General features: G+C 42.0%; 1 protein-coding gene across 1 annotated transcript; it reads right to left on the bottom strand.

Annotated features, from left to right (window-relative positions):
* Nucleotides 1-4,360: 4,360 nt before the first annotated feature.
* On the bottom strand, nt 4,361-116,244 carry TRPM1 (transient receptor potential cation channel subfamily M member 1). Its single transcript, XM_027570304.2, has 30 exons — nt 116,072-116,244; nt 109,932-110,004; nt 92,424-92,543; nt 91,040-91,261; nt 84,758-84,837; nt 80,562-80,757; nt 79,028-79,241; nt 78,266-78,390; nt 77,229-77,400; nt 75,215-75,389; nt 74,658-74,781; nt 73,493-73,565; nt 72,470-72,570; nt 64,000-64,173; nt 62,694-62,828; nt 61,869-61,919; nt 59,366-59,506; nt 58,453-58,482; nt 53,532-53,821; nt 51,195-51,423; nt 36,226-36,348; nt 35,896-36,027; nt 33,715-33,843; nt 31,471-31,722; nt 30,174-30,348; nt 28,562-28,582; nt 27,682-27,826; nt 26,142-26,344; nt 25,373-25,505; nt 4,361-5,633 (listed from the first exon to the last, which is right to left on the bottom strand). The coding sequence occupies exons 1-30, from the start codon at nt 116,242-116,244 to the stop codon at nt 4,361-4,363; spliced, it is 5,484 nt and encodes a 1,827-aa protein (XP_027426105.1).
* Between the last annotated feature and the right edge of the window lie 9,032 nt (nt 116,245-125,276).

The following is a 125,276-nucleotide window of genomic DNA, read 5'->3' as shown; positions in this document are numbered from 1 at the left end:
CATTTTATTTTATTTTAAAGATTTATTTATTTGTGAGAGAAAGTGTGGTGGGAGGGGGAGAGGCAGAGAGAATCTCAAGCAGACTTCGCGTTGAGCACAGAGCCAGACATAGGGCTCAATCCTGTGACCCTGAGATCATGACCTGAACCGAAACCAAGAGATGCTTAACTGACTACACCACGCAGACGCTCCATGTCTGCAAAATTCTAAACACTCCTCCCTCTCCTTGAATCTGGACTAGCCTTAGTGACTCACCTGTAACCAAGAGAATGCAATGGAAGTGACTCTGCATGACTTCTGAGACTAAGTTATAAAAAGCAATGACATTTCCTCCTTGCTCACTGGGACACTCACTTTTGGAGCCCTGAACTACTTACTGTGTAAGAAATCTGATTTCTAGGAGGCTGCCGTGCTGGGAGAAAGCGCAGGCCACATGCAGAGACCATGCCTGGGTCCTCTGGTGGATAGTCCTAGCTGAGGACTATCTGAGCTGTGATCTGAGGTTCAGATCACAGCTGACAGACAGGATCCACTCCCAGACATGTGAGGGAAGATGCTTCTAGATGACGTCAGCCTCCAGCTGTTGAATCACCTCCAGACACTGAGTCTTCTCAGCTCAAACACCATGAAATAAAGACAGTGGTGTGCTGTAGCCCATTTGTACTGGCTTGCAGGAGCCAGTTGTCAACATCTTCTCCCAACTCCGCATTCAGTGATGTCACGTGTACTTTGCAGTTGGTCTTGGGAGGAGTATTTACCCCATGGAAATCAGCAAATACTACAAATCAGGGGCATTCCTCTGTGCCTTGTCTGAATTCCTGACCCACAACATCCATGAGCATAATAACATAAGTGTTTCAAACCATCTAGGTTCAGAGTCATTTTTTTTACAACAAGGAGATGACTACTGTAAATAGATAGTGGTCACTTTTGTGGGGAGGAAGGTGATTGAGATTGGAACTTCTAAAACTTCTGGGGTAGCTGGAAATTCTATTAATATGGGTGGTGGCTATAAAGATGTTCATCTTAAAATAATTAAGTCATATATTTGTTTTGTGTGATTTTCTCTGTCCTTTATAATAAAAACTTCTCTAAAATAGTCTTTTTTATGTTGGAGATAGGGTGATCACTTCATTTGTCTTTATTTCCAATATATATCCAGCAAAATGCATTTTTTAAAAGATTTTATTTTTTAAAAATTTATTTGAGAGAGAGAGAAAAAGTGAGAGAGTATAGAGAGTATAAAGAGAGTATATATAGAGAGTATAGAGAGAGAGAGGGAGGGGGGCAGAGGGAGAAACAGACTCCCCACTGAGCAGGGAGCCTAATGCGAAGCTCGATCCCAGGACCCTGGAATCATGACCTGAGCCAAAGGCAGACGCTTAACTGACTGAGCCACTCCAGTGTCCCTAAAATACATTTTTTAAACTTTTTTTTTAATGTAAACTACGCCCAATGTGGGGCTTGAACTCATGAACTTGTGATCAAGAGTTTCATGCTTTATCGACTGAGCCAGCCAGGTGCCCCCAAAACGCATTTTTTTGATATGAAATAACTCTAGGACAATGCTAAGAGTTAAATTTTAAAATTTTGAAACCTAAATTGTGTAAGCCTATAGGAACCTCAAGGTGATGCAATATATATTCAGAAAATAAACAATCGTATAGTTTCAAAGGAGAAAGCCACTTTAATAATGAGTTCAGTTCTTAATTCCTCTTGATCAAAGTGAAAAAATGAGCTTACTTTCAGCTTATACAACTATCATAACATTTATGTGTGCCAGAATTTGCTGGATATAAGAATAAAGCCTTCTTAGTATGTTTCTTACTGTGTTTTACATAGAACAGGAAATATGCTTATAATTTATTTACTAAGACAATTTATTAAAATTTTATTTATTTGAGAGAGAGAGAGAACAAGAGAGAAAGCATGAGCAGGGAGAGGGAGGGAAAGAAGCAGACTACCTGTTGAACAAGGTGCCCAATGCAGGGCTCAAACCCAGGACCCGGGATCATGACCTGAGCTGAAGGCAGGTGCTTAACCGACTGAGTTATCCCAGGCGCCCCTACTAAGACGACTTTGTATTAAATGCTTTGAACATACACAGTGTTCCTGTTTTAATTGTGTTAGATATCACTAGATTTGATCAGATTGGATATTTGTTCCTAACACGTAGGGCCCCATATTTAGCAAACTTAGAATGACAGTGATAATAATATCACAAGTCCTACATAATAGGCCCTCAATATTTGAGCTGTATTGAGATGGTAGAGTGCATAGTCATATAGTATGATTTCAGGTGTGCAGGAAAGGTCCCTGCCACAGGTTCTGAAATTCCACCATTAGAATGTATTTCCTTGGGTCTGAATATCACATCCCTTTCAGCCAACACCTCTACAGGAGGCAGATGTCACAAATCTCATGAGACTTACGGAAATGGACTTGGCCCCATGGCAGGGTGGGAGAGACCTCAGAAAGGGAGTGGGGAAGCTGTGGAATGCCGAGGTGGGAGTTCCAAAGATAAGCTTTGCCTCCTTCACACCCACTCTGTTGAGCAGTCATAGGTTCGCCAGCTTATTCTGAGAAAACTTTTTTCCTAGAATGTGGCAAAGTGCTGAAAGGTTTCTTGGCACCAAAAGGAAAGATTTAGCAATGAGGTAAAATGTAATGGGTTAAGCATTGGGTAAAATAACACACATAGCGGGATTGAGTAAACAGTCTCAATGTAGTAGTAGCTTTATTTATTAAATAAATATTATCATTTCTTATATTTCAAAGCCCCATCATCCACGCAAAGTTATTCAGCGCTCTTTGATAAATTCAACCCAGTTCAGGGATTCGGACCTGATTATTAAAAACTTCAGTCTGGGGTGCCTGGGTGGCTCAGATGGTTGAGCATCTGCCTTCGGCTCGGGCCCCGGGGTCCTGGGATTGAGCCCCTTGTAGGGCTCCCTGCTCAGCGGGAAGTCTGCTTCTCCCTCACCTTCTGCCTCTCCCCCTGCTCGTGCTCTCTCTCTCTCTCTGTATCTCTGTGTCTCAAATGAATAAATAAAATCTTAAAAAAAACCAAAACTTTAGTCTCATTTAGTTGTTAACTATCTCTGATCACTATCTTTATAACATAACTACAGTGAATCTCTCTCTCTCTCTCTTCCCTTGCCAGTTTATGACGATGTGACAGTCTGGGTCTCACATTAGAGTGGGTGTAGTGGTTATTTTGTGATTATTCCCATTTCTGTCTGACCCGCGTCCCCCCATGAGGCACTTCAGTAGAGTAGCAGTCGGCATGTAACTCCAGGCATGAGGCTGGCCTTCTCTATGTGCTCCAGAGACCCTTGTGTCCTCCCAAGAGATGTTGTTGAGAGATGGTTAAGGGCCCAGGATCCAACTCTTAACCTCTATGAGAGTTGGTGGCCTCTGCACTAGCCAGAGAAGGTCCCTTTCTGCCCCTCTCTGCCCCTGTTTGTATAGTCAAGAGTAGTGATGGTAGGGTGACATTAGGGGGTCTAGAGAGTGGCCCCTGACCTGAGCATGGGGGGCTCAGCCATCTGATGGGTTTTTGAACTTACAAGTTGAAGCATAACACCTTGTATTCTCAGCCATGAATGATCTCCTCTATTCTCAACAATTCCACCTTGATGATGTATCTTTCAGGCTTAGGCACAGCTTTGCACAAACCATTGAATAGGCAGAGGGACAATTTATTTGTGTTTGCAGTCAAGGACTCAATGACAACAGGAAAATGCACATTGGATACATTATTTTTACACATTAACAAAACTCCTGGTCCCCCTAAACTATTACAGGGTTATCTTTGATATAATCATGTATTTTTGTTTCCTCTGTGTAATTATAAAACAAAAAACACTGAAACAGAAAACAAAAACCCATAAAAAATATGATGCTGATGGTTCCTTTCCACTCCTTACTTCTTGCACCTCACAATTTTGTTTTTCTTCTCCCCCTTCTTTTTTTCATGTTTGCTTTCTCTTTAATTTCTCTTTTTACATAGCTGTTTACTCCTTTAGTAACCTATTGGTGGCACCCAAAGGCATTTCTTAGACTACCTGGCGGAAATAAAGAGAAATAAAGAGATTGTAGAATCATTTACTGATTAAGCGATTTATTTCAACTGGAGTACTGTCACTTTCATCTGATCCTACTCCAACTAAACAAAACCTAAGTTTCCTAACATGTGCTAGCAAAATATTACTTTACATTTAATGCATTCAATTTTAAATCTTAAGTCCAAATTGCCAAACATTTTTCATGGAAATGTTTTCAGAAATTGATGATATTTAGATGACCAAGATGGAATTCATCAATGGTTTTGATTTAAAAGTCAAAGAAACAGAACATGTCAACTTGGAGTTTCTGTGGAAGTTTTCTCTTGCCTGGCCTTCTGTTCTTCTGTTGTAATCCCAGACACAACTGCTAAGTTACTTATGCTGCCGGCATGTCCAGGTCTGTCTAGTTTGTCCTGACTGGCTTTAGCTTTCCTAGGATGGCCGTGTAAACTTTTTGACCTTAAAGATGGGAATCCCAGAGTTTGGTCTGGTTTCACAGACAGTAAATTTTCCTTTTCAGTTCTGTCAGTGACAGCTAGAGATAAACGAGAGATCTGAGGGACTCTTTCAGACACACAGTTTTCATCTTCAGTGTCTGCGAATTGCTCTTTATGCTCGGCTTGCATTGCAGCTTCTGACACAATGTAAGGAATGTCGGTACTGCGAGAACGTGTGATCTTTTGAACTTGATATTTCCATTCTGTCGTCCACTGTTGAACTGTAGAGGGGCGTGCTGGGTCCATGATTGAACTGTACTCTGTGCTCCAATTGTTAACCCCACTGACCAGCTTTCGTCCCCGGGAATATACAAAACTTCTGGACTTCATTGTTTTAAAAGCACTGAACGTTTCATCAGGATGATAGCGTGTCAACTTTGCTTCTTCCAGGGGATAGGAAATTGTGCCTTCTATCTGTGTTGTTTCCACTGTGAGCTGCGGGCTTTGAAAATCTGATTTGTTCTGTCCATGCATGGTATCTGTTTGATTTACACTTGGGGGAACAGATTCTTCCCGTTTAGAGTCGGCCTGCCTTCCATCATCTTCGGCGGAAATCCCAATATCTGGACCTAATGTTAGCTCTGAAGAGTTCTTGACACTGTGTAATGCAAGTTCACTGCAGTCTGGTGTTGCTGGTGGGCTAGTGCTGGATAAAAGGTGAAGACTGCCCTGACGCTCTGGTACCAGATGCATTTTTGACTCCTTCTCTTCCTTCATTCGGAAGGAACAGGCTTTTTTCCTGAATCCTGTCCCTGGTGGCATGGAGAGAGAAGCATCCTCATAGAGCAACTCCTCTCCGTTAAAATGGTATCTATACATGCTGTAACCATCGGCACTATTGATACTGCTTTGTCTTAGAAGATAAGTTGCATCACATTCAGAAGAAGCTCGGGACCGTGTCTGTATCAGGTCAGATTTGTCAATTCCTGCGAGATTTTCAAGAGCATTCACCATTCTGTTAGACAATTCCTCCAGCTGGGAAAGTCGAAGGTCAACCGTCTGCAGGGAAGTTTTCATAAAATTTTCTCTTTCGTTGATTTCTTCCAATCTCATTGACATGTTTTCAACTCTGGTGAACACAGAGGGATAGATTTATTAAGCTGAGATTAACTAAATATTAAAAACAAAAGTATAATGTTATTGTTATGTGATTTTCGGGTCTTTTGAGAATCATGGAGCTCATTGGGCATGTTTTCAAACTTTGTACTACTTCATACTTCAAACTACTAAAAATGACTGTGAGGAGTATTAGAAAGTAATAGAATTACAGTTAACTAATGCATACAGTGCGTACTATTTACCATTCATGGCTCCAAGTGTCTTATGTATTCATTAATAAGTACTTACTGAGGTACTATTCTAGGCTGATTTAATCCTCACAACAGCCTTATGAGATAAGCACTATTATCATCATCCCCATTTTAATGAGGAAATCAAGTCATCGTGTAAATAATTTGCCCAAAGTCACATGACTGGTAAGCAGTGGGGCTGTACAATTTGAATGCACACAATCTATTCTAGCATTTGCTCCAGCTTTTTCTCTTAGCTGGTACATCTCATTGCCTCTGAGAATAAAGGAAGATACTAGCACTTAGGTTTTTGAGGTTTGATTATCGCTGTCAGCAATTAATTGTTATGATGATAAAATTAATTAAAATCCTTATTTGAAGTTCAGGGGATTCAAATGACGAATTGTTAGTAATTAAGTACAGATTATCAGACGGTTTACTTAAGGGACAAAAGGTCATTTAATTATCTGAAGAATACCACTAACTTTAAATTGCTCATTATGCTTAATAATTAATATTCCCTTAATGGGTGTTTAAAAAAAGACCATGGTAGATTATAAATATCTGCTGTTAGATTTTTAACTCCTAGAAGATCAGGCAACAACTTATGAAACCATAATGTCTGAACTAAAACCTGCTGGTATAGACTATGTTTTATATTTCAAGAATATGTACAATATGAATTTTTTCAGCTGGTTTGTGAAATGTAACTCTAAGAGGCAGTGAGGTATGCCCAGGACCTAGCACTGCCTTCTAAAAGTTGAATTTAGGGCACCCGGTGTGGCTCAGTTGGTTGAGGGTCTGACTCTTGATTCTGGCTCAGGTCATGATCTCAGGGTCATGAGATCGAGCCCCTCCTCAGGCTCACAGTCAGCAGGGAGTCTGCTTGGGATTCTCTCTCTCCCTCATTCTGCACTCACGTGTGCGTGTGCTCTCTCTCTCTCAAAAACAACAACAACAACAAAAAAAAACCTTAAAAAAAATAAATAAAAGTTGAATTTGCCCCCCAGGACGTGGTGGGGTTGGGCAATGGGGATCACGGCTCCCAGTTGGAAGCTTCTGGGCCCGCTGAACCAGTGGTATGGTGGGCCATTCCAGCAAGTTCATCGCTGGGTGAAGACCAATACTTGGGTCTGATTCTGTCATGCTTTGGTTTTCTCCCACCTTCCAATCTTTTCTTAGAAACATACCGGCAGTCTCCAGGGTCACCCAGTTTGCACTGAGTCTGTTTCTAGCAGGTCTTTGCTACCTTCTTACATATCCTTATAAATCCTTTCACCTGTTCTCCCGGATTTCCTCTTACCTACTTCCTGAGCACCCGCTGCTCTTTTCTACACTAAGTTTCTGCTCTCCGACCCCGTCTCCCGAGCTTTTCTCACCCCCTGCTACCTCTGTGCTTACCCTTCCCTGCTTTTGCCAAGCTGCGCTTCTGTTGGCCACATTGACAGCCACGCTCTGATGAGTGGGAGGGTCCTTGGCTTCTATTCTTAACTTTTTTTGTGGGGAAAAGACTATTTATATGTCCCCTAGGAAACCACATCATTTTAGCAGGAAGGGTCTGGCTTCCTGGAAATTTGCCACCGGGAGGACCAAGTTCACTGTGTATGAGAAGTCCTGACTTCCGTACCACAGATACTACATGTTCTAAGGGTTCTTTCTCCTCTTGCATTTTGGGGACCAACAGAACTTTCGCTATTAATTTACATTACTTCAAGTAAGACTTGATTTTCTCTGTTAAATGTCATGCCTCCTTGCTTACTTCAAATCTGTTACCCTCAATGATTCCTTGTGTTAAAATCCACACTATCCTCTGTCACGTCAGACTTGAGAGCCTTTAATAAATACTACATTAAGAGATAATGCAAACTCTGAAAATTAAATACACTCTTAAAATATAGATAAATATCTCTCCTCTCAAATCTTTTATAATTCTCTGCCTATGTTTTTCCTGTATTACCTTATTCAGATAACAGCATGGCCAGCCACTCATACATAAAAAGGAAATTTGCTATTTGTGACAACATGGATGGACCTAGAGGGTGTTATGCTCAATGAAATAAGCCAGACAGAGAAAAACAAATACCCTATGATTTCACTCATATGTGGAATCTAAAAAACAAAACATGTGAACGAACAAACAGTAAAACAGAAACAGACCCCTAAATACAGACAACAAACTGGTGTTACCAGAGGGGACAGGGAGGGAGGATGGGCAAAATGGGTGAAGGGGAGGGAATGGGAGGTGCAGGCCTCTGGTTATAGAATAGGTTATAAGATGAAAGGTACAGCATTGGGAATATAGTCAGTAGTATTATACTAGTGTTGTGAAATGACAGATGGTAGCTACATTAGTAATGAGCATAGCATAAGGTACGGAGTTGTCAAAACACCATTCTACACCTGACACTAATGTAACACTCTGTGTCAAACACACTTCAATAAAAAATAAAATAAAAAGGAAATCGCAAAGTCATCTGATCCTTAAGTCTCCCTTACTGCACTCTGCCTCCCTACTTCTCTAACCCCCCACCCCCTGCATTGAATAAACTACCAAGCCCCGTGGTAGGACTCCTCTGTGGGTGTCTCTAAATCTCCTCCCATTCCTACTGCCACTCCCTTAATTGAAACTATGGAAGAGATGATGTTTCACAATGTGGCTTAGATTAAGAAAAATGATCAGATGCTTATTTCAAGCCCGTAAGCAGCTGCAGCGTTGGAGACAACCAAGTTTAAATGTTATACCAAATCAAGGGACACTGTACTGAGTTTTTATAGTATGTGTGAAAGAAGAAAGAAATACATGAGTTTAAGTTCACTTATATCTGAAATGATGAACAAAAAGGATGGATAAGAAACCATCTCCTATGCTAGCCATATTTTGTGACTTCCCTCAATTACTTAAGACATTTCACAAATCTTGACATCCCTACAAGGAGTGATTTCAGATGCAGAAGGACAGGCTAGCTAGGAAACACTTTGACAAGAGTCCCAGATCTGTTGACATACTGAGTGGCAGGAAAACACACAAGAGAAGTCTGTCATTTCTGATAGAGCTCATAGCAAAATATGAACTTTCTTACTTTATAAGTCTTAATTCTGCTTTCCTTTCAGCATGGAGTGAAATATTTTTCAGCATACCACAGAATACAAAGGTATTCTAAGGCTAAGTGATTTGCTCTTAAAGACATATTTCTCACATGTCATATTTCTAATTTCATATTTTCCTTTTTTAATTTTTCTTTTAGAAATTTTCATACGGTAAATTGACTGTTTTTTTTTCTTTCGGTTTTCAGTTATATGAATCACCCATTGTGTAACTTTAAGATGTCAAATGTGTTGATACATTTATATATGGGTAACATGATTACCACTGTAGTGTCAGCTTACACCTTTATAATGTCACATAATTATCCTTTATTTTTTGTGGTGGGAATAATTAAGATCTAGTCTTTTTTTTTTTTAAAGATTTTATTTATTTATTTGACAGAGAGAGAGATAGTGAGAGCAGGAACACAAGCAGGGGGAGTGGGAGAGGGAGAAGCAGGCTTCCCACTGAGCAGGGAGCCCGATGTGGGGCTCAATCCCAGGACCCCGGGACCATGACCTGAGCTGAAGGCAGACACCCAACAGCTGAGCCACCCAGGTGCCCCAAGATCTAGTCTTTCAGCAATGCTTAAGTTAATAATACAGTATTTTTTACTATAACCACTATGAGGTACATTAGATCTCCAGGACTTATTTATCTACTGGTTGCAAGTTTGTACCCTTAAACAACATATCCTCAATTCCCATGGTAGCCCCTGGGTAGCTACCATTCTACTCTCTGTTTTTATGAACTTTAGCTTTTTCTGATCCCACATAGACATGAGATCATACAGCATTTCTCTTTCTCTGTATGACTTATTTCACATAAGCATAACGTCCTCAAGATCCATCCATGTTGTCACAAATGGCGGGGTTTCCTTCTTTCTCGTGGCTAAATAATATTCCATTGTATATGTAAACCATGTCTTCTTTATCCATTCATCTGTTGTGGACACTTGGGTTGTTTCCATATCTTGGCTATTCCAAATAATGCTGCAATAAACATAGGAGTACATATATCTCTTGGATGTCCTGTTTTCATTTCCTTTGGATATGTACCCAGGAGTAGAATTACTGGATCATCTGGTAGTTCTATTTTTAAATTTTTGAGGAAACTCCATATTGTTTTTCATAGTGGCTGAACCAGTAAGTTTTCATTTCATACCTAGAGAATACAGTAAGTGTATGTTTAACTTTATGAGAAACTGCCAAACCATTTTTCAGAGTGGCTGCACCATTTTATAGTCCCACCAGCGGTGTAGGAGAGTTCCACAAGCTCAGTGTCTTTGTTGGCACTTGGTATTATCAGTATGTTTTTATTTTAACTATTGTAATATGTGTGTAGAGTTATCTCATCATGATTTTAATTTGCATTTCACTAATAGGTAATAATGTTGAGCATCTTTTTATGCGCTTATTTGCCAAATTTAAGTCTTCTCTGGTGTGTCTATTTTCATCTTTTGCCCATTTTTAAAATTGGGTCATTTTCTCCCATATTATTGAGTTTTGAATTTTAGAAGAGTTATAGAAGTTTAAGTTCCAGAAGTTTAAGACTTGTAGTATGTTGTTCAATAGCAGTGGTAGAGTGGATATCCTTGCCTTGCTCTCAATTTTAGGGGAGAAATCATTCAGTCTTTTACCATGTTAGCTGTGGCTTTTTTATAAATGCCATTTATCAGATTGAGGAAGTTCCTCTCTGTTCCTGCTGAGAATTTTGCTGTTTTTTTGGTTTTTAATTTAATTTTATTCTTTCTTTTTTAAAAAAATCAGGAATGGATGTTGAATTTTGTGGAAATATTTTTTTTCTTCACCAGTTGATATTATCATATGTTTTCTTTAAACTGTTAATGTAGTGGATTACATGGAGTTTCAAATGTTGAACATCCTTTCATTTCTAAGACAAACTCTACCTGGTTGTGGCTAGACTCAACTTGGTAATATTTGTTGTGAAGTTTTATATCTATGATCATAAGATCTATAGTTTTCTTTTCTAGTTCTGTCTTTGGTTTTTGTGTCAGTGTCATGCTGGTCTCAGAAATAATTTGGACAATGACAATATCATCTACTATATAGATCTTATAGTGGTTGTTCTAGGGACTACCAGGTGGATAGTAACATTTCACAGTCTACTTAGCATCAATATTTTACCACCTCAATTGGATGTAAAAACATTACCACCGTACAGGTCCATTTTCTGTCCACCCCTTTATGCTTTGGTTGTCTTAGATATTACATAGACACGTATTGAAAACCCCAACATTCCTTCATTCCTGATGTTCCAAGTTTACTTCTGGTATAGGTTCTTCTGTCTGAAGAATCTCCTGTGGTAATCTTTTAGAGCCTAACTGCTAACAATGAATTCTCTAAGAAGGTCTTTATTTCATATTCATTCCTGAAGAATTTTTGTTGGATATAGAATTTTGGGGTTGACAGTTCTTTTTTCAGCCTTAAAACCATGATGCTGCTTTTTCCTGGCCTTCTTGGTTCCTCATGAGAAATCTGCCCTTATTTCAATAGCTGTTCCCCTATAAATAATGTGTCATTTTTCTCCGGCTGCTGTAATTTTTTTTTTTGTCTTTTGTTTTCAGAAGATTCTAACATGTACCTGGGTGTGGATTTCTTTGAGTTATTCCTGTTTGCTGTTTGCTAAATTTCTTTAATGTGTAGGTTTATGTTTTTCACCCAATTTGGGAATTTTTCAGTTATTATTTCTTAAAATATTATTTTCTGCATCACATTTTTTCTCTTCTCCTACTGAGACTCTGATGGCACAGTGTTACACCTTTTGTTATTGTCCCATAATTCCATGAGGTTCCTTTTTTCCCCCAGTTTACTTACTCTCTTTTGCTCAAATTAGGTAATTTCTACATATATATATCTATATGGATATATATATATCCATATAGATACATAGATAAATCTCTCTCTCTCTCTCTCTTTATATATATATATATATATATATATCTTCAAATTTACAGATTCTTTCCTCTGTCATCTCTATTATGCTATTGAAACTAGCCAGTGAAATTTTAATTTCATTTATTGTATTTTTCAGTTCTAAACTTTTCATTGATTCTTCTTTATATCTTCTATTTTTTCTAAGACTTTCTATTTTTCCATTAGTTTCAACATTCTTTGCAATTTTGTTCAAGCAATTTTATAACAGTTGCTTTAAAGTCTGTCAAATAGGGATACCTGAGTAGCTCAGTTGTTAAGCGTCTGCCTTCAGGCTCAGGTCATGATCCTAGTGTCCTGGGATCGAGCCCCACATGGGGCTCCCTGCTCAGTGGGAAGTCTGCTTCTCCCTCTCCCACTCCCCCTGCTTTGTTCCCTCTCTTGCTGTGTCTCTCTCTGTCAAATAAATAAATAAAATCTTAAAAAAAATAAAGTCTGTCAAATAATTCAAACATCTTCACTATCTTGGTCTGACATTTATTGATTTTTTTTCACCAGGTAAACTGGGATTTTTCTGAATTCTTCATATTCTAAATTATTTTACATTATATCATGGACATTTTGAATATTATGTCATGTGACAGAGTCTTGTATAAATCCCATGAAAAATGTTGATATTTTTCTTTTAGCAATTGACTGACCTAGTTAGGTTCAAGCTGCAAGTTCCACCATGATTTTTGTGGGTTGTGATCCAATTTCAGTTCAATTTTCAAAGACTTGGCAGTGCTTTTGGAATCTGTCCTGTGTATGTACAGCCCAGTGATTTGTAATGTATTTTTGTTATAACTTCTTTATAACAAGTTTGGGACCTTGGAAGTGGTCTATTCATTAGTTCAGTACTCAATGCCTTTGATATCTTTCTTCTTTTTTTAATACAGGCGTTTACTGTTATAATTATTTTGAGTATCGCTTTTGCTGCATCGTATAAGTTTTGGTTATGTTGTGTTTTCATTTTTATTCATGAAGTATTTTCTTTCTGTCTCTTTAAAAAATGTTAAATTGTGGTAAAATACATATAATATAAAATTTACCATCCCAACTATTTTTAAATGTACATTTCAGTGGCATTTAGTACATTCACACTGTTGTGAAACCTCAAAGTACTTTCTAATTTCACTTGTGATTTCTTCTTTGACTCATTGGTTATTTAAGACTGTGTAGTTTAATTTTCATATATTCATGAATTTTCCAAATTTCCTTTTGTTATTAATTTATCATCTTATTTCAGTGTGGTCAGAGAACACACTTTGATTAATTTCAATCTTTTAAAGATTTGTTTAGATTTGTTATATGGTCTAACATATGGTCTATCCTGGATAATGTTCCATATGCTCTTGAGAAGAATGTATATTCTGCTGTTGTTGAGTAGTGTTCTGTTAGGTTGAGTTGGCATATAGTATTATTCAAGTCTTTTATGTTTTTATTACCTTCTTTCTAGTTGTCCTATTATTAATGCAAGTGAGATATTAGAGTCTCCAACTATTATTGTAGAACTGTCTGTTTCTCCCTTTAATTCTGTCAGTTTCCGCTTCATATATTATGAGGCTCTGCTATTAGGTGCATATGTGTTTATAATTATTCTATCTCCTTGATAGATTGACCATTTTATCATAATTTAATGTCCTTTTTTTGTCTCTAATAACAATTTTTGTCTTAAAATCTATTTTTTCTGATATTAGTATACCCACCACAGCTATACTAATATTTTTAAAGACTTATTTATTTTAGAGAGAGAGAGAGACAGAGACAGAGAGAGTGAGAGGGAGGAGGGGCAAAGGGACAGGGAGAAGGGATCTCAAACAGACTCCCCACTAAGAGTGGAGCCTGATGTGGAAGAATTTACACCTATCATTTTACTATTTGTTTTCCACATGTCTTATGTCTTTTTTTGCTCAATTCCTCCATTACTACCTCCTTCTGTGTTAAATGGACATTTTCTAGTGTACCTTTTTAATTCCCTTTCCGTTTCTTTTATTATATATTTTTGAGTTATTTTCTTGGTGGTTGCCCTAGAGACTACAATGAACATCTTAATTTATGACAGTGTAATTCAGATTAATATCAATTTAATTTCAATAGTGTACAAAAATTTGCTTTTTTAAAGTTTATTCCTTCTTCCTCTACTTTACGCTGTTGTCACAGATTACATCTTTATATGTTTTGTGCCCATCAATATAGACTTGTAATTATTGCTTTCTGTGGTTATCTTTTAAATTATATACAGAATAAAAAGAAGTTATAAACAAAAAATACATTTATAATGTCTTTTATACTTATGTATGTATTTACCTTTACTAGTGCTCTTTACTTTTTCATGTAGATTTTACTTACTGTCTGGTGACCTTTCATTTCTGCCCAAAGGACTTCTTAATATCTCTCCTAGGGCAGGTCTAGTAGCAACAAATTCTTTCAGTTTTTGCTATCTGGGAAAATCTTAATTTCTCCCCTCATTTTCTGAAACAGTGTTTTGCTAGAATAGTATTCTTGGTTGATAGTATTTTTCTCTTGGCACTTTAAATATTTCATCTTACTGCCTACTGACTCCCTGATTTCCATTGAGAGGTCAGCCTTTTATTTTATTGAGGATGTTTTGTATGTGATGAGTTCCTTCCTTCTTGCTGCTTTCAAGATTTTTTTTCCTTTGGCTTATGACAGTTTGAATATGATTTGAATAAGTGTGGATGTCTTTGAGTTTATTTTACTTGGAGTTCATTAAATTTCTTGTATGTGTAGATTCATATTTTTCATCAAATTTGGGAAAATTTTGGCCTTTATTTCTTCAGATATTTTCTGTCACTTTCTCTTTTGTCTCCTTCTGGCACTCCCATTATGTGTATGCTGTTATGCTTATGGTGTTCCATAGATCTCTGAGACTCCATTCATTCTTTTGTATTTCTCTTCCTTAGACTGGATAATCTCAATTTATCTTCAAGTACACTGATTCTTTCTTCCACCTGCTCAAATCTGATTTTGAGACTCTATAGTAAAATTTTCATCTCAGTTCTTGTACTTTACCAATTCCAGAATTCCTGTATGCTTCTCCCTCTCCTCCCCCTCCTCCTTCTTCTACTTCTTCCTCTTTTTAAACATAATTTCTATCTCTTTATTCATATTCTCTATATGGTAAGACATCATTCTCATGCCTCCCTGTAGATCTTTACAGATGGTTTTCTTTAGCTCTTTGAATGTGTTTAAAATAACTGATTTAAACTTTCTGACTTTGTCAGGAAGTCCAATATCTGGGATTTATTAGGGCCAGTTTTTTTTTTGATTGCCTTTTCCCTAGGTATGGACCTTACTGTCTTGTTTCTTTGCATGTCTTTTTATTTAAAACTGGGCATTTTGAGTAATATAGCATGGCAACTCTGGAAGTCAGATTCTCTCTCCTCCCCAGGGTTTGTTGTTATTGCTTCATACTGTAGTAGTTTTTGCTTATTTAGTAATTTTTCTGAAATGATTCTATACAGCCTGTATTCTTTGTTGTGTGTGGTCACTGAAATCCTGTTCTTTTAGCTCAGTGGTCAGCTGATGATTGAACAGAGATTTCCTTAAATCTCTGGAATAAAAAAATTTCCCAGTCTTTGCTGAAGAGCTCTGTGCAAGCACATCTTCAACACTCAGCTAGAGTTTGTATCTTTGTCTTAGCCTTCACTTCCTGTTTGCACAGAGCCTTTAGGTCAGCTAGAATTGGACGCTTTCTGCCTTCTCAGGTATTTTATGAGCATGTGCACAGCCCTATGCATGCACATGGCCTTCTAGATTCCCAGGAGTATGTCAGAGCTTTTCAAAGTCCTATGGATATCTCATTTCCCGACCTTTTCTCTGAAGCTTTTTGGTTAGTCTCGTTTGCCGCAATTCTGTTATTTATCACCTGGGGAGTAGGAACTAAAATATTTGCCTGTAAATGTTTTTGACAAATCCCCTCTCCCCATCCCCACCTCTAGCTAGCAGATTTAGCACTGGGCCAGTTCCAAGTCAGGGGAAATTAAGACAAGTCTTATGAGCCAATCTTTCGGGGAGTCACCAGATGGGTCAAGACAGAGAATTACAGTTCTTGTGGATGAGGTCCTTTCTGCTTCCACTGGTACCAGGAATTCAGAATGTTATTTTCATGGATGCCACTGAACTGAGGAGTGGGGGATGGGACTAGGTAAATTGAAACACCACAAAGCTCACTTAAGAAAAAAAAAGATTCAGGGGTGCCTGGGTCGGTTAAGCACCTGCCTTCAGCTCAGGTCATGATCCCAAGTTCCTGGGATTGAGCCCCACATCAGGCTCCCTGGTCAGCAGGGAGTCTGCTTCTCCCTCTCCCTCTGCCTGTCACTCCCCCTGCATGTGCTCTCTCTCTCTCTCTCTCAAATAAATAAATAAAACCTTAAAAAAAAAAAAGAAAAAAGATTCAGCTGTGTTTCTTGAATAAGCACTCCACAAATTGTTGCAAGCCGTTGGTTCATTTCCATCTTTATAAAAAGGTTGATTCTGAAAGTTTTGCCAGTTTTATGGAGGGATGGGATCCAAGAGTTCCTTACTCTGTCATTTTTTTGTTCACTTTGTTGCTCTCAATGCTTTAGGTACACTAATCAGGAGCAGAACCCCCCCACACACACGTGTGCACACACACACGCGTGCACACACACACGCGCGCACACACGCACAGACATACACATACAGATACAGTTTGGGGGTGAGCTCTAAAGTTCATAAGCAACTTTATAGGGTTACTTTCCCCAGCTCATCCCTCTCTATAATCTGCTTTGTGTTTCCAGTACCCTGGAGCTCCTTCTTTCCAACCTCCAATCAGAAATCTGGGGCTTTAATTAATCCACTCTGCCCTGCACTTCCACATCTTCCAGGGCCAAGTGGCAGGAGGACAGAGAGAGAGCAAAAAGCAATAATTGGTCCCACCCTCTTGATTCTTGATGCAATAGGTAGGGACTTCAATAGACCCCTGGATCTCCTACAATTGACTCAGTTAGGGGAACAGTAGGAAGGGAAAGAGGACACTTCTGGAATAAGGAGGATGAGGTCTCAGCATAATTTTCTTTAATATTAAAAGAGATATGACCTCATATTTTACCCCAGGGTGATAAAGCAAAAAGTATTACTTGTTAGGAATAACCTCTTTGCCTCCAATGGCTTCTTGTTCCAATCCAAAACAATAACACAGGTACCCAATCACATCATTCTTTGCTTAACAACAGCAGCAGCTTCTCATAACACTTAAGATTAAAAGCCAAATTTATTGCAATGTTAGGTACCAAGGAGTGTGTTAAAAGGAAAACTTAGGGGCGCCTGGGTGGTTCAGTCAGTGAAGTGTCTGCCTTCGGCTCGGGTCATGATCTCAGGGTCCTGGGATCGAGTCCCGCACCGGGCTCCCTGCTCCGCGGGGAGCCTGCTTCTCCCTCTCCCTCTGCCCCTCCCCACCCCCGCATGCTTGTGAGCATTCTCTCTCTCTCTGTCTCAAATAAATAAATAAAGTCTTATAAAAAAGATTTCTGTTTCTTATATACATTCAAGACTTTTCAGAATCTGGCCCCCATCCTCCCTTTCTGTCTCATCTTCTTCTTCATCCTCAAATTTGCTTCACAAACATTCCATCATCACCAAAATGGAAAAATAAAATTCTCCTAGAACTTGAGAACCCCAAATGCCAGGGCATTTGATGACCTCAGTTTGAGAAAATTTGTTCTAGAACTTCCTACCTCTGATGTTTGTAGAACCAGAGGAATGAAAACTGCCTTGGTGATGCCAGGGATCCCAGCCATTGTATATAAAATTATGCTGTTATCCTGGCTTCTAGTATTACTTAATTAGATTACCATGACTGCATTGTTCATTATTTTTCAAAATAATATTCATTTTATAAAAGAGGTCAATATTTGCTTTTGACTATTTCAAATCATTTGGTCAAATCACTTATAACTATTATTGTAGTATGACTGGTATTTGACTTAAAGGGACTATTCCTCTGGATGGTAAGTATTTTTGTTATACAAATGAACTTTCTTAGACTGAAATACTGATTTCTTACCAGATCTACTGCTATCTATTTTTGCCAATTTGAATTCATGGCTTCTCGTAATTATTTCTGTGTTTGGATTTACATATAGATCACATAAGTAGCTTCACTAGTTTTAATTTTTTTAATTTAAATTCAATTAGCCAATGTATAGTACATCATTAGTTTTTTATATGATGTTCAATGATTCATTAGTTGTGTATAACACCCAGTGCTCATCACATCATGTGTGCTTCCCTAGGTTTTCATCTCATGCACTGTGGTAGCATTTACTTCACAGCAAAAATTCTTCCATTTAGAATACTTTGGAAAGGGCATGAAGGCCATTTTTCTGACTATCAAACACCTGAGTTTCAACTGGCAGGCCAGAAGAACAATTTGTGAGGGCTAGACTTTTATGTCAGAGGAAACTAGAACCAAGTGAAATCTATAAACTGGCCGGGCCTAAAGTAATCATTCTCCTGTTTTTGAATAGAATTTAAGGTGCACTTGATTTGTGACAATATTTCCACTGCCTTTTACTACTTAATGTGTGCCTCCTACTAAAACCACTGGCAACCCAGAACCTAACCTGCTTTATCAGTTCTAGTTAATAATAGTTGTATTTGTCCCCCTCACATGTCTCTCTGTTTGATTCAGAGATTAGTAAAAGGCAAAAGATTTATGCGATCTGAAGATGATTCAGAGATTAGTACAGATTGGTCTACAGTGTCTTCTATTAAAAGGCCACATCCCAATGCCCTAATCAGTCTCAAAATCTGGCACATATATAATTCTACTTGTTTTGTAAGTTAAAAGAGTTACAGACAATGGTATCAGATTAACAACTGACATTGCATATCAGGACTCGTTTTGTTTTAGCTTGTTTTCAAGAAAAAAGAAAGGCTGTTTAGCATCAACATTTTGTCAACTTCAGGATTCTGTTTGAGATGTGCCCATATTCATGTTAGGGATGAAGTGCTCCACCAGCTCCTTCTTTATTATGTATCTGTCACCAGTGACAATAAACAACATCAGCAAGAACAGCAATAACAACAGAAGTAGCATGATAGTGTTGTGAGAATTAAGTGAAATCGTGTAAATGAAAGCACTCTGTGAGCTGTAAATGCTATGCAAGTGTAAAATAACATGACCATGTGAAGTAGGTGTGATTGCAAATCTCCAGATGTTTTCACCTGTATCTTCATATATTTATTATTTAGGATATTTGGTTTTGGACATCATACTACTAAACCTGAAAGTAGCTTAATTAAAACACATTTTTTGGTTAAAGCATTATAAATAAAGTTTTGCACTTCATTCAACTAATAGATACAACAATATATAATTTGTGGCACTTTTGTAGTAACTTTTAAGAGAATACCTATATACGGCATAACTTTATTGAGTTTCATAGGCTCTTATCTATTAAATATAAGGTCCAGATTCATGATCTCATGGTAAGAGTCCCTGTGTGTGTTTTCTAAGGACAGAACTTAGATGTTTGGAGTTGTGTAGTATGGTAGTTACCAAAACCTGTTTTAGGTGCAGTTATCTTTTCATGTGCAGTCATTACCCTTCACCTGCAAGGCATCTTATAAATTATATGGGAACATTTTTCCTTAATGATAGAGCTCAATGTTAACCTAAAAACATAATGTTAGTGGAACAACTAGATCCAATTTATACTTGAAGAAACCCATGTTTCAAGGTTCCGTGGTGTTCCATATTGAGTTCTAAGACTCTTCTTACCCTGTAATTTTATTCCAGGTCTACAGATCATAAACTTGTCTAATCCAGCCCAAATTTTATATCCAGCTATTTTAATTTCCATCTACTTCTTCATATGAGGCTGCCTTTTAAGTTTAGTAATTACAGTGAGAACACTCAGGATGGAACCTGGTTGTGCTTACTTACAGAGTTTTTATATGTGAAAGACTAAACACAGAACAAGACTTAAGCCTTCAATCTTCTGGCTTTCTCATTGTTTTTAATAAGCAAAATACTGAAGACTTACCAAAAGAATATTAAGCTTTCTAGGATTTTAGCTCTAGGCCACATCATTTATATATACCAACATGGCCATATTTCAGACCTCCTTGGTTTCTAGAATTCAAGTCATCTAAATCATTAGACTTTTCTGGCTGTATTCCACTTTCTGTTCAGGCAAGACTCTGGTCAGCCACTCACTGAAGCTCTTAGTAATATCCTAGGTTCTCTCTCCCTTACTTTCAACATAATAGTGTCAACTCTACTCCTTCCTCTATTGCCACTAGGACTCCACAGCTGGGCAGGGAAAAATGGTGGCTTGAGGCAGTTTAATATGTTTATGCTACCATTTACAAACACTAACATTGTTGTGGTATCCCCACTGATTGGTTCTTGGGATCATAGGTCCCTTTCAGCCTCCCTTTTGCTATGCCCCATGCTTCATTCACTAACTGCATCATTGCCCTTGGGCTGTAGAGAGTCACTGATGAAGGTCATCAGAGTCACCTTGAATTGGCTCAATACAAAGTCATGTTAGCTAATTTCATATATGTCCTCCATGTTCCTGCTGAGCAATCTCTTGGCTAGCTCCTTTCCTATCATATTTCCCCTAAAGGTGAACTCAAATCCTCCTCAGTGGCTTCAAGTCTGTAATATTGCTGGGGGTACTCTTTCCCCATTCTTATCATTTCTTCCTATGTGTCTGGACTTTCTTTTAGTGTAAAATTCTTGGCCTCTCTCCAGTCCTTTGTTTATTCCTGAGTAGGACTGATTTTCTGGTTGGAATTTGGGGACCAGGACACCAGTTTGCTTTTCTCTCTCTCTCTCTCTTTGGGAGCTAGCTGCCTGCAGAGAGCATGGGTTCTCACTTTGTTTTGTTCATATGGTAAGCTTAGTGGGGAAAGCTGATTCTGCCTGTGAGAACAGAGGCCTGCAGGTGCCTGTGACTGAGTAGCTATGGCTAATTCTGTGAATTTGGCAACAACTGAACCACATCCTCTAGCACAACATTTATTACTAATAAAGCCAATACTATTTTTATCTCTATGTGCCTGGTATCTCCATCTGTCCTTGAATTGGCTCTCAAAGTTAGGTAAGGAACAAGATTGTCATTTACTAGAAAGATTGAAACTCCCACATTTAATCCCACCCCTTCCCCATAATCCAAGCAACTTTGACTCCTATTCATTTCTAAGATTAAGGCATTCAGATGGAATCTTCACCAAACGTCTCTCCCATCACTGTGTGTTTGTCTTTCTTTTTTTTTTTTTAAGATTTTATTTATTTATTTGAGAAAGAGAGAATGAGAGACAGAGAGCACAAGAGGGAAGAGGGTCAGAGGGAGAAGCAGACTCCCTGCTGAGCAGGGAGCCTGATGCGGGACTCGATTCTGGGACTCCAGGATCATGACCTGAGCCGAAGGCAGTCGCTTAACCAACTGAGCCACCCAGGTGCCCTGTGTGTTTGTCTATGACTTTGTCTACACCAGAGGAATTACCCACCTCCTTTCTGAGACCCATCTCTCTTTCAAGTCTCCTTCTACTGACTATCTCATTTCTCTCCTTCTCGTCTTTCTTGTTATGGTCTCTGTTACCAGCATCTCTACTTGATTACTCAGGGAAAGGATACCAAATAAGATCTCAGGACCACAAACTGCTGTTTTTCTAATCAAGCCTAGAGGAAACTTAACACCTTAACCCAGATCCACAAATATGGCAAGAAACCACTTGACCCAGAGTTTCTGGGGGAATCCAGACCTTCTATTATAGGTTTGGCTAGTCTAAGACCCATAGATGCTTAAGTACAAGACCAAGAGCATTTAAAATATATGGTTTATGAATTATAGCCTGCATACTTGAAAATATCATATATGCAAAATAAAAATTTATGTAAATGGAAGATACGAATGAAGAAGAGATAATAAGGAGGAAATGTATACCATGTATTCCAAAAACCTCTAATAATGTACCTGTATTAATTAAATATTAAGTTTCGTGTGAAGCTTCCTTGATGCCATGGAAAAAAGGAAAACACACTGGATTACATAATTCTCATTGTTCAAGAAAAAGAACTTGAATCTCTGGCAAAGTTTTTTTAGAAAAGATTCTTTCCAACTCACTTGCTCTTGAACCTGTGAACAGAGGGATGCCAAACCACAAAAGGAGTGATGTACGCAACAGTGAATTTTCAAGAGACACAGAGATGGCCTTCAAGTTCTGATTGATGAAGATACATGTTACTAGGGATTAGCCTGGTATGATGAATATCTAGGTTGATGAATTCTACCTTGGTTGTGCTGGCAGAAGTTATTCATAAAATGTTCTTCCACAAGCCCTCTTGGTTATCTGATATTAACCTTTCAAGCAAAGAAACAACATCTGTCAACACCTTTCAACACCACCAGTTGTTTTGGTGTTGCTGATATTAAAGATTCTTCCTGACAGTTATGGGTAGCAGAATCATTTGTATATGGAGACTGTTCCTAGTTGCCAGTAGCAAAATCAAAGTTGCAAACTCAGAGGGAACATAGTTGATATTCTATTTGATATTCATTAAGGATAGGATGGAAATTTGCATTCAAGTCAGGACATGAACTTTTTAATCATCCATTCATTCAAAAACTCAAGCTCCTGCTACGTGGAGATGTGCAGGCTTCTCGACCTAGTCTAAGGTGTGAGGTGGTCAGGGAAGTTTTCCATAAGGAATTGACATTCGAGCAGAGATCCAAAGGATGAGTAGACAGAGGTTACAACATGTGCAAAAACCCCTATGGCAGGAAGGGAGTGGTGGCTTTGAGGAGATGAGAGGAGGCCAACAAGACTGGAGTACCAAGCATGAAGGGAGGACAGTCCAGGGTGAGGCTGGACCTGGGAGCAATGGGAGCCACTGGAAGACTTTTAAAGAGAGCTAGCCGGGAGCGATGCAACCAGATTAGAGTCTAGTAAGTGCAAAATGAATTGGAAGAGCAGAAATGATTATGGAGTGCTCAGATGCTCTCAGAGCTCAGAGCACGGAAGAGGATGTCCAAATTTGGGAGGAAAATCATAAGTGTAGTGCCCTAAATTAGCTAAATGGGCATGCTGGGTGGGGCTTTGGGTTAAATACCCTGCTGCAGGGTTGTGCTGACTAAAAACTGAATCATATTGTAAATCTCTGATCGAGGGATTAAATGTTGGATCTCACAAAATGGTGAAGTTGGGTGAAATTGTTAGAATTTCATATATTACTTTCCAAATGTTAAGGGAAAAGCATGAATTTGGTTCCTGCACGTAAGCCCTCAAAACACCCTGCATGGAGGAGCACAAGTATGTAAACTTCCTGTGTGAACACGTTTGTGAGACTGAGTCATGCAAATTGCTGGCCCAGGTTTTGAAAAGTACCAGACAACAGGGAGGCCAGGCAGGGACTAATGCCAAGCGCACCTTTCATGGATGCTCACTCCTACCCAGATCCTGCAGATCGAATGGTGCTGAGGATGACAGGAGAATCATCAAATGGCAAATGGTGACGTGGAAAATAAAAACAATCCAATATACCAAGAAGATTTTTTAAAAATGGCAGAAATATCTGAGTACTCAAAAATTTGATTTTAAAAGTAATCACTGGTGTCAAATTTAGGTAAGAATAACTAATTTTATTTCTATTCTTCCACCCTCTTTCCTGCTCCTCAGCTGTCCTGGTTAAGGGAGAAGGAAAAGTACCTTCTCCTCAAAACTTCTCCTCCATTTGTCTCCAATATTCACCTGTGATTCAGCCTAGAAAGGGTCAACAAGGGAACCGGAGAGGCAGGAATGTACTGCCATCACTCCTGGAGATCTCAGCCAAGGGAAACGGGAAGTAGATGTTTTTACTGCCCAGCACACTTTCATTCCTATTATGTGTGCACAGAGCCCCAAGAGGAAAATGCAGTTTGGTAGTGACCTGATAACCACATTCTTGGAGGCTTGCTCCAAGAATGGTAAAAATCCAAACAATGCTGGGGGAAGGGCAAAAGGGAAGAGGCAGAGTGAAACAAAACACAATTTCCATTGTAAATTACTGGCTGTGATTAAATCCAAGTTAATGTCTAACTAAAAAGTTGAGATTTTAGATTATAAGATGGGAGTAGCTTATCTTTCTCAGGAAGAAATAATTTTTTAAATCTTGAAAGCTTAGCAATTACTATTAAAACAGCAAAGATGTATTTAAAAGTTGTTGTGGGTTTTTTTTGAAAATGCGCCTTATTAAGGCCAAAAGTTGGTGCAGATAACCCTTGAATTTGGTAGGCTGGATTACAAGGTGACTAGGGCTAGGAGGGGAGAGGGACAAGAGACCTGGAGCTGCCAGGGGCATTGTCTCTCCTGTGCGCTGTGGCAGAGTCACTGGCCTGAATGTGCACAGCAGGGAGACTTCAAGGTGTATTATGAATTCTGTTGTAGTTGCTGTGTTCTTGTGAATGTCTTTATGTTTATCAATATATACATGCAGCTGTACCAGGAAACTTTAATTCTGAGTACTGAAGGACAGAATGATAAGCTAGAATCCCCATAGGCATCATCCTTCTACCTGCAGTGTTGGTTAAACTGTTTGGAATGATGTTTTATCGATTATGACAATCTTTAAATAATAATAATAATAAAAGCTTACATTGCTTTTATTAAGTGATAAATGTTCTTAAAAATTATATGATTAGAAAAATATAGATAGTGTAGTTTTATTGTTCTTGTCTACCCTTTGCTGGTTACTCGTTCCCAGCTGCAGGAAGAGCAATACTGAAAAGTTTGGAAAATGTCACCCTTTAATGGCTCTCCCTCACCTGCCTTCATTTGCTCATTCACAGATTCGTGCACACATGTATTCATTCATTCTGCATTTATTAAGCACTACCATATGGATGATGCTGATTTTATTGGGACCGGGGATGCAAAGGTGTGAAAAACACACCCTGCCCCAGTTTAGAAGTTTCCACCCTCATGGGGGACAGACACTTCTGCCTCTCCCGTAGTTCCTGGTCTCATAGAAGCAAAGAGGAGGGAGCCTTTACCTCTGCTCTGCCAAGTTGGGAACGGAGCAACAAGAACATTAAGGTAGGATGAACAGGTCAGTCCCTAGGGGAATACCATCCTTGACAAAGTCAACTACAAGTCAAAAGACCGCTTCCCTAGTGTTTACACAGCCCTGCAGCTGATTTTTCTCTTCACTGATGCAGGGTATTGCAGTAAAATCTCCCATTCTGGGGGTGGGCAAGAACTGTCAGGGGTTTTGGTTTGGTTTGGTTTAGTTTGGGTCTAGAATATTTGCAATACATGTCATCATTCCCTTCTATATACAATTTACAATCACCATTTCATGCTAGATATTTCCACAGTATTTCGGGGGGAAAACATGTAAAGAACTCAAAGTTTGAACAAACAAGAGAACTTGGAGTGAACATTTATACGAACGTTGGCATCCGCCTTAGAATGGGGCGGAGGAGCCCGCACACCCTTGGCACTGGCCCCGCCCTGGGCACACCTCTCACAAGTGACACGGATGCGCTCATCGCTGGACGACTGCTGCTCATCCTCCTTCCCCTGGAAGTACTCCTGAACACACTGTTCCTCGAACTCGTGCAGTCTCTTCAGCTCCTCGTCGCTGAGAAACAGCTCTGCGTGAAGGGAGAACGGTTTGCCAAGTGAGAAGTGAGCCCTGTCCATGAAGAATCAATTTAGTTGCGCCATTGCGAATTTCACACCCCAACCGGAATTACGCTCCCTTGCCCGTCACTTGTGGGCAATTCTCTGACTATTCCAATTGTTTACTACTCAAACAGGTTGCAATATGCAGCAATCATCTTTCCGTTAGAGCAAAATGGCTTACTTTTTAACACAAAATACCACTATTATAGCTTTTGCAAAGTGAAACCAAGTACTATTTTCTGGAGAACATTTTGCATGTATTTTATGGAGTCGGGTGGACAGAATTATTTTCCTATCCTCTTGAGATGCAACAAGTGGAAACATTCTTAAAGGAACATTGAATTTATATAGAAGAGTCATTTTCAAGAACTCTCTCAATTTCTGATCTCTTCATGAGCAGGCTTTTCATAACATAATTACTCATAAACTAACAGAACTGGAATAAAATCGACATAAAATGAGAAGCATTTGCGAAGAACAACAGTTGGACTAGAGTGTTATGTTTTCACACAATTTAAGTAGTTTAGTGAGATTTCCATGAGGGTGTCCAGTTGGAACACTCTTGAAATTCGCCCAAGATAGAAATGAAAGAGTCCTGCACATACTCAGTCCACGATCCTGTTCATCTTGGTCCCCTTCTCTTTTCTTCCTACAGCGGCCACTGAGACGCATAATGATTACATAGATGTGGCTTAAAATGATCATTGGTGGAGGTAGGACTGGCCGGTCATGAAATGTCATTATCAGCTGATATCGCTGGAATTTCCACACCTGGTTGGATATTGACTTTACTTCAAAGAAAGTATTGCTTTAAAAAGAATAAAGGTTTAGTTATTTTACTTTTCATTTTGATTACCCAGGGCAATCGGTCAGTCACATTGAAATGAAAATAAACAGTGAAATGGCCTTTTAGTGCCCCTTAGTACTGACTCCTAGATTACCCTTTCGGTTTATCTATCAATGTGGATTATCTACACCCAAGGACATTTTACGCATACAAATAATTAAGAATTAAGTATATTGAAACTGCTGCCTACTGCTCTCTTGAAACACCATACTACAGCCTACTGATTCATATGCTCAGGAAAATTTTATTCCGTATTTTTAAAGGTAGGAGCTATTCAGCTAAGCATTTTGAAGTATTTAAACCTGAAATATACTTGAACAAGGGTTTGAACCAGATTCTTTCCAAAGCCCTGGTCAACTCTAAGATTCTATATTTCTGTGAAGGATTTTTCCCTCATATTTTTCATCTTAGAAGCTAGAATTTTTTTGAACATTTATTAAGCACAGTCACATGCTCAACACATCATGCCAAAATGGGCAAGTTTTACCAGAAACTTGATTTTATAATTTAAGCCATGTCTTTCCTAGACCATTTTATCTTCTATTCTGTAAATAATTAGGAAAATATTTTATGTAACATTACAGTAATTGTCACAGCTTATGGAATTAACATTGCTTTCTGTGCCTCTGATAATTAATTGAAGGCATGTCTTAATCAAATCTTCCTTACCCCAGGAGACTTTCATCTAAGGAAATATTTTCATTAGATTAAAATATATGTTAAACTGTTAAAATACTAACCAAAATTAAGTTTAAATGTATTTAAGACAAAGACAAATACCATATGATTTCATTCATATGTGGAATATAAGAAACAAAACAAACAAAGAAAAAACAGAGGAAAGAAAAAAAAAACCCAAAATAACAAACCAGACTCTTAAACACAGAGAACAAACTGGTGGTTGTCAGAGGGGAGGTGGGTGGGGGGATGGGTGAAATAGATAAAGGGGATCCAGAGTACACTAATGCACCCTGCTGAGCCCTGAATAATGTATAGAATTATTGAATCATTGTACTCTATACCCGAAACTGATACAACACTGTATGTTAATTATACTTCAATAAAAAAATAAAGTATTGAACCATCAAAAAAATTTTTAAATGTATTTAAGTGTCAACTTTTGATTCATGAATACGTGAAGGCTGATTAAGTTTGAAAGAGAATGCAAAAATTCTACACATTTAAAAGCCCTACTGAAATTCTGTGTAAATCCATGGCCGCATGAGTGTTCCAAGATTAAACTGGAAATGTGTAATGTAATAAATAATAGGCACCCGGTCATCAGCCTTGATACATACTTGAAAACTGCAATAAGCAAGTTCACCAGCAGGATGTTGGCCACCAGTAGGTAGCATGCCATGATGGCGGGTGTGAGCCAGGCACCCGGGATACATGGAGGGAGCCGCTTGCCTTCCTCATCATACTGGTTGTCGCCACAAGGAGCTGAAACAAAAGTTTTTCTTTTTGTATTTTTACATAAAATGAATAGAATAAATAACTTACATATGCCATTACATGATCTATTTCTTTTTTAAGATGATTTTTTTCCTGATTTCATAAGCAATAATTTTCCATATGAAAAATATCAACTCATACAACGAAAATAAGAAACTTGACCTGTCATATTTATAAACATTTTCCCATCTCTGTATTTGTGTTTTTCATGTACAGAAGTCCTTAATTTCTAAGCAGCTAAATCTAACTTTATATTTTTTTTGTGTACTGTTATCCATTAGAAAGCTATTGTGTCTTCTAATAATTTAACATCACCTTATGTTGTCTCCTTGGTTTTACTTGTACATGAACTTTGGAAATAATTTTGTTATGAGGAAGGAGGTAAGGGTGCCCTCTACCCTCAAATCCATTAATCACTGGTTCTGGTGTCATGTTTGGAAAATCATCTTTTCTTTCTCTGCTCATTCAAAATGCCACTCTGATCCTTTGGGACCTATGTCCTGAACTGAAAAATAGAATGATCCCAACAGTGATCAGTGAAGTAACTTCCATGAATTTATAGTCTACTTACTTTTTACTTACTTACAGTTTAGAAAAGTATTGACACCAGAAAACAAAAGAAGTACTTAAAACAAGTGTAAGGCTGTTAGTAATTAGCTAAGGGAGAGACTGATTAGTACACACATTTCATGGAGTAGAGTCATCAATTCTGTGTAAACTTACGATTAATTTCCATGGCGTAGACTATATAGCAGTTGGAAAGCAGGATTTTATTTTTTTTAGTTGTGACAGAAAGGGAGGAAAGAAAATAAAATGACAGTTGAGAAAAAAGTAAAACAAATGATTAGCAACACAAGAACAGTTTTGGGTGTCAAGAAATGCAAAGTATTCAAGTTTGGGAATTATAGATTCATGCTTAGAAACAGTGGTCTATTTAGAAGAAACTGTATACATTATTAATTCTAAGAAGTACATATATATTTCATGAATATTGGTTTTACCATGTCATAAGCAATAAAAAGCTCACTAGTTAAAAATACTGTGAAAAAGATATGAGGCTACTGGCAGATCATTTTAACCAATTGGTTAGCCAATCAGGCGTTCTCTATATCCCAATTCAAATATCTCATAGGCACAAATAAATGAAAAATTATTATGCAATAGTCAGACCAAGAGTCAAAAACCAACATTTAATGGTGTTACTGAAAATAGCCTCAAGGTTGCCTCTTTATCTTCTCATTACCCAATTTAATAATAAAAAAATTAAAAATATTACAATTTATGTCTGGATCATATGTTTACCAAAGCAAATATTCTTTTGAAAGCAAGTTAGATTTTTATGTTCCAGTTTACCAAGCTACAAACACATTCAACAATTGACTTTAAGGTACCGGTGATAATGACATGTTTGGAATCATATTATAAAAGCTAGATAGAAGGCATTGTGTGAACTAGTTATCAGTCTAACCCAGTAGCAGAAGATGTACTGAGAACCCTGCATTTCATACAAGAGGAGGATGTTCAAGACCATCTATCCCCAAGAAGCAGAATACTGGAAAGAGCAGATATGCTGTTGCATCTGTATCTTTGTGACAGAGCACAACATGCAAATGAAGGTATGGGTATGGACATAAAAATGGATCTGAAGAGCCTCATTCATTGGTGGGACATTAACTGGCCAGGTGAAATAGGTATAAGAACATTTGAGCTTCACTTCCTACGACACAAAAGACAGCATGACCTGCCAGCTTAGCCTGGAGAGCAGCTGGGTCCTACACCCCTCAGAAATCCACACAGGATTATGGCTCATTTCCTCTGCTACAACCAGATTATTGTTTATAATAATAATTTTAAAAAGTTGAACTCCATAAATGAAGAGGAAATTGATAGCCATGTGGGTAATGGGCTTTGGAGAAGAGACTTGAAGATGAGGATGACACAGGGCACCAGTCACCCTGTCATGCTTACTATCTCATTCTATTGGAATAACACTACCCGCTCTGTCTTGGGGTAGAAGGAATTTTAGGTTGAAGAAATATTGGGATATTGACACTGGGACTACATTCATGTGATCAGATGTTCACCAGGTCCAGCTAAAGGAATGGGAGACTCTTTCAAAATTCTGATTAATGGTTTTTAGAATAGAAGAAATGACTGATGTTTCAAAAATCTACATTTCCTATTCTGCACTTATTCCTTCATAAAATAATTTGATGCTCATGGCAGAATAAAAAATAATTTATTTCCAAATTAACACATGCTCTTCCATTCATTTGGAACTGATCATCCGCCTCAGAAGCAGGGAAGAGTATCTTACTATCAATTCTATTCTTACGGTCTATCTGGTCTGCAAACACCTCTCCATAGATCATCCAGTAGGGCATGTAGAAGATGTTTCGGGCCAGTTTCCAAGAAGGCTCCTCATCTGGGTGCAAAATGGCTTGACGGGCTACTCCAAAACTCATCAGCACAACCAGCATGATGACCACAAAATACAGCATGTCAATCATCTGAGTAGAGAGAAAATGTGTCTCTTATTGTCTTGACTCATGGGCCAGGTTCTCTTGCTATTGCTCTCCCTGATAACTTCATGAGTGTTTAATTAGGACGAAGAGAGCCTCTTTCCCTTCTCTCTATCCCATCCATGGGCTCTTTGTTTTTATATGCCATGCAATGCATACATCTTATTCTAGAACATTGACTCCCTCATTTGCTCTTACTCTTTCTTCTCCTCTATTGTTGCCCATAAACAAATATTCCTCTCATAACTACAACAACAAATGGAGAAAGGGAAGATTTATGGGGTAAACATGGGAATCTGTAAGGGAAACAGAGGAGGAGATATCTAAGAAAGGAACAAGATAATGAATTGAGAGTACAGAGTATTTATTCATTCATTACACAAATGCTGAGTGGTTACAGTGAGCAAATGCTCTGGTTACTGTGGATACTGAACTGGTATAATTCCTAATTTTGGATATCCCTGAAGATGAGAGCCCTTGCCAGGATAAGCTAAACCATATATCCCTTCACTCAAAGCGGCTTGCTCTATAAAGAGTTATTCCTAAACTTAAGAGACTTCCTTTCTTCCGGATGAGTCTTAACACTGAAACTATTTTAAGTGATGTAAGGATGATCTGCTTACTCATTTTTTTTTGTTTCATATTGTATGATTTATTCTGAAAGAAATGTTGCCATGGATTTGTTTTGGCCTTAATAACATGAATTGCCTGTGTCCACTCCAGGCCAGAGTACATGGGCTGAAGACTGTTTGGAATACGGGTGGGGGAGTGACCCTGGGCCCTATTTGTTTCTGGCTTTCATCCCATGTTATGAACCAGGTTATTATATATATATATATACACACACACATACACACACAGTATTAGTATTGTACATATATACAGTATATATATTTCCCTATATAAAGTAGTATATACTGTGTATATACATATACACACAGTATTAACATGTAAGAGAACTATGTATCTTAAAGCAAAAATGTTTCCTGCAAGAAACCAACTGCAAAGGAAAGACCAAATGAAGTCTAACAAAGCCATACCCAAGGCCTGGTCTCAGGTCTTAACCACAGCCTCAGCATCTCTAGGTCCTAATAGGGTGTCGGTACTAACCATCTTTCCAATCATCATGACATAGGGCCCCAGATACTTGTTGACACCAAAGATGTCCAGGACACGGATGTACCAGAAGATGATATCCACACAGTAGATCACTCGGCCATAGCCCATGTATGGCTGCTTCTGTAGGCGAAGGATTGCTCCAATCATGAACATGGAAATGGCCACAAGATCCGTGATGTTCCAGTACTCCTGAAGCCAAACTTTTATTTTCTGGCTGAGTTTGCCTGGTTCTGACATGAGGATCTGAAAACAAATGCCAAAGAACAATAAACAGGGTGTGCTGTGTTGGAAGCCTCTTAGAATCTTGGAAAGATAGGACTGGTGGAACATTCCAGGGCATCTGGTCCCATTTCCTGTCTAAGACCTTTAAACACTAATCTTCTCAGACAGAGAAAGATATCTCGAAAGGGAAATTCCATGGAATCCTCTATATTCCTAGATGCAGTGTTTCACAAATTCTCAGGAAATGCCTTCTAAATTATGTCCTTCTGGGTGAAATTAAAGCAGTTGCCTCTTGATTTCTTTTTTAATTCTCTGGATATGTGCCCATCAGCCCACATTCCAGAGTTAATTCAGGAGGAAAAGTCTAGAGCGGAGATACACCCATGTGGTCCCACAAAAGGGTAATCCACCTGTTGGAGATGGCAGAATTGGGCTAGGAGATGTTTGTTCACCACAATTCCTTTGCAACTTAGATATGAGAAGTCAGGGGAAACTTAAATGGTTTTTCTCCTACTTGAGATATTACCCTTTAAAAATGACCATTGATTTGGGGTGCCTGGGTGGCTCATTCAGTTAAGCATCTGACTCTGGATTTTGGCTCAGGTCATGATCTCAGGGTCATGAGATCTAGCCCCACATCAGGCTCTGTGCTCTGCGGGAAGTCTGCTTGAGACTCTCTCTCCCTCTCCCTCTGCCTCTCCTCCAATGCACACTCTTTCTCAAATAAAAAATCTTTAAAAAAAACCCCACTGATTAAAAATCACTACTTCCTCAGGGTAAAATTAAAAAATTTTAACAAACAGCATGCACAGGTACACAGAGAGTGAACCCCATGGATGCAGCTATGGTGTGCAGTAAGGTGGGGGTTTGCTGTGGTACCCCTTTAGTTATGGAGACTGGGTGGGTCCTGGAGACCCCACAAGTGGGATGGGGTGGTGTCTATTTTTTGGCCAACATGACGGGATTCACTAGTTTAACCACCTATGTACACTGTGTCTATTTTTTGGCCAGCACAGAAGGGATTCACTAGTTAACCACCTATGTACACTGGAGGGTGAGCTGTAACTAGAGGCTGAGCTCCTAGAATAAAGAACAGTATCTTAGCACATGGCTGATGTTCAGTGGGATCATGGTGGCATAGGGATGGCATGGCAGGCCACTTGGGGAATCCCAGTTGTAACATTTGCAGAGTCTGATAAGCCCAACTAGAAAAGAAAGACTAGTAGCAAAGGAGATGGGTTGTAAAATGTTGGATTTGGCACTTTTTTGGTTCCTCAGGCTCTCATTAGACTGCCAGCATCAAACTCACTCTATTGGGAAGAAATTGCCAGTAATATTTTTTTTTTCAGTTCAGTGAAAGGGTTAATAACAATTGCAAAATAATAGTACTGGGTCTACATCAGTTGGAAGAAGCACGTGAAATCCTTCTGTGTGCTTTTTCAGTTCAGATTCATTTTTTCCTGGATATAAGCTTTCCCTCTACAAGCTAATATAGTGAATTAAAACTTGTAGAAAAGTACCTTGCCCTATTTCCTCAGCCACTTTCAGAGTCTCCTGAGACTCCTTCCTTAATAAGAAGGAAGAATCCCCATTGCAGGTGGTAGGGAGCCATGATTCTGAGTCCTAAATTGTAGGTAAAACATCATCTTGTGTCTCTCTCTGTTTTTAGTTTCAGTTCCCAGTAAACAGAGCCAAAATTTGTACCCAGTTGTAGTAATTGGTTTATCTCCTGGCAGCATTTACTATTGCTTTTACAGGTACTGAGACTGTTTTTATTACTAAACATCATTTATTTTGCTTTGTGTTTTGATTTGCAAATTCAAATTTCAGTTGGAAGCAGAAGACATAGAAACCTTAAGCAAGGGAATGGAATAAACTTGGGATTGTGATAGCCCAAAAGAGAAAAAAGTACTATGGCACTCATGATTTGCATGAAGTGTTTTTGCAATAAGAAGCTATATCTGATTAAAGTCAGTGTTCAGTGGGGCTGGGACAGGCCTTTGGAGTAATCACCTCTCGTATTTTCTCTAAGGCCAGGCTCACGATGTAGGAGATGACAATCCACTCCTGTAGACAAGGCCAGCGCTCCATCCGCACCAGGATGACATAGTTGAATAGCAGTAGGTAGCCCAAGTATGATATCTGAAGGGCAGAACAACTATTAGCAGTGTTTGGGGAGATAACACACACTGGAAAAAAAAAAAAAAACTTTTGAAAATCCTATTTTCAGGTTGACAGGTCTTCTAAAACAAATTTGCATTTCCAACTGGACTGACTCATCTAGAGGAAACCTGTTCATATAACCAGTGCAGATAAACTTTGGGGCAGGTTTGGAGGCATTTTATACTTTAGGATGATGTGGACACTGGCATTTCATTTTATAAATGAAGATGTATTTGTGGCTACTGTCACCCTCATGGGGGAATTATGGAGCTGCATAAAATTATGATAAATAATAGGGAAAATTTTAATATTTCACTAACGTGTCCTCTACATTCCTGGAAGCTGGAAAATGATACTTACTCTCCCTGCATTGCAAGTTTTCCTCTTGAATCTTTTCACTCCTGATGGATGTGGGAGGTTAGAAGGCGGGGGTGGGGGGCGGGGGTGAGAGCTGTCTGCCCAGGTGCACAGAGCTGTCCTGAGTCCCCACAATTAGGATCGACATATCTATGGTTTGCTGTGGGCATAGCATGCCTCTTATCTTTGTGGCAAGAAAAGATGCAAAGTTTGGAGATATATGGAAGTGAGGTATGGGGTGGAGGGAGGTGGTCTGAAGTTGATTGTCTAAGGTTGATTCACTGTGGAGCTGATGAATCATCTTCATCTCCAGAACCTCTTGCTGGTCCAGGCCTCTTCAGGAGTTATGGGGGTGGGGTTGAGGAGTGGGGATGGGGTGTTCTAGCAGTTGTGTATTTGTGATTCAGCAGGTTCTTTTTTTAAGATTCACCTTCCACCCCCTCCCAGTTGTATAATCTTTACCAGTAACATAGGTAAAATCCCTTGCATCCATGATTTGTTCCTTGCAGAAGGATTAGAACCAGAGTTCTCAAAATTAGGTTGCATCAGAATCCCCTGGGAAGCTGTAAAACATGCGATGTCCTCCCACAGGCCAGAGGTAGTATTCAGAGGTGTGGGGTGACACTGGGGCTCCTCTGCCTCCTGGCTCGGCCCTGTGCTGAGCTCTCCTGCAGGCCCGAGGCATCAGCGGTGCTCAGCTCGTTCTGACCAGAGCAGGTGGGTAGCAGTGGCTTCTCCATATTACCAATCATGGCCACCAAAAGGTTGGGTGTCCAGGCCCATGGTTGATCTAGGTCCCCATGAAGCCTTCTTCTGCCTACCGCCTACCCCATTGCCTAATGCCCCATTCACAGCCTTGGACCCGTCTCCTCATCTCCCATCTCCTGCTCCTGCCTAGTTACAAATGGAACCCCATGCCAGGACCTGCTTGGTGTAGGCTGTAGCTTGGTGCTTGGACTTCATGAGTAGTCTGGTCCCACCTTTCCCAGACTGCAATGGTTGTGGGAGCCTCTGCATGCTTGCTGGGACCTCCTGCAGCCAGAGCCTATCTGCAGAAGTCATAGCATGCATGTGTAAGGTCAAGGCCACTCTTGTTACAGATGGTGCCTCTCTCTTGGGGATGTGGAGACAGTGGCCACCAAAGGCATCTGGAGGAGAGTGTGCAGCCAAGCAGTGGTCAGTTTGGTGTGCATTTCAGAGTAGAGAGGCCTTGATTTGCTCCCCTGTTCTAGGAGTTTATGATCTGGGTTCAACCACACTCCTTTTGTAAGCCCACTGGTTTTATGGAAAAAAAAAAATGGCATCTGTGAGCTTGCTCTTTAAATCACAAGACATCTTTGTTCACTTAAAAATAAAACTGTATTTCTCTAAGTTTGTATTACTGAAGGCATTTAAAAAAATCCTTCATCTTAAGCAAACAGGACTGTTTTGCTTTATGAAGGGGTGTATTTGGGGCTAGGATGGCCACATTCCTACATGCATGTAAATATAGGACAAGATACCCAGATACAATTTTAGCTGAAGATCTGAATTAGTCCTGGTTTTGTTTTCACAATTCATGTTAATTCTGTGAATTTTAAAACATTTTTAAAAGCCTTTGACATGTTTCTTGGGTCTCACAATTCTGTGTGTTCAAAACATGCTATGTGGCAAATGCTAAGGAGGAAGCCTTACCGTGTAAAACCAGAACTTGACAATGGGAGCGTTATAGAATTCACAGATCTTCATTCCAATGGGGATGCTTCTTTGCTTTTTGTGCTCATTCTCCTCATCATCCTTTTTTGAACCAGCGTCTGCGTTCGCGTCCTGGAAAACAGAATGGCACACGGCAAGCAGGCTGCCAAATGGGAAATGCACAGCATTTAACAGATAGGTGTCTTCAGAAATAAAGAATTAGACAGAGTTCCCCAATTATTGTGGTTTCTAAACTCATGGTAGGAGAAATCTCAACAATTTTGAGAATGAGAGTGAACTGATACTGTTATGATCAAGGGTAGCACTGACCATGTTCTCCTCTTCTTTCTCTTTGCCATCTTCATTCTCCTTGGATGTCTGATATGAGAAGTCGTCATATGTACGAAACTCCAAAAACAAAATGGTAGGGGGAAGAAGAATCCCCATTATAACCTACATAGAATGAGAAAAAAAAATTTTTAAGATTTTTAGATTTTTAAGCTATGGCAATTCTAGAAAAATTTCCTAGTATATGTAAAATTTTAAAATTATGACCTTTGGTGTTACTCAATACATTGAGCAGTCCTAGAACAAGTTTATCACTGCTCTGATGTTCTGTAGCTTATTTGGTTTGATACATTGGTAGAGTCGCAACTGTGAAAAATTTAAGAACTTGCACCAAATTATTTCAGATAGACAGCAAGCAGTATTGTGTGGAATCCGGATCTCAGGAAACAAAGTGAGGGTTGGTGGAGTGGGGGTGGGGTGGGAGGGATGGGTGGCTGGGTGATAGACATTGGGGAGGGTATGTGCTATGGTGAGCGCTGCGAATGTTGTAAGACTGATGAATCACAGACCTGTGCCTCTGAAACAAATAATGCAACATATGTTAAGAAAAAAGAAAAAGAACAAGATAGCAGGAGGGGAAGAACGAAGGGGAGTAAGTCGGAGGGGGAGACGAACCATGAGAGACGATGGACTCTGAAAAACAAACTGAGGGTTCTAGAGGGAAGGGGGTGGGGGGATGGGTTAGCCTGGTGATGGGTATTAAAGAGGGCACGTTCTGCGTGGAGCACTGGGTGTTATACACAAACAATGAATCATGGAACACTACATCAAAAACTAATGATGTAATGTATGGTGATTAACATAACAATTAAAAATTTAAAAAAAGAAAATCAGAGAGCTTCCATTGAGTTTCAGAGCAGGTAAATCTTTAAATTAAAATATAACAATATGAGTGAGAATAAATACATAAAATATAATAATGCCTTTAGTGAAGTAGATAGAAAGTGTTTTATATAAAAATAACTTAGATGTAAATGCGAATGTATGGATCAAGAATTAAAAGACAAATGTAATTTGGGCTGGATCTAGACAAAAGGATGGCCTGGCTCTTGGATGGAAAACTTTGTTGTCATTTTTATCCGTGTCTCCAACATGGATATCTGTTCCCAATGTTCAGTGCTGAATTTCAAAAATTTCCCTCAGTGATCCATTATTAAGAACACCACAAAGGGGTTATTTCTACCATATATTAAAAATTGTATCATACAATAAAAAATCCATAGTTAAGACAGTATGGTATAGGTGCATGAATAGACCAAAAAAAGAAATAGAATAGAAAGTCCAGAAATAGATTCAAATACACATTGAAAATTAGTATGAGGTAAAAGTATCACCTCATATTGGAAAAATAAAGATGGACTATTTAATGAGTGGTATTGAGAAACTGGGTGATCATCCAGAACACAATTAAGTTGGATTCTACCTCTCACCAGCATAAATTAAAGATTAAAAATTCATGAAAGGAAAAAAAGGGTGGTATGGGAAGAACATAAAACAACTAAAATGAATCACGTGAGAATTTTTTAGAAGAGGATGGTTTGTGGAAGGCCTTTCTAATTATGCCCCCAAATCAAGAAGCAATTATACCTTAATTAAAAAAATTAGTAAAATAAAAGAAGCAATCAAAGAAAACCTCAGGTTTTTTTTAAAGCATAAAGTTCTGTACAGCAAAACAAAACAAAACAAAACAAAACAAAAAAACCAACAAAAAAACCCCGCCTTAACCAAAGTAAAAAACAACTCATGGGAAAACATATTTGCAGCTCATGTGACAGGCAAAGGGCTAATCTTTCTAATTAGAAAGGAGTTCCTAGAAATTGAGAAAAAAATTCCAACAATCCAACAGAAAAATAAGCAAAAGCTGTGAGCTGAGACATTGGTACTGAGAGGAAAGTGTTCTCACCCTCACTCATAATGAGGTAAATACACATTAACTACACAAAGATGTTGTTGTTTATCATCAGATTGGGAAAATTCAAAAGTTTCCTCCTCCCCCCTGTTGGGGAGACTGTGGGAAAACAGACAATCTCCTACATTGTTGTGAAAGTGTAAATTGGAATAATCCCCACACAGGGAGGCTGGTCGAACCTATCAAAATTGCAAGCACACATCCCCACGGGGCCACCAATTCCACTTCTGGACGTTTATCTAACAGATATGTGAAACATCATTTGTGTCCAAGAGGATTCGCTGTGGCAGTGGGTGTAATACCACAAGATGGGAGTGACCTCCATGGCCTCAGTGGGGACTGGCTAAATATTGATCTGAAATAATGGAATAGGACCCAGCTGGGAAAGAATGAGAGCTTCCTACATAATGATATGGAAAGGGCTCCCAGATTAGGTGAAAAAGCAAGGTACTAAATAGTGAGTATGCCAGCTCACATGAAAAAGAAGATGCAAAGAGAATGATCACTCCTAGTAGCTTTATATATGGAAGGACACCCAAGGAACATATCAGTGGTTGCTGCTGGCTGGGAACAGGGCAGATGGGGGACAGGTGTGGGAGGGAGACTTGTCATTTACCCTTTTAAATAGTTTTATGTTAATTTTTATGCATATCATATTACCTACTTTAAAAAGTTAGGCTAAAAAGAACAAAGACAAAAAAGAACGATCCAGACAATTATTGCTTTAAAATAAGTATATTTTCATGCTGCAAATGTAGAAATGCTTTGAAGGAAATTGGGTGCTTAAAGATATGTATACCTCTTGGCATACATAATATTTAAGAGAAGCATTAGTTGAAAAAAAGGAAGGTATTGCAACTTAATCAACTTTCTTGGGTCTCTTCTGAATTTTATTTATTCGTATTTTAAAAATCAAAGTAACATGGGCACGTGGTTGAACATCTGAATGGCCTGGATGGACTCAGAGTGAAAAGAGAAGGTCCCCACATCTCTCTGCTTCTCAAATCCTGTTCCCCAGAGGCAAACTCTTGTAAATATTTTTTTTAATCATAAAACACAGGTACAAACACACACACACAAAGGCAGAGATTAATGAATCATCATAAGGTGAGCGTCCTTGCAATCCATGCAAGGTATAAAATTGGCTGGTGTCAGCCATTGCAGAAGCCCCTTCATGTACCCCATCTCCATCATGAGCCCATCTCCAAAAGGGACCTCCATCCTGACTCTAACGGAATAATTTCCTTCCATTCTTTTATAGCTTTGTCTCCTGAGCGTGCATCCCTAGACCTGGGTTGTCCAGTTTTGGGTCTACGAGTCACATGTTGCTATGGAGCATTTGAAATGTGGCTGGTCTAAATTGGAAGTACAAAGTACCCATAAGATTTCAAAGACTTAGTACAGAAACAGAATATTAACTATCTCATTAATGATTTTTTTCCTATTGATATGTTGAAAGGATAAAATTTTGTATATACTGGTTCAAATAAATACTAAAATTAATTTCAACTGTTTCTTTTTTACTTTTTACAATATACTTTTATTTTTTAATTTATTATATTTTTAATTTTAATTCTGGTATGGCTAACATACACTGCTATATTAGTTTCAGGTGTACAATATAGTGATTTAACACTTCTATACATTACTCAGTGCTCATCATGGTAAGTGTACTCTTTAATTACAATGCATTTTTAAAAAGCTTTTTATAACTATTAAAAGTTTTACTTTTTGTAACGAGAAAATTTTAGATGACATATGTGGCTTGCATGTTATTTCTATTGGACAGTGCTGTGGTAGACAGTAGTTTAATCTTGCCCTTTTAAAATTCTGGTATGGGGGGGCAGAGCAAGATGGCGGAGGAGTAGGAGACCTGGATTTCGTCTGGTCTCAGGAATTCAACTGAATAGGGATCAAACTATTCTGAACACCTATGAACTCAGCAGGAGATCGAAGAGGAGAGTAGCAACAACTCTGAACAGAGAAACGACCACTTACTGGAAGGTAAGACGTGCGGAGAAGTGAATCCGAGGCGATATTTGGGAGGATAGATGGTGGGGGAGGGGGCCTCCGTCGGCCACTTCTGGCAAGTGACAGCAGCGGAGCACAAAATCGGACCTTTTAGAAGTCGGCTCCGCTGAGGGACGTCGCTCCAGTGGCTAAGCAGGGGGTGGAACCCTCGCGGCACAGTGTGGTCTCAGGACCCTCGGGGTCACAGAAAGACCTGAGGCGCCTGAGTGCGGCAGAGCTCCCAGGTATCGGAGCGGGGAAGCCGGCTGCAGAGACGGAGCAGAGTCGCGGGCTCTCAGCTCGGGGTTGCCATAAACTGTGATCTGCGGCCCAGTCGGGCCACGGCTCCCCCAGCAGGGACCCAACAAGCAGCAGATCCGGGGAGACTCCCCTTCCTTCCCGGGGAGGAGCGGTGCGGGAACGCACTGCAGGGATCTGCTGGGTTTGGAGACTCCGTGCAGGGTCGGGTGCCAGAGATAGCAACGCTCGGTCACAGGCCAGGTGAGCACGGAGTGCGGCCGGAGACCGGGGACACGGAAGTGACTGCTTTTCTCTGGGGGCGCACTGAGGAGTGGGGCCCCGAGTTCTCAGCTCCTCCGGGTGGAGATTGGGAGGCCACCATTACTGCCCTGGTCCTCCAAAGCTGTACCGAGAGCTTGCAGGGAACAAAAGCTCCTGAGAGCAAACCGGAGGAGCTTCCTTAGCCCAGACTGACAAGGGCGGGGCAATTCTGCCTCCGGCAAAGACATTTGGAAACCACAGCAACAGGCCCCTCCCCCAGAAGATCAGCACAAACAGCCAGCAAGCCAACACCAAGTTGATTGATCAAGGAGAATAGGAGAACTCCAGCGCTAGGGGAATACTGCACATAGATTCATGGCTTTTTTTTTTTTTTTTTTTACCATGATTCATTATTTCATCAAAGTTAATTTTTGTTGACTTTTTTTTTATTTTTATTTTTCCCTTTTTCAACCAACATCTTATAAATCCCTTTTTTTAAAAAAAAAAACATTTTTTATTTTTCATTTTTAGAGTCATATTTTATCCCTTCATAGTAGTTACCCTTATTTTTGGAATATATATATAAGTTGTTCTCTCTTGAAAATTTTGAGGTACAGTTTCTTCTAACAGATCAAAATATACCCTAAATCACTAGTGTATGGCTTTGTTCTAGTCTCCAGCCTGATCACATTCTCTCCCTTTTCCCTTTTTTTTTTTCTTAAATCTTCTTTCTTTTTTCAAACAACTTATCTTACCAAGTCCTTTTATAAGATCTTTTATAATTTTCATCTTTACAGTCATCTTCCATCCCTTCATTGTATCAACCCTTATTTTGTACATATATGTCTTTCTTCCTTTAAAATTTTAGGAGGCACTTTTTTCTAACAGACCAAAATACGCCCAAAATCTAGTGTGTGGCACTGATCTATGCACTAGCCTGATCATATTTGATCATATTCTGTCTTTTTTGTATTGTTTTGTTTTTGTTTTTATCTTTTTTTTTTTCTTTTTCTCTTTCTTTTTTCTTTCTTTCCCTTTCTTTTCCCCTGGTTTCAGGTCTTTTCTGATTTGTATACAGTATATTTGCTGGGGACGTTGTAAACCTGTTAGCATTTTGTTCTCTCATTCATCTATTCTCCTCTGGACAAAATGACAAGACAAAAGAAATCACCTCAGCAAAAAGAACAAGAGGTAGTACCGTCAGCCAGGGACCTACTCAATACCGACATTAGTACGATGTCGGACCTAGAGTTCAGAATCATGACTTTAAAGATACTAGCTGGGCTTGAAAAAAGTGTGGAAGTTATTAGAGAAACCCTTTCTGGAGAAATAAAAGAACTAAAATCTAACCAAATCGAAATCAAAAAGGCTATTGATGAGGTGCAATCAAAAATGGGGGCACTAACTGCTAGGATAAATGAGGCAGAAGAGAGAATCAGCGATATAGAAGACCAAATGATGGAAAATAAAGAGGCTGAGAAAAAGAGAGAGAAACAACTACAGGATCACGAGGGCAGAATTCGAGAGATAAGTGATATGATAAGACGAAACAACATTAGAATAATTGGGATCCCAGAAGAAGAAGAGAGAGAGAGAGGGGCAGAAGGTATATTGGAGCAAATTATAGCAGAGAACTTCCCTAATGTGAGGAAGGAAACAGGCATTAAAATCCAGGAGGCACAGAGAACCCCTCTCAAAATCAATAATAATAGGTCAACACCCCGACATCTAATAGTAAAACTTACAAGTCTCAGAGACAAAGAGAAAATCCTGAAAGCAGCTCGGGAGAAGAGATATGTAACCTACAAAGGTAGAAACATTAGATTGGCAACAGATCTATCCACAGAGACCTGGCAGGCCAGAAAGGACTGGCAAGATATCTTCAGAGCACTAAACGAGAAAAATATGCAGCCAAGAATACTATATCCAGCTAGGCTATCATTGAAAATAGAAGGAGAGATAAAAAGCTTCCAGAACAAACAAAAACTAAAGGAATTTGCAAACACAAAACCAGCCCTCCAAGAAATATTGAGAGGGGTCCTCTAAGCAAAGAGAGAACCTAAAAGCAGCAAAGAGCAGAAACGAATACAGACAACAGACAGTTAACAGTCACCTTACAGGTAATACAATGGCACTAAATTCATACCTTTCAATAGTTACCCTGAATGTAAATGGGCTAAATGCCCCAATCAAAAGACGCAGGCTATCAGATTGGATTAAAAAACAAGACCCATCAATATGCTGTCTGCAAGAGACTCATTTTAGACCCAAAGACACCCCCACATTGAAAGTGAGGGGGTGGAAAACCATTTACCATGCTAATGGACACCAAAAGAAAGCTGGGGTGGCAATCCTTATATCAGACAAACTAGATTTTAAAACAAAGACTGTAATAAGAGATGAGGAAGGACACTATATCCTACTTAAAGGGTCTATCCAACAAGAAGATCTAACAATTGTAAATATCTATGCCCCGAACATGGGAGCAGCCAATTATATAAGGCAATTAATAACAAAAGCAAAGAAACACATTGACAACAATACAATAATAGTGGGGGACTTTAACACCCCCCTGACTGAAATGGACAGATCATCTAAGCAAAAGATCAACAAGGAAATAAAGACTTTAAATGACACACTGGACCAAATGGACTTCACAGACATATTCAGAACATTCCATCCCAAAGCAAAGGAATACACATTCTTCTCTAGTGCCCATGGAACATTCTCCAGAATTGATCACATCCTAGGTCACAAATCAGGTCTCAATCGGTACCAAAAGATTGGGATCATTCCCTGCATATTTTCAGACCACAATGCTTTGAAACTAGAACTCAACCACAAGAGGAAAGTCGGAAAGAACTCAAATACATGGAGGCTAAAGAGCATCCTACTAAAGAATGAATGGGTCAACCAAGAAATTAAAGAAGAATTAAAAAAATTCATGGAAACCAATGAAAATGAAAACACAACTGTTCAAAATCTTTGGGATACAGCAAAGGCAGTCCTGAGAGGAAAGTATATAGCAATACAAGCCTTTCTCAAGAAACTAGAAAGGTCTCAAATACACAACCTAACCCTACACCTAAAGGAGCTGGAGAAAGAACAGCAAATAGCGCCTAAACCCAGCAGGAGAAGAGAAATCATAAAGATCAGAGCAGAAATCAATGAACTAGAAACCAAAAGAACAGTAGAACAGATCAACGAAACTAGGAGCTGGTTCTTTGAAAGAATTAACAAGATTGATAAACCCCTGGCCAGACTTATCAAAAAGAAAAGAGAAATGACCCAAATCAACAAAATCATGAATGAAAGAGGAGAGATCACAACCAACACCAAAGAAATACAAACAATTATAAGAACATATTATGAGCAACTCTATGCCAGCAAATTAGATAACCTGGAAGAAATGGGTGCATTCCTAGAGATGTATCAACTACCAAAATTGAACCAGGAAGAAATAGAAAACCTGAACAGACCTATAACCACTAAAGAAATTGAAACAGTCATCAAAAATCTCCCAACAAACAAAAGCCCAGGGCCAGATGGCTTCCCAGGGGAATTCTATCAGACATTTCAAGAAGAATTAATACCTATTCTCCTGAAACTGTTCCAAAAAATAGAAATGGAAGGGTAACTTCCAAACTCATTTTATGAGGCCAGCATTACCTTGATCCCAAAACCAGACAAAGACCCCATCAAAAAGGAGAACTACAGACCAAGACCCTTGATGAACATGGATGCAAAAATTCTCACCAAAATACTAGCCAATAGGATCCAACAGTACATTAAAAGGATTATTCACCATGACCAAGTGGGATTTATTCCTGGGCTGCAAGGCTGGTTCAACATCCGCAAATCAATCAACGTGATACAATACATTAACAAAAGAAAGAGCAAGAATCATATGATCCTCTCAATAGATGCAGAAAAAGCATTTGACAAAGTACAACATCCTTTCTTGATCAAAACTCTTCAGAGTATAGGTATAGAGGGTACATACCTCAATATCATAAAAGCCATCTATGAAAAACCTACAGCGAATATCATTCTCAATGGGGAAAGGCTGAGAGCTTTTCCCCTAAGGTCAGGAACGCGGCAGGGATGTCCACTCTCACCACTGCTATTCAACATAGTATTAGAAGTCCTAGCCACAGCAATCAGACAACAAAAAGAAATCAAAGGCATCCAAATCGGCAAAGAGGAAGTCAAACTCTCACTCTTTGCAGATGATATGATACTGTATGTGGAAAACCCAAAAGACTCCACCCCAAAACTGCTAGAAGTCATACAGGAATTCAGTAAAGTAGCAGGATATAAAATCAATGCACAGAAATCAGTGGCATTCCTATACACCAACAACAAGACAGAAGAGAGACAAATCAAGGAGTCGATCCCATTTACAATTGCACCCAAAACCATTAGATACCTAGGAATAAATCTAACCAAAGAGGCAAAGGATCTGTACTCAGAAAACTATAAAATACTCATGAAAGAAATTGAAGAAGACACAAAGAAATGGAAAAACGTTCCATGCTCATGGATTGGGAGAATCAACATTGTGAAGATGTCAATGCTACCTAGAGCAATCTACACATTCAATGCAATCCCCATCAAAATACCATCCACTTTTTTCAAAGAAATGGAACAAATAATCCTAAAATTTGTATGGAACCAGAAGAGACCCCGAATAGCCAGAGGAATACTGAAAAAGAAAAGCAAAGCTGGCGGCATCACAATTCCGGACTTTCAGCTCTATTACAAAGCTGTCATCATCAAGACAGTATGGTACTGGCACAAAAACAGACCCATAGATCAATGGAACAGAATCGAGAGCCCAGAAATGGACCCTCAACTCTATGGTCAACTTATCTTTGACAAAGCAGGAAAGAATGTCCAATGGCAAAAAGACAGTCTCTTCAACAAATGGTGTTGGGAAAATTGGACAGCCACATGCAGAAGAATGAAACTGGACCATTTCCTTACACCACACACAAAAATAGACTCCAAATGGTTGAAAGACCTAAACGTGAGACAGGAGTCCATCCAAATCCTAAAGGAGAACACAGGTAGCAACCTCTTCGACCTCAGCCACAGCAACTTCTTCCTAGAAACATCGCCAAAGGCAAGGGAAGCAAGGGCAAAAATGAACTATTGGGATTTCATCAAGATAAAAAGCTTTTGCACAGCAAAAGAAACAGTCCACAAAACCAAAAGACAACCCACAGAATGGGAGAAGATATTTGCAAATGACATATCAGATAAAGGGCTCGTATCCAAAATCTATAAAGAACTTATCAAACTCAACACCCAAAGAACAAGTAATCCAATCAAGAAATGGGCAGAAGACATGAATAGACATTTTTCCAAAGAAGACATCCAAATGGCCAACAAACACATGAAAAAGTGCTCAACATCGCTCAGCATCAGGGAAATCCAAATCAAAACCTCAATGAGATACCACCTCACACCCGTGAGAATGGCTAAAATTAACAAATCAGGAAACGACAGATGTGGCGGGGATGTGGAGAAAGGGGAACCCTCCTACACTGTTGGTGGGAATGCAAGCTGGTGCAGCCACTCTGGAAAACAGTATGGATGTTCCTCAAACAGTTGAAAATAGAGCTACTGTACGATCCAGCAACTGCACTACTGGGTATTTACCCCAAAGATACAAATGTAGGGATCTGAAGGGGTACGTGCACCCCAATGTTTATAGCAGCAATGTCCACAATAGCCAAACTGTGGAACGAGCCAAGATGTCCACTGACAGATGAATGGATAAAGAAGAAGTGGTATATATACACAATGGAATATCATGCAGCCATCAAAAGGAATGAGATCTTGCCATTTGCAACGACGTGGATGGAACTGGAGGGTGTTATGCTGAGTGAAATAAGTCAATCAGAGAAAGACATGTATCATATGACCTCACTGATATGAGGAATTCTTAATCTCAGGAAACAAAGTGAGGGTTGCTGGAGTGGTGGGGGGTGGGAGGGATGGGGTGGCTGGGTGATAGACATTGGGGAGGGTATGTGCTATGGTGAGCGCTGTGAATTGTGCAAGACTTGAATCACAGATCTGTACTTCTGAAACAAATAATGCAACATATGTTAAGAAAAAGGAAAAGAAGAAGATAGCAGGAGAGGAAGAACGAAGGGGAGTAAGTCGGAGGGGGAGACGAACCATGAGAGACGATGGACTCTGAAAAACAAACTGAGGGTTCTAGAGGGGAGGAGGGTAGGGGGATGGGTTAGCCTGGTTGTGGGTATTAAAGAGGGCACATTCTGCATGGAGCACTGGGTGTTACGCACAAACAATGAATCATGGAACACTATATCAAAAGTAATGATGTAATATATAGTGATTAACATAACAATAAAATTTAAAAAAATAAAATTCTGGTGTGTTTTTAAATTTTTTTTTAAGATTTTATTTATTTATTTGACAGAGAGAGACACAGCGCAAGAGGGAGCACAAGCAGAGGTAGTGGGAGAGGGAGAAGCAGACTTCCTGCTGAGCAGGGAGCCCGATGCGGGGCTCGATCCCAGGACCCTGGGATCATGACCTAAACTGAAGGCAGACGCTTAATGACTGAGCCACCCAGGCGCTGCTTAAATTGTTTTTTTTTTTAATATGCATGTCTTCTGGCTGTTTATCTGTTGAAGAGCTAGAGGATTTGGACGTGTAGAGTGATCACAGAGTGGATTTAGGGGATTACATGACTCCTGTGCTATTCGAGGTGTTCCTTTGTCCACTTGGCAGCTGGATCCAGAGGCCTGACCACACCCAGGTTCAAGACCGTTGCTGAGAATGTAGATAGTGTGTTCTTTCATCAGGAAGCTCTTGGTGATGTTAGCAGCAGTTAGATTCATTAACTTGCTTGGTGTTGAGAATTGGTGATATTCTAACTCTATCTAATTTATTTTTTTTAAAGATTTTATTCATTTATTTGAAAGAGAGAGTGTGAGCGCAATGGAGGGGGAGGGGCAGAGGGAGAGGGAGAAGCAGACTCCCCACTGAGCAGGGAGCCTGAGGCGGAGCTCCATCTAGGACCCAAGATCATGACCTGAACCAACTGAGAAACCCAGGCACCCCTTACTTTTCATTTCTTAGTTGGAATAAATTTATGAAGACGTTCACATTTCCCTTCATCTACTCAGTGGTTACCCATGGTTGAGTTCATGTAGGAAATGCATGTTAAATGCTTCATTCTTATTTAACTATCTTCCAGATAGTGAATTGGTTTCTTATCATCCACTGAAGGAATTAAAATATCGTTATAAACTCATGGATTTAAACATGTATGATATGTTTCCACCTATTGCTATTAGTAATATTATTGAAAGTCAAATTGTCCCATCTTTGGCCAGTGGAAATCTCTTCAAGCGGGCTCCTGGGTCTCCCTGTTCTTACCCTATTGGTCTTTGATAGCTTCTTTGCCATCTGATGTGTGAAGATGTTCCAGGCTTATCTTGTACATTTCTTGCTCCAGATCTGGAATGAACCATTTCTCTAAGAAATTCTGGCTCCAGTTAGTGGGAAATGGTGAGGGCATTGGAGATGTTTGTGGCTTTTGGGTAGGTCATTGTTTCTAGACTTTTCGTTGGTCAGAAATAGAGTTGAGTTCATATTGATGCTTCCAGTTAAGTGCTATAGGCCTTCTGCTTACTCCTTTCTAGATTCTAGCTGTGTTTCCTTTTGTTCCACACTAAGTCCTATTTCTCAAGGACTGACATTATGTTAGAATTAAAATGTCCCTTGTTACGCAGTTGCTTTTACTTTATAGTTTCAGAATAACAATGTTAATACTACTATAATCAATCATGATTACTGAAAAGTTACTTTTTTTTCTTTTGCATAGGTGCTCTGATTATCTCTCCCTTTGAAAATGGTTATATTATATCTACATTATCAGAACACATAGCCATTACTACATACATCTCTCCCTCTTAGCCTTCCCCTAGTCTCAGCACTGTAAATAAATACCTATTTGAGGCTTACCATTAGTCCTTATACTGATGTCTCTCTGGGTATTTTGGCTCTTGAAAGCTCATTCTCTAATAGAATCTTCAGAAAGGGCTCCTAGACACAATATTTCCTGGAGTTCTTGCCTGTTGGTAAAAGTTTGTGTGTACTCTTTATATATAATAGTCACTTTTTTGGATATAAAATCCTGGCCTGTCATTTTTCTTCTGGGAGTATCTTTATATAATACACTCCATTTTTTTCTCCCTGACACAAGTGGTTGCTGTTGAAAGTCTGACAATAATCTAATTTTCTTTTCCTTGTAAGTCACTTTTGTTGTTGTTGTGTTTTGCCTGGATACCCAGAGAGTTTTTTCTTTTTCATTAAAATCCAGTAATTTAATTTTTTTATTAACATATAATGTACTATTTGTTTCAGGGGTACAGGTCTGTGATTCATCAGTCTTACACAATTCACAGCCCTCACCATAGCACATACCCAGTAATCGCTCACAGTAATTTTAAATTACTGTGAGCCCATACCCAGTAATTTTAAAATGTGTGTTGATGTTGGTTGTTCTGGGTTGATATACTCAGGTTTGGAATGTGTTTTTTCAATATATAATTTCAAATCATTTGTCTTCAAGAGAAATCTTTGAATTATATTTTGAGATAATCACTTTGAACTATTTCTGGTTTTAGTCCTTACCGATAATTTCACATTTTGAGCAACCCGGGTGATATTTTATACTGCTGTTTCTTTGTTAATGGATTACCTACTTTGTTAATGGATTACCTCTGCTCCATTTTTTTTAAAGATTTATTTATTTATTTGAGAGAGTGAGAATGAGAGAGAGCATGCATGAGAGGGGGGAGGGGCAGAGGGAGAAGCAGACTCCCCGCCGAGCAGGGAGCCCGATGCTGGACTCGATCCCGGGACTCCAGGACCATGACCTGAGCCGAAGGCAGTCGCTCAACCAACCGAGCCACCCAGGCACCCTCCTCTGCTCCATTTTTAATAGGCACAAGAATATTTTCAGTTCCTACAAAGTTGCCTTTGTAACTTTACATCATAAACTGAAATCTTTATCTCTGGTCTCAACAACTTTTGAGAGTCTCAATTGCCCTCTTTATAATATGGGACATTATCCTTCTTACTACCCTTCCTTCTGCCTTCTACCACCCAGTTTTCCCCAGCTGTGCCTTTGCTTTTGTCTTTTCATACTTGGTGGCATTTGTATCCTGTTAAGGAATCATATTTGAGTCTTCAGGGCTTTGCCTATGGGACTATTCTAAAAGCTGAAAACCAAGAGAAAGCATTTCCATTTTTATTACTATATAAATATTGTTTATTGCACAGCCATATGGCAATTTTAATGTAGAAATCTGGCTCCACTAAAAGATCATGTTCTTGGCATCAGAGGTCAAATGGTCTTTTTTACATTCTACCAGCTGCTTGGAATCATTCTGAATTTTAATTTGTATCATAACCGAACCTTAACTTTTGTGTGTATTTTTTTTCTTCCTGAAATTTGATTCCCCTTCTATGTTTTCATGAAGGATTTTCTTGTTAAGAAACTGTTCTTGTTTCCTTAACCTATATCTCTGATACTCATAGTTCCTCAGTAACTCCATCTATTTATTGGACTCATTTCTGTTCTTCAGCACTTTCTTCTTGGATCTCACTGACTCCTTAAACTCATTTAATCTGACTGACTTTTAATCCTGCTGCTCAGTTTTCGTACAGGGATAAAAAATCACCTTCATATTTTCAAGACATGGAGTGCCTTCTATTTGCCAGAACCACACAGCATAACATATAGTGTCTTTTCTTTACCCTCATGGCAATCCCATGAGATTGATATAATACTGCCACTAGGGACTAGGTTATCTGAAGATTAGAATCTCTTCTCAAGATAACCTAATAGTTGGGGTGCCTGGGTGGCTCAGTTGGTTAAGTATCCAACTCTTGATCTCAACTCAGGTCTTGATCTCAGGGTCATGAGTTCAAGCCCTGCATTGGGATCCATGCTGGGTGTGAAGCATACTTAAAAAAGAGAGAAAGGTAACCTATCATTAACAGTAGTAAACAGCAAAGCTAGGATTTGATTGGAATACACTTTTCTACCCACTACATCCTTTTCAAACCCATTCATAACTTCATATTCTCTTATAAACCCCATGTAATGAAAACATCGCCAATTGAAATAATATCACACAACTTCAGAGTTGTAAGGGGATCTATAGAAAGAGTTCAGGTGCCTGCTTTAATGGCAGGTAGATGGCCTGTCAGGGGAATGCGGTTAGTTAGGGTGGACTCCAAGCTCTGTAAGCCAGGCACGCTGGTTAGGTCGGGCATTAGACCTCCTGGGTTCAGGTCCTGAACCCACGCCTTACTGGCTCAGACTCTAGGTAAGTTACTTAATATTGAAGCATCAGGTTTTCATCTGTAAGAAAGCATCTCCCTGGTGGGGTTGTTCAGAGGAATAAATGAAATAATCCACAGGAAGTGCCCAGCTCAGCAAGGTGCAGAGTAAGAGCTCACAACAAGTCATACATACTTTTAGGCCGGGGTTTTTCCTCATTCGCAGCCTTCCCATCCACATGTCAGTCAGCAGCATCTGGCTGCAGGTGTGAGCGATGAAGTCCCGGTGTTTGGCCGCCACCGCCAGTTTGAGGCAAGTGGAGTTGCTCCAGTTCTTGAGCTCATAGGTCAGCAGTTTCATGGCGATCTGCTCGTCGTGCTTATAGGACTGGTCTAACAACTCCAAGGCAAGCTGGCCAAAGTCTCTGGAGGGAAAGAAATGCAATCAGGGCTGAAGCTGCAGGGGCCACACACTCTTTGTTAGAGAGACGTGTCCACAGGGCCATCACAGAGCTACAGGACACAGAATCCTTGATTTCCAATCCTCTGCAGTCAGGAGGCTCACTGGGTATGTCCCAGTTGGGAATGGCTGGGACCAGGGCTCTGTGCTCAGTCATGTTGGGGGTCTGACTCCTCCTGCTGCAAATGGAGTTTAAATTGACCCCACATCTGCCGCCTCAGGCCCCAGGGACACAGAGATGAGAAGACAAAGTTCTTTCCCTCAAGTGTTCATAGAAGACAGAGGACAGCAAAGCCCCTGTGGCAATGGAAGTCAGATTATGACTATCCTTTTTGGAGGGTACAGGTGGACATTGCAAGGGGACACCAGGAGGGCTGGCAGGTCTGGGTAAAGTCCTGTTCCTTGATCTAGGCTCTGGTCATGCCAGTGTGTTCTATTTGTGAACACATACATTTGTATGGATGCCTTTCTCTGCACGTGAGCAATACTTCAATAACACACTGGTCACAAGAGAATTCAACACTCTCAGGGCTATGAAAGAGACAGGTTCTAGTTGTCTTGGGGGCCTAGAGCAGCGAGGGCCTAGTCGTTGGGGGTGGAGGAAAAGAAAGTAATGGGAGCCAGGTTGGGGGGAGGGGAGGAGAGGATGATATAAGTTGAATTGTAAACATAAAATTTTTTTAAAGATTTTTTAAAAAATTTATTTACTTGAGGGAAAGTGAGAGAGAAAAAGAGAGAGAGAGCATGCACAGAGGTAGAGGAAGAAGCAGACTCCTCACTGAGTTGAGAGCCCAGTGTGGGGCTCGATCCCAGGACCCTGAGATCATGACCTGAGCTGAAGGCAGACGCTTAACTGACTGAGCCACCCAGGCGCCTCTGTAAACATAAAATTTGTTCCATTTTCTGCATGACCCTCATTCAAATATTCAGTGACAGTCATAAACATTCCTTGTTCCTTCAGCATTTTTCATGGAATGTGGTTAAGATAAAGTTCCATAGTGATCACTCTTCATGAAGTTTTTGTTCCTCCATTTTTTTTTTTTTTTTGTAAGATTTCATTCCAATGATGAACTGAAGGTTGTAGAAGGGAGGAATTATGTCTGGGGGAATGGCCTTCTCTGTCCCTGAAGAGGAATGCTCTCTGGCCTCAGGTCCTAGAGGCTGTGGGGTGACATATCACCATGAGAATCCTCCAGGAAGCAGAGGGATGTTGTTTACCAACCCCCTGAGACAGGGGAATACCGCTCCATTTTTTTAGATGACTTTGGATTCCCAATGTTTAGAAATCAGCTAATGACTTTGGAAATCACTAAATCTAATTTTACTTTGAAAATAAAAGCAGTGTGCCTCAGAAAACAAAAATGTTAGATGTAGGCAGAGTTGCTTATGTAGGCCTCAAGTTGTACTGGGACTTCTGGTTTTTAGTTTTGCATGTAAGGGGCTTGGAAGTGACCACTCTGTCTTAACAATAAGTGAAAACCTGGACAAACTGAAAATTGACAATTCTTCTAAATTTATCAGAGAATTGAGGTCACAGGGCAAACTGTTGCTCCCAAAACTGCAGAGACAGACAGAGAAATATGTCCGCATACTCTGTTCTTCTTAACAAGGCCTGCCCAAAGGAGAAATGAGTTAGCTGTAGCCTCACTTATTGGGGTATTATCGGAGCCTGTCCCGCCTGGCAGAAGGGAGATACGCAACGGCAGGACCCTCTAGCTGTCCTGTCCCACCTAAATGGGAGAAAAAGAGAGGAGCACTTGGGAAAGTCAAGTTCATAGGCACAGTTATACTCCTCTGTGTGTTTCTGTATGGAAATCTGTTTCACTGTCTTTGCATTAAAACTATGTTTCAATAATTCCCATGAGAGGGCAGTAAAAAAACAAAACAGTGGCAGTCTAGAAATACCTCAGAGAGACAGAAGAAAAAATATCGACATGATGGACAGCAGGAGTTTATGACCAAGCTTTACACATAATTGGACTTAAGTGAGAAATACATTTGCCACCCTCCCCCAAAGGGACAGGTCCTCAGGACAATAGTCTTTCCTGGTTCTTAAATTCCCTCGACACTAACTTGGAGTTGTTGTCCAAATCCTGGGAGATATCATCCACCAGCTCACTCTCAGAGGACTCGTGGGCCATGGACTTGTAGAGCTTACAGGCCACCAGGGCCTTGGCCATGCTCTCTTCACCTCGCTGCCAGAGGAAGACAGCCATTTTCTGGCGCTTCATGAGCACCGCCCACACCATCAGCTCGTGGAAGGGGTACTGGAACCGACTCACAGCAGGGTCATCCACATCAATGTCAATCTCTTCCTCCTTCTTCTTTTTTTTCTTCTTCCCTTTGGCTGGAGGCTCATCATCCTGAGGGGAGACAAGCACATTTTTTTTCACAGTTCTGGCATAAGTGCACAACAAAGGATTTCATGACTACCAAAAAAAGGAAAACTCCTTTGTCATCGGTAATAAAGAGATTTTGTAAATACATCTGTGGTTCCCACTCAGTATATTAATTCTTGTGAAAAGAAGCACATGTATATTATAATAAGTAAACCATCTAAACCCAAATGGACTGAAAAGGCATGCTACAGTTTGATGAATTTATACTCCTGGGTTGACAGGTTTTTGTTTTGTTTTCCACAAGCCTTTAAAAACTGAAGGGATACAAATAAAATAGGTGGGGATGTGAAGGAAAAGAAACCCTCTTACACTGTTGGTGGGAATGCAAGCTGGTGCAGCCACTATGGAAAACAGTATGGAGGTTCCTCAAAAAATTAAAAATAGAACTACTCTATGATCTAGTAATTCCACTGCTGGGCATTTACTCAAAGAAAACAAAAGCACTAATTTGAAAAGATACATGAGCCCCTATGTTTATTGCAGTATTATTTACAATAGCTAAGATGTGAAAGCCACACAGTGTCCATCAATAGATGAATGAATAAAGATGTGGTATTTACACATAATGCAATATTACTCAGCCATCAAAAAGAATGAGATATTGCCATTTGCAACAACATGGATGGATGTAGAGGATATCATGCTAAGTGAAATAAGTCAGACAGAGAAAGACTAATAATACCACATGATTTCACTTACAAGTGGAACCTAGAAAACAAAACAAATAAATAAGCAGACAAACAAACAAACAAAAAAACCCCAGACTTAGATACAGAGAAAAATCTGGTTGTTGCCTGAGGGGAAGGTGTGGAGGGGTGGGTGACATAAGTGAAGGGGACTCAGGGGTACAAACTACCAGTTATAAAATAAACAAGTCATAGAGATGAAAAGTACAGCATAGGGAATATAGTCAATAATATTGCAATAACAGTGTATGGTGACAGATGGTGACTACACTTATCAGGGTGAGCACTGAGTCATGTACAGAATTGTTGAATCTGTCGTACACTTGAAATTAACGTCACATTGTATGTCAATAATAAATATTAAAAAAAAAAAGCCTGAGGACACGCTGCAAAACGGAAACAAAGAATACACTAAAATACACACAGCACCATGGGAGAGGTAAAGTTTATTTCCTCAGAGAAGTCTCCCAATATCAATGTCAGACATAGGCAGAGATTAATAGGAAAATATGGAAGGGGATAGAAAAAAACGTCATTAGGTTTCCCTATCAATGTTTAAAGGAAGCAAACGTTCCCTTTTAAATGAGCTTTGTTTGTCCTTTCATGTGTGTGGTGCAAAGGGAAGGCCAAAATTTCCATTTCCTAAAGGGATGATGAGGGGCAGTTCTGAAAATAGAACAGGATCCGAAAGAAAGGTGGGTCATGACAGGGAGAACTGGGGGTGAAACATGGGAGTAAATTGAAAATATATGGGGCTCAGCTTATTGCAGGCTAAGACTTCAGTACTCAGTGGAATAATAGCCATGGGTATTTATTCTTTTGCAAACTGCTTTCCCATCAATTACCTACACTTATTCTTCAATGACTCAGAGGTTGTGAATTTCTTCCATTCCCTCAGATGAGGAAGTTGTGGCCCAAAGACTGAATAACTTGCCCACATTCACACAACTGGAATGGCTGGGCTGGGGGCCTGACTCTCCAAGTCCTATCATGCGTTATTCATGACTGACCTAATTGTTATATTCTCTTAATGAGTTGTAACATTTCTATTGAAACTACCATACCTTGCCCTGGATTAAAATATTTTTGTTCTAATTTTCTAATTTGTCCCAGTAAAACTATAGTTACAGCAATTTAGGGAAGGTTGCTTTATATAGGTTTAAAATTGCCATATAGAAATTTAAAAAAAAACATAGCTTTATTTTCAAGAATATACCAAATTAGCCCTGTGTCAGGCTCCGTGTTGGGAGTGGAGTCTGCTTAAGACTCTCTCTCCCTCTGCCCTTCCCCACCTCTAAAAAATATATATATATATATATATATATAATATACCAAATTAAATCAAAATCCACAAATGGCTATGAAATGTTAAAGAACAGAAGCCCTTTAAGCTTATCTTTCAATAATATATAATATTATCAAAATACTAATTGCATGTAAACTCTCTTAAAATAGTTTTAAGATTGCTAGAGAGAGGATATAACAAACAAGGAGTTAATTTTCCTAAACTGCTACAAATCAACAAGAAAAAGAGAAACAACTCAATAAAATAACAAAAGATATGAACTGGAAGCATAAAGAGAAATTGATATATCCACCATCACAGTATCAGTCCCTGAAGGTACCTCACTTAGAAATGAACTTGAAAAGTTCCTAAATATAGAAGCAAATTAAATTACATAATTACCAAGTTTGATCTGACAGCTAAATGTAAGAAATGTTTCCAACAAACCAAGAATACATGCATATTTCCAGCATACGTGGATCATTAACAAAACTCCACCAGGCATTATACCCCAAGTCCTTTGAGACTGTCTATTTCAACAGATTCCAGATACTAGAAATCATGTAGTCTACATATCAAGGAATAAAACTAGAAATCAACAACAGTAGGATAACAACAAACAAAGCCTGCATCTGGAAAAATTTAAATACACTTACGGATTTTAAATGCTCTTGAATTAGGGGGTGCCTGGGTGGCTCAGTCGGTTAAGCTTCTTTGGCTCAGGTCATGATCTCAGGATTCTGGGATTGAGTCCCTAGTGGGGCTCCCTGCTCAGTGGGGACTCTGCTTCTCCCACTCCCTCTGCCCCTCCCTCCCACCCCTCCCCCTGTGTTCTCTTTCTTTCAAATAAAAAAAAATCTTTAAATGCTCTTGGATTAAAGAGGAAATTATAAACAATTTAGAAATGAATGGCAATGAAGGTTCTACTTACCTAAACATGTGAGATATCATGAAAACAATGCTCAGAGAAAAATTTATACCTTTCATGTGTTTATTGCAATAAAGGGAAGATTGAAAATGAGTGAACCTCACTTTCAAATGGAGTTGATAAAAACAATATAGTAACTATAGAAAGTACATGGAAGGAATGAATAAAGATGAAGCAGACATTAATAAGAACAAAAACAAAAAAAAGAAAGTTGCTTGATACAACAAAAATACCAATCAAATATGTAGACCAGTTTGGTTAATAAAAAAAGAAGGAAGATATAATTTAAAAAAATCAGAAGGGTGCACAACTAAGATATTGAGGAGATTGAAACAATATAATATAAAGGTTTATACCAATGAATTTGAAAGTCTAGATGAAATAAATTTAGACTTTCTAGGAAAGTCTAAAGATTTTATTTATTTATTTGAGAGTGAGTGAGAGAGTGAGAGAGAGAGTGTGCACGAGCAGGGAGGAGGGGCAGAGGGAGAGGGAGAATCAGACTCCCCACTGAGCAGGGAGCCCAATGTGGGACTTGATCCCAGGACCCTGGGATCATGCCCTGAGCCAAAGGCAGAGGCTTAACCGACTGAGCCACCCAGGTGCCCGAAGCTCTAATCATTTTCTCTCCCTTTTAACTATTCTTTTTAAGTAATTATTTTCTCCACTTTTTATTTATTCTTTCTGTAACACTTATTTTTCATGTGGTACAATTTCTAGAAGATTTTAAAAAACCTAATGGGGTTCAATGCCAATGATAATGGGCACGCTTACCCTGTTCTTGATTTTAATAAAAATGATGCCAAGGGCACCACTATTCAGTAGTAGATATCCTCTTACCATGAAGTATACATGTATTTTAATCATATCAGAAGGTATTTTTATTTTATCATTCTATTTTCTCACTCTCTTTCTAGTAAACTTTTTAAACAGGTTTAAGGAATCTGTTTTTCTTTTTTTTTAAATGTTATACCCTTTTTTTAATTGAGCAAGATTCACCAGTTTCTAACAGTTTATAATTAGTATTCTTTACTATTTATTATTAAATAACTGATTCACATTACTCTCAAGCTTCCTTCCAAACTTTCCAAAATCTTTTTGTTTATTTACTTTTTTATTTTTTTATTTTTTTTAAATTTTGGGTGTTATACGAAAACAATGAATCGTGGATCACTACATCAAAAACTAATGAGGTATTGTATGGTGACTAACATAACATAATAGGAATCTGTTTTTCAATTCCTCTTTAGCATCTGTTGAAAAATGCTGTTACACTGTTTTCCTTCTTTTACTTCTTGATGTGATGCAATATACTAAAAACTTACTAACATTAAATAATATTCGCATTCTTAGAAGAGTTTAATTACTTATTTGGAACTTTTTAAATATGCCACTGAATTCCTTTTGCTATTATTTATGATTTTGCGGGGTTTTTTTGTATGTTTAATCTCTGTCTGCTTTTGGAACTATGGTTTTGCTAACTCTATAAAATGAATTAAGTAGTTTTTACCTTTTTGGGAATGTTTATTATCCTTTTGTATAATTTGACTACACTAAATAAATGTTGGTGTGTGGGGTAGTGGATTGATCCATTAAATGGAAAGCAACCTCAATTTTAAACTAAACAAATACAACACAAAGAGGACTAAATATATTTGATGACGATAGAAAGCCAGTGAAAACATATCTTACTTACTTCCATTCCTAGAAGTTTAAGAGCTTTAGGCTGCATAATAAAAGAGGAAAAACATTCATTAAATCAGATAACTAATGGTAGTAGCAGTAATGTTAGTAGTACTTTAGCAGTGTTGTTAGTAAGGGACAGAATTCTGGGTTAAAAAGTACTTTGTATCATTAACAATTAAGGGCAATACCCAAGGAAAGGAAATGCTTTAATATGGAAACTGCTTCTGGACAGCCAAAGTCAGTTAAGGAGAAAGATGTGCAGACACATAATCCTTATTCCAGGTAGAACCAGAGGTTCGCCAACAGAAATGCAGACCAGGAGCTTACGGGGCTCTCTGTGGGGGGCGAGAGAGGAGGGCTTCATGGAAGGTCTGACATTTGAGTTGGGCTTGTGGTATGCGTGGAATTTTGATCAGGGGAAAGACATGGCTGGTACAGTAGTGCAATTTGATTTTGGCAGAGGTTTGTGGTCTCCCATGATAGTGTGGGACAGTTCTCAGGCTGTCAGAGAGCCTTGGATGCTGTAATAATGAGCTTGGTGGTGATTCCTCAGGTGGTGGGGAGCACTGTAAGTATTTAAGCAGGGAGTGCACGGTCCCTTGCTTTGGAAGATGAAGGTGACTACAGCAGTAGGATGGATTGGAGAGGGCAGAGACAAAGGAGCCCGGGAGGAAGCCTGTTATAGACAAAGGATAGGAGGCAGAAGTAATTGATGGGCCGAGGGCCTGCCTTGCTAAGAGGGTAAAGGCTCTGGGTGAAACATGGGCAACTCTAGGGACCGTGCAGTCTCACACCTGGATTGCTAGAGGAGGAAGGACAGGTGCACTTGGGGATGGGGTGATGAACTTGGCTTTGAACAGGCTGAGTTATGTTGGAAAGAAAGGCAAGGGACCATAGAACATCACAAGTTCATTTTGTTCTACCCTCTTAGGTCCAAACAAGTTGTTGTAAAGGGTCCGAAAGCTCTTCCGAGTATAATTGCAGCGGTACGCCCCGCCCATGAGGTACTCCAGCACAAGCCCTATGTCGATGAGGCTGATATGGTAATCAGGTGGCAGGTTGCCCTGGAAGAAAAGAAGCCGTGTCTCAGGCCCTGCAAGAATGCATTCCAAGTGTGGTCTTCATCACACACCTTGGCCATAAGTGGCCATTCCTGGCCACCACTTGGGTGTTGATGTATGGAATGGAGCATTAAACACTATTCAGTCCATTACCATATGACTGAGGGTGAAGAGGGGGTAAGCAATACTTGAGAAAATGTTTTAAACTTTCTCGGTGAGAAGAGTTAGAAACCCATGAGACTGCAGGGTAGAGCCCTAGGCTTGTCCGTGGGCTGATTCAAAATGGCCTGCAGTGTGCACGTGTAGATGTAGAGGAGATACGATGCCCCTGGCGTGGGACCTCCCTTGTGAGAGCAGATGAGTTGTGTTGAGAAGGTGCTTTCATAGCTGCTTGCAGGGAAGAAGCCCGCTTCAGGAGCCTGGAGTCCAGATTTCGTGCTAACAGAGGAAGTGACCCACATGACGGGAAGGAGGACTACACGGGAGGCAGTGGGAAGACAGAGTATCCCTGGGGCTGGGAATTTCTTAGAGAAAGCTTCACATGGTGCCCTGTGAATTTCTGGGGACCCCCTCAGATTTCAGTAAGAGCACAAGCCCCACAAAATATCTGGTGTGACTGGGAGTCAGTGACGGGGCAGAGGGTTGCAACAAAATACAACAGAGTATGTTGAGATGAGGTTGGCCAGTCATTCATGTCCCTGGACAGCTGACTTACCCAGGACCAGTCGATTGTAAGGATGTGTGTGTGTGTGTGTGTGTGTGTGTGTGTGTGTGTGTGTGTGTCGCTATGTATTATCGCTTGTTTAATTTCACATGGGTGAAATGATGGCGGGAACCCAGGGTCCATTGCTTGGAGATTACATATTCTAAATGTCCTCCCTTTACTTTAGAACTGGCCACATTTACCAAATACTTCACTCTGGCATTAACGAGTTTGTTCAGCTCCTATAGTGATCCTTCCCCATGTCAGGGATTCCATTTGCAGACACAAGGAGATGCAGTTCTGCCCTCAGGGAGCTCACTGTTCCAGAGGGGGGGCAAAGCCACCAACAGCAAGTTTGGCCCTGAACTCCTGAACTCCTGAGCTCTGGGCGGGTGGAGGGTAAGCAGGGACTTCCTGTAGGAGGCACATCTGAGGTAGCTAGGAGAAGGAGGAGCAGAAACTGCAGGGGACAAAGAGGAAGGGCCTTGCAGACGGGAGCAAGGCATGGCCCACTCCATGAGCCCCAGAGAGTCTGGCATGTGTACCCCATGGTGGGGATGTGATGGGAAAGAGTAGGGGATATTGATGGACCTAGGCCCAGTGGGGTACAATTTTCTTAGAAGATCTTGAATTTCATGAGATTTTGGAGGATTTTAAATCAGGGAGTCCTGTGACTGGAATGGTCATGGGGTGTGGGATTGGAGGTAGAAAGAGGATTCTTAAAGCCATTTAGGTGAGAAATGGTTGGGTCTGAACTTGGGTAGCTGTGGCTTTTGAATGTGTGCTCTTCCTAATCTAAGAAATCTGGGAAATCAGATTCCTAACGGAGGAAGTAAGGGCACTGGTCCCTCTTGGTTCCGGGATCCACTGATAATGCACTGATCCAGTGAGTATCTGTAGAAGCTGAATTCTTGTATTCTTAGAAGTAGACATTTGTGTAAAGGATGGCCAGACTATCTAGGACTCTGGAAACGCTATTCTCTCATTTGAATTATTTTCTCTTGCTCAGAATATGAATACACGTCCCCCACTTTGCAAGCCAGGGACTGCATCCTAGAGAAGTGAATCACTCACACGTTAACTCAATCTAATCCTCTAGCCTGTGGCGACATGACAGAACAGTGAGTGAACGAGATCCTACAAGAACACAGACTGTAAGTAGTTAGTAGCAGTGGAAAGAGGGGAAAACATCTATCACTCACTAATGAAAGAACAGGAAGAACGACTGCTTCACTCCGCAGAACACACACAGTGACAGGATGCATGTTCCTTCTGGAAACTGGCTCAGTGAAGGAGTGAGCAGCAGATCTTAAAGTAGATACAGAACATGAGGCTCCACGGACAGATGGAGGCTCAGGTCAGCGGTAAGATGACACCTCCCTGGGCTGTTGCCCCAGGCGTTGGAGATGGTGCCAAGGTGCCATAACCAAACAGTCATTCAACACGAGCCTCGCATGTGTGGAATGAATGTGAAATTTTAAAAAGATAAATATATATATATATATATATTAGTTTTAAGTAAACTCTTTTATGGAGAGAGGCATTCATTATTTCTAATGATGCCAATAAGATGACAACACATTTTTGAAATGTAAAAATGGCTTTATAAAATGTCTTATTGAAAGACGCCATTGGGTAAGAATTACAAAATGGCAGACTGACCTTTTTCACATCCCTCACCAGCAAATGAAGTGTGTTTGGTGGACCCAGCCTCTGAAAGAGAAGCATTCAGCCATATTTAATACGTGTTTCTCTTGAACTCTTGGAGCTAAATCCTACCCTACTCTATAGAATTAATGACTTGTGAGAACTGGAATGTAACCCACTATCAGTATGTTTCTTTTACAAGATAGGACTGGTTGTGGTTAAGAAGTATCAACACGTTCAAAAATATGTTAACTACTTTCTATTGAATTATTTTAAAGAGCATCTTATGGTGTGCAATATTGTGTGAAAACTTCAGCAAGGACCAAGCAACTGCTGAGGACCATTTTCACTATGTGAAATTTTAGAATGGAGACAGGGAATGTAAATTCTCAAAATCACATTGTAATAACATACACCAAGAGGATTTTGCCCGTATACTTGCATTCTCAGATAGCGGAGCTCTTTGTTGTGAAAGCTTAGTTGTACATTTTTCACTGACGCTGCTTAAAAAAGTGGGGGTCCCAAGGAACTGCTCACTCTGGTAACTTTTCACTCTGCTAATGATTTAGGAAGCTAGATTCCCTCTTTGTATAAGCTAGTCTTCATATACTGCACCTGAGTTCTTACTGCAGCTCTCTGGCGGGGCATGGCATGAACCTAAGGAGTGGCCAGCATGGGTGAGAACAGCCACCTGCCATTAAATGATGGGCCTCCCAGCTGAAACCAGTGTTCCAGTGATTCTGTGCTCATCTAAGGGCATTTATGCAAAATATGCACTGGTGATAAATATAATCAGATGGCTAGCTCCCCCTCTGCCCTCCCTCCTTCTAGAACACTCACTGTATTGTAAAGCTCTTCCAGCCTTGGAATGGTGAGAAAGTGCTGCATGTTCACTCCGTTTTCAATCAGGAGCTTCACGAAGTCTACTCGATCTAAGACTAAAGCATCCAGCATGGCTTGTTCCAGAGCATTCACCTGAATGAAGCAACAAGAGGGAGCTGCTGAGTGGCTTCTCAGAGGGACTCCAGCAAGAGGCAGACTGGAAGCATCTGGGAAAACGCAGTCTGACCCCCCTCCCCCAGACCCTAAAGCATGCTGAACCTGGTTCTCTTTGCTGTTTTCTTGAGTAAATACACCCCATCTCCCCTCTTTTTTCTCCATTTGGCCCCTACCTTTCCTATCAAAGTATCAAAGCTTGATAAAAGGAGAAAAGTAAATCCTTCTCTCCTCTTTAAAACAAATTGAAGAGGATTCAAAATTACAGCCAAAATGGCTGCTCTCCCCAGTTTCAATTTGTTTTAATTAAAATTGAATTTATTTGCTTCTCTTTTGAAATAAAGATGGGAAAGAAAAACGACATAAGCTGTAGCATTCTTTGCAAAATGCAACGACAATCAGTACTTGAACCTCCAAGCTCTGGACTCCATAAACGATGTATTTTGAGGCGGTGGATTGTAATATTTTACAAGCTATTATCTATTGTGTGTGCCTCTGTCCTTTAAAAATGATGGAACCTGCAGCGCTCAGTGTAATGTGAAGCCTTCTGGAGAGAGCAGCTGGGGAGAGTTTGTCTTCCTGACTGAGGATGACTGCATGGTAGCTGGCTGGAACTTGGGGGCATGCAGCATGCCACCAGGGTTAGTGGCCGTGATAATGCCAGTCACATGTCATCACAGAGGCCCAGCACCTTCCCTGACTGTGTCCTCAGAGCAGCAAGCCAGGAACACCGCGCAGCGTGTGGTTCAGCCTCCTGGCCTAGATGAGTGGTGTTACCTGCACATCGCAGTCGTGGGCTCCTTCTTCTGTTCCCTGAACTGTGTTTGTTTTATAATAATTGTTTTTTTTCCCCATATTTTCAGGCATCAAACATCTACGTGTCTGCCAGGCAGAGCGAGCCCATGTTGGGCACCTCCCTGAGTGGCTTCATTCTCCCACAGAGCAGGAATGTCTGGCGTTTGTGAAACCTACCATTGCCTTTTGAAATATTGACACTATCCCATGAGTGCCCTGCTACTGCCTCCTGGGACTCAGGGCCTGTGCGGGGCTGGAGCCAAGGCAACAGGGACTGCCCCTTTCCCTGGAGAAAGAGGGTGACCCACTTGTGATCGCTGTGGTCCCGGGAAAGGGGAGCAAAGGCTGCACGTACCCAGTTCAGCAGCTCGATCTTCCGGGGGTCGGTTTCTTCTTCCACCTCCTCTTTCACTTTCCCTTTCTTCTTGCCTTTTCCTTTCCCTCTTCCCCCCTTGGTGGTTGCTGTTGGTGGCTTCTTTTCCTTCTCCGTGACCTTTTTATCTGTCGGGGGTGCCAGGCTTCCCAGGGGCTGCAGTCCACAGCAGAGTTGGGAAAAGATGTTAAAGCTGCCCCTTGTCCCAAGACAGGCGCACGGGCCCCCCTCACCTCCGGGTGCACACCCACGTGCACACACACATGCATGCACATATAAGCACACAGGCACCCACGCACAAACATGCACACACGTGCACACACGTACATACATGTGCATGCACACACTCAGCCATTGCAGGGCCTGCCGCCTGCAGGAGGCCCTGATACCATGAACCACTGTTACTTATGGGCTTGATGAAGCACATTTATGTACTTAGAGTGGTTGACATTTTGATTCATGTGTGTTTTTGCTGAGAGGTATGTTCAAAGGCACCAAAGGGAAGTTGCTAATAGAAAGGAGAAAATGACTGTGAAGGGATCTGCGACAATGGGTATATCTGGTAATACCTGAGGATGCCTGTTTGGATAGAACTGTGGCTGAGCTTACTGGTGGGTAAAGAAGTCCTCCTGGGTGTTACTGAGGTGTGTGCAATGTGGTGATAGACTGAACGCATCAAGCTTTAGCAATGTGCTCCACTCAGAGAACAGGAGCGAGTGCAGAAGTGGGAGCTGGCCCCTGGGCCTGTCTTCTGGTCACATGGAGAATATACATGTGGTGATGGGGGATCTGGCCCTGGTGCAGACACAGTGACACCAACATTGAAGCAAAGCTGACTCCTCCAGCTGCTGTCATATCTCGCCAGACTTGCTGTGTCCTCTGGCCAAACTCTTCTGATGAACTGCATGCAAATCTCCATCCCCTCCCTTCCCACGCTCTACTCCATGTACTCCATGCTGCTTCTTCCCATCTGTCCATGGCTCTGGCCGTGGCCATGGATGGCTGTTCTGGTGCCACCCCACGAGGGTTTCCCAGTCCTTCTCATGCTGGGCTCTTAGTGCATCTGACTTTGCTGTCTGCATGCTCTGGCTTTCCTATCAGGCCACTGCTTCTTAGCAAAGGCTGTAAATGCTGAGGCTCTTTAGGGCTCTGTTCTCAGCCCCCTTCCTTTCTTCCGTACTCTCCCTCAACAACCTTATCGAGGCCCATACTACCAGGCCCCACGTATTTGCACATGACCTGTCCTTTCTAGCCTCAGTCCGTGTCTCTTCCTAGAGTTCCTGCTGCCAACTTAGCACCTCCACCTGGATGTCTCCCAGGCTGATCTTTCAGCTCATAATGTCCAAATCCACACTCAAAACCACTCCCTTCAATCTGTTCGTCTTCCAGTGTCCTTTAACTCAGTGAAGTGGCAAGCCAGAGAATTGAGGGTGATTGCTGACATCTCGCTCCCCACACTGCCCTCCTCCATGATTAATCTATCTCGAAGTGCAATTGTGTTTAATGCTAATATTGCTTTATTCTGTCCCATTCTTGACTTCCCTGCCTCTGCTCCAGCCCAAGGTGATGTCTCTCTCCTGAATTACTTCAGTAGCCTATGAACAGGGCTCCTCCCATCTGCCATTGTACCCATCTCATGCATTTTCCACATTAAATCCAGAATGATCCTAAAAACATAAATGAGACCATGTAACTCTCCTGCTTAAAATCCTTAAGTAGGGCAGGGCAGAGATCGTATTGAGGACACCATGCATGTTTGGGCGGTTCCTGGTCAACAAAGAGATGTGGATGAACGTCCTGGCTGATTCGTCATGCAGACAAGACTATTATAATCCTCAGGGAAACTGTGACACAGCATTCAACAAATGGTGCTGGGAAAACTGGACATTCACACATAAAAGAATGAAGCTGGACCCTATCTAACATCCTATATAAAAATTAACCCAAAATGGGTCAAAAATCTAAATGTAAAAGTTAAAACTACAAATCTTTTGGAAGAAAAACTAAGGCAAAGCTTCATGACATTGGATGTGGCAATGACTTCTTGGATATGGTGCCAAAGGCAGTGAAAGAAAAAACAGGCAAATGAGACTTCATCAAAATTAACAACTTGTGCATTCACAGACAGTATCAACAAAGTAAAGGCAACACACCTAATGAAGAACATATTTGCAAATCATGTATCTGATAAGAGTTTAATATCTAGAATTTGTAGAAAAGTCCTAAAACTCAACAACAACAAAACCCAGACTGACTCAAAATCAAGAAAAGAACTTGAATAGACATTTCTTAAAAGAATATCTGCAAATGACCAAGTACATGAAAAGATGCTCAACATCATTAATCATTAAAGAAATGCAAATCAAAACCACAATGAGAGGACCCCTATCAAAAACAAGTGTTGGCAAGAATGTGGCAAAATTGGAATCCTTGTGCACTGTTGGAGGAAATGTAAAATGATGCAGCTGCCATCAAAAAGTTTGGCAGCTCCTCAAGAAAATTAAAAATAGAATAACCATATGATCCAGCAATTCCATTTCTGGGTATATATCCAAAACAATTGAAAACAGGGTCTCAAAGAGGTATTTGTGCACCCATGTTCATAGCAGTGTTATTAAAAATAGCCAAAATGTGGAAGTAACCCAAGTGTCCACTGATGGATGAATGGATAAGAAAATGTGGTCTCTACATACAACAGAATATGATTAAACCTTGGAAAGGAACAAAATCCTAATACATACCAGAACAGAAATGAACCTTGAATATACTAAGCTAAGTGAAATAAGTCAGTCACAAAAGGATAAATACTGTATAATTTCACTTGTATGAGGTATTTAAAGTGGTCAAATTCATAGTGACAGAAAGTAGAATGGGGTGCCAGGGGCTGGGGGAAGTAGGAAATGGGGAATTATTGTTTCACAAGTATAGAATTTTAGTTTTACAAGATGAAGAATCTGTGGCTGGATGGTGATGTTTGTACCACAATGGGCATGTATTTAATGTCACTGAACTGTACTCTTCAAAATGTTTAAGATGCTAAATTTTATTTAAATGTCTTTTACCACAATAGGGGCTCCTGGGTGGCTCAGTCGTTAAGCGTTTGCCTTTGGCTCAGGTCATGATCCCAGGGTCCTGGGATTGAGCCCCGCATCGGGCTCCTTGCTCAGTGAGCCTGCTTCTCCCTCTCCCTCCCCTTGCTGCTCCCCCTACTTGTGCTCTCTTTCAAATAAATAAATAAAATCTTTATTTATTTATTTATTTATTTATTTATTTATTTTTAATGTGTTCTTTTTTAAAAAAATTTTATTATATTATGTTAGTCACCATACAATACATCATTAGTTTTTGATGTGGTGATCCATGATCCATTGTTTTCGTATAACACCCAGTGCTCCATGCAGTATGTGCCCTCCTTAATACCCATCACCGGGCTAACCCATCCCCCCCCCAAAACCCTCAGTTTGTTTCTCAGAGCCCATAGTGTCTCATGGTTCGTCTCTCCCTCTGATTTCCCTCCCTTCATTTTTCCCTTCCTTCTCCAACGTCCTCCATGCTATTCCTTATGTTCCACAAGTAAGTGAAACCATATGACAGTTGACTTTCTCTGCTTGACTTATTTCACTTAGCATCATCTCCTCCAGTCCCCTCCATGTTGATGTAAAAGTTGGGTATTCATCCTTTCTGATGGCTGCGTGATATTCCATTGTATATATGGACCACATCTTCTTTATCCATTCGTCTGTAGAAGGGCATCTTGGCTCCTTCCAGTTTGGCTATTGTGGACATTGCTGCTATGGACACTGGGGTGCATATGGCCCTTCTTTTCACTGCATCTGTGCCTTTGGGGGAAATACCCAGTAGTGCAATTGCAAAATAAAATCTTTAAAAAAAATAAATAAGTGTATTTGACCACAATAAGCAGATTGGGTGGAAAAAAAAAGGAAAAACAGGATGATACAGCAGTTGAGGTAACAAAGGGTGAAAGACTGGAAGGAAGAGCAAAAATTGCCAGCCATCCTATTGTGAAGAGCTTCAAGCATCCCTATGGAGAGTTCATGTGGGGAGAAACTGAGGTCAACAACCAGCATCAGCTTGACAACTATTTCGTGAGCCATCCTGAAGAGGATCTTCCAGCCCCAGGCAAACCTTCAAATGATGGCAGCCCAAGCCTATTGCTTAATTACAATCCCGTGAGAGCCCCTGAGCCTGAACTATCCAGCTGAGCCATTCCCAAATTCCTGACCCATGGACAATGTGTGAGATAATATTTATTGTTGCTCAAAAAAGAAAAGTCCTTAAGTTGTTCCCCAGGCTCTTGGCCCCAGCCTCTGTCCTATACCTGGTCTGCAGTACTCTGTAATGCACTGCTCCTGGTTGACTTGCAGCCTCCTCCCGAGTCACCCCCTGCTCACTCTGCATTTCAGCCACACTGGCCTTTTTTCTCTCTTCAATAAATTATTTGAAAATGTCCAGTTCTTTCTTGCCTCAGGCCCTTTACATTCTCTTCGCTCTGTATGGAAGGGGCTCACCCCTCAGTCTTCACCAGCCAGCATCTAGGCACCTGTTAGGTCTCAGTGTTCTACTTTTCCAGCAAGGTCCTGCCTGGTGTCTCAATAAAAAAGTAGCCCTCCCATCCCCCACATTCTGTCTCATGGAAATGTGCATTTTTCCTTCTTAGCAATTACTATAATTTATAATCCAGTATTTCTTCATTTGATTATCTGTTTCTTGTCTGCCTCCCTTTTCTTTCCCTCCCTCCCACACCATGTCCTTACCAACACCACACAGAGAGTTCTGTAAGGGCTCTGGCAGGTCTGTTTTATTCATCCCTGTGTCCCCAGAACCTAGCACAGTGGCCTGGCACACAAGAAGTTGTTGACCAAAATTTGTTAAGTAAATGAATGAGTAAAAACGTGGATTTTTTAAAAAAGTTTGGTTTGGTTCAAGAAAGCCAAAGAAGAGATTAGTTCTACCATTTGTTGCTGCTGGGTGAATGAGAAGAGCAGAATCCCTCCTCTTCTCTTTTAACTTCTGTCTTTGCCATTGGAGAGAATTAAAGATGGAGTAGATGTGGTTAGGCATCGTGAGAGAATTCCTAGATGCTCAAACAAGCTCACCCATTCTTCCTTCAAGGGTTATACCTTAGGATTTTAAGAGCATGGTTGGTAATCTTAGAGGGATAGCTTTTAGCCTGGGCCAGTAGAATTCTTTATTTGGAGGAGGGGCTTCAGGCGCTGCCTGGGGGGAGGTGGCCAACTGGGTGGGTTCTTATCTACTATGTATGTTGCTGCTCTACTCAATATGCCACTTGTAGAAAGGGCTCTTCTTACTAAAACACCTTGAAAACAGCCATTCTGGAGGAATCACAAATAATAAGAGAGGTGTGACAGGCTGAAGAGAGGGTAGATAAGGTCTTGTAACATTTGAGTAGGCTGGGAGGAAAGTGAGATAGTAAGTATATTGAGTGACATAATTTCAATTTTAAATATTTTGATAGGTTGACAAGATGGACTGAATCTAGCAAGTTGAGATGTAGCAAGGAATGATGTCTTCCACTTGGGTCCACCTGGGCCCAAGAACAGCTAACCTCAGAACTGCAAGGTGTGGTTTATCAGGTGTGAGCATGATACAACTCTTGGGAATTTCTGCAGGTGGAAACTTAGTACAAGTGAATGATTATATATTGCTGGATTACTAGAAGTGTAGCTCCAGCACAAGGCAAGTGGCAGTCATACTGTGGGATGCACAAGGTGTTAATTTGTGGGCACTACTCTTTTAAAAGGATATGGGATGGCATGGACCATGTCTGGAGAGAGGAAATTCCTCTTTGCAGCCTCAAATACAGGTTAAACAATCACTTGCTGGGGATGTTGTTCATAATATTCCTTTATTACCCTTTTAATGTCCATGGGGTCTGTATTAATGTTCCCTCTTTCATTTCTGATATTAGTATTCTCAGTTAGCCTGGCTAGAGGCTTATTAATTTTATTGATCTTTTCAAATAACTAGATCTGGTTTTGTTGATTTTCTCTATTGATTTCATGTTTTCAATGTTATTGATTTGTGCTTTAATTTTTATTCTAATATATGCATTCAATGTTAGAAATTTCCCTCTAAGCAGTGCTTTTGCTGCTTCCCACAAATTTTGGTAAGTTGTATTTTCATTTTCATTTAGCTGAAAATATTTTAAAATTTCTCCTGAGACTTCTTCTCTGATCTATATGCTATTTAGAAGTATGATGAGCAACCTTGGGAAAATATGTTTAACCTCTTGGGAGCATCAATTTTTTTCCAAACTATAAAATAAGGACAATCAGATCTATTTCAGAGTTGTGAAGGCTGTAATGCTTATGGATGTGAACACAGGGGGTAAAGAACAGTGTAGGATCTAAACATCAGGCATTATTATCAATTTCTACTTTGAATTTAAGATCCTAGTTCATGTGTTTTACCAAGGGCAAGCCCTTGCCTACAGATGGAAGCCAATTAAATAGTTCTCATCTTGAAAATTAAGCAGACATTTCTTTCTGTTTCAAAAATCTCAGTGAGGCTGGCTAAGGCTCTACAAGACTTTTGTCTTTAAAATTGGCAGTGGTCTAGAGATCCCCACACCCCACACCCCAAACCTTGCTCTTGGATGCTCAGACTGAGTTTGGCCTATTCTCTTAAAAAAATTGCTAGTCCAAGTTTTTGAGACTCAATATAAATAAATTACCTTGTTATAGGTACATATCAAAATTCTCCCTCTCTCTCTGCTGTTGTTATGTTTTTAACAAAACCCTTCAACTAAGAGTTTTGTTGGGACAGTTTTGACTTTTGTACTTAACAAAAAATCTAGATAGAAGAATATTGACTAGTAAAATATAACAAATCAGACCTAAGATTGCTTTGTCATGTAGTAATTATCAAGTCCTCCCTACCATGAGTTCTCTTATGTCAAGAATTCTAGAAAAACTATAGATTCACAGCCACATAGTTAATCGAGTGTTCCAACCATTAAAGGAAGATTTTTGAGACCATACACTGCATTGTGGGGAGACAGAAGGATTTTGGTTCCAGGTTGCAGTCTTGATCACGTCTCCTGCTTGCACTCTCTCCCCATGGAAATGACTGCAGAAGAGAGAAAATGAGAGAGAAAAATATATTTCAAGAAGAGGCAGACAAGAGCTATTAACAAATTTCTGGAAATACTGATGGGCAGTTAAAACCATGGAGAGGAGGCTGAAGCCCAGAATGGTAACGTGGAGGTAGCAGTAGAGGTGGGACCAGATTTTTTAAAGAATGAGAGTTAGTGATGGGTGGAAAGCATGGTGATTAGTGGAAGGACTGTCTACAGAGCCGGAGACCACTCATCCCCTCTTGTGTGCCAGGCCACCAGCCCAGTGGGCAGGTCCAGAATAACTGCATTCCTGGGCTTCATCCCCGGGCAGAAACTCAAGAATAGCTGCTAAAGAATTGGAAGGACCTGCTTAGAGGGGCCCAGAGCTTCACTAGTCTGTTCCAATCTGCACAGGGCAAAGTAAAGCTGTTCAGTGACAAAGTAGGCTTCCTACACTAATTAGTCTCATCCCTCACTCTGAAATGGGGATGGACAGGCCAGGGTCTGCAACAGAAAAAGACAAAATGAACTTCATGGGAGCAGCTGACCAGGGAGAAAAATAGAGATAATTTAGGGAACAGAAGAGGACTTACAAAAATCCAATTTGTATCCTCAGGTATTGCATTCATGAGATGAAAATAGGCTGGCATGAGAATGGAACCATCAGGAAGTAAGAAAGCCTAGAGCTGTTTACCACATATGCTTATTCTGCACACATCCCCCCACCACCCCCACATATACAACCATATCACACACACGAACATCCTCTCCCACATTACACATATCACACACACAGATACCACAGATATATACCACACACACACTAAACCATACGTGCACATCACACTACACACCACACCACACCCACATAACACACACCTGCATAACATACACCCACATACATGCTACACACAGACACATACACCCCACACCCCAAAGACCACACACACACAAACACACACAGAGGATTCTCTAGGCCTCCAGGTTACCATGGAACTGAATTAAAAAAAAAAATGCTGTCAATGCAATCACTGTATTTAATTTTAATGGGCTATTTTCTTTCTTCTTTTTCTTGAAAAGGGTAAGCCCTACTTTTCACCAGCAAAGATAAAATATTTACTGTTTATTTCTTCAAGAGCACTGATTTGAATCTGTAACTACTGCTAGTAGCTCTTCTTGCTGGTTCTTTGAAGTTAAACAGCAACAGCTCCTAATGATCCTAATGATTATACATGGGATCATCAGAAACCCCAGATAATTTCCTAAGATCTGTGTCACGAGGGAGAACATACTAATATATCATCTGTACAAGGTCATGGTAAATGGTATGAAATGAAAAACACTTATTTTCACCGGCCAGTGGGGCCCAAAGACAAAGATCTGGCTTCGTGCTATATCGACGCGGTTCCAAGCCAGTGCCAAGCTCAGCTGGTCTGGGGCCGATGCATTTGTTCCTGAAAAGGCAAGAAATGAGGCTGTTCTCACTCCAGGCCTGGACCGCCCTGGTTTGGCAGGTGCTGGGTGGTGAGCACGGGCTTCCCTGGGTTGGCTCACATCAGCCTGGAACCAAGCACTCCTGTCTTTTCTCTTGCCCCTCAGTGACTACTCAGGCCCCAAAGCTAAGAACTCCATATTCTCAAAGAGTTGCCTGGGATGAGGTTTGGGGGCAACCTCTTTCCACGCCTACTTGGCCCGGTCTCCCTGGAAGGGACAGAGGAGGTATCCGGTGACTCCAGGACCCTCATCTGCAAGAGGACAGGAGCCCTGGGAATGCCCTGGCATCTGCCAGGCCAGGGCAAGAGGTGCTGCCCCTCCAAGCCAAAGGTGAGTGCAGGCCAAGAGCAAGAGCCCCCAGCGGCAGGGAGACCAGCACAGGACTACCAGGCCGCTGGCCTGATGGTGACATTCTCCTCTCTCCTCCCATCTCCCTTACTGTCCCAGAATAGCCAAGAGGCGTGGAGGGAATGTGTCCTAGAGCGACCCCATGAGTGGCTAGGTCGCAGCCTGTCATTAGGAGTGGGACGGGGAAATTGAACACAACCCTGTGGGATGCAGTGATAACAAATGAAAAATGGTTCATGGTCACCTCTATGAGGAAACCCTTAATGATAGACAAATAGAAACTGGTCTGCCTTCAGCCATCAGGGGCCACTGGCACCCACAGAAAACACGCCTTCCCGGGAAACCCATCATGAACTTTGTCATTCTCCATGGCATTATACTGAGATAACTCTAGGCAGCCTGGCAGGCTGGGGGTTCTATCACCAATAGACACAGTTCCTGGCAGAAGAGGGAGTGGGGTTTCCTGGCCATGAGCCAAGCCTCAGGCTAGGCCAGCACCAAGAGGCCAGCGGTCGCTGTTTCCTGAGAGCTCACCTTTCAACAGGGCAGTTAAAATTGCCATCTCGATATCTTGTTGACCCTCGGCACCCATCCTAAACACGGTGACCTGAAAATGGGTTAATCATGAAAAGACTAGGTAAAGCCAAGTTGAAAATGAAAGGGAGAACTGGGGTGTTTTTTTTAAAAAAGGACCATAGAGGGGTGCCTGGGTGGCTCAGTCGTTGAGCATCTGCCTTTGGCTCAGGTCATGATCCCGGAGTCCTGGGATCAAGCCCCGCGTCGGGCTCCCTGCTCGGCAGGAAGTCTGCTTCTCCCTCTCCCACTCCCCCTGCTTGTGTTCCCTCTCTCGCTGTGTATCTCTCTGTCAAATAAATAAATAAAATCTTAAAAAAAAAAAAAAGGACCATAGAGCCTGACATGTGATGCAATGATTCTGAGAATGCAACAATCTTAAACCAGGTGCTTTTCATTTCCACGAGGGACAGCATTGCCCATCCAGGCTCTGAGTCCTTGCCTGGATCCCTATTTTATTATTTTACCCAATCTGCTTCAGCAACCTCGAGAGGAAAGAGCCCATTCAGGATCTATGTACTCCAATATCTAAACTGCTCTCAGAGATGACACAATCATTTCTACTCAGAAATATGCTCCATTCGTAGGAAATTTGTAGATGTAGAATTTTGAAGGGGCTGCCTTATGTGTCTATTCTCCTACCAGCAGAATTAGGGAGGGCAAGGAGTGGGAAATAACTATTGTATTTGGAAAGTGAAGGGACAGAATTTTGTAAGCACACCTAAAAGGGTGTGCCTGTCACCCCTCAAGCCTTTACATATGATTAATGTCATAAACCTCAGAACTGGTGTGATGTGGCATGGTGTCACCTGACGTTTGCTAAGATCTGAAAGCACCCGGGGGTGGGTGGGTGGGTGTGTGTGTGTGTGTGTGTGTGTGTGTGTGTGTGTGTGTGTGTGTGTGTGTGTGTGTGTGTGTGTGTGTGTGTGTGTCCCTCCTCTGCGCATGCGTATTCTGCTTCCATCACGTGGGCAAAACGGCCAGCTTGGTAGGGGTTTGTAAACTGCCCCTTGGCAAAGCCTGAACTAAAATATGAACAAGTCCATCATGCACACATGGGTAGAATTAGCAAGGAAACATAATTCTCTCTGTGGAGCTGGTTTGGAAATAAACTCAAGACACTTACGAGTTCTTTCTTTTTCATGCACTCCATTATAATTGCAAACAGCTGATGAGATTGGGTCTTGTTGTAATTAAATGTTTTCTGAATGGTAACTAGAAGCTGATCCTTGAGGGATTCATTTATTACCCTGTTCAAAGGAAACGCGAAAGGGAAGAAAAAAGCACGAGTTAAATCTGCACAGGAATAAATCAGACAGCTCTATGTCCATCTGGTGTCTTTGACTTGAAACTTTACCATTGGAGGGAATCCCAAGGTAGTAGACAAAAAGGGACCGCAGTCAAAAACTGCATTCACACGTGTCCTAAATTCCAGGCTTGTTGAAAACCTTATAAGGGAAAATGCAGTTGGAGAGTGTATTCCCCCTAGAGAAAGAATTCCGTAAGAAACATCATGCTCTTGACGGCTCCCTCACATGCTGACCTCAGAAAATGGGAGAGCTCTAGTAAATCTTCATTATTTAGCATTTTTGGAATGGCTAAATGTATCACTTAAAGTTTTCTTCTTGGCCTGACAAGAAGGCAGTTAAAAACCCACCCTCTGTAGCACATCAGAAATCCTACCCTCCTTCTTCACAGTACTTGTGTGCAAAAGACAGAATGTCCGAGGCTCGTCCACTGCCATCACAAACCACCACGGGGACCGGAGGGTCTTCTCGGAGATATTCCAAGACAATGGAAACCACGTTAGGGCCTCCTTCCACCACCAGGCCCACGAGGGGCACACCCTGCCCCAGTCCTGCAACAGAAAACACATTCATTGTAGAGACCAATGTCACAGCACACATCACCTGGGAGGGCAAACTTGGGCCACCATCATCAGCCCGTCAGTGACTAACATGTTCCCCGAGTCCTCCCTCTGTCTCCGTCAGATAATAGGACTCTTCAAGAACCTGGGAGGAACAGGCTAACTTCGGGAGGCAGAACCCACAGGGTGAACTCTGAGAAGCAGGAGGTAGCTGGAAGACTCCAAGAACCGGAGATTCTGGAGAGGGAAGACAGTGGGAGTGGAGGAACCACCGAGACACATTTGTCTACTTAACAATTTTACTCCAGACTGGGCAGGACAAGGTTCTATGCTGAGCATGTTTCACCCAGGGTCCCTTGGTTGTGATGGGAGTTACCTGACAAGCATTTTAATGAATAGCAAGTAGGAGAAATGTCTTTTGTCTCATAGTTCTGAAGGCCTTCAGATAAAATCTGCTAGCATAGGAAGAGGAAATCTAAACATTTCAAGAGGCTGAATTCAGAGTTCCTGGTTTGCTTCCATGATACATTTCTATAGTCAGGAAGTCTTAAATTTTTTTTTGAACACCTTTGTCTTCTACCACCAGGATAATCTCAGTTAAGTTCATTTCAGCGAATAGGCACTGAGGGTCTGCCTTGTGCCAGGCCCTGGCCGACAGATACTGGAAAAATGGATCAAGATGATGTGGACCCTGCCTTTGAGATTCCCAACCCAATCAAGGCTTGCCATTCTAGATCCTCAGGAATAGGGTAGCCAAATCACTTTATTTTCTAGAAACAGGGTAAAATTGGTTCTTCTTGGTTTAGGCTGGACTCCCCGAAGCTCCAAGCTGTGAGAGGTGACAACTGAGCACCCCTTTGCTGTCCCTGCCCCACTCAGAGCCCTAGGCAAAGGATGACAAAGGGAAGCCCACAAGTCACATGGCCAGATGAAGTTGGGTAATGTGAAAACTTACAAGTCCAAAACAATGAAAAATGTGAGAACAAAAAAGTCAGTCATCAAACAGTTTATCAATCGAGATTTGAATCTTGGAAATCCACGGTCCCCTTAGCAGGCAAGTGTTCTAACCGCTATAGGCCTCTCATTAACCTTGACGATGACCATCTCCAGGGCTTAGACTGGCTTTCACAAAAATCTTATCAGTAATGGTAAAAACAAAATACTCTTTAAAATCTTTTCATAATATTTTGGCAATAAGAACCGCTGGAGTATGAACGTGTTCCAAGAGATGACACCAGTTATTTTCATTCTAACTGGTATTGTTTCATCTGGTTGCGGTTTGTTCCTTTCTCTTGAGCTTGACCTCACCATCCTGCCGTGGGCAGCAGCTCCACTGCAGGGCTGTACCATCTGGACCAGCACAGGTGGAGCCCTGAGGAGCAGATGGTTCCTGCAACCTGTCTACAGGTTTCCCCACCCAGCCCACCTTAGTCTACAGAACTATCTAATGTAACAATCACACTAACACTTAAGTTGATGGAAGGAATCCTACTATGTCTTTGAGTGAGAAGTTTTCTTCCTGTTCAGACATTACAAAAATAACTACGGTAATTATACTGGGCAACATGGTGGGCAATGCCATCACCATGGCAACTGCTGCACGGCTGTTTCTTGCACCGTCCCTCCCTCTGAACCTGGGGCAGAGCATCACCATACAGCTCAGGGATTGTGATTTGACAGGTAACCCTTCAGGGCTAGACAAGTCTGTTGATCTGTTGATCTGATAAGAATCAAGGTGAAAGCTCTCAACACCCCTGGGAAATTTCCTTTTAGCCCGGGTTTCATGGCAGCAGTGGCAGGCCAGCGCCCATGGCCTTTGCTGGAACTTACTTGTGTTAATCTTCTGCAGAGAGATGTGCTTTTCCAGCTGCCTCCGCAGCTTCACCTCGGCACCATATTTGCCCAGGGTACCGTTGTCAGCCAGGATGAAGTGAGTGTGCGAGTTGTTGAGCAATGAGAGTTTGCTCAGGGGATTGGACATGGTCTGGTACACTCTCGTTACCTGACAAAATGCACAACAGAAATCCGAGCTGCAGAACTCAGACGTGAAGACCCACAAGGGAAGCAGGAAGAACACATATGTATACATATGTGTCTAATCATGCACTTAAACTGACTTCCACTTCCCTGTCCTCTCTATTGAAGAATTTCTTTTTGTAAATTTCTATATTACATTAGAAAAAAATAAGTTATTTTAGATAACGACAACACAACATTTTAGATAGTGATGGCCCAGCACTTGCATTCCTGGGCATTTACTGCAGAGAAATGAAAACTGACAGTAACACAAAATCCTGTACATGGATGTCTGTGGTAGCTTCATTTGTAATAGACAAACTGGAAACAACTCAGATGCACTTGAACAGTTATGTGGCTAAACAAACTGTGGTACATCCATACCATGGAATACCACTCAGCAATAAAAAGGAATGAACTACTGATACACATGACAACCTGGCTGGATCTCTAGGAATGTGGAATAAAAAAAAAAATCCTCAAGGTTACGAGTACATGATCCCATTTATAGAACATTCTTGGAATAATAAAATTATAGAGATAAGGGGCAGATTGGTGGCAGCCAGGGGTTAAGGAGGTAATAGGGGTGGGAATGAATTAGGTATGGATATTAAAGGGCAACATGAGTGATCCTAGTGGTGATGGAAATGTTCTGCATCTTGACTCTATCAATGTCAATATCCTGCCTGTGATACTGTACCATAGTTTTGCAAGATGTTACCATTAGGGAAGGGGGGGAAGGGCATATGGGACCTCTATTATTTCTTACAACTGCAGGGGAATCCACAATTATCTGAAAATAAAGACTTTGATTTTAAAAAATTGTCAATATCTGGGGAGAAAACACTTACATCCTTTCCAACCAGGTCTTCCTTATTTTCCACGATGCCCCATGGAGCAATTCCTATAGCACAAACCCGGCCTCTGGACTTGGAGGAGTGGTCTTTTAAGGCATCCCCTACGTGGCTGATAACACCTGTAAGCAGCCATGAATCATATTTTTAGGCCCATTACCTCCTATCATATCTTTATTTATGAACTTTAGGGACCCTTCTCTGAGCCACTCCATTCCCTGTAGAATAGGGATGAAGCATAATGATCTTCATTATTAAAAGAAAGTACATTGAAAGTCTGAGTTTATAATAACTAGTCATTCTGCATTAGCTCTTAGAAAAGGGAAACCAGAAACCAAAAACCAAAGCAATGGTGCATGGAACTCCTTTACAAATTTCTGAGATCTAAAGATGGAAGTAAGTGGGGTTCCTCAGCAATTCTTGGCTGCATTTAGCTAAAGTTGGGAGTCAGATTGCCTGGCATGTCCCTAACCTCTCCCTGCCTCAGTTTCCTCTTCCATAGGACAATGGAAAGGATTGTCAAGGGCCTCAGGGCTCAGTTTAAGGAATGGCACATCATGGGTGCCAGAAAGGTTGTCCATTATCACAATCATATCAAAATAACAAACGAGCTACTGGATAAAGATTTCACTTCTGTCATAAATATTGTTAGGTTGCAATACGTTTTATTTTTTGATCTTAATTATTTAAGAGCTCTATGGGAACCCCCATGACTTCTGGGTTTGTATGTTTATTGCAAGGGAATGAGGCTGCTCTTACCAGTACTGACGCCCCCAGTGAAGATCCAGGCTCCAGTGGTCATGGCAGCCTTAATCAGACCTTTCCCAAAGACCTGTTTCAGCTTTGGTTGCATCTCAAAGTTCTGGAGGCCTCCGTGCACAGATATTAAGAGCTTGGGAAGTTCCAGTTGCCAGTCTTTCACCATAAGATGCAGCAGTGAATCTGGCTTAGTGTCATAGGATACTCTGATATACTGCAAAAGAGTATGTGACACTCAGCCCCGTGCTTGATTTTCCTCTCGGATCACAGGGAAACGGGGCTACTGCTCTTGTCCAAACAAAAGCTGTCTTGGCTTTCTGTTCCTCTGTGTGAGTCTGTGGCCAAGTGAGGGAAGGGAACTTTGGAAGAGTTGCCAGATTTAGCAAATAAAAATATAGGACACTCAGTTAAATTTGAATTTCATGTGAACATTGAAAACTTTTATTGTTAAGTATGACTTAATGCCTTATTTGGGACATACTTATACTAAAAAGTTATGTTCATCTGAAATTCAAATATAACTGGGTGTCCTGTGTTTTACCTGGCAACCCTTAATCTTCAAAAAATCAGTTCTAAATTTGGCTCAGCTAGAACCATGGCTCCAGAGGTTGGACAGAGAAATGCTGAGGGAGTGGTCCACTGGCCACACTGAGTGGGTGCTGAGAAAGGGGATCCTGGGCCAACCTCTGGACTTGACCTTCCCCCCCAAGGTGAAGAAGAGGCTAATGGTCAGATATCTGCTTTGGCCCCTATGAACCACTTCTTTGTGTCCATGCTGATATGTAAGGTGCCATTCCAGAAGTCCCTGTGTTGTGCTATTTGGAATACAAATGAATTTTATTTGCACAATGATGTTGGGCCAGTGGAATAAAATGAAATTGCAAAAATGATCTGACTGGGCATGTGGGAGTATTATTCAGAATTAGCTGAAAGGAATCACAGTGTTAATGCCTCCCCTCTCTGGCAGGGCTCATCAGAAAGGCAGAGGGCACTCCCTGTTTACACGCAAATGTGAAAGACCTTAGTCTTCTTGGGCCAGCTGAATGCAGGCCCAGGGAGGCTGTGGAAGGACTTCAGAGGAAACTATTTCCAGACACTCCTAACCCATTTAAGGGGGGTAGGGGCTTGAAGGTCCAGTCATAAAAAAGAAAACCAAACCCCAAACAACCCCAAAAAACAAATAGCGTAATTTCTCACTCATCACTGGAGATGGAGTGATGAGTATGGTTGCAGACTTGGGCCGGAGCATGATTTGTGGATTCACAATTCTGGTATGAATTTAGTGACACTACATGTTTTTTTGTTTGTTTGTTTTATTTTGTTTTTTTTTTATAATAGTGCTCAGTTTCCAAATCTCATGACTAAAAAGTTGAATGTGCAGATATATTTCTTGCCTTTGCAATGAAATATCTAGGAAGACTGAGCCACATCCCTGAAAGAAGACCTAGGTATCTGCGAGTCTGGGGGTCTGGGAAGCTGGGCCTCTGATGGAGACTGTGGGCTCAGCAGCATCCCTTCTGAAGGCCTCTCTTACCATGGCTTTATTAGAGTATCCACCACCCTGGAATTCAAGAGTTCCGTAGGAATCTGTTGGGTAGCTCTGGGTGTGTTTGCTGACAGACCATTTTTCGGGCTGAGTCTCCACTTGTTTACTTTCCTCTTCATTTTTGCTGGATGTTATACTTGGCAGAGGGGGGATATGCTGGTTGGTGAACTGGCCGCAACAACACCTGAAAACAAAGGTAAAACAGAGTATTTCTATAACATTTTCCTCCTTAAGATGAGTTAATCTAAACAGAAGGGTAGCACCCGAATAGAGGCAGACTAACATCTTACTTATCTGGCTTTGTAGGGCTAGAAATGCCCCTTATGATGGCCTTTTCCAGATAACCAACATATATCTACTTATACACCAGTCCGCTTAAAATATATTGGATGGTTGCCCTTCCTTACTGAACATATTTTAACTCTTCTTGATGTCTTGAAAACATCAATATGGGCATCAATTGTTGAACATTCTGTGACAAAGTATAATCATGCCCTCCAGATATAGAGATGACCTCCCAGGATTTTTCAATATTGTTGAATTTTTCTGTTGCTTTGTAAAACATTTCTCTACATAAGTCACATTGAGAATATATTTCTTCTGCTGCTTATACTTTTATTATCATATTTAAGAATCTTTTGCTAAATCCGAAGTCATGAAGATTTGCTCCTACATTTTTGTCTAAGAGTTTTATAATTTTAGCTTCTACATTTAGGTTTTTGAGACCTTTTGAACTAATTTTTATATATGATGTCAGGTAAGGGTGTAAATACATTCTTTTGCATCTTGATATCCAGTTGTTTCCGTACCGTTTGATGAATAGGCTATTCTTTTTTTTTTTTTTAAAGATTTATTTATTTATTTTGAGAGAGTGAGAATGAGAGAGAGAGAGAGAGTACATGAAAGGGGGGAGGGTTAGAGGGAGAAGCAGGCTCCTCGCTGAGCAGGGAGCCCAATGTGGGACTCGATCCCGGGACTCCAGGATCATGACCTGAGCCGAAGGCAGTCACTTAGTCACTGAGCCACCCAGGCGCCCATGAATAGGCTATTCTTTCTCCATTTGTTTCGGCAACCTTGTTGAAGCATTGATTGTCCATAGTTGTATGGGTATTTCTGGATTCTCAGTTCTATTCCATTGATCTGTGTGTCTATGCGTATGTCACTACCACACTACTTTGATTACTGTAGCTTTGTAGTAAGTTTGGAAATTAAGTACTGTGAGTCCTCCTACTTTGCTCTTTTTTTAAATAAGATTGCTTTGGCTATTCTGCATCTCTTGCAGTTCCATATCAGCTGGTTTGTCAATTTCTGCAAAGTGAGCTAGGATTCTGATAGGAACTGCATTGAGTCTTTAGATCATTTTGTGAATATTGTCATCTTAACAATGTTAGCTTGTTCTGACCCACGAATATGGGCTATATTTTCCAATTATTTAGATCTTTGTTAATTTCTTTCAACAGTGTCTTATACTTTTCAGAGTAGAGGTTTTGCACTTCTTTTTTAAGTTGATTCCAAAGTATCTTATTCTTTTATTTATTTATTTATTTTTAAATTTAAAGTAGGCTCCATGCCCAGCGTGGAGCCCAGTGTGGGGCTTGAACTCACAACCCTGAGATCAAGACCTGAGCTGAGATCAAGAGTCCAACGCCTAACCAACTGAGCCACCCAGGCACCCCAGTATCTTATTCCTTTTGATGATATTGTGACTGAAATTGCTTTGTTAGTTTCACTTTCCTATTGTTCATTGCAAGTGGATAGAAATACATATGATTTTTGTATATTGATTTTTTTTACATTGCAAACTTACTGAACTGGCTTGTAAGTTACAATTTTTTTAGTGATTCCTTAGGATTTTCTATATATAACATAATGTCATCTGCCAATAAAGATTGCTTTACTTCTTCCTTTCCACTATGGATGCCTTTTATGCCTTTCTCCTAATTACCTTGCTAGGATCTCTAATACAATTTTGAATAGAAGTGGTGAGAGTGGACATCCTTGTCTTTCTCTGATGTTAGGGGCAAAACATCCAATCTTTCACCATTAATTAGGATGTTAACTATGGATTTTCATAGATGTCCTTTATTACATTGAAGAAGTTCTATAACTATTTCCTAGGTTTTTTTTTTAAATCATAAAAGGTGTTGCATTTTGTCAAATGCTTTTTTGCTGTCAATTGAGATGATCATGTGATTTTTGTTTTTTATTCTCTTGATGTGATGTATTGCATTAGTTCGTTTTCTGATGTGAAACCAACCTTGCATCCCTAGGATAAATCCCAGTTGATTATGGTGTATAATTCTTTTTATATGTTGCTAGATTTGGTTTGATAATATTTGTTCAGGATTTCTGCATCCATACTCACAAGATATTGTTGTATAACTTTCCTTTCTTGTGATTGTCTGGTTTTAATATCCAGGTAGTATTGGCCTCATGAAACTGGAAACTGAGTTGGGGAGTGTTCTCTCATCTTCTATTTTTTAAATTTTTTTGTGAAAAATTGCTATTAATTCCTTTAAAAATATTTGGTAAAATTCAGCTGTGAAGCCGTTACTTTGTGGCTAATTTTTGATACTAATCCTATGTCTTCATTTCTTATAGATCTATTCAGATTGTATATTTCTTCCTGAATTAGTCTGGTAGTTTGTGTCTTTCTAGGAATTTGTCCATTTCATCTAAGTTATTTAATTTATTGTCATTGGTGTATAAATCATAGCATTTCTCTATATACATTTCTATTTCTGTAAGATTGGTAGTAATGTCCTTTCATTTCTGAAATTAGTAATTTGAGTTTTCTCTCTTTGTTTCTTCATCAAGTTAGTTAAAGGTTTGTGAACTTTGTTGATCTTTTCCACGAACTAGCTTTTGATTTCATTTATTTTTCTCTATTGTTTTAAAATTTTCTATTTTATTAACTTCCATTTTATTCTTTATTATTTCCTTCTGCTTCCTTAAGATTTAATTTGCTCTTACTGAGCCCAGAGGGGGAAGGAGCAGAGCTCTCTTGGTACAAACAGACTCTAGCCTTTCTTACTGAATTTTTGTCGGTTGTTTTGAATAGATATTTCTTTATATCCTATTGGCCCTTGGGACCATTTCCAGAGACTTTAAATGGTTGTTTATTCACTCCAGGGGTTTTTTTTAGCCCATGCTAGAGAATGCATGCAACTCACAGAGGAGTCTCATGTGTGAGACCCTGAGGCCCATTCTGCTTCTTCCCCTGCCTAGCCACTTGGCTGTGTGGGGGACTGCAGTGCAGCAGGTGCTAAAGAGGGCTGGCATAGGTAGTTTCCATCAAGGAGGGTCTTGGTGCCACTGAAATAAGAAAAGACATTTATGTGCAACAAAAGGAAGACTTTTGTGATCTTTCGCATTGTTCCCCTAATGCATATTTCTTGCCCTGTGGAGTAATCATTGGGGTTTAAGCAGGGAGAGCAATCTATGGGGTGGTGGTGGAAAGGGCGAGCTTGGGGACATGGCAGGGCTGAGGATGTATGTGTCAAATTTGACCTAAGTGATCTCTGAGAGTCTGTGAGCTCTGTGTCAGTGATCCTACCTGCATGGATTTCATATTGGGTGAACATATGGATAAATCATCCTCTTCTGGCTCTCCAAACTCCGCTCATAGCTATTGTCCTCAGAGACGGGAAGCTTTAGCTAAATTCATCTCCTGTCACTTTCACAGCTTTAGAAAACCTACTGTTTACTTTATAACAGATTCATTTTCATGTAGGTGAATGAAATTGACATTTTGTGTACAAAGCCTGCCTTTTCATAGAGTTACATCTAGTTCACTTAACCACTCAGATCTTTCCCATGGTGGAGGTACCTGTTTATCTAAATAACATGAAACTCTAACAGGAGGCCAGGAAGTTACCCTGGAAATCTGTCTAAAGCTGCCAGCATCTCGATCTCCCTAAGACTAGGAGGAACACTGTGGGCCCATCTGGTTACGAGAGCTCATGCTAGATTAGGATGAGGGCTGGACAGCAATCTTTTCTGCATCTTAACAGAGAAGCTTCTTAGCTGAAGTATTCCCCGGTTAATGCCTCCCATGGGGAATGGATTCTGGCCATTTTTCTTGTGTCCTCTCCCTCCTCCCACAAACACACAAAGAATAGTTGCTGGCGCCTGGTAGACAAGTGCTGGTTTGGATAATGTCTTAGTTGTGACTTCCAATTTACCTGTTAGGATCTTTAGTGCTGGGAATTACAAAGATACATTCTCGTTTGCAAAACGTTTTCTCTATCCAAGCTTTCTGTCCCTGGAAGAGAAAGAAATGAAAATTAGACTGATATGTTCCCAAACTATAGTCAGAGCTCTTTCTTCTACTTTTATAAAACCACTGTGCCGCTAACCAGAAGTCTGCCCAAAACGTCTGAATAGACTCCTCCAGTAATGGTGGATGCAACTCTTCAAGGATTTTAGCTCTGGTTCCTTTTCAGAGAAATGGCTTGGAAGTATGTATTCATGGTTTCCATAGGGCTACAAAACCTAGGCTTTGCATGCAAGTCAGAGTCCACAAAGGGGGCATGATGCCGTCCTGGAGTAAGCCAGTGCCCAGACAAGCCCTGGTATGAATGTGAGTTATTGGTGAAGCCAACAAAGTCTGCAAGTCTCTGATTAAGACTTCATTTTGCTGTCAAGAACCTCATCTTCTGTGGGCTTCTAGGCACCCACACACCGTAGTAATTTTACAAGTGCACTCTAACTCGTGCTCAGATTCACTGAATGTTACTTTTATAATTAAAACTATTGAAGGTTGTAAGGAAATGGGCACTCATATAACACTGCTGCTGCAGCTGGAAGTTGGTATAGTCTCTATCAAGGGCAATTTGGCAGTAATATCAAAATTACAAAGCATATACCTTTGGACACTTTGTATTTTACTCTACTGATATGCCTGAACACATGCAAAATGATACACGCTCAAGTTCATTTATTGCATTCATTATTTATGATATCAAAAGACTGGACATCACCTACTGTCTACCAGTAGGGGATTGTTACCTGTGTTATGGAAGAGTCATCCATGGAATTCTCTTGGCTATCAAAAAAAAAAAAAAAAGACTTTTTCTCTGTATTAATAGGGAAAGATCACCAAGCTATAGTAAGTGAAAAAGGAAGACATGGAATAATCTCTAGGGTATTGTCACTCTGTTATGGGGAAGAAATATGTATATGAAAATACACTTGCTTGAAGATAGACACAGTATCCTAGGAAGGGTTCACAAGGAGCAGCTAACACTGGTTCCTCCAGGGGGTGGGGGGGTCTGGAAGCCTGGGGGACATGGGTGAAGAGGAGACACTCACAGACTGGGTGCTCTTTTAAATTCTTGAAAAAGACTTTATTTTTTAACCACAGTTTTAGCTTTATAACAAAATTGAAACAGAGGTACAAAGAGTTCCCATATACTCCTCCTTCTGACACACGCATAGCTTCTGTCATTATCACCACTGTCCACCAAAGTTGGTTGTTTACCAAGGTTGAACCTACACTGACATTTCATAATCACCCTAAACCCATAGTTTACTGAAGGATTCACTCTTGGTGTTATATATCCTGTGGATTTGACAAACGTATAATGACACATATCCACCATCACACTATCATACAGAGCAGTTTCACTGCCCTAAACATCCTCTGTGCTCTGCTTTTCATCCCTTCCTCCCCCACCCCAACCCCTGACAACCACTCATCTTTTTACTGTCTCCGTAGTCTTGCCCTTTCCAGAATGTGATATAGTTGGAATCATATGTAGGTAACTTTTTCAGATTGGCCTCTTTTACTTACTTATATGCATTTAAGGTTCTTCTATGCCTTTCCGTGGCTTGATAGTTCATTTCTTTCTCACGTAGAGTAAAATTTCATTGTCTGGATGAACCACAATTTATCCCTTCACCCACTGAGGCTGGTGGCTTCCGAGTTTTGGCAAACACAAATAAAGATGCAATAAACACCTATGTGTAGGTTTTTGGGTGGACTTAAGTTTTCCCTTTTAAAATTTTGGGGTTTTTTCCCCTTAAAAATTTTGAATTAACTATTTAAAAATAGAAAAAGTTTGTCTGAAATGCAAAATTAAAATAAAACAAGATTTTAAAAAGAGAAAAGCCCCTGTGCCACTCTAACAGTTGGGTTGCTGTCATTTTTCATTTGCCGACCTCTTATTCTTCTATGTCCGTTTGTGGAACCTGTTTTTTGTGCAAGGTGCTGTGCTGAGTGTTGGACAGCGTAGCGCTCGCATGCGCTGAAGGAGGTTGGCAGCCCAGGGTGGCTTTCTGGAGCCGAGGGAGACAGGAAGAAGACCTGACCACTTTACCGGGGAGCCAGCCTCCTTCTCTGTATCTCCTTGAGGACTGGCTCAATGTGCGTTGTGATATTTGTGTATGTGCGATGTGTGTGCTTATGTGATATATTTGTGCATGTGTAGGATGTATGTGTGGTGTATGAGTGTAGAGTGTATGGTGTATATGTGTGTGTGTGGTGTGATGTGTGCACATGTGTGGTGGTGTGTATGTGAGTGGGTGTAATATGTGTGGCATGTACATGTGTGATGTGCACAATGTGTGTGGTGTGTGTCATGCATGTGGCATGTGTGCTATGTATCACGTGGTGTGTATATAAGATGAGTGTTTCTCTGAGGGTGGGCTAGCAGGCACGGGGAAATGCAACAGCCTAGCATGTGAAAGCTGGAGAATCCTGAGCCAGATCTTGGAGAAACATGTTCTTGGCCACTGTCTCACAGTCTCCAGGGAGCATCACAGTGTGACTTGTGACCTGAGGGTCTAGTGGCCCTCACCCGCCTGGGCAGCAATGCTGATTTAGGGGTTCCCTCATGTCCATGGATGTCACCTCCTCAGAGGGTAGCAGCAGCACCCACATGTCACAGAGGCTCTCCCCAATGAGGTCATGTCAAGGGCCCAATGCCACATTGGTTGCTCCACAGAGAGTCCTGGCCCCAGTCCTAGGCATACAGAGACAGTCTAATCAGGGTTTTCATCCTTCTGGAGGGACCTATGGGGCCCCAAGCCTTTCTGGGAAGATCCTAGAGTCATCTGGTCACTTGGCTTCTTTTTGAGTAATAGGAAGGATTATAATTCACAATCTTCCCTAGGGGCCTTCAAAAAAGCAACGCTGTATGCTTTTCTCTCCAAATAATTTAATGACTGCTTGAAAACTACATTGCTAATGAGGAGAAAGTGGCCACATCAGCCCAGAGGAGAAAGCTCAGAGTGGCAAGCCCTGGCCCCACCCCTTCTCATGTGGAGTGTTGTAACAATCCTGCAAAACAGCTAAGCAGAGAATCTGCTGTCTGAGAGAAAATATGCTTTCCCTTTTTATGTCCCTCCTCACTTCCCAGAGAAGGTTGGAGGGCCCCCCACTTTTTATATAGAGTTAACAGTATTTGGACTATATGCCTTCAATTAAAGACAATAAGCTCTAACAAATATTGAACTCCTATGAGTAGGCTAGTTTCTCACAGAGACATAAGATAGCAATTCTGAAATTACTTTCTGTGTATTCTAGGATAGAACAAAGAAATCAGTATATTGTGGATAATGGGAGCTGGGTTTGTCACTACTGGAGAAGGATTACAAACATGGAAAGTGGGGAAGGTTAGAACAAATCCCTGTAGCAGGGGATTGACATCGAAATGATCAGTATGAATCCATGGTTTGTAACATGTAGAGAGAGAAAAATTTATATAGATATAGGTGTGTGTGGTCCCTCTCTCTACACACACACACTGAGTATATACAACATATTGTATTGGTTACCTATTGCTTAATATAACAAATTGTCCCCAAACTTGGTGGCTTAAAACAATAAAATTTATTATCCAACAGTTTCTGCAGACCAGGAATTGGATGAGACTTAGCTGGGTACTTCTGACTCTGTGTCTTTCTCAGGGATTCAGTCAAGCCATGGGTGGGGGCTGTGGTCTCATCCGAAGGAAATCCACTGAGGAGGACCCTTTCCTAGCTCCCTCACATGGCTGTTGGCAAGATTCAGTTCCTCTCAAGGGTTGTGGCCCAGCACCTCACTCAGTTTCTTGCCATGTGAGCGTCTCCACAGGGTGCCTCACAACATGGTGGGTGACCTCCATCAGAGGGGGAGCGTAAGAGTCACACAAGACAGAAGCCACAGTCTCTTTAAAAAGTGATATCTCATCACTTTTGCTATATTCCTTGCATTGGAAAAGAGTTCCCCAGTCTTGCCCCTCACACTCAGATGGAAAGGATTACTGTAGGATAAGTGGACATTAAACTTTTTCTATTACAATGTGAGTGCCTGACATTAAGCCTTTGAGTGCTGAGGCTTCCATGTCAAAGACATCTATCTCGAATAAACATATTGCCAGGTGTGTGACACAGCTACTAGCAAAATAACCAAATAGAGAAGTAGGCTCCCCCACTCACCAAGCTCCCTCTTTCAGAAAGCCCTGGGTGACATAGATACCTGACCATTGCCCTTCCCGTGCCCTAGTTCTCGCTCACATGCTTGAAATTAGACATAGAGAGTAAACCCTCAAAACCCTAGACACCCCAACTTTGGACCCTAATAAAGGTAGAGTTCTAGGTTTGCACTCAATCTCTATCCATGACCTTGCTGTGTGGTCCTTAGGTGTGCCATATATCCTCCAGGCTTGTGAATAATAAATCTCATTCATCAAAGTTTCATGTTGGTTTCTGCTGAAGTGCATAGTGCAGTCATGATAAGAATGACAAGGGCTGGTCCAGCCACAACATTAGTCCCATGCGGGGGAACATCTGTGCGGGCTTGCTGTAAGTAACACGGGCCCTGGCAAGTGCCTCGGATATTCCGAACCAGGAGCATCACCAGCAATAGGCTGGGACCAACACAACAATTTCAAAGGCATGAATATCAGGATATCACAAATGTTTCAGGAATGCTAAAAGTTGAGGGTATAAGTTTGAAGAGTAACAGGGCACCTACATAAAAGGTAACGGGGACTTACATAATCTCGTAGAATCTCTCACAGATATGTACTAATTACAAAGAGGAAATTAATGGCTTAACAGTGGAGAAATATGGGAAACACCACCTAAAACCAAGTGAGCATCCCCAGTAATGGAACAAATATTCACCCTGAGCCTCCTGATAAAATGCAAAAAATACCAAAATTACATAACCTGAATGTAATCAGGAGGAAACTTCAGACAACCCGAACTGAGGGGCATCCTACAAAATAACTGATCCATACTCTGCAAAAACGTCAAGGCCATGAAAGACAAGGAAAGGCCGGGAATGGTTCTAGAGGCTATAGACACAGGACCATGGAGTGCCCTTCCATCTCTTGGCCCTGCCCTTTCGGCCCCACCCCTCTCAGCTCCTCTCCTGCTCCCTCTCTAGGCCCCGCCCCCCGCTCCCTGCTAGGCCCCGCCCTCTCTGCCTGCCCCATAGTCCTCCCTCTCAGCCCCCCTCACCTAACAAACCAGCCAGCCAGTGGGCACTTCTAGGAAACTTGTGCCAATGCAGTTGGCAATCAGAAAACCAATGTCCAGCTCCTGGAGGCCTAGGCTCAGGTCCCACATAATCAAAAGGGGAAATGCCACCTGCCCAAAAGGATTTAATATGCTGAGGTTGATGAAGGACTTGGGGCTTCCATCGTGGTCAAGTACAACCAGACATGAAAGACCAGAGGAGAATTCTTGTTTTTATTAATGTCTATTGTGTGTCAGGTGGCATTTAAATGCCTCTATTATGGAGTGCTCCCTCCATCTCCTTTACAAGCAGGTGCAGAGCATCTGTTGACCCTGAGGGAGCATTGGCTTGCACATTACCCTGCAAACTTGAGAGGGGGCCTTTTCAGAGTGCCAAGCCCCAGCCCTTGCTTGTAGCCCTGGGCAAGAGTAGCAGCTGGTATCCTCCAGGCTCAACCCATTTCCCTCTGCTTCACCAAAAATCCTTTCTTTCCCCCTAATGAATAAGCTAGCATGTGACTAACATACTTTCCCTAGGGGAAAAAAGTGCTTTGATTTAAGTATTAACTACTGATTTTTTTAAAAGTTTAGTCCTGAAGAACATCCTTGTTCAAAATTCTAAGTTACTGCTGAGTCTCCAGAAATGTTCTAGAATCTTCTGAGGATAACAAAAGGTACAAGAGCCGTTCTTTGCACACAGTCTCTCGCACTGTTTCAGTCTCTGCTCAAATGTCCCCTCTTCAGGGAGGGTCTGTGATTCCCCATCTCACCCTGAGCCCTGCTCCGGGTCCTTCATACTCTTCATCCCACTGACCTCCTGCCTCTCTTCCCTTCTCCCTCTCCTCCTACAAAAGCCATGGGAATTGAAACCCTGTTTGGGTCTCTGCTTTATCCCCAGTGCCTCCAAGGAGTGCCTGGCAGAGACGAGGGGCTCAATACCCTGTAATGACTAAATGAGTCAATAAATCGCCCGGATGGAACATTGCCAGGGCTGCTCAACTCTTATCGACACCACCTACTGCAGCCTTGGCCCCTGGGTCCACGCTCCCCGAGCCGCCGGGAGCACACTGAGCAGAAGGGAGGTAACCCAGGTTGCCTGAGGAGAGTCTCTGCTTGCTTGGGGGAGGAGCTTGGCCTCCTGAGAAGCTGCACAGCACTGATGCAGGTGAAAGGCAAAGGGCGGAGGACCCCTTAGTCAAACATTCCTCCTCCCCTCCAGCCTCAGCTACCAGGGCTGAGGACTGCCAGGGTAACAACAAAGAGCCAGGGAATCTTGCAAAGCACGTCCTTGTGAAATGAAAGAAGACCAGAGCTTCTTATGGTTCATTTATAAACCCTTTAGATCCCCCTGTTAGGTTAGATATTGCCCACTCATCCAAAATATTCCTGCCCATCATGAATGGTGATTTTAAATGCTTTAGGGCAAGATAATAGGAACACTGGCACAGGGGATTAAAATCTGACGTTGGAGAGTGATCTCTCACTGGACAGTCTGTCTGCGAGGCAGAGTGAGGGGACACGGAGGTGGTGCCACCATCATGCTCCCCAAGTCCTCTGAGCTGTGACTGTTTTCATCTCTGAGATGGAAACTGGTTTGCCTAGTTTGAGCCTCACCTGGCATAACACTTGTACAGTATCTGGGAGGTACTAGGTTTTGTTTTGTTTTGTTTTGTTTCAAGATTTTATTTATTAGAGACAGAGAGAGGAGAAAGCGTGCATGCTCAAGAGCATGAAGGGGGCACGGGCAGAGGCAGAGGGAGAAGCAGTCTCCCCACTGAGCAGGGAGCCCGATGGGCGGGGCTTGATCCCAGGACCCTGGAATCATGACCTGAGCTGAAGGCAGATGCTCAACCTACTGAGCCACCCAGGCGCCCCAGGGAGGTACTAGATTTAAAGAGAAATCCTGGTCATTATTTTTATCACAGGATAGTAAGATGCATGACGAAAATAGAGGTTGTATGTTGTCAAGGCTTCAGCTGGTGGTTTAAAAACTACCAGGTGCCAGGGGTCTGGAGGGGTTACATACAGGGAAGAAGGGACTTGAGCTAAACCTCATAGTACAGGCAAGATGTGAAAAGATGGGCCAAAGACATTTGGGGCCAGGGAACGGTGGGGTGGGAGGGACAGCACGTGCACAGCAGAGGGAGTGAGGATACTGGTGGACAGTGGAGGGGGGAGAGAGGGGAGCAGAGTGGTTGGAGGGAAGAGGTGGTGCTGAGGAGCAGGGGGGCGAGGACGTGGAAGGGAGAGGGTATGTTTCTTGTGCCACCCCTCACCTGCGTGAGATTGGGGATGGGCTGTGAAGGGGCAAGGGAAGGCCCACCGTGAGGTGAGTGTTTTAGTGGGGGCTTCTCTCTCTCGGGAAGTGAAGAGCAGGCGGAAACCAGGCTGCCACAGACTCACGGTCCACGTGCTTTGTGAGCGCCACCACGTGGCCGGCGTGGGGCTGGCTGGGTTCGTGGGCTGTGGGCTGGGGTTGGAGGTGAGACAGGTAGTCATGGCCCTGCCCTCATGGGGCTTCCACTGTGGTCAAGTACAACGAACAGCAGACAAGCAAGGCGTCAGATAAAGCCGAGCACTGCAGATTGTGGTAAGAATATGAAGGCACTAAAGAAGAGGGGGTGAGAGAGTATGTAGTGTGCATGTGGGGTGGGTTGGATAGGTTGGGAAGTCTTGGCTGAACTGCTTACACATTTAAATAGAGACATGAAAGACCAGAGGAGAGTTCTAGGGTGCTGGAACAGCATGAGGTGGGACCTGCAGCAGACAGAGCTGGGGTGGTGGCTGAGGAGCATGGACTGGGCATGCGGCAGACGTTGGAACTGGAGAGGCAGGTGGGGCATGTTCTGCGGGGGCTTTAGGCCACAGGAACGGGTGCACAGAGGAGTAGCATGAACTTCTGGGGATGGCAAAGGGGAAGCAGGGCACCAGCAGGAAGACTGGAGTGTGGTCGAGGTAAGACATGTTGGAGGCCTGCAGTAGCCTGGGAGCAAGGAAGGTGGAGTGGGGTGGGCAGATTGGAGATAGTTGGTGGGAGTGGAGGGGCAGGGAATGGACCTTGTGCTGAAAAAGGTGAAGGAAGCGGAACCCAGTAATGACCCTCGGCTTTCTGGCTTGTGGAAATGGGTGGCTAGTCATGCAGTTTATGGAAGTGGGATAGCTCCAGAATGGATTCAGGGAGGAAGGCCCCTTAGACTTCCAGGTACAGCAGAGGGGTCTCATAGCTGCTGGTTGCACAAGTGTGGGATTTACTATATAGGTGCTAGGATAATGGGAATCACTGAGATTGTGGAGAAAAGTCAACACATTGAAGAGAGAAAGGCGGCCCAGCACTGAGTCGGGAGGAGCAGAGGAGGGGGCTGCGGAAGAAAGGCCGGTGAGTTGGAGGACAGATGCAATGGTGTAGAAGCCACGACGGCCCCTCTGCCGGGGACTGGGTGCCCGTGACGGGCCGCGCCAGATGATGGCTCAAGAGCACAGGGCCCCAGGACCTCCCCCTCCTCCCCCAAGTTGTCCAGACCCCGGTCCCCCACCCCCGCACCCCGATCACCCCATCCCAGCCCCAGCCTTCTCAAGGGTGTCCAGGGTCTACCCAGTTTTTATTATTTTTTTCTTTTTAAAGAAAGGAAGAAAAGAAATACTTGCTGTAAATATGACAAAGGTAACCTTTGTACAGTCTGGGTTTTGTGGTCACCCAGATGTTCATCGTCAGACTGTGCTCTGGACTTTTATGTAGATTTAGAGGGCAGGGCCCGAGGATGTGCACACAGCTGGTACCAACCCCCATGAGAAGTTTCCCGGGAAGCCCAGAAGTGGTGGGAGCTGGAGGGGCGTGAGGAGTCAGGAGAATCTGACCTTCTGGAACATGTACACACAATGGGGATGACCCTTTAGGAGAGGAGCAGGAGGGAGGAGGAGTCTGCAGGGGGATACCCTTGAGAAGGCTGGGGCTGCGGTGGGGTGAGGGGGGTGGGGGATCGGGACCTGGACAACCTGGGGGAAGCAGGGGAGGGGCAGGGTGACAGGGGGAGGCAGGATGCAGGGCCAAGAGAACAGGGAGTGGCTTTTGGCCTCTGGGCAGATGCAACCAACCCTGGGGTGTGGCTTCTAAATATAAGAGCTGTTTACTGTTAGGCGAGTCTCTGTTTACTCAATGGCCCTGTTTCTTGGGCCAAAATTAACAGCAAACCTCATAGTGAAATGACTGATTTGTGGACCAATTTAGCCAAAAGAAACTGCTTGTCTCCTGTGTGTATTTAAAGCAGATGCCTCAAACACTCATCCTAGGGCTGCATGTGGCCCACTGGTGGACTTGGTTTGACGCTGGTATAAAGAGAAGAATTAGCTGCCATTATTAACCAAGAGGGAGATTACATGCAGAAATCTTGACTTCTGGGTTCTCTGGAATGCTCTTGCCATGTGGGAACACGGGGGGGACATCCCTGCACAATTGCAGGTGGCTGTGGGTCCCCACACATGCCCCGGACCTGCCCTTGCCTGGCTTCTGGAAACACCTGTGGACCTCACCTGGGGTAGCACCTGCGTGCCTGGAAACTCTCCATCCCAGAGAATCAAACAACTTCCCCACCAAAGCACTGGCACAAACTACCCATCTTTGTGTGCACAAGGATTAGAACTCCACAATTGTTCCTTCCTCCTCCACCTGCCATGCACTCACCCCACCATGTAGGAGGTCTTGGGCTCCATCCAACAGGTCATTTCTGGGTGGTTGGGCTGATACTCCTGCTCTGGCCTCTCAGGGAGACTCTTGAACCAGGCAGATCCTGCCTCACTGCCCCCTATAGCAAAGAGAACCAGTAGGAGCCCCAAGTAACAGCCCACTGGGTGGCTGCCCCTCAGGCACCTGGCCTCGGCTTTCACGTCTGTAAAATGAGGATGATAACATGGGACTCCATGATAGCGCTTGGAAGAGCTTCGAGATCAGATTTCTTGTGCTTTATTGGCACAGTCCCCAGGAAGTGACAGGGCTGGCCTGCAGGAAATGCTGGCGGTCATCAGAGCCCCTACCCTGGGCGAGGGTTCCCTCTCCCCCCGATCTCCAGCCCTCTTCTATCCAGGGACGCTCCCTGGGACGCTGTAACACCAACCTCCAGACTGGAGTCCCGGGAACAGAGCTGGATCTTTAGGCCACAGGAAGTGACCTTTTTCTTTTTCTTTTTTAAAAAAATTGAGATATAATTCACCTACCCTAAAATTCACTTTTTAAAGGGTGCCATCAGTAGATTTTTTAGTATATCCCCAAGACTGTGTAACTACACTTCTGTCTAATCCCAGAGCATTTTTGTAACCCCTAAAGAAAAGTCCTTTGCTGATTGGCAATCACTCCCCCCCACCCCCTGCCCCCCCCAGTTCCTGATGACTACTAATCTGCCTTTTGTCTCTGTGGATTTGCCTATTCTCGATATTTTACAGAAATGGAGTCATACAAAGTGTAGCTTTTTATGGCTGGCTTCTTTCCTTTGGCATGTTTTCCTGTGTAGCAGGAATGTAGCGGGTGTCTGGGCTTCGTTCCTTTTTATGCTCCAGTAATATTCCAAGGGAGGAGTTCAGCGTTCATAGACACCTGGGTTGTCGTCGCTCCCTGGCTATTGCAAAGAGCACTGCTTTAAAGACATTTGTTGTTTTAGAGGGAATACCAAAGAAGGCCAGGAAAAATGGAAGCAAATTTTTTAGCTTGTTAACTTGTGTTTGTGGTAGGGGATGCAGAATATTTTCCTTTCATTTCTTCATTGTCCATATAATGTTTTTAATTTTCTAAGGAAAATTATAACTGACTTTAAAAAGAAAATGAGAATGTGCCCATGGTACCTGGTCAGTGTTGAGAGTCTCTGAGCCCAGGGTCTCCCAACTGTGGCTCACTCTAGGGGGGCAGCCCCATGTTAACACCCTTGGGGTTTTAGCAGTGTCACTAATCTTGTAATCTTCCATTAACACAGCTGATTGCCATTCTGTCTTCTCAGGTTTATGCATATTTTGAGCTGTGATTGCAAATAATGGAGTCATAGAACACGTCTTGAATGGTGACTAGTAGTTTAAGTCACAATGACAGAAGATTATGTATTTTTTCTATACTTGTAGAAAAAGTTGCAATGGACTGAATGTGTCTCCCCCAAAATCCATATGTTGAATTCCCAACCCCATTGTGACGGTGTTAGGAGGTGGGGCCTTTGGGAAGGGACTAGGTCGGGAGGCTGGAGCCCTCATGAGTGAGATTAGTGCCCTCACAGAATAGATTCCAGAGAGCTCCCTCACCCCCTCCACCATATGAGGACACAGTGGGAAGACAGCCATCTGTGAACCAGGAAGCCCTCACCAGACACCACATCTGCAGGTACCTTGATCTTGGACTTCCCAGACTCCAGACCTGTGAGAAATAAATTTATGAGTCACTCAGTCTATGGTATTCTGTTACAGTAGCCTGACCGGACTAAGACAGAAGTCTTGCCAGAATTCAAAGAGTGGATTTCATCAAAATTGGGTTTTCCTGTTCAAATGTGAGCACACACCCATTTGTTCTTGGAATGATCATTCTTGATGCAGTCAAATCACATAAGATAATGTCTTAATTCAAAGTGGTGCTGCTCAGATGTCAGACACTCACACGTGCTGCCTGCCAGGCTGACCTCTCCTTAAGCAAGGGGGTTGCTGACCTTTGGGTAGAGTGCAGCGTGGTTATTAGCCCTGAGCAAGTGCAAATTGCCAATTAGGAGGAAAAACCAAAGCAAAACAAAAAGAGCCCATCCGAGCAATCCAGATACTTAATGATACAGCTGGGCCAGCCACACACGCAGTAGCTGGGCTTAGGCTACTGAGTCTTTGATACTTGCTCCTCATTTTTACTGTTGACAGGAAAGACCTCCAGGTCCCACAGACACAGCAAAAGACCCCAGACTCAGACTGATATTTTGATATCCTGGAATGAAGGTCTTGTGGGACCAACTCACGCATCCACTTATCTTGGACCATTTGAAGGAGGAGAGGAAACAAAAAAGGGACATGTGTTGGGATATCCAATCTCCCATGCCCCAGACAGTGCTTCTGGCCCGGTTAAGAATGAGGACTGATGCACAAGGAACATGAGCAGTTAGTATTCCAGCTGAGGGCTCTCCACTGAGCTTGAAGACAAGGGCTGAACTATCAGGAGCTCAAGTAAGATGATGGGTTGGCAGGGGTAATGAAGGGAGAAAAGGGAAGGTGGCCAAGGTCAACTTCTAGCACCAGCCTCCTGCACAGCCATCTGAAGAGAAAGCTCCTGCAAGTCACATGCCCATCTGGACGTCAGATGCCTCTGCTCCCCACTTCCAGGATCACATAAAAGTAAGCCAGACAAACACTTCTAGACACAAGCTGTGCTTCACAGATGTAAGTGGCAACTCTTCCTCATTATAGCATGGGAGCCAGGGTGGCCCATGTTTTTTGGGATCATGCTTTTGAAGGAGGATGCCTTGCTCTGTAGATTGGGGGAAGCCACAGTTTCTGGGTGCCAGGAACTGTACCACCCTACCTGCCTCTTCTCCTTCTGGTGCCAAAGACTTACACCTGGTGGGTGTTCACGCCAGGTTGCCGCCTCTCCCAGAATGGACCAGTGGGTGCCGAGTGGAGCCAGCACTTCTCCCTATCCCCTCCCCTTGAGCCCTGCTGCTCAACAGAACCTGGCCCAGAAACCTGCTTCTGGAAAGGGGTCCCCAGGGTCTGTGCCAGTGTTCCTCAAAGTGTGGTGCAGGGAAGGTGGTTAAAAATGCAGATATCTGGCAACTATAGGACAGGAGGAAATATTTGCAAATCATATATCTGATAAAGAATCAACATCTGGAGCACCTGGGTGGCTCAGTCAGTTGAGCATCTGATTCTGGGTTTTGGCTCAGGTCATGATCTCAGGGTCGTGGGATTGAGCTCAGCATCTGGTTCTGTGCTCAGTGGGGGGTTTGCTTGAGATTCTCTCTCCTTCTCCCTTTGCCCCTCCCACTTGTGCTCTTTCTTTCTTTCTTTCTCTCAAATAAATAAATCTAAAAAAAAAAAGAATCAACATCTGGAATACGTAAAAAACTCTTACAACCTAACAATGACCAAAACAACAACAGTAAACATCCTGATTTAAAGATGGGCAAAGGAGAGATAGAAACGCTTGGTCACAGGCCGGGTGAGCATGGAGTGCGGCTGGAGACCGGGGACACGGGAATGACTGACTGCTTTTCTCTGGGGGCACACTGAGGAGCGGTGCCCCAAGTTCTCAGCTCCTCCGGGCGGAGATTGGGAGGCCACCATTTTCACTCTTGTCCTCCAAAGCTGTACGGAAAGCTCGCAGGGAACAAAAGCTCCCGAGAGTAAACCCGAGCAGCTTGCTTAGCCGGGACCGGCAAGGGCGGGGCAATTCCGCCTCCGGCAAAGACATTTGGGAACCATAGCAACAGGCCCCTCCCCTAGAAGATCAGCACGAACACCCAGCAAGCCAAGACCAAGTTTACCGATCAAGGAGAACGGGAGAACTCCAGCGCTAGGGGAATACTGCACATAGAATTCATGGCTTTTTTACCATGATTCATTAGTTTTTCAAAGTTAAATTTTTTTTAACTGTTTTTTTTTTGAATTTTTCTTTTTCCCTTTTTCAACCAACATCTTATCAATCCCTTTTAGAAAAAAAATTTTTTTTATTTTTCATTTTTAGAGTCATATTATATCCCTTCATAGTAGATACCCTTATTTTTGGCATATATATATATAAGTTGTTCTCTCTTTAAAATTTTGAGATACAGTTTCTTCTAACAGATCAAAATATACCCTAAATCACTAGTGTATGGCTTTGTTCTAGTCTCCTGCCTGATCACATTCTCTCCCCCCCTTTTTTTAAAAATCTTCTTCTTTCTTTTTTCAAACAACTTCTTATCTTATCAATTCCTTTTATAAAATCTTTTATAATTTTTATCTTTACAGTCATCTTCCATCCCTTCATAGTATCAACCCTTATTGGTACATATATAAGTCTTTCTTTCTTTAAAATTTTAGGAGGCACTTTCTTCTAACAGACCAAAATACACCCAAAATCTAGTGTGTGGCACTGATCTATGCACTAGCCTGATCATATTTGATCATATTCTGTTTTTTCTTTGTATTGTTCTGTTTTTGTTTCTTTTTATCTTTTTCTTTTTCTTTTTTCTCTTTCTTTTTTCTTTCTTTCCCTTTCTTTTCCCCTGGTTTCAGGTCTTTTCTGATTTGTTTAGAGTATATTTGCTGGGGACATTGTTAACCTGTTAGCATTTTGTTCTCTCATTCATCTATTATCCTCTGGACAAAATGACAAGACGAAAAAAATCACCTCAGCAAAAAGAACAAGAGGTAGTACCATCTGCCAGGGACCTACTCAATACGGACATTAGTATGATGTCGGACCCAGAGTTCAGAATCATGATTTTAAAGACACTAGCTGGGCTTGAAAAAAGCGTGGAAGTTATTAGAGAAACTCTTCCTGGAGAAATAAAAGAACTAAAATCTAACCAAATCAAAATCAAAAAGGCTATTAATGAAGTGCAATAAAAAATTGGGGCACTAACTGCTAGGATAAATGAGGCAGAAGAGAGAATCACCAATATAGAAGACCAAATGATGGAAAATAAAGAAGCTGAGAAAAAGAGAGAGAAACAACTACTGGATCACAAGGGCAGAATTCGAGAGATAAGCAATACGATAAGACGAAACAACATTAGAATAATTGGGATCCCAGAAGAAGAAGAAAGAGAGAGAGGGGCAGAAGGTATATTGGAGCAAATTATAGCAGAGAACTTCCCTAATGTGAGAAAGGAAACAGGCATCAAAATCCAGGAGGCACAGAGAACCCCTCTCAAAATCAATAATAATAGGTCAACACCCCGACATCTAATAGTAAAACTTATGAGACTCAGAGACAAAGAGAATATCTTGAAAGCAGCTCGGGAGAAGAGATATGTAACCTATAATGGTAGAAACATTAGATTGGCAACAGACCTATCCACAGAGACCTGGCAGGCCAGAAAGGACTGGCATGATATCTTCAGAGCACTAAACGAGAAAAATATGCAGCCAAGAATACTATATCCAGCTAGGCTGTCATTGAAAATACAAGGAGAGATAAAAAGCTTCCAGGACAAACAAAAACTAAAGGAATTTGCAAACACAAAACCAGCCCTCCAAGAAATATTGAAAGGGGTCCTCTAAGCAAAGAGAGAGCCTAAAAGCAGCATAGACCAGAAAGGAACACAGACAATATAAGTAACAGTCACCTTACAGGCAATACAATGGCACTAAATTCATACCTTTCAATAGTTACCCTGAATGTAAATGGGCTAAATGCCCCAATCAAGACACAGGCTATCAGATTGGATTAAGAAACAAGACCCATCAATATGCTGTCTGCAAGAGACTCATTTTAGACCCAAAGACACCCCCAGATTGAAAGTGAGGGGGTGGAAAACCATTTACCATGCTAACGGACACCAAAAGAAAGTTGGGGTGGCAATCCTTATATCAGACAAATTAGATTATAAACCAAGGACTGTAATAAGAGATGAGGAAGGACACTATATCCTACTTAAAGGGTCTATCCAACAAGAAGATCTAACAATTGTAGATATCTATGCCCCTAACATGGGAGCAGCCAATTATGTAAGGCAATTAATAACAAAAGCAAAGAAACACATTGACAACAATACAGTAATAGTGGGGGACTTTAACACCCCTCTGACTGAAATAGACAGATCATCTAAGCAAAAGATCAACAAGGTTATAAAGACTTTAAATGACACACTGGACCAAATGGACTGCACAGAACATTCAGAACATTCCATCCCAAAGCAACGGAATACACATTCTTCTCTAGTGCCCATGGAACATTCTCCAGAATGGATCACATCCTAGGTAACAAATCAGGTCTCAACCGGTACCAAAAGATTGGGATTATTCCCTGCATATTTTCAGACCACAGTTCTTTGAAACTAGAACTCAATCACAAGAGGAAAGTCAGAAAGAACTAAAATACATGGAGGCTAAAGAGCATCCTACTAAAGAATGAATGGGTCAACCAGGAAATTAAAGAAGAATTAAAAAAATTCATGGAAACCAATGAAAATGAAAACACAACTGTTCAAAATCTTTGGGATACAGCAAAGGCAGTCCTGAGAGGAATGTATATAGCAATACAAGCCATTCTCAAGAAACAAGAAAGGTCTCAAATACACAACCTAACCCTACACCTAAAGGAGCTAGAGAAAAAACAGCAAATAAAGCCTAAACCCAGCAGGAGAAGAGAAATCATAAAGATCAGAGCAGAAATCCATGAAATAGAAACCAAAAGAACAGTAGAACAGATCAACGAAACTAGGAGCTGGTTCTTTGAAAGAATTAACAAGATTGATAAACCCCTGGCCAGACTTATCAAAAAGAAAAGAGAAATGACCCAAATCCACAAAATCATGAATGAAAGAGGAGAGATCACAACCAACACCAAAGACATACAAACAATTCTAAGAACATATTATGAGCAACTCCATGCCAGCAAATTAGATAACCTGGAAGAAATGGGTGCATTCCTAGAGATGTATCAACTACCAAAACTGAACCAGGAAGAAATAGAAAACCTGAACAGACCTATAACCACTAAGGAAATTGAAGCAGTCATCAAAAATCACCCAACAAACAAAAGCCCAGGGCCAGCTGGCTTCCCAGGGGAATTCTATCAGACATTTCAAGAAGAATTAATACCTATTCTCCTGAAACTGTTCCAAAAGATAGAAATGGAAGGAAAACTTCCAAACTCATTTTATGAGGCCAGCATTACCTTGATCCCAAAACCAGACAAAGACCCCATCAAAAAGGAGAACTACAGACCAATATCCTTGATGAACATGGATGCAAAAATTCTCACCAAAATACTAGCCAATAGGATCCAACAGTACATTAAAAGGATTATTCACCACGACCAAGTGGGATTTATCCCTAGGCTGCAAGGTTGGTTCACCATCCGCAAATCAATCAACGTGATACAATACATTAACAAAAGAAAGAACAAGCATCATATGATCCTCTCAATAGATGCAGAAAAAGCATTTGACAAAGTACAGCATCCTTTCTTGATCAAAACTCTTTTGAGTATAGGGATAGAGGGTACATACCTCAATATCATAAAAGCCATCTATGAAAAACCTACAGCGAATATCATTCTCAATGGGGAAAAGCTGAGAGCTTTTCCCCTAAGGTCAGGAACGTGGCAGGGATGTCCACTATCACCACTGCTATTCAACATAGTATTAGAAGTCCTAGCCCCAGCAATCAGACAACAAAAAGAAATCAAAGGCATCCAAATCGGCAAAGAGGAGGTCAAACTCTCACTCTTTGCAGATGATATGATACTGTATGTGGAAAACCCAAAAGACTCCACCCCAAAACTGCTAGAACTCATACAGGAATTCAGTAAAGTAGCAGGATATAAAATCAATGCACAGAAATCAGTGGCATCCCTATACATCAACAACAAGACAGAAGAGAGACAAATCAAGGAATCGATCCCATTTACAACTGCACCCAAAACCATAAGATACCTAGGAATAAATTTAACCAAAGAGGCAAAGGATCTGTACTCAGAAAACTATAAAATACTCATGAAAGAAATTGAAGAAGATACAAAGAAATGGAAAAACGTTCCATGCTCATGGATTGGAAGAACAAACATTGTGAAGATGTCAATCCTACCTAGAGCAATCTACACATTCAATGCAATTCCCATCAAAATACCATCCACTTTTTTCAAGGAAATGGAACAAATAATCCTAAAATTTGTATGGAACCAGAAGAAACCCCAAATAGCCAGAGGAATGTTGACAAAGAAAAGCAAAGCTGACGGCATCACAATTCCGGACTTCCAGCTCTATTACAAAGCTGTCATCATCAAGACAGTATGGTACTGGCACAAAAGCAGACACATAGATCAATGGAACAGAATAGAGAGCCCAGAAATGGACCCTCAACTCTATGGTCCACTAATCTTTGACAAAGCAGGAAAGAATGTCCAATGGCAAAAAGACAGTCTCTTCAACAAAATGGTGTTGGCAAAATTGGACAGCCACATGCAGAAGAATGAAACTGGACCATTTCCTTACACCACACACAAAAAGAGACTCCAAATGGTTGAAAGACCTCAGTGTGAGACAGGAGTCCATCAAAATCCTAAAGGAGAACACAAGCAGCAACCTCTTCGACCTCAGCCGCAGCAACTTCTTCCTAGAAACATCGCCAAAGGCAAGGGAAGCAAGGGCAAAAATGACCTATTGAGATTTCATCAAGATAAAAAGCTTTTGCACAGCAAAAGGAACAGTCAACATAACCAAAAGACAACCAACAGAATGGGAGAAGATATTTGCAAATGACATATCAGATAAAGGGCTAGTATCCAAAATCTATAAAGAACTTCTTAAACTCAACACCCAAAGAACAAATAATCCAATCAAGAAATGGGCAGAAGACATGAACAGACATTTTTCCAAAGAAGACATCCAAATGGCCAACAGACAACACATGAAAAAGTGCTCAACATCCCTCGGCATCAGGGAAATCCAAATCAAAACCTCATTGAGATACCACCTCACACCAGTCAGAATGGCTAAAATTAACAAGTCAGGAAACAACAGATGTTGGCGGGGATGCGGAGAAAGGGGAACCCTCCTACACTCTTGGTGGGAATGCAAGCTGGTGCAACCCCTCTGGAAAACAGTATGGAGGTTCCTCAAACAGTTGAAAATAGAGCTACCGTACGATCCAGCAACTGCACTACTGGGTATTTACCCCAAAGATACAAATGTAGGCATCCGAAGGGGTATGTGCACCCCAATGTTTATAGCAGCAATGTCCACAATAGCCAAACTGTGGAAAGAGCCAAGATGTCCATCGACAGATGAATGGATAAAGAAGAAGTGGTATATATACACAATGGAATATTATGCAGCCATCAAAAGGAATGAGATCTTGCCATTTGCAACGACGTGGATGGAACTGGAGGGCGTTGTGCTGAGTGAAATAAGTCAATCAGAGAAAGACATGTATCACATGACCTCACTGATATGAGGAATTCTTAATCTCAGGAAACAAAGTGAGTTTTGCTGGAGTGGTGGGGGGTGGGAGGGATGGGGTGGCTGGGTGATAGACATTGGGGAGGGTATGTGCTATGGTGAGTGCTGTGAATTGTGCAAGACTGTTGAATCACAGATCTGTACCTCTGAAGCAAATAATGCAATATATGTTAGGGAAAAAAAAAGAAGAAGAAGATAGCAGGAGGGGAAAAATGAAAGGGGGGATATCGGAGGGGGAGATGAACCATGAGAGACGATGGACTCTGAAAAACAAACTGAGGGTTCTAGAGGGGAGGCGGGTGGGGGGATGGGTTAGCCCGGTGATGGGTATTAAAGAGGGCACGTTCTGCGTGGAGCACTGGGTGTTATGCACAAACAATGAATCATGGAACAGTACATAAAAAACTACTAATGTAATGTATGGTGATTAACATAACAATAAAAAATTTAAAAAAATGGTGGGCAAAGGACTGGAATAGCCATTTTCCAAAGAAGACCTACAGATGGCCAACAAACACAGGAAAAGATTTAATATCACTAATCATCAGGGAAATGCAAATCAAAACCACAGTGAGATACCACCTCACACCATTCGGGTGGCTACTATTAAAAAACTATAAGAAATAACAAGTGTTGGTGAGGACGGGGGAGGGGTCTGAACCCTTGTGCACTACGTGTGGGATTTTAACATGGAGCAGATGCTATGGAAAACAGTCTGGTAGTTCCCCAAAAATGAAACTTAGAATTATCATATGATCCAGTAATTCCACTTCTGAGCATATATCCCAAGGAATTTAAAACAGTACCTCAAGGAGATATTCGTACACACACGTTCATGGCAGCATTATTCCAAATAGCCAAAAGGTGGGAGCAACCTAAATGTCCCTCTGCAGATGAGTGAGTGAACAAAATGTGGTGTGTCCCTACAATGGAATAGTATCAGTCTTAAAAGGGAAGTAAGTCCTGACACCTGCTACAATGCAGATGAATCTGGAGGCCCTTATGCTGAGTGAAACAAGCCAGTCACAAAGGTCAAATACTTATATGAGGAACCTCAAACAATCAAATTTCATAGGGCAGATGGTGAAATGGGGGCTGCCAGGGGTTGAGGAGGGGAGATGGGGAGTTCGTGTTTACTGGGTAGAGTTTCCATTTGGGGGGATGAAGAAGTCCCAGAGAAGATGGTGATGATGGCCCGGACAGCAATGTAAGTGTCTTCAAAGCCAGTGATCGGTACCCTTAAAAATGGCGAGGTTGGTAAATTTTATGTTGTGTGTATGTTACTATAATTAAATATAAATTTTGAAGAATGTAGATGTCTAGGCTCCACTCCAAGCCTTGGAATCAGAATCAGGGTGTGAGAATCTATATTTTAACAAGATTTCAAGATCCACTGCCCATGCTGCACTCAGCTTCCTGCTACTCTGTTTGGGTCCTTCCAAGCCAGACCACTCAAGGAGCTGCAAGTTCATGGTGTAGAGGGAACAAGTCAGAGGGGATGTGTCTGATGGTAGTGGGGGCACCTGGACACCTGGGGAAGGAGTCAGTGCTTGGAAGTTGCTGAGCAGGCATAACGCAGTTGGGCCTGGTGTGCCTTTCTTGGGTGATGGGCAGGGCCAGGCACTCACCTCAGGGTGCCCAAAATTCAGTCCCTAAGATAAATAACATTTCATACGAAATTAAAAAAAAAAAAATCAGTGCAAAGAGTCCACTGTGAACACAATATCACCACTTTAAAGACAGGCTGTTGTTGCTTGTTTCTTGACCTTGCATCATGGTGCAAAGGTTGTTTCCAATAGGCTCTCAGTTCTTGGGTTGTGCAACCAGCGTGTGTCCACTGGGCAGTGTGCGAGGGTTCACAGTGGCAGGCCAGCATGTTGGGCAGTGGGAGGCTTTTTATATAGTCATGTGTTTTGACTGTAGAGTTCTTATTCACTTCTCCCACACAGGTTAAAACATTAGAGGATATTTTGGTAAGTGTATGTAGGGTACTCATTGTTCCTTCTCCAATATGGCCCAGCATGGTGCCCACAACAGGTCACTGGTAACCATGGCAGGTTGGCCCTCCGTGGCTCACACCGCTGCTGGAGGACGGTGGGGAGGCCCGTGTTGAGTGTGACAGAGGACTTCAACTAACCTCCATTTTGACCTTAGTCTGTAGTTTCTAGTAAATTAAGTTCTTCTTTCCAGCTTATCTCTTAACTCAGGCAAAAGATCCAGTGGGCAAAGCATCCCATGATGGGAACCACAAGAGCGACTGTGGCCCAACGCCAGCAAGACTCCACATGATTGACCCCAAGACAATGATGCCTCTGACCTTTACAATCCCATTGCACAAACCCACCGACCTTTGTCCCACGTTCTCCTTGTATGAACCTAAAAGTACTTTCAGCACTTGGGAGACAGTCCTTGAGATGCTGGTCCAGTGTCTTCCCTCATTGTGTTGGCCTCATTGAAATAAATTCCTTTCTTGTTTTGTCACCACTGGTCTCTCTGCCTTCAGATTTTGTCAGTGGCCAAACATGGTCTGTTTGGGAGCCCCAGAGCCAAGTGCTCCAGCACCCCTGCACCCGGCTACAAGGTGACCTGGGATCATAATGAGAAGACACATTCTAGAAGACACAGTGGATGGGGGTGGGGCAGGCCTGGGAGTCAGGCTGTAACATGAAGAGACACAGGGGCCACTGGTCTTGGCGATGATCCCCCACAGGACAGAGAAGCTTCAGCTACAGGGCCCCACACTCACCTCTCCAAGACCTGAAACTCGATTTGGATCTCACAGTTTTCTATTCTTTTCCTTAAAGAGATGGCCCCCAAAGCTTCATGCCTGGGGCACAGGGTGGGGTTGGGGCGGCCATTTCTATGGGCTGGTGGGGCTGGGGAGATGGTGTGGGGTTTTTTTCCTTTGCTTAGAATTAAAAACAAACCAGTATCCCTAAACTAATATGTGCTCCATGGAACAAATTTAAAAGATTGAGAAATGTCTAAAGTAAAAAGTGATTCTCGCTCCTTCTGCCTCTAAACCCTAGCCTCCAGCAGTAACGCCCGCTAACACTTGGAGCGTGCCCTTCAGATATTTCCTCCTATTTAATCAAACACACACACTCTTGTAAAGAACGTTTTAAAAATGACAGGTTAGTGATATTTGTGGGCATCTTTTTGAGCCATCGTGAAATAGGAAAACTAAACGGGTACCATTGAAGGACTGCCTTTTTTCCGCTTCTATCCCTGCTAGGACTTGTACCCCCACCTCACACATGCCTTAATGTATGTCCTCCTTGTAAAGGTCAAGGAATTAATGATTTCTTTGGAGTCTTCCAGCACAATAGATAACACATAAGGAGTCACCGGGCAAGGTCAGCATATACATTTTCCAAAACCACTGACTCCAGACACCTTGCCGCCAAGACCCCTGGCTCCAGGGCATACATGACTTATGGAGGACACCTGAGCACTTGTCCTTGTTTTGACCAGTGCCTGGGAGGACACATATACCAGATCACAATCCTCAATAAAAAATCCCCAGACCCCAAACAAAGATGAGACTCACTCTCCTTTCCTTTCTGAGTCTCCCAGATTCTCTGTCTGTATCTGCTCTATGTCTTCAATAAACTCTGTTCTCACTTCTTCTTGGCTTGCATTTGATTTCTTTCCTGCATGAAGCCACGGACCCTCTTGGCTGGTCCTGCAGAACCCCCCTGGGTCGTTGGACCCGGCCAGCCTGCATCCATTGCATAGAGAGCTTCTTCATCTTTTAACCGGTGGGCATGGTGCCCCATCCTGTGACATCCTGGGCATATTCCACATGGGGTCACACCCTGAAAAGAATCTGCCCCATGGGTTTGCACTTGCACCTGAAAGTTTTACTATTGAAGTCATTCCTTTGGGTGAAGGCTTTGAAGGTGGTGCCTAAAGTAAAAATGCAATCAAAGGTGTGGGGTTAAGAAAAGGACTCTGGATTCTGACATACCTGTCAGCTCCCAGAGTCACCATTTCTTATACTTATGACCTTGGCCAAGTTATTTACCTTTCCTGAGCCTCGATTATCTCACCCGTTAGGTGGGATTGTTGTGTGGGTTAAATACAATTTAGCGTGAAAAACCTCAAGCCCATTGTCTGGCAGGGATTGGTATTCAGTAAACAGTTTCTGAGTTTTTTAAATGAGCATGAACTGGATGAAGTATAACCAGGGAAAGATTTCAGCTTCCCTTTAAAAGCCCAGAATCTGTCAGGTAGGGTCGGTGGACATTGGAACAAACACATTGTTCCTAATTCCCCGGTCCATGGAAGAAGAAGCAGGAGGCCAGTGGGATGGCGGGGCTGAGAGTCAAGCTCAGGCCTGACCAGCTGTCCCCGAGATCTGGGACACCATGATGAGACAGGGATTCTTTCCTCTCAAACTCACAACTCAGTCATCAGCCCTGACCATGTCAGGCGTAAATCTTGGTTTGTGTTTTTCCAGGGCTTTCTTTCACCAGTATTCTCCCTCTCTGTCCTCATGGCAGCTCTGCACTGATAATATTATCATCCCTGCTAAGTCAGTTTCCTCGGGCTCCTGGAGACCAGTTTGCATGCATTAATTAGCAAGCATCTCTCATATTTCAGTACTGTTTGTGCAGCAGATTGGCCGATTTGCAATAGTTAGCTCTGAGAGACTGAGAGCCAGGATGGGACAGATTTGGTCAGCTAGAATGCAAAGGGAAGTTACACAAAGAAGAGGGCTAAGCGTTATTAGCAGAAGGAAGGTGGGGGAGGGACAGAGCAGAGAAGGAATGTGTTTTGTTTTGCAGAACCAACAGTTCCAGCCAAGGAGACTCCCCCACCTGGTGTTTCACCTGAGAGCCCCTTGCTAGATGGGTCTCGCCTGATAGCCCCTTACATGAGCCAGTTTGAGCCAGACTGGAGCTGAGGACCTGCCCAGAAACCCCCCCTGAGTTGTCCTGAAGTTACCTTTAGCTCATTATGATACTAAGATCCCCTCCTATGGGTGTTTTCCACCACCTTTCAAATATGCAATGTGTGCACTAGCACGTTGACACACTGGGCATGCACAATTGGAACCCAAGTGCCTAAGTAATAGAATATGTCTAAGTTCCTTAATGTGTATGTAAGCTCCCTCGCCTGCCCCCTAATACACTGTACTGACCCCACGGGAGACAGTGCTTTGAGAGCTATCTCCCTGTCTTCTTACTTGTAACAAATAATACAAAGTTCTGGGGCGCCTCGGTGGCTCAGCTGGTTAAGCAACTGCCTTCAGCTCAGGTCATGGTTCCAGGGTCCTGGGATCGAGCTCCGCATTGGGCTCCCTGCTTGGTGGGAAGCCTGCTTCTCCCTCTCCCGCTCCCCCTGCTTGTGTTCCCTGTCTCGCTGTCTCTCACTCTCTGTCAATTAAATAAAGAAATAAAATCTTTAAAAAATAATAATACAAAGTTCTTTGCTTTCAACAGGGCCACTCCTGCACCCACCAGTCTTGGGAGGGGTCCTGGGGTGAGAGTGGCTATGAAGAGATGCGTGGGGGGCTGGGTGTGGAGGAGGGGGCATGACTGAGCATCCCAAATGGGGTTCACTTTTGCTGGGTTCCTCTAGGGCTGTGCTAACCAATGTGGTCTGTAGTGACCCGGGACTCAGGCCAGTGTCTGGGCTGCTCATGGATTTATAGATAAGTGTTCCCACACACAACTCAGCATTTACAACTTGGGACGGTTATGGCAGAGGAAATCTATCTTCAAAAGTTTGGTGGGACCTCTGTCGCCCTAGACATTCGTGTGTTTCACACTCGTGGTTTGTGAAGCTCCCTTACCTGGTGGGCTCTGCTGGTTGCAGGTGAAGTGAGTGCACTCAGCTCCAGGGAGCTCCCGGGTGGACACACGGCACTGTAAAAGTGTGCAGGGTGTAGGGGGACAGGGCAGGAACAAGGACTTCTCTCTGGGAGCAAATGGTGAGATGGGGAAAGCGGGGGAGGGGGGCGGCATTTGGCTCATCCTCGAAGCCTGAGGAGAATTTGGCTGGGTGCAGCGGCGAAGGGGAAAGGGTCCCTTGGAAGAGGAACCGGCAGGAGCAAGGCAGAGCACCTGATCCCGTTTCCCACTGAGGTCACAGTGACTGTCGCATAGAACTGAGATCCCACGGTCGTTGGGCGGCAGAGGTCTACAAAGAGCACGTTCTCCCTCCCTGTGGTTTTAAAGATAAGAAACAGGGTGGAGGAGTCAGGGCTTTGGTCGGGGCTCTGGAGGTGAAAGGGCATCAAGAGGGGAGACCGCATCATGGTGAAGCCACTAGTCTGGGCTGTCCTCATGCCAGGTGGCAGGACCTGACTCTTATGCACAGCCCTGTCCCTCATCATACGTGTGTCTCCTCTGGCTCTTTCCAAATGGTTTCTCCAAAACGGGCAGATGCTTCTGACCTCTTCCCTTTAAAGAGGAGAGAAAACCTTTTAGCATTGTCTGGGGAAGCAGAACAGCCACATGCTTGAATCCAGCAGTCCTACCCCAAACATGCCCATGCCCATGTGCACCAGGAGACCCTCCCCTTACATGCTCACGTGGCATCATTCATGAGAACCCCAACAGGCAGCAGCCAAGATGCCCAGCTGCTGTACGAACTCCAGTCGATCACCACACGGTCACCCAGAGGAACATGATATGGCCACAGAAACAGACAAGCCACACCATCTGAATGGCTCTCAAAACATAACACAGAGCAAAAGAAACAAGTCTCCAGGGACACACACAGTACAAGTCTATTTATATGAAGTTCAAAAGCAGACAAAGCTAAACAATGTATTGCTTAGGGATACAGATGCAGTCCAAAATGAAACAATAGCAAAACTCTGGAAGAGCCCGCAAAAAAACCCCTGCTATGGCTAATAAATTTAGCAAAGGTGCAGGGTACAAGATCATTACACAAAAACCGGTTGTGTTTCCACACACCAGCAGTGAAGAACCCAAAGAGGAAATTAAGAAAATAATCTCATTTATAATAACATCAAAAAGAAGAAACTATCTGGGAATAAGTTTAAACAAGGAGGCGAAAGACCTGCACGCTGAAAACCGTAAGGCATTGCTGGAAGAAGGTGAGAAGACCAGATCAAATGCAGACACCTATGACCGTGGTTGGAAGCCTCAGTTGCACACAGTTGGGGATGGACAAGTGCCCCAATCTTCCTTCCCCACATCACCAGCTCCTCCCTGACTGGGAACTTGTGGATTGCCACCAGGGTCTCAGGGGGCCCCCACTACAGCTCCCCTTCCTGGTTCAGTCAGTGTCACCTGGCTGGCTTGCTGAGGAGGGCAAGCAAGTTGGGAAGCCACTGTGTATAGAGCCTCCCTGACCTGACTCGAAAGCCCAGTCTGGTCTTCCCTGGCTGGGAGGCTGGTGCCTGGTGCCCATGGGAGAGAGGATTGGAAGACCAAGGCTGACCTCCCGGTGCCCGCCTGGCTCCCATGGGGGGCACCCTCTCCTTTTCAGTGCTCTTTTGCCACTCTCTAGGTACCTGTCCCCAGGGCTTCCTCCATCAGGACTCCTAGGACCTGGGAAGCTGCCCCACACCACTGGGGGTGTGTGCAAACAAGGACTGTGTCCCTCAGGGACTGTGATGACCGCTGGGGCCACCAGGGTGGGGAAGGACACTGGGTGGCATGCCAGTGGAATGAGGTGGGTGCAGCTCAACGTGATGCCTGAGGCAGTCAGCTCAGGAGCCAGCTGCTGGGGCTGGTCCTTGCTCCTCTACTCCTTTGCTGTGATGACATTTAATAGACAATATCGTATTAATGGAAAATAGTGTAATAGTAATTGTACAAAAAAAAAGAGTTTGGGTCTTCTTTGAGAGTTTTCTGCTGACCTCGGACAAGGTGCGTGTGGAGCTCTCTTTGCTTATCTGCCTCTCTGAGCCTGCCCTGCTGAAGGTGGAGCAGGTAGCTCTCACCCAGGCACCCCCTGCCCCCCAAAGGGATGGGCTAGAACCACCAACCTTTGAGCCATAGAATCAGGCATTTAAGAAGGGTTAGCCCAACTCTTTGGCTTTACTTCCAAGGGAACCGAGATCCAAACCCCAAGGCTAGCTGGTGGCCTGCTTGGCTACAGATCTGATTCCCCCTCACAGACTCCTGGCAGCATGTTTCTGGAGGGGAGGTGGGCAGCATCTGCCACAGGGTTAAGCGTGTATACCCTTTGACCTGGCACATCCACTTCTAGGGACCTATTATCTGGAAATACTTTTTACATGTACACAGGTAATACATGGATGTTTGTTGCAGTAAATTTTGAACCAACTGAAAGGTTAGAAACCTCCAATTTGTTTTTTCCTCTCCATCAGGGACTGGTTAAACCAATGACAATATACCGAATCATGGGCTGTGCAAGTATTGGACACTCTAAAGTAGAACTTTAAGTTGTTGAGGGTAAATATCTCTATTATGAATCGAAAAAAAAAAGTCATAGTAAGATCTTTCTGGAATGACCCAGCTGTACAAGAACAAACTTTGAGAAGCGCCTGGGTGGCTCAGTTGGTTGGGCAACTGCCTTCAGCTCAGGTCATAATCCTGGAGTCCTGGGATCGAGTCTTGCATCAGGCTCCCTGCTCAGCGGGGAGTCTGCTTCTCCCTCTGACCCTCCCCCCTCTCATGCTCTTGTTCATTCTCTCTGTCTCTCTTTAAAATGAATAAATAAAAAAATCTTTAAAAAAAGAACAAACCTTGATAGGCGAAGGTAGAGTTATGTTGTACAACATGGTAACCACTGGCTATATGTGGCTACTAAGCACCTGAAATTTGGCCAGTCTTAACTGAGATATGCTGTGAGTTCAAGCACAACACAGAAAACTGCCATTTTTTCTGTCTGACATTAGAGCTTAGAAAAAGGGTGGAGGCTAGTATTTGGCTAGATTTTGAAGTACAGAAAAAAAAAAGGACATAAAATATGTCCCTAATAAGTTTTTTGTTATAACTACATGTTGAAATAATAATTGGGATATACTGAGTTAAGTAAGTACTAAAATTAATTTCACTTATTTTAACATGGCTTTACTTTTTTAACGTGGCTACTCTACAATTTAAAATTATGTCTGTGGCTCAGGCATGACTGGGTGCCCTCGTTTGGAACGATAGACATCAAGCCGCCAAGCCTGTTCAGCAGTGTGGGGGTGGGATTAGGAGAAGTGTGTAAAGCAGGGCCTCCCCTTGGCTCTTCTGCATGGTTATACAACTTAACATATTTGTATATAACCTCTCCAATGATTAACAGGAAAAGGATGCTGTTGCCATGATGCCTGGCCAGCATGCTTTCCACCTCACCATGCCTGACAAATTTGCCCTCCCTGATGCCCTATCTCCAGGGAGGGCCTGTGGCCCGTGGACAGAGGCCACCTGCCATTTCAGCATTAATTTTACATTGGGGCACATCAAGCATGACCAACCTTTAAGGAACGGACGACGCAGGACATGCTGTCTCCATGCCACATTCATGCGGAGAGCAGACCAGGTGGGGTGAGAGCCAGAAGCAGTGGGGGAAGGTGGGGAGACACACGGCAACAAGAAGGTGCTGACAGCCAGGGAGGGGAGTGCTGCGAACTGACATTAGCTTGTTTTCTTAAAGCCATCTCTAGCCCTGGAAATGCATTCTTCCCCCTGACATGGGTAGCAATTGAAGGCACAGTTTCTGGAAAATAGCGAGATAAATTCTAGTAAGTGTTTTCTGTGGGAGCCTGGGAAAAGTTCTCCTGTATGTGTGTCTGGGGCAATGAACCAACCATTTCCTGAACCCTGCTTGCTCCCAGTGGGTGCTGTAATTCATTCGCTGACTGCAGAATCTAGTAGAGTTAGAGAACGAAGGGACATCGCAGCCACTGACCACCTAGGGCGCTTTGCACGTCAACATGTCTCTGGCTACTGCCGTTTTAATGGAGGTGTTAGAAATGTTGAACCCCATTAACCTCTAGGTTATGGGAAAGAATCAGGGAGTTGGTCCCATTATTACCCTGGATGAGGGCTTCTATTTTCCAAGGTCCAGAATTTACACACACATACACACACACACACACACACACATACACACACACTAGGACATTCTTGAAAACATTTTCAACCAGATCAAAAGAGAGATTTCTAAAAATATTAAATGCTCCAAGTAAGAGGATTTTAAGGTAATAGAAAGTGTGTTTTGTTTTCACTTAGTTCAGAATGAAGATGACTAGCCACTTAAAATGTCTGAATGTCACTCTGTTTCTTGTTCTTATCAACTTGGCAAAGCAAATAAATGAGAATGCAAAGAGCCAAACCAAACAAAATTCTAGACCTCTCCTAGACAAGAACCAATAAAGCACAAACAATTACAGCAAACACATTCAACGTTAGCTGATGTTTTTGATTACATTTTCTGGGGCCTGAAACACATTGTAGACAGTGGCCAATTTATGCTATAAATACATCACAAATGTCATGAATTAGAACTGCTGCTAGGTAGTGTACAGAATGATAGTTGGTGAAGATTGCCAAAGACAATCCTTCCTTAAAGTCAAACCTGTATGAAGTCTACTCCCGGAGAGGCTGGTGTCCTTTTTAATTCCTCCCTAAATATTTAATTCAGACAGAGAAAATATGTCTCATATTTTCCCTTTCCACCTTTTTGGTCCTCCCTCATTCTTAGTTCCTATTCCTGGTCAACCCAGGAATGATTCCTGTAAATATTTCCATTCTTTGTCCCCCCTACTCTCTATTTCTGCTAATTTTTAACAAAGATTTTATTTACTTATTTGAGAAAGAGAGAAAGAGAGCATGAGCAGGGGGAAGGGGAGGGGGCAGAGGGAGAGGGAGAAACAGACACCCCACTGAGCAGGGAGCCCGATGATGATGTGGGGCTTGATCCCAGGACCCCAGGATCACGACCTGAGCCAAAGACAGACACTCAATGACTGAGCCACCCAGGCACCCCTCTATTTCTGCTAATTTTTGCGAAGGTTGTAAAAAAGAAGGTAAAAAATTTTAAAAGGTATTATTTCTGGTAACAAAAGGAAACTATTTGTTATAGAAAATGATTAAAAGAAAAAGAGGAAATGTAGCAAGGAATAAATAAACATCACCCAGATGGCCTTCATCCTAAAATAACAACAGATAGAATTTCAGCGTATTCCTAGGCTTCTTTCTGTGAATAGATTAGACCTATGTATGTGTGTGTGTGTAATGAAAACCATGTCCATCCTGCACGTTGTCATTATACATTGTTCTCTGTCCTTCTGCAAGTGGCTGCATTATATTTCATCCTGTGGATAGACCATGATTTATGTGCCCAGTTCCCTGTCTTGGACATTGGGTTGTTCCTGCATCTCACTGCAGTAAACAACGCTATGTAAATCTTGGCTTCCCTCAGGATTATTTCCTCAGAATGGACGCCTACACGTAGAATTGGACTTTGGTACATACTATTGCACTGCCTTCCAGAAACCCATTCCCACTTCCCACCGGCAGTGAGAGGGAATCCCCACCTCCCTTCACAGTCCTGTGTAGTCAAATCTATTTTTGCCCTGAGGTTTTAACTCACAGTTGGAATATCAGCTGATACAGGCTTATAGGTATAACCTCTGCCCCCTACCCCAAAGAACTTTAGCGACCGCAAGGGCTCTCGGGAAGAGGCACACTTTCCAGGAACAAGGGAGCAGAGGTGAGATGATAAGGAGTGACAGGCAAGGAGCGTAAACTCTGGAGCTGGGGCCTCCGTGCAGATCCCTGCCACCTACATTTAGAAGTCAGCTCTGAGGGAGCCTTGACACACTGGAGCCTGGTGTTGGCCGGCTGACACAGGGCTTGTCCCCGTAGGGAATCATCCCGGAGGCCTTGCCGGCTGAGCACGGATACACCCCTGTCCAGCCAGCCTCAGCAGGAGAGGCTCCAGGAAGCAGAGTCCCCCCTGAGCTTACCCACACCTGAGCTCAGCCCCACCTGGGCTTACCTGCTATAGTGGCAGAGCAGGGAGGGCCCAGGCCGGCCTCCTCCAGCTTCCTTGTCTGGCCAGGCAGGAAACTGGCTGAGGCGGGCCCACCCTTTAAGAGCAGAAGTCCACATGAGGAGCATGTGAGTGCCCGTGCCGGGGCCCTCATGATCCTGGTGAGGTGATGGCCCCATGACCTCGCTCCCAGGCGGGAAAAGGAAACCAGGGCCCCAGGTTGCCAGGCTGCTCAGTGTGGGATCCCATGAAAGGAGCCTTGGTATCTGAGAGAGTTGGGGGAGCTAGAACTTTCCCTTTGAAGTGACCCTCCCCCCAGCCAGTACTTCCCTTGCTAGAAATGTCAGCGTGGTTTGCATAATTGAGACAATTGGACATAATCGTTCTTTCAGAAGCCCCTCATCAGGCGGGCAGTGCCAGGGCCCCAGGGAGCCCGGAGAAGGCGGCACATGGCCCTAATCATCTGTAATCCTTTCTCAAATCATCTGAGGTTGAGCCAGAGGTCGAGGTGAACTCCACTACAAATGCAGTGTGAGTCCCACATGACTCCCGTACCCATCCGGGTGCTCCTAACCCCCATTGTCCCCACCCTACCAGCAGCCTGCACGGCCTGTAGCCACAGTCAGCCTAAAACTGCCATGGGGGGTATGCTGTAAGGATGTGCATGGTTAGTTCAGCTTTCAGGAAGCTTTCTCAGACTAGCAAGAAAGAGAAAGCCCAAACCTTGAAATTCTCCTGTCCACAACCTTCTAGGCAGGGGGCCGGGTTCCCCCCACACCTGGGGGTCTCCTGAGCTGCCTCCCTCATCTCCTAGAAGAGCGGACAGAAATGCAGACAGAGTGGATGCAGGGGCTCTTAGGGTAGTTTCCACTTTACAGATGAGGACACTGAGGCCTCTGAGTGAGCACGGGGTGTGGAGCAGGATCGTAAGTTCACCCCATCGAGCCCTGGTGGGCGTGCAGCCTGAACCTGGGACCATGCCCCCACCCCAAGCTGCAGGAGACCATATCCACACCTGGAGGACATCCAGGGGCCTCAGGGAGCCTCTGATCTCCAGACGTGGATGCCAGACTGTGCAGGTGGACCAGGCCATTTTCTGGGGAGGGAGTCTGTCCTTTGTTTTCATTAGCTTCCCTCAAGTCTATACCCACCAGAGGCTGACAAATTTATCCCAGGAGAGTGGGCCCAGTGGGGGGTGAAGTGTGACTTTGCCCATGTTCTGCAGGTGCACACAGCCCGGGGGCAGGGCAGCGCCCAGCCAGCGGCAGCTCTGGCCCAGTGCCAGGGTTGTTTTCCTTGTAAACTCATGGTTGGCTCTAGATAGATTCAAGGCTTTTAGCAGGAGTTCCTCCAGGGGTCAGAGGGTATCTGCAATGACAGTATTTTGGATGGCACAGATTGAGATGGAATTATGGAGACAGGCTGTTCCTAGTGTATCAAGAATCAAACTACAAGCAGCTGGGAGGCCCCCTGTGGCAGGTGATTGTCTTGCCTTCCCTGTGGCAGACTCGTACTCCATCATGGCTACAAAGTATGGAAACCTGGTGTTCCACGCCAAGGAGCAGCCCCATCTCAGCTGGCCGGTCAGTGCCTCTCCAGCCAATGGACGATATTGTCACTAGTCAAATAGGCCCCTTCCGGGGTCAGGTAACATGGAGAGACTGAGATCCTGAGGCTTCCAAAAGTGAACAACCCTCCTCCCTGGCGCTGGCCCAGTGAGGCAGGCAACCGGAACTGCCAAGTGCAACATGGTAGCCCAAGCCACATGTGGCTGCCCATCTAGAACTCCAAATTCATCCAGTCCGAAATGAAATGTGCTCCGAGCATACAACACACAAGATGACCAAGACTTTATATTGACTACATGTTGAGATGATATTTTGGATGTTTTGGGTTGAATAAAATGTATTATTAATTTTTTTTTACCTGCTTCTATTTATTTCTTTAAAGGGACTGCTGGAAAATGTAAAACGATGTCTGTGGATCGCAGCTGTGGCTCATGTTATATTCCTGTTGGCTGGTGCTGAGCCAGAGCCGGGGGAGGGAGGGGATCCTAAGCAGAATTCCCATATTCAGGAGGTGTCCTCCTCTGGGCATGGCACCTGGAAGAACCTGGTGCTAGGAGACAATACACGAGAACTGTGGACATGCTGTTGGTGTGTGAGGATTAGTACATGTCCAGTGAGCAGTCTGAGCCAATGATAATAGCATTGATATTAGTGACGAGGAAGACACATGCGGCAGTTAACTGCTACCAGGTCCTGCCTCTTGGGTAGTGACCTACTCGATTGGTCAGCCAGCCTTGGAGATGGTGTATTTCTTATCCTGGATAAGGAGTAAATGTGCTGAGGATCCTAGGGAATATGCAGCTTGCCTGTGATCACTGTTGGTGAGAGGAGCTAGGACAGTGACCTGTGTGGTCACCTGTGTGGGCTCTTGCGAAGGCAGGGCTAACCAGGTGGCGGGTGACCGGGGGGGTGGTTCCCCGGGTGGAGTCAGCACTCACACTCTGTCTCCGGGGTCTTGGTTTGGGTTCCCGTCAAAGGAGACTCTGAAACAAGTCCGTGATGTTTCTTGAGCTGCTCTGTGAACTGCATTTCCTGACCAACAGTAAGATCTTGAGAACTGTTTGGATTCAGAAAGCCTTTTTTTTTTTTTTTTTGACAAAACTCACTGATGACATGTGTCCTTCCATCAGGAGGCACCTAATGTCCGCTTGTCTGTCTTTTGTGAGGTTGGGGGATCTTGATGATGATCACCTAGAGCCTCTGCATCACTAGAACTTGCAAAAGGGTGATCTTCAGTTCTAACTTTCCTTCTTCATTCATTCACTGGACTTCACTTATAAAGAGAAACTTCCCCTGACCAAATTGGTTAGTGTGGTTCACACAGGAAAAGCAAAAGGTTTTGGTTTCCAGAGTAATGAGTTGGTTCCCTGGCATCATCCCAAGGTGACTAATGTGTTTCTTTTTTCAGAGTGTCAGTATGTATGAATTCATGGATGGAAACATACTTGATGCATTTCAATTCACAGCAGTTAACTTTCCTTATTGTTGTTCAAATTTTCCCAATTTCACATGGGCTCTTGAATCCTTCTGGCATGACACCAGGAGTCTCCGAGAACATCCTTGCTATTTGGAATGAAAAGGTGTTTCACACTCATCTGGTACATTTCCTGCCCTAGACCTGGATGTGGCCATTCGTCCAAGGAGTATTTCTAAATAGCATTTTAGTGGGAAATGGTACTTAGAAACCAGGATCTGCTTCTGAATTGAATTGTTTCTAGTCCCTGCAGTTGGCAGAATGGTGATATTTTGTGTGTGTATGTACATATAATATACATATGGTATACAATATATAATAATTACATATAACATAATTATATATGATATATAAGATATATAAGAGAAAATGCATTATAAGTTCATACTGATAGTTCCAATTCCAATTTAGAAACACAGCTAATTTACCTAATGTCCTGATTTTATATTTGTGTCTCTTTTCGCTTATTCTGTCTTATTCCTAATTACATTAACATAATTCGTCTCTTGCTTTATCCTAACTGCAGTTTCAGGACAACAATGCCAATATTACCATTAATAATACAATTACTAAATGCAGTTTCAAACATTGTTTTGTTGTTCATTTTTACCTTAGGTATATCCTATTTGAGTTTTAAAAGTACTTAAAATGATTCTTCTCTGTGTGGTTATTCCGCAAACTTGATACACAGTTGGGTTCATTTAATTTTCCTTTGCATTTTTAGGAATTGGTTTTCAATTTAATTTTGGTTTACAATTTCATAAAACATTTATATCATTGCAAAACCAAAACTGCAGATTTATTCAGAAGTATCTGGCTACGGTATCTCTCTCTCCCCCTTGTCCTTCCCTCTCACAAGTAAACTAAAACAAATTTTTTTATCTTTCCATTTTTAAATATTAGTGTATAATATTAATTATATATATATATATATATCCCTCTTCCTCTTTTTCACATAAATGGAAGAGTACTTTGTGTCTCCATTTTTCCAGGGAATTGCTTAGCCACTCCTCATTTCTTTTTGTCGTTGCATTGCCTAAAGCCTTGGGTGAATGAATGAAGGTTGATTCAATTGGAAGGACGCTCGGGTTGTTTTCAGTCTTTACAGGTCTTGTAGCAATAAAAAGCCATGTCACGCATTCTTCTGCGTTTTGCCAGGAATATTTAGCCTAGAATCCTAGAAGAGAGATTGCTGGAATTAACAGTAAATGCACATGTGATTTTGCTAATATTGCAAAATTTCCCTCCATACAGGTTACCATTATGTGTTCCACCAGTGTTTTATGAGAGTTCTTGTTTCCCCACTGCCTCATCTACAGAATATATCATGAAACTTTGGGATGTTTGCCAATCTTATTAAGAAATGATGTCTCCATATAGTTTTGGTTTGTAGTTTTTTTTTTTTCCTTGGGATTAATTCTTTCTTTCCAATTATTACCAAGAATTCTTTCTTGGTAATAATTCTTCTTTACAAGTTTGGTGGAATTTACCATAGAAACCATCTGGGCCTGGAGTATTCTTTGTGGGAAGTTTTAAAATTAGTAGTTCAATCTCTTTACTTTTTTAAATAGATCTATTCAGATCTATTTCTTCTTGACTCAGTTTTAATAATTTGTGTCTTTGAAGGAATTTGTCCATTACTTCTGGATTTTCAATTTGTTAGCATGATATTCCCTTATAATCCTTTTTATTTCTTAGATCAGTGGTGGTATCCCTTCTTTCATTCTTGATTTTAGTAACTTGAGTCTTCTCTCTCTCACAGCTCCCCCCCGCCCCCCGTCAATGTAGCTAAGGATTTGTCAACTTTGTTGATCTTTTCAGAGAACCAACTTTTGGTTGCTTTGATTTCTTCTCTTGTTTTTCTATTCTCTATTTTATTTCTTTCCATTCCAGTCTTATTTCCTTTCTTCTGCTTGATTTGAGTTTAGTTTGCTCTTCTTTCTTTAGTTTTGTAAAGTTGAAGGTTAGATTATTGATTTGCAGTCTTTCATTGTTAACGTAGGTCTCTAAAGCTATCAATTTCCCTCTGCACATTGCTTTAGCTGCATTCCATAAGTTGTGGTATGCTGTGTTTTCATTTTTGTTCATCTTGAAGTAGTTTCTAATTTTTCATGTGACTTTTTAACCCATTGATTGCTTAAGTGTATATGTAGTTGGTGACTTTCTCAAATTTCTTTCTGCTATTGATTTTGAATTTATTTCCACTCTGGTTGGAGAATATACTTAGTATGTTCAATCCTTCTAAACATATTTAGGCTTGTTTCATGGACTAGCATATGGTCTATCCTGGAAAATGTTCCATGTGAACTCAAGAGGAATATGTATTCTACTGCTGGGTGGTGTATTAGATGTCTATAGGTCAGTGTAGTTTTAATTTGCATTTATGTTACTATGAGTGAAGTTGGGCATCTTTTCATGTTTAAGTGCTGTCTGCATTTCTATTTCTGTGAACGTTCCACATCTTCTGCTCATTTTTTAAATAGGATCTTTTGCTTTATTCTTAAAGCTTATTCATATAAAGATGGTGACTTTTGACTGTGATGAAGTGGCAAATCTTTTTCACCCTCTTGTCATTTGTCATTTAACTTCATTTACTTGCCTTGGCCTCTTGCTTCCTTGCTATCCATAGTTGATCAATTTAATTCACCACTGACATCACCCTTTCTCTCTTTTTTTAAAGTTTTAATTTTAATCCCAGTTAGTTAATATACTGTGTTATATTAGTTTCAGGTGTACAATATAGTGATTCGACAAGTCCATACATCACCTGGTGCTCAGCAAAACAAATGCACTCCTTAACCTCCATCACCTATTTAACCCATCCCCCACCTCCCTCTCCTTTGGTGACCATCAGTTTGTTCTGCATTCTGAGTCTGATTCTTGATTTGTCTCTCTCTCTCTTTTTTTTCCCTTTGCTCGTCTGTTTTGTTTCTTAAATTCCACATATGAGTGAAATCATATGGTATTTGTCTTTCTCTGACTTATTTTGCTTAACATTATACTCACTAGCTCCCTCCACATCATCGCAAATGGCAAGATTTCATTCTTTTTTATGGCTAAATATGTTCCATTGTTTATATACACCACATCTTTATCCATTCTTCTGTCGATGGACACTTGGGCTACTTCTGTATCTTGGATATTGTAGGTAATGCTGCTGTAAACATCAGGGTACATGTATCCCTTTGAATTAGAATTTTTGCATTCTTTGGGTAAATACCCAGTAGTGAGATTGCTGGATCAGAAGGTAGTTCTATTTTTAACTTTTTAAGGAACCTCCATACTGTTTTCCGGAGTGACTGTACCAGTCTGCATTCCCACCAACAGTGCACGAGTATTCCTTTCTCTTCACATCCTTGCCAACACCTATTGTTTCTTGTGTTGTTGATTTTAGTGATTCTGACAAGTGTGAGACAATATCTCATTGTAGTTTTGATTTGCATTTCCCTGATGGTAAGTGATGATAAACATCTTTTCATGTGTTTGTTGGCCATCTGTATGTCTTTGGAGAAATGTCTGTTCATGTCTTTGGCCCATTTTTTAATTGTATTATTTGTTTTTTGGGTGTTGATTTGTATAGGTTCTTTATATATTTTGGATGTTAACCCTTTATCAGATATGACATCACCCTTTCTGTGCTGTGCAGAGGTGTGGGAAGGACTCGGATATGACTTCCAAGGTTCATAGACTAGCGCAGGAGATGGCACCTATACAATCACATTTGAAATACAAGGCAGACTATAGGAAGAATTCTAATCAGATGTGCCAAGAAGTAAGAAAATATAAGGGGAGAGAGAACATATCACCAGGAGGAGAGGTTCTTCAAACGGACATGTTTGGGTGGGATTCTAGATGGCAGATCTGAGGAAAGGAGGTACTTTATGCACGCTGGAGCTGGAGGGGGTAAGTGGGACCTCAGGCAGGCCGGCGGACCCTGTGACTTGAAGCATAATTCCCAGGCCAGGAGGGGTGATGAGCAGGGAAGTGGGAAGATCAGGCTGGGAGTAGAGGGCAAGGTGGGAGATACTTGGGGTTGCTGAGGGCTCAGGCTAGCACTGCCCAAGCAGAAGGTTTGTGAATCCTAACCTCAAAGTCCTGTTCCAAGTACCTTCCTTCTCAAAGTCTTATGTGGGGTAGGACTTGTATCTGTACAACAACACATTGCTCCTGGGATTGGCTGCAGAGGTGAGTTTCCACTTTCCATATTTCTGGATTGTTTACGCACATTTTAAAACAAGATAGTGTTGACTTTTGAATGACTTAATTGGCAGAATCCTTGAAATAAAGAAGCTGAGGCGGCAGATTAAAAAGATATATTTGCTTTGTAAATTAAACTCTTATTTCATTGAACAGTGCCTCTGCAAATAAAGAGGGCTAGAGAGGAATTTAAAATCTTTGGGATTGTTATCAAAGGTAGTCATAAAATAAATAAATGAATAACTAGATTAGGCAGAGACCTACAAGTCTATCAATGCTTTTGATCACCATAAATCTGCCCCCACTTCTCTGTAAATTCTCCACTGACTGACAGATGAAGTGGGTTTTTCCACTTGGGGGGAATTAAGATCCTCAAACATTTGGAACACAGGCTGTGGAAACTCCACTCTCTGGAAGGCAGAGGTCTTTCCTGGTGAGTCTCAGGAGCCAAGTTGGCCACTCTCCGAAGGATTCCCAGCCCCATCAACAGTTGAGTATTGGCAGCAACCTCTTTATACAACCCTTCGCCATTCCACATGGCTTCAGGCTTGTGGGAGCTGGAGTTCTTAGCATGCCTTCATTGCTGGTCATTCTGCAATGGAGGACAAAGGTTCTGGAGAGCTTACCATGGAGGTATCAGTTGGAGGATCCCAATTGGACAATGGCTTCCTGTCTGGTCATGACAGCTTTCTTTTCATTTTTTTTCTCTTCTTTTTTATTTATTTATTTTTGGCAGTGGATTATGTTGCAATGTTGGCAGATGACGTGAGCTAAGATAACAAGCACATGGGTGAAAAACCTGCCAAACATTAAATATTTTTTTAGTTTCTAGAATAATCTCCACAATGAAAATAAAGCCAGTGACTTTGCTGTGGAAATAATCAATTATGTCAAAGCTTTGTGGATGTCTTATAGTGGCATAAATATCAGGAACTGGTATGGCCAATCTGGGCAAAGAAGAGCAGTGTGCCTGGAGCTGCTATGGAATGGCCTCATCATGGCTGGAGCTTCTGGAAGTTCCAAAAAAAAGAGCATTATCTGAGCTGGTTTTCCTTCTCTTGATGTCTCATTCATCCACAAGTCCACCAAGCACATGTAAGGAGCAGTGCATCACAGTGCTGCAATCTATCCAAGTCTGAATATAATGTTCTGCCCTCTGGTGGGACCTAATGGTGTACTTCCAAGTTCCAACCATACACTGTGGCTCATGCTTCTTAAATAATCTTCACTGTGGAGCAGTGGCCAATCTCCCCAAATGTGAGTTCAGTTCTGTGAAAGTCACTTTAACCTTGTCTTCCTTTAAGATATCTGTGTTCCTGAGGAGAACTTTGGGCAAGAGCCAAGGCAAGAAGTTATTTCACCTCTCTGTGACTTGGTTTAGAGCAGCTGACGCATAAGAAGAACAGATCTCTGGGAGATAAAAGGATGTGCATGAGCCTCATGAAGCCAGCTGTGCCTTCTCACAGATCAGCCCTGAAAGATGTCTCAGAATGTGGAAAGGTTCTACAGGCTGTGCTCCCTTGACACCTGGCACAGAAGTTATTTATATTTCATGCATCATGCCTCGCTGGAAAGGGAGACCTCCTAATGGTCTTCAAGATAATTTCCTACCAGACTCCTCTCTTTTGAGCAATGCTTCATAGCTACTAAAATTTGGATTTTACCCAATTTGGTTACAATAACCCATAAAGCAAAGATGCACTCCAAACAAAAATTTAGGCATATCCAGTAAATCTAGTAAAGCTTTAAGCAAAAAGTTCTGGGAATAGAGTGCCCCTGTTACTTGTTTCAATTAGCAGAATGACTTTGAATTTTAATCTTTTGATAAAAATTTTTTGAAAAGTCTCTGAAAAACAGGCCAAGGCAGGCTGCTAAGGAGAAGGGTAACAAGTGTGAGCACACAGAACTTACAGTGGTTAAGGGCTAGTTCTGCAAAGTGTGGAAACATCAGGAGAGATTCTGGCATTCTATT

Source organism: Zalophus californianus, chromosome 6 (genome assembly GCF_009762305.2).
Source record: "Zalophus californianus isolate mZalCal1 chromosome 6, mZalCal1.pri.v2, whole genome shotgun sequence".
NCBI lineage: Eukaryota > Metazoa > Chordata > Mammalia > Carnivora > Otariidae > Zalophus > Zalophus californianus.
This window is presented reverse-complemented; position numbering and strand designations above follow the sequence as displayed.

What these genes read in the sequence shown, in the direction of transcription:
- TRPM1 (XM_027570304.2), bottom strand. Translation starts at nt 116,244, where the DNA reads ATGGGGCCATCACCTCACCAGGATCATGAGGGCCCCGGCACGGGCACT. An exon ending in TCTTTGGGCCCCACTGGCCG is followed by an intron (nt 64,174 to 72,469) that starts GTGAAAATAAGT and finishes TGTGGACTGCAG; the next exon opens with CCCCTGGGAAGCCTGGCACC. An exon ending in AGATCGAGCTGCTGAACTGG is followed by an intron (nt 62,829 to 63,999) that starts GTACGTGCAGCC and finishes TGCTTCATTCAG; the next exon opens with GTGAATGCTCTGGAACAAGC.